General features: G+C 48.2%; 5 protein-coding genes across 10 annotated transcripts; 2 read left to right on the top strand and 3 right to left on the bottom strand.

Moving 5' to 3' along the window:
- The first annotated feature begins 32,519 nt into the window (after positions 1 to 32,519).
- On the top strand, positions 32,520 to 47,051 carry EPHB6 (EPH receptor B6). 5 transcript variants are annotated; one of them, XM_086688147.1, is made up of 19 exons: positions 32,522 to 32,835; positions 38,751 to 38,886; positions 39,650 to 39,721; positions 40,018 to 40,217; positions 40,492 to 40,556; positions 40,742 to 41,495; positions 42,236 to 42,391; positions 42,763 to 43,119; positions 43,251 to 43,375; positions 43,503 to 43,665; positions 43,935 to 44,049; positions 44,297 to 44,349; positions 44,593 to 44,712; positions 44,828 to 45,075; positions 45,342 to 45,515; positions 45,745 to 45,894; positions 46,153 to 46,346; positions 46,467 to 46,622; positions 46,731 to 47,051. In XM_086688147.1, exons 4-19 carry the CDS (start codon positions 40,118 to 40,120, stop codon positions 46,837 to 46,839), a joined length of 3,039 nt encoding a protein of 1,012 aa, XP_086544273.1. In that variant the 5' UTR covers positions 32,522 to 32,835; positions 38,751 to 38,886; positions 39,650 to 39,721; positions 40,018 to 40,117; the 3' UTR covers positions 46,840 to 47,051. The 5 variants fall into 5 exon arrangements, with proteins under 5 accessions (XP_086544292.1, XP_086544273.1, XP_086544286.1 ...); XM_086688153.1 differs by lacking the exon at positions 32,522 to 32,835 and adding an exon at positions 35,567 to 35,788; XM_086688166.1 differs by lacking the exon at positions 38,751 to 38,886 and having other exon boundaries at positions 32,520 to 32,835; positions 43,263 to 43,375.
- Positions 46,516 to 62,019, bottom strand: TRPV6 (transient receptor potential cation channel subfamily V member 6). The gene is made up of 15 exons (XM_086688176.1): positions 61,256 to 62,019; positions 53,587 to 53,684; positions 53,315 to 53,437; positions 52,862 to 52,999; positions 52,484 to 52,582; positions 52,206 to 52,381; positions 51,692 to 51,838; positions 51,397 to 51,609; positions 50,996 to 51,082; positions 50,820 to 50,896; positions 50,442 to 50,607; positions 49,998 to 50,064; positions 49,357 to 49,625; positions 48,233 to 48,339; positions 46,516 to 47,939 (listed from the first exon to the last, which is right to left on the bottom strand). Exons 1-15 carry the CDS (start codon positions 61,381 to 61,383, stop codon positions 47,660 to 47,662), a joined length of 2,175 nt encoding a protein of 724 aa, XP_086544302.1. The 5' UTR covers positions 61,384 to 62,019; the 3' UTR covers positions 46,516 to 47,659.
- Positions 62,020 to 72,640: 10,621 nt separating this feature from the next.
- Positions 72,641 to 107,530, bottom strand: TRPV5 (transient receptor potential cation channel subfamily V member 5). 2 transcript variants are annotated; one of them, XM_086688015.1, is made up of 16 exons: positions 104,327 to 107,530; positions 103,781 to 103,990; positions 101,425 to 101,522; positions 101,148 to 101,270; positions 98,463 to 98,600; positions 98,085 to 98,183; positions 97,807 to 97,982; positions 97,287 to 97,433; positions 95,226 to 95,438; positions 84,259 to 84,345; positions 84,084 to 84,160; positions 83,673 to 83,838; positions 83,447 to 83,513; positions 81,092 to 81,360; positions 77,515 to 77,621; positions 72,641 to 76,821 (listed from the first exon to the last, which is right to left on the bottom strand). In XM_086688015.1, exons 2-16 carry the CDS (start codon positions 103,906 to 103,908, stop codon positions 76,515 to 76,517), a joined length of 2,202 nt encoding a protein of 733 aa, XP_086544141.1. In that variant the 5' UTR covers positions 103,909 to 103,990; positions 104,327 to 107,530; the 3' UTR covers positions 72,641 to 76,514. The 2 variants fall into 2 exon arrangements, with proteins under 2 accessions (XP_086544141.1, XP_086544135.1); XM_086688009.1 differs by having other exon boundaries at positions 103,781 to 107,530.
- Positions 107,531 to 108,739: 1,209 nt separating this feature from the next.
- On the top strand, positions 108,740 to 110,260 carry SOFU1 (sperm-oocyte fusion factor 1). Its single transcript, XM_086688109.1, has 3 exons — positions 108,740 to 108,842; positions 108,958 to 109,078; positions 109,666 to 110,260. The coding sequence occupies exons 1-3, from the start codon at positions 108,807 to 108,809 to the stop codon at positions 109,842 to 109,844; spliced, it is 336 nt and encodes a 111-aa protein (XP_086544235.1). The 5' UTR covers positions 108,740 to 108,806; the 3' UTR covers positions 109,845 to 110,260.
- Positions 110,261 to 110,429: 169 nt separating this feature from the next.
- On the bottom strand, positions 110,430 to 129,577 carry KEL (Kell metallo-endopeptidase (Kell blood group)). The gene is made up of 18 exons (XM_086680839.1): positions 129,260 to 129,577; positions 128,824 to 128,986; positions 128,367 to 128,543; positions 126,789 to 126,913; positions 126,300 to 126,446; positions 123,215 to 123,277; positions 122,920 to 123,115; positions 122,536 to 122,755; positions 121,306 to 121,435; positions 115,255 to 115,365; positions 113,986 to 114,084; positions 113,673 to 113,750; positions 113,132 to 113,232; positions 112,835 to 112,945; positions 112,625 to 112,692; positions 112,243 to 112,412; positions 111,798 to 111,893; positions 110,430 to 110,717 (listed from the first exon to the last, which is right to left on the bottom strand). The coding sequence occupies exons 1-18, from the start codon at positions 129,392 to 129,394 to the stop codon at positions 110,556 to 110,558; spliced, it is 2,352 nt and encodes a 783-aa protein (XP_086536965.1). The 5' UTR covers positions 129,395 to 129,577; the 3' UTR covers positions 110,430 to 110,555.
- Between the last annotated feature and the right edge of the window lie 10,496 nt (positions 129,578 to 140,073).

Here is a 140,073-nt window from a genome sequence, read left to right as displayed (position 1 = left end):
TCCTGTCTGCTCCCAGCATTTGTACTGCTTGAGTGAAGGGAGGGAGACAGAGAGGGGCCGCAGATACAGGGAGAAGGGAACTGTTCTCCCTCTTGATGAGACTGCATCATCTTTTCATTTGGCTGGCAGGCTTTCACACCAGCTAAGGCCGGGTGGGCCCCGCACGGCCCATGAGAGCGGACGTAACTCATCGCCCGCATTGGCTCAGTGTCAGCACCATGCACGAGAGCAATGCCGCCTTCCTCCCTAGAGACGGCACCACAGACTGGAGGGCGAAGAGACGTGTCCTCCAGATCAGGGCAGCCAGCTGGCTCGTGACTCCCTGATCACTGTCACAACTCAGTAGCTTGGAGCTCCTTCCATATGGTTCATGCCTTAGAAAAATATCCCTCACTCTCCATCCCCATCTGCAATATTCCTTGTTCATCCAATTCATTCATATATTGAAATGTGCATGAGAATACAAGTCCTCTGCTCTGTTTCCGCCCATCTCCGAGCGGGAGGAACCAGCCATATCTCCGGCCCAGACGAGGAGGTGTCAACCAGACAAGCTGAACTGAAGGCTGGCTTGAACTACACTGTCTCCTTGCCCTTCTGGGCACTTTCTTAGGTGGGCGCCCGCCTCTCTGGCAAGCCTCCCCTCAAATCCTCTTGCTACCATATTGGGTTTCTTTCTCCATGCTAGATTCTTAATGAATCACTACTGACAGGATATAGCTTTATGCGTGAGGAGAATGACAATAAATAGAACTCTTCTCTTTTTCATTTTAAAACTGAAATCTCTCCCTAAATGATGGATTTGAAAGATTCTTCCAGGATCTATTTGTTCCTCTATAAAGGAGTTAAAAATTACTTGGGCTAATGGAAAGGGAGGCGAGTCAACAAAGGAGATGTTCCTGAACTTCTCTGATCTCTCTCTCTCTGTGCCCTGGCCTCTACATCCTGATCAGGAAAAGAAATGAGAGACAGGTGCAGAATCAGAAGCTCAAAGTTTCTTGCAGACGACAGTGATTCTGATTTCCAGGGTGAGGACTACAAGGTCCCCGGTCCCCATGTGTCACAGACTGGGAAGTAGAAATGGCTTGTGGTAAGCAGAGTAATGCCCCTGCCAAGTTGTCAACGTCCTCATTCCCAGAACCTGTGAATATGTTGGGTTACAGAGCAAAGGGGAATTAAGGTTCCTAATCAGCTTTGTGTAAAATAGGGACATTATCTTGGATTATCCAGGTGTGCCCAATGTAAGCACGAGAATCGTAAACGTGGAAGGGGAAAACAGAAGAGAAAGAGGTTTGCTGATGGAAACAGGGTCAGAGAGATGCTATGTTTCTGGCCTTGAAGGCCGACGGGGGCCACGAGCCAAGGAATGCAGATGGCCTCTAGAAACAGCAAAAGGCCAGGAAATGGATTCTCTTCTAGAACCTTCAGAAAGGAACTCAGCCCAGCTGACACCTTGGTGTTAGCTCAGCAAAACCTGCGTCAAACTTCTGAATTATGGAACTGTAAGATAATAAATGTGCATTGTTTTTGGCCGCTAAGTTTGTGGCAATTTATTACGGCAGCAATGGAAAACAAAGACATGTCTCCACAATGCTTCTTGACAGAGAGACCCAAAACAGTCTCTAAGGACCCCCAGGAACTCAGGATAGATCCGGTATAGCCATGCTCTCACTCGTGTCACAACAGATGAACTGGGAGAAGCCACCAAGACTGGAGAGACCTCCTGGTTGAAATAGGAAAGACATAGAGCGTCCTGCATGGATCAGCAGAGGTTGAGGAACAGACACACCAAAGAGGAGCAGACATAGGTGGAGACAGATGGTGAATACCCAGTATGAATGAGAATTCTGCAGAAAAGATGAACAATGACCAAAGACCGAGTACCCTGCCTGACAATGCCTTGACACTTTGTCGTTTGTTTTACTTTTCAAAGAACACATCTCTCGATTCATTTTTTTAACGTTTATTCATTTTTGAGAGACAGAGAGAGACAGAGCACGAGCAGGGGAGGGGCAGAGAGAGAGGGACACACAGAATCCGAAGCAGGCTCCAGGCTGTGAGCTGTCAGCACAGAGTCCGACACGAGGCTCAAATTCACCAACTGTTGAGATCAGGACCTGAGTGGAAGTGGAACGCTTAACCGACCGAGCCACCCAGGCACTCCAATTCCTTGACACTTTGTAAGTTCTCCATAACTTAGATACCACCAGGAAGAAGGATGAGGAGAAAAGCATGGCCTACCTGACAAACCCCCAAATAAACCAGGCGTATCCCGATGGAATGGGGACTTAAAAATAAAATTGTATTGGGATATCTGGGTGGCTCAGTTGGTTAAGCATCTGACTTCGACTCAGGTCATGATCTCATGATTCGTGGGTTCGAGCCCCATGTCAGGCTCCGTGCTGGCAGTCAGTGCCTTGAACCTGCTTTCATTTCTGTGTCTCCCTCTCTCTGCCTCTCCTCACTCACAGAGTTTCTCTGTCTCTCTCTCCCCCCCAAAAATAATAAATGTTAAAACAATTTTTTTAATAAAAATAAAATAAAATGATATTAACTTTAGAAAATAACATTATTTTGCCTACCCATACTTGGGGTCCCAAATTTCATTGCCAACTTACATGCATGTTAACTTCAACATTAAAGAGGTGCTATGGAAAACACAAAAATAAATAAGATGTCATACTTGCCTTCTGATAACTTATATCCACCAAGGAAGGTAAGAGGTGGAAAAGTCATTCAGACGGCAAATGGTAAAGGAGTTTGGAGAGTTCTGCTTCCCTCTATGATGAAGAAACTGGTATCCAATTAGTCCCCTGTATTAGTTTCCTTGGGCCACTGTAACCAAGTCCTGCACACTGCATGGCTTAGAACACCAGAAATTTATCGTCTCACAATTCTGGAGTTTAGAAGTCCAAAATCAAGATGATGGCAGGGCCATGCTCCCTCTGAAATGTGGAGGGAAATTCTCTCTTGCCCGTTCCTACCTCTGTTGACTTACTGGCAATGTTTGGCACTCCTTTGGTTGGTAGCTACCTCCGAAATTCCAACTCTGCCCCTGTCATCACATGGTGCTGTCCCTGCACATCCCCCCCTTACATGGCAGTCTTCTTTTCAGAACACCAGTCCTCTCGGATCAGGAGCCCACGCTGCTCCACTAGGACCTCATCCTAACTCAACTGATCACACCCACAATGACCCTGGAGCCGGTGAAAAGATCTTGCAAAAGCCTTGCAAGAACGAAAATAATTCAGTACTGGGAGACACACACTACAAGAAATGTTAAAGGATATCTTTCAGGCAGAATGAAAAAAATAGAAAAGTCCAGATGGAGTCGGTAAGCAGCTGTCAGGGAAGGCTGGGGGCTAGGATGAAAAAGGAGGGAAAAAGCTTACATGTACAGCACTGACTAATATCATGAACACAAATATTTCCTCCAGGGCCAAAGTCACTCCGTCTATGGTTTAACGACTAGCGCACGATATTTGCGAATATTTAACATTTGGGTCTCATGAACTGCAAGCCAGCTACAAAATATGACTGATGAAATGTCAATACTAAATATGTGATAAATGTAAAAATGACATTTTTATTTTTTAAATATTTTAAAAAATAACTGATTTTCTACTGCCAACCAAAATGAAGTAAGGGACAAAATATAAAAACCAATAGTGGCTAGGGGGTCCCCGGGTGGCTGTCAGTGAATCATTCGACTTCTGCTCAGGTCATGATCTCATGGTTTGTGAGTTCAAGCCACACATCAGGCTCTCTGATGTCAGCACAGAGCCCGCTTTGGATCCTCTGTCCCCCTCTCTCTCTGCTCCTCCCCCATTTGCACGCTCTCTCAAATACATAAATAAACAAACAAACAAACAAACAATAGTGGTTAGGGGCACCTAGGTGACTGAGTTGGTTAAGTGTCAGATTCTTGATTTCAGCTCAGGTCATGATCTCAAGGTTTATCAGTTCAAGTCCCATGTCAGGCTCTGTGCTGACAGTGCAGAACCTACTCGGAATTCTCTCTCCCTCTCTCTGCCCTTACTCCACTCATTCTCTCTGTCTCTCAAAATAAATAAATAAATTTTTAAAAATTAAAAAAAAAACAATAGTGGTTAAGACATTAGACATCAGGCAAGGAAGAACAGGAAAAGTCAGGTGAATTTTATAATTGCCGGAGCTGCTCCTTTGAGAGAATTTCCGGGCTGTGGCAAACAGGGGGGAAACCCAGGCGGAGACCAGCAACCCCTTTGAGCTGCGAAGGGAGAGCCACCCAGAAAGAGAATTTGAGAGATCGTCACATCGTTAGTATTTAGCAGAGTGCTGATCAGAGCACAGATGCAAAGAAACTATCTGAGACGGGAAACACCACCATCCAAAAGGATTAAAGAGAACAGTGACTGGATTTCACATGGGGCCAGAAATAGTGCATATTCTCACCAGCCAGATCAGAAAACCTTAAAATTCACGGAGCATTGTGTAGAGAACTCAGAAGTGTTTTGCCTCAGGGGTGGAGAATAATTATCCCTAGCCTAAATGCTGGTCTGGTCCCACCTGACAAATATTTAAAGCCAGACACAAAAGAACCAAGTGTTTCCAAGTTGTTTCCAAGTGAGTTAACTGTGTTCTAAAATAGAGCCCAAGAATATTTATAGGAATATAAAAATCCCAATACAAAAGTAGAATTCAATGCGTGGTGTGCCATAAAAAAATTACCAGGCATGCAAAGAAGAGGAAAAATATAATTCACGATGAGGAGAAAAATGAATCAATAAGAACTAACCCAGAACTGACATGGATACGAGAATTAAAAGACAAAGATATTAGCACAGCTATTACAAGTTATCCCATATGTTCAAGAGCCTATAGGGAAGATGTAGCATGTTAAGGACAGACATAGAAGATCTTTTTTTAAAAGCCCCAAATCAAACTCTTCAAGAGGAAAACTACAACATCTGAAATGAAAAACAAATACACTGGTAGAGATGAATGGCCTATCAGACGGTGCAGACAAAAAAACTATTAATGAACTAACATAGCATTAAACACAAACCAAAATGAAATAGAGAAAAAGAATTTTTGAAAAATAAACAGACCTTCAGTGAGGTATAGGACAACTTCAAATGTCCTAATATACTTGTAATCAGAGTCCCCCCTACAAAAGAAAAGTGATGGAAAGGAGGGAAAAAAATTACAAGGGGAGACTGGGTGGCTCAGTCGGTTAAGCATCCAACTTTAGCTTAGGTCAGTATCTCATGGTTCAGGTTCGTGAGTTCAAGCCCCGCATGGGGCTCTGTGCTGACAGCTCGGAGCCTGGAGCCTGCTTCGGATTCTGTGTCTCCCTCTCTCTGTGCTCCTTCCCTGCTCATGCTCTCTCTCTCTCTCAAAAATGAATAAACATTAAAAAAATTACAAGAAATCATGACTGAAAAATTTCCAAATTTGATAAAACTCTAAACCCACAGATCCAAGAAGCTTGACAAAACCCAAGCATCACACACACACACACACACACACACACACACACACACACACATGCATATACCTCCCCCAAGAATACCACAATCAAATTGCTCAAAACTATTGTTGGAGAGGGCACCTGGGTGGCTCAGTAGGTTATGCGCCCTACTTAACCTCAGGTCATGATCTAGCGGTTCGTGGGTTCGATCCCTGTGTCAGGCTCTGCACTGATAACTCAGAGCCTAGAACCTACTTCAGATTCTGTGTCTCCCTCTCTCTCTGCCCCTCCCCTGCTTGTGCTCTGTCACTCTCTCTCTCTCTCTTTCTCAAAAATAAACATTAAAAATTTTTTAAAAACATTGTTATAGAGATCTTAAAAGCAGCCAGAGAATAAAGACCATTTCATACAGAGGAACAAGAGAAGGAAGCAGAAGTTTTCTTGATGAACACAATGCAGGAAGGAAAACAGTAGAGCAACACCTTTAGTAATAGAAAAATAGTATCAATCTAGGGATGCCTGTGTGGCTCAGTCAGTTAAGCATCTGATTCTTGATTTTGGCTCAGGTCATGATCTCACCATTTGTAAGTTCAAGCCCCACATCAGGCTCTGCAATGACATTGCAGAGTGTGCTTGGGATTTTCTCTGCCCTCTCTGCTCCTCCCCTGCCCTCTCTCTCTCTCTCTCTCTCTCTCTCTCTCAAAATAGGGGCCTGGGTGGCTCAGTCAGTTAAGTGTCTGACTTCAGCTCAGGTCATGACCTCACGGTTTGTGCTTTTGAGCCCCACATCAGGCTCTGTGCTGACAGCTCAGAGCTTGGAGACTGCTTCAGATTCTGTGTCTCCCTCTCTCTCTGTCCCTCCCTTGCTCATGCTTGGTGTCTCTCTCTCTCTCTCTCTCTCTCTCTCTCTCTCTCAAAAATAAAATAAAAACATTAAAATTTTTTTAAATAAATAAATTTTTTTAAAAAAGGAAAAATAGTGTAAATCTACAATTCCATACCAAGTGAAAAGCTTCATAAAATTCTTCTTAAATGTGCTTGTTCCTTTGCCAGATCTCCATTCTGGATGCCAGCTACCTTTTCCCTCTTCTGTCCACAGCCACCCTCATTACTGTCCCAGACAGTTCAGGTCGTGGAGAGAGTAGCCTGTAAAAGTGGAACCGTGGGTCAACTTGCCTTGGAAAGCAGTTCCATCATCACTTCATTCTACACACGCTTCATGGTTTCTGGCATTAACCACTCCCCTGTCCCCCTTCACTGAAAGTGATTCATCCAACTTCTAGTAGACAAAGTTAAGTCTCCATCTAGGGAGAATTCTGCTGGTTAGAAAATAAGGTTTTTCTCCTTGTTGTTACCCACAAAAATTGGTAAAATTACAAGGATCGTTGGGGAGGATGATAAGTGTAATTTAGTGCTCGGATCTTGAAGTTACAGTGGCCCAATTCATCAGGGAAAAGTCCAAGTGAAAGACCAGAGTTTTAGTGAGATATCAGGACTGACTGGGGAGTACTTACATAGAGATAATAATTGAAAGGTCTGGAACAGGTGAGATCGCCAAAGTAACAAGTGAGAGAAAAGAACAAACACAATTCCAAAAACAGGAATTGCTGAAAATCCAGACTTTTTGACAAAGGAAAGGAAAAAAAAAAAAAAAAAAAAAAGCTTGAGAAAGGAAGCAGGCAGTCCTAGAAGTAAGAAGAAAAATGAGATGGCACCTGGGAGCCAGGAGGAGATGGTGGCCAGAAAGAGAGGGTGAGAATATTTAAAAGGCCATAAAAAGGTCAATAAAATCTGGAGTCAAACCACTGGTATCATTGACGAGAGGTGGTGAGGGCAGGGCGGTGGATGTGAACAGGGAGAGGTTAAGGGGGGCAGAAGCGTTGAGGCAAGTCTTTTATCCCAAGGAAATTGCAGTCTGGGTATGTTCGGAAGCCAAGAGGAGGAAATCTGAGAAGACAGGAAAATGGAAGAGGCTGAAGAGAGAAGGTCACTGAGACACAAGGCAATCTTGGGCCCCAGGAGAGGCCCAAGAAATACGAGAAAAAAAAAAAAACAACACAAAATGTCTAACGGATAGACGTGCAACAAGGAGGGTCAATAGACGTACAGATAGATGCCTAATCTAATGATCGGTGAAATGTGAAGCTTTAAAAAAACAAAGAAACACCATTTCACTCAGCAAAGTGGCAAAATGAAAAGAATCAGTAATATCTGACGCCGGTGGGCATGTGGGGAAATGCACTCAGTTTTCACAGCTGGAAAGTAAACTGCAGTAGTCTTTGTGGAGGGTAATTTGGCAATGTTTACTAAAAATGCACATAACACTGACGGAACGATTCACTTCAAAGAAACTGGTCCGTAAAAACACACGTCCTTGCAGGCAGTAAGTTTTGCTAGGATTTATGTTACGGCGTTGCTTATAAGTGGCAAGACGTAGGAAACACATAAATATCCATCCGTAAAGGAATGGGAAATAACTATCCATAACATACCATACTATGCAGCAGTATTGTTGAATGAAATAAAGCAATTTGTTGTACCATGGAAATTGTCCCAAGATAGGCTGTTAAGTGAAAAAAAAGAAAAAAACACCAAGTTGCCGAATAATATATATAAAGCAATATGAATTATATCAAAACACACTCACAAACATACACAAAGCAGCTTCTTCTCTGTACGTGTGTGTGCATTTGCACACAGACACATTCATTCAACCAGTAGAAATGGATTGCCTGCTATACATTCCCCTGTGGCTTATATGTTAGGAAGGGATGCAAATAAAGAGAGAGATAAAGGGCTGGAAAAATGCACACCAGACTGGTAATGATAGTCGCTTCTGAAAAATAAAGCAGGGGAGGGAAATGTCGAGAGAGACTTTGATTTGCAGGGTCTGTGTTTTTGGAGGTAGAGGGATTTATGTAACACTTACCGAGTACCATTGACTGAGTCCGAGTCTCACTCCGCTTATTTTGAGCAGGGAACTAAATGAATTAAGATCATTAGGCTCGAACCCCATCTTCTTTTTTTCAGTCCATAGTAAAACCTGTTGAGGAAAGCATCTTTTTTTTTTTTTTTTTAATTTTTTTTTTCAACGTTTATTTATTTTTGGGACAGAGAGAGACAGAGCATGAACGGGGGAGGGGCAGAGAGAGAGGGAGACACAGAATCGGAAACAGGCTCCAGGCTCTGAGCCATCAGCCCAGAGCCTGACGCGGGGCTCGAACTCCCGGACCGCGAGATCGTGACCTGGCTGAAGTCGGACGCTTAACCGACTGCGCCACCCAGGCGCCCCAAGGAAAGCATCTTAAAAAAGGTGCCAGAATAGTTCACACTCACAGGACGTGGGTGGTCCAGCTGGAGGTGCCTAGGGGAAAGGCGCCAGGGATGGCATGAGCGAATGATCCAAGGCAGGGAGAGACGATAGGTGTATGGGAAGTGCTGAGAGAAAAGATGCTGAGGACGAACTGTCTTGTAAAATAAAGGCATCCGTGCTTGGCCCAAGAGGTGTGAGATTTAAGACCTTGAGGGGTTCCGCACTAGAGAGACTGAGCTCCTACATGGACGTGGGGGCGGGGAGGGGCACTGGAGAAAAGAACACGAATAGCCACCGAATCTCTAGAATGTGAAAGGGGTCAGCAGAGCACCATTTCGAGAGGAGTGTGGACTTGAGATGATGATGAGCGGAGGCAGGGTGGGAGTCGCGCCCGCCACCCTCCGGGGCCGCTCCTGCCGAGCTGCTGTTGAGAGCTTGCCAGGGGACAGAAAGGCGGGAGGGGCGGTGGCCAAAGAGGACGGCGAGACGGGGCAAAGGTGCCAGTGTCGAGACACGGTTGACAGAAAGAGAAAACTATATACAACAGAGCAGACACCAGCCGCATAGAGTCAACAGCGACAGGGATGAGCCTGTGTGCTACCAAGGGGATGGAGGGTGACAATCGAGTCACGCCGCGGTGGAAGAGGGTGCCCTGGGCTCCAGGCGTGGCTTCCCTGGGTCACGGAAAGCTGGGCAGGAGGCACAAAGGACGGCCGTTCAGAGGAAAGGCAGAAGGAGAAGCCGGGCGCCCGGCTGCTGTCCCTCCCAGAGCCAGGTGCCCCAAAGTGGAAAACTCGAGCTCAGGATGGGAGAGGCCAGGGCACCCCATCTCTCCGCACACCCTGAGACTGCAGACTTGTGATGAGTCACGTCAGTAGCAACGATTACGTGACCCGTCAGGGATGTTTATCCCTGACTGCATCCCTGGGAGCTGGGAGGATGTGACAAAGCCGCGCTTACGCCTCGGCTTCAGCCCTCACTGCGCTCTGTTGAAAGTTAGGTCCTCCGTGATAGTGGGGTTTCTCTCACTGACGCAAGTTGAGACGGAGGCGAGTTGGAAACAATTCCGGAAAGTAAAGACTTACTAAAGAAAGCGTCTTAGGAAGTACAAGAAGCTGCCTAGGCACACTGAAAATAAAGGACAAAGAAATCCCCCAAACAAGTGTTTTCATTGCTGGGTTAAAGAGTATAGGGCATGGGCAATTTCTTTTTTCTAACAGATAACACAGAGTGAGGAGTTGCTGGCTTCAGGTGCGAGCTAGTTGTTTTCACATATTATTGCCCCGAAAGTAAAGCTGAGTCATCCCGAGGGGTAGTTGGTGTTCCATTTAACTAGCAGGGGACTCTTAAAAACTGAGAACAAACTGAGGGCTGATGGGGGGGTGGCAGGGGGGTGGTGGGTGATGCGTATTGAAGAGGGCATCTTTTGGGATGAGCACTGGGTGTTGTATGGAAACCAATGTGACAATAAATTTCATATATTTAAAAAAAAAAAACTAGCAGGGGACTAAATCCCTTGCCCAAGGTCACACAACACAGGCATCATCTGGGCTGGTCTAACACTGACTGACTACAAAGCTCGTGTGTTCAATCCACTCCACTGCATTAATCCTCATCATGGAGCAAGAACAGCAGGGACTCAACACTGCCGCTGAGCAGAGGCACGGAGGCCTTCCCGGTGCCTGTTAGTGTTTACGCTTCGTCGGGCACCGTTCTCAGCATCGAGATGTTTAAGGACTCTATCCAGACAAAGACCCTGCGTTCCAGGGGCTTTTCTTATCAACCCCACTCCACAGGTAAGAAAGCTGAGGCACAGCGGACTTACACAATTCTGCCCACGGCCACCAGATGAGCGGGTAGTTGAACGAAGAGGCCAACCCGAGGTAGTCTGACTCCAAAGAGCCACATGGGGTAAATGTTTGCTTTTGCTTCCCCCGAGGATAGAGAATCAAGAAAAAGCTCGGATTGGAGGCAAGCGATGAAATACTTTTAATTCTCCTCTTCACGAGAGTGTTGGACAGCCAAAAGACAAAGCAACAAGACTGATTTTTCTGCTGACGTATACGTTTGTAGCGTTAAGAATGTCAGGTATTTGAAAGACAGGGGGAATCTCACAGAAATTGAGAATTCCAGGATTACTAAATGACTTTGTGGACTAAGGGTCTCTCAGCGAAGCCAAATAGGCTCAAAGGAAGAGTTGTGAAGAGATCAGGGAATATGAGAAAGAGAAAAAAGTTCAAAGTGAGTTGAATCAGACTACAAAAATACTCCTTCTCTCCTCCTCCTAAACATTTATATGCAGAGGGCATTGTTATAGACAGCATGTTCCCCTGGATGAGAGCGATCAGCCAACATGCTCAGAACCACCTCCAGAAGATAGAGTCAACAAACAATGGACGGAAGATTTGATTAAATGACCAATAATATCTCCTTAACTGCAATTCATTAAAAATGTTATTAAGTACATCATGCCTATTCTTTGAATGATTCAGAGTCTATGATCCTAGATACAAAACAAGATTCTAAGGACATAGCCACAGAAACAGTCTGCTGATTATATATAAAACAAGACAAGCGTGCACACACACACACACACACACACACACAACCTGAGAGAGAAAAGGAGAGCTGGCTTCTGCATATTTCATAAAAGCCCTAGGTGTGGCCACTACCTCTAGGCTTAATGAAACAATAATTAGAGAAGAAAAAAAACATGAAGAAGAAGCCCCTGTTGTGGCATTTTTACTAATAGCAGAGGCTGGTCTAGATCAGGTGAACTCCCATATTTCTTCTGAACAATGTCCCAAGTCCAAGGAAAGTAAAGGATAAGAAGATAAAGAAAGAAGGTGGTGTAGAACAACTGGTCTAGACTTCAAAAATATCAGTGGAATGAAAAACCAAGGGAGAAGGCATTAAAACATAATTTGTAATGCGCATGTGCCATACTACCTACAAATGGCACATATCTAACATTTCCATACGTTACATATCTAACACTATGGGAACATTAGAATCTGTTAGAGAGACAAGAAAGCAAGCAGAGAAATTAAGTGTAGAGGTAAGTAGTTTGCGAGACATTGGCAGTATTCATAAGATGTGCTCAATATAGATAAATAAGTTAGTGACTTCTGGCATATATATGACTAGATAAAATGTAACCCAAATGTGCCGAATATAGATAGAAAGGGATGGGGGGGGGAGGGGAAGGAAGGAAGGAAGGAAGAAAGGAAGGAAGGAAGGGGAAGGAAGAAAGGAAGGATAAAAAAGGAGGGAAGGAAGGAAGGAAGGGGAAGGAAGAAAGGAAGGATAAAAAAGGAAAAAAGGAAGGAAGGAAGGAAGGAAGGAGAAGGAAGGAAGGAAGGAGAAGGAAGGAAGGAAGGAGAAGGAAGGAAGGAAGGAGAAGGAAGGAAGGAAGGAGAAGGAAGGAAGGAAGGAGAAGGAAGGAAGGAGAAAGAAGGAAGGAAGGAAGGAAGGAAGGAAGGAAGGAAGGAAGGAAGGAAGGGAAGGAGTAAGGGAGGGAGGGAGGGAGGAAGCAAGAAAGCAGCTGGTGCAAGTGATGCTAACCACATCAGCAGAGGGCAGAGGGCCAGGCCATCAGAGCAGTTTCCAACTAAAGGCAGGGCAGCAAACACAGGCACCTAAGAGAAGATCTGGGGAGGATGTGATTGCGAGGATCTTGTTAAAGGAGTGGCAGTGGTCACCAGGGCCCGTAAGAGGGAGAGCACCTGGCTCCTAACATGGGAAATTATCACCAAGTGTTAGCTATTGTCTCTAGAATAAATAAACAAAACAATTACTGTTATTTTTGAACCCTTGAATTAAATGTATGCGAAAATAAAATCATCTCTTTAGTTGATGACATTGGGAACTGTTTGTCTAGGTAAGTCTGCCTATGAGCCCATAGGTTCATTAATTCCCACAATGGCGAGGTCCTCATAGTTCATTAAGGTCAATCCATTATATTTATGGATGAAAATAAGGAGTCCTAAAGTTGTTAAGTAATTTTTGTCTCTTGACACCCATAGCTTGGTAGTGGTGAAGCCAGGACTTGAACCCAAGCATTCATGGAGTGAGAAATTAGGGCCTGAGAACCTAAGATAAGGGGTAGTTGAGACAGGAGTGGCTGGCAACGAGGAAAGAAAAGCATTCCCCCCTGTAAGGAGGCTTTGGCTCCAAACAGACATATGAAGGGACTCAGAATGTCCAAGAAGGACAGAGAAAGGGATCAGTTGGTCAATGGCAGAAGACAACTTCAAAGAAGCCAGCTTTCCCCAGTTTTATGAGAGTAAGGGTTTAACTCCCTTAAAAAAAACACTAGGTAGATGACAGGAAGGAAGTAATAGGGTAAGGACATCTCCAGGAGATCTGCTTTGGTGACCACCAAACGATCTCTCTGTGGTGCCACCATACCCTCAGTGAAGTCCTTGTGGCCCAAGTTGCAATCCCAAGTTTTGCAGGCTTGTAAATTCATACCAGCACAGAAAAGGTGGATCAGTCTCTCATGGGCTATTCAAGTTCAAAGGTTGCTCGATAAGCTAGAATGCCAACCTGTGAATTTAAAATTCAATAATGAAAAATAAAATCGTTGTGGGTTCTGGGGAACTGCTCTTTAGGCAGCACTTAGTTTCCTTGGGAGAAGGCATTGTAGGAAGGCAGACGATAACTGGAAAGTCATATGAGGAGTACAGGTGGCTCAGACGGTTTATTATATCCCACTGGTTAATCTGATGCATCCACTTGAACAAGAGGAATTCTCCTGCATTAGGAACCGCTCACTCATTTCTGCATTCCTTCATCCGTTCATCCAGCGTATAACTTTTATCTTATCCATTCAGATCACGGTGACACCCTGCTCTCTATCTCCTCAGTCCGTAGAATGGCCCCCTTGCAGTCATATTAAACAATGGACATCCTCGTCTGGGAAGGGAGACCTAACCAGAGTGTGGTGGTACAGTCTTCGTAGATGAATATTTAGTTTACTTATCCCTTCTCTTAACTGAGCCCAATACCCTCACATAATTACATTATTGTTTACATAAATTCTCTATTAATTACTTTTGTACCTGTAAACAATATTCACACTTGGCACATCCTTATAATCTATATTCCTTTATCCCTTAAAAATCCATACTATCCCTAGACTCCTCACTTCATAATGTGATATCCCTGGTACCCTAAATTTCATCTTTGTTTCTTCTCCTTCCTCCCATGCACTACCTTTGTCATCTATAATTTCACTGTCACATTGTGAAGGCTGACACCATCCACATTCTATTCTGTAGCATGGTCAAGTATTATGTATTTTGTCTATAAACTTAACTCTCAAAGCTGAAAAGTTAAAATAGTGTTTGTTGTCATGAATTCATAAATAATTGTTTACTGCAAAGTCATACAGGCATAATTACAGTTACTCTCTTGTATAACTTTTATTGGTTTTACTGGAATCAGAATTCTCCTTTCTTTAGAAGGGTTAACTAACTGTCATATTTTCCCTTTATTTTTCCTTGCGGTCTACCAGTAAATGATTCCGTTGTGGCAAAAACTGCGGTTTGTTCCCCAGTATCTGTTCTCCACTTTTCTTCTCTAATAAACCAAAATTAAATTTAGTTGGGCAGATGGAAATTTGGAATTAAAAAAGCACTTTTTCCAGATTTGCTTATAGCGAATCATGTGACAGGGATGTAAGCTCTGGTGTGGTAGGCAACTTCCACTGACGGTCCTAAAAGGAAGTTGATCCCTTTCTTTGTTCTGCTCCTTGGTGACGGAGCGGGATGCCTTCACTCACGTTTGGACCACGAGTGAGTGCTCTGGGGACACAAAGCAGAAAGTTGTTCCAGGTCCTAGGCTCTGCGCAGCTTCTACAACTGCCCTGAACTACTGACATTCAGGCTTTCACGCAAAAGAGAATAAACTTCTTTCTTGTCCAAACCACCCCCGCAGTCTTTTTACCAGCTCTCTGCTGCCTCACTCTGGGCTTCTTCTATGTAAATTAAAACAAAGGAAGTTTTGTTTGATTATTTAACATCTCCTACAGGCAGAAGAATGCACAACCTAATTGATATAAACTCAAAAAGGACACTCCTGTTTTTGACACCTGCCTACCTCATTTACTTCACAAGACAACACTTGGAAGATAGATGCTCAGAGTTGATTTCCAGGCACAGATGTAGGAAACAAAGCAGGACATGAGGATCACGTGAGTGAGTCTAGTGTCATTCATTCCTAGTCAAATGTATTTTAGAGCTGACCGTTGATGCAAAACAATGGTGTCATTTCACTGACTAGGATGCACCCCAGACAGGAAAGCAGAGGGAAAAGGAAGAAAAGAGGAAGAAGAAAATAAGGCTTTTAAAATAAAATGTTCCATTCAGGCAATATTTCATCCCAAAGACCTTAAATTTACAGAAAAGCTCAAGGCAGAAGCACATCTGGATAGTCATTTCACCTGTTCAACTCAAGCTCTCTTCATTCTATAATTTATGGACCTACCTGTCTAATAATTCTATAGTCACCTTTCCATATCCAAGGCTATCTCTTTAAATATCCACAGTTTATTATGCTGGTTCTCTCCTCTTTATTCTTTTCAAAATTCTATCCCTTCCTCTTGCTAACTGTTATCAAGACCTCCAGAGCTCTTGAGTGAACCAGAAATGTGTCCCCTCTGTCCCTGGGTCATATTCATATAAAGACCCCACTCCCTGGGAGTGGGGGTGAGTAGAAAATCACTTAGCCACAGGGATGGAGTACAGGGAGGAGACAATGGCAGTCTGGTGGATAAGTTGCTCACACACAGATGCTCAGATAAATCCGTAATCAAAAAGAAATCTGAATGCTTGGCCAAGGGGAAGTAAATTTCCTGAGGTCAATCCTTTGTTGGTGTCTTTGATCTTCTTTAGTGATGGGTGAGTCCTGCCACCCGCCCCCAACCTCAGAGCCTGTGCACATGATTTGCTTGCTTTCCCGTGTCCTAGCTAGGGCTTTGGGATTTAGATTACTCTTGCATTCAAGAAGCCTGGATTAGAAGGAGAGTGAACAATAACACTTAGCCCTTATAGACTCTGTATGTACCACTTCTATATTTTCACATATATTATCTCACATATTTCACATATATTATCTATGTATTTTCACATATATTATCTCATTTAATCCTCATAACACCCCTGAAAGACAGCCAGTTGGTTCTTTGATTTTTTTTTAATAATTTACTTTTAAAACAAAATTTATGGGGTCCCACAAGCTTCCGACTCTGGATTTCGGCTCAGGTCATGATCTCCCAGTTTGTGAGTTCCAGCCGTGCGCTGGGCTCTGTGCTGACTGTGCAGAGTCTGCTTGGGATTCTGTCTCTCCCTCTGTCTCTCTGCCTCTCCCCCACACTCCCTTTGTCTGTCTGTCTGTCTCTGTCAAAATAAATAATCTTTAAAAATAAAATAAAACAAAACAAAAGTTGCTGTGTACTGTATTATGTATGTGTACTATATTGTGATTACATATGTTTGCATGAGGTATATGTCTTAATCTTTACAAGACTTCCAGTACCAAGACCATACTTTACAGCTGAGGAAACCAAGGTGCCCAATTAGTAAGTGCTACCAGTATAAATAAACTGATAAAAAGCTTTTTAATGATCATATGCACAGCTGATGGGCTTATATGACAGTATGGTATTTCTGGAGAACAATTTGCATACCTATGTAAAGTCTTAAAAAGGCAAAGACCTTGAGTCAACAATCCCACTTCCAGGAGTGTGATATAAGAAAATCATCAGAAATTTAACATCCCAGGTATAAGAATGTCCATTGCAGAGTTGTTTATAATTGTCAAAAACAATACTAAAATAAGCTAAATGTTCAACCAGAGGAAGTTAGAAGGCACATTATAGTATACAAAATGGACTCATTTTCATATGTCAAGACTTGTTTTAGGAGATTATTTAATGATACAGAAAATAATTGTATTGGCATGCAAAACCATTTATTGCTATGTGAAAAATGTATAGCTTTTACTTTAAGATGATCGATTGAAAAAAATATCATTTACCGCTCCTCACTGTGAAAAAAGCAAAAAGCAATGAACTACCGAGGTACAGGTATTAGTAAAGACTCACAAAAGAAAAGAAGTTAATATGGCTGCTGAATACCGAAAGGAAAATATTAACAAAACAAGATCTTGCGCGTTTCTGAAAGATCAAAACTAGCTATGGCCAAAGTGATACATAAATCAGAATGGAGAGAGACACGCCTTAGCACAGGTAGCAGAGAAAGCAGGAAGTGAGACAGGACCATTCTACAAAGTCCCTGAATCCACAGGGACATAGCCAGAACATGAGAAAGAACTTCAAGCAACACAGTTGGTGGAAGAACTTCTATTCAATGGGTTCTGGGTCAGAGTCTCCTTCCTGACCGCCACATGTATGAATATGTTTAGAGGACATGTCTATAACACGAAGCTGGAAAAACATCCTGCAAAAGAATTAGAGTGTTGACCTAAGATGGGCACTGGCTTCCAAAGAAGAGGTTGCCAGCTTGTTTATCTTCCAGTGAAGGCTGCCAGCCCACCCACCACGCCCACAAACAGAGCGCGTGTGGCCCGTCTTCTCGTGCAGGGAAGAGGCCACCACTTCGGAAGAAATGTGAGTCCGCTCCAGGCAATCATCACCATTTTTTTTTTTCATAAATGTGGTTGGATAACTGAGTGCCAGCAGACATTTTGTTTAAACAAGAGAGCAGCTGTGGTAAAGAGAATGTTATAGATTTATCAAACCACTTTATTATCCTCTTGGGACTCCAGGAAAATGACATTTCCCTGTCCCCTTGGGTCTAGATGGGACCAGATGACTAGTCCTGAATAGTGGGATGTGAGCAGAAGCATATGACGTCTCCAGGTTTGGCCCCAAACTCCAAATCTCCAACACATGATCCCCCCCCCTCACCTTTTGTGTCAACCATGGGAAGGCGTGGGCACTCGCATCCTGGATCTTTGAGTCACCTCTTTTAGGAGAGATGCCCAGGTGAGCTTCCTGACCAGGAAAATATGCATTGGCCTTCAATGAAAATAAAAGGAAACAAAGAGACTTCTATTGGGTTGAGGTATTAAAAATTGGAAGACTGTTTGTTACAAGTTACATTAATTACTCTTACTTAATGTAGTAACATAATTTCATAAAAGAGAAAGACCAAGGCAATCAAAGAAAATATGGACTTCAGGAAACAGATCATTCAGAGAAAAGACAAGGACATTGATTTAATTGTAAGTGTCTTTTTTTTCTCTTCGGGAAAGTCTCAGGATCTATTGTGCTCATTCATTAGGAAACGGATAACATAAAAACAAACAAACAAAAATCAAAGAATAAGAAAGTGTTCATGGACATTACATGAAAATTTCAGGAGAAAAACTGTAAAAATCTAGACCTCAAGCAAGCAAACACCCAGGACAGGTGGAAAACATGAGGGGAAAAGGTAAGCAATAACGGGTAAATGTTTTTGACATATTTTCATCAGGTGGTCACTATCTCAGCTTGAATGAATGATCTCCATGACCAAAGGGAAATTTGGTGGCTGTTGCATAATAGTGACAAGCAGGACTATGCCTGGAACCCAGAGAATTCCCTGGGATGTGTTCCTGTCTGATATTCCTAGGTAACAAAAGCTGCCACAACCCAGTGAAGCTGGGACCTCACAGACTCAGCACCTCTGGGAACGAAGATGTGATTCATCCCAAGAAAGAATTCTTTCCTGCTAAGGTGCTGGAGAGGGTAGGAATGGGGAGTGGAAGAAGGTCACAATGACTAGAAATTTAAACCTCATGACCAGTTACAGAAGCCAGAACCCAGGCAGGTGTGTTCTGTATTATTTAATGCTTCCCTTTTCTCCCTTCTCCGAAACACAGAAACATACACGTTATAGGAGGAGCCCTAACAGTGGTTGTGGGTTTCAGGTGCCGAGATTCAAACTTCTGTTCCATCTCCTGGCCTCTTAATACGACTCAGGTAATCAACTACTTTTTTTGATGTAATGACTCCAGCACCCACAAGAACAATCTCTTTCCTCCAGGTACCAGCAGAACACATTAGCCGTTGTCACAGGCAAACTCCAAACTTCATAGTGGCGCAAGCACGGTAGGAATTTATTTCTTGCTTATGTTAAGTCCTCAGTGGTTGTTTCTGGTTGACAGGAGTCCTCTCTCCAAGCAGTAATTCAGAGGCCGAGGAGTTGTTGTTTTTTCCCCACCTGCCTTTTTAACAATGTAACTTCCAGGATTCTTCTACTCATCTACATCAAGTCAGTAAAGAGAAAAGAGATAGATAAACATTCCTGTCTACTAAGCTTCTTGACCTGGAGGTGACAACAGGTTATCTATAACTGCAAACACTGGGGAAGACTGGTCACATGGTTTCCCCTGGAATCTCTTCTCTCTGTCTCTCTCTGTCGCTGTCTCTCTTTTCCCTTCATCTTCCAGCTTCACTGTGTCTTTTCTGTTTCCCCAGGTCCTCTTCCTTCGATCTCAGATTCCACATGAAAATCTCTAAGTGGCTCTTCAGGAAAGGTATATGGTGATTTTCACATTTTGGGGGAAAGGAACAGAGGCCTTAATTAATGGATAATAATCATCATCTACAGAAAAGTAACTCAGGGTCATTGCATCCTTGCCTTCAAGATACTACCAATGTTTTCTTCAGGAACCTGGTTTGCTTACACTTTTGCTTCATCAGGAGATTAGAAAGACAGTTATCTTTTAATATCTCAAATAAGACAGAAATAATCATTCATGGATTTTCCCACAAGACTCTTGGAAAGCAGACATAAGTTCCTCCCCCAGGAACAGTAATAATTATGACCACAATACACTCTCTCATTTTTGGGAGATTAGGAGCCTGTGGAGGATCCAGCTTCAGGAGGCCACTGATGGGCCACCAATTTCTCTGTAATCATTACCCACCAGCCACTGAGGAAGCCAGCAGCCCTGATTAGTGGGGCTGACAATCACATCTCCTTCGACCAATACCTTTTACTGAGAAGAAAGGAGTTTGATCCCCTTGACTGCCCTTCCCCTTGACTGCGCTTTTTTCCGTTGATGTCTGGAAATTTCCATCCAATTGCTGTTTGAAAATTAAACACAAACCCCTAAGCACCCATCCCTCTATTATGTAAAACAGTTCAGCCCCGCTCACTGGCCCCTATATCCAAATTTACATATGCATACAATACTCAGCCAAAAAAAAAAAAAAAAAAAAAAAGTCAGGGATAACAGTCAACCCCACTAGCACTGGGTTAACTGAAGCATCCTGCAGTATAGGATCCTGCACACTGCAATCACCCTTTCCCCCCACCGCCACAGCTCACCAACACATTTCCTTCAAACAAAACAAAACAACCTTCCCCAAGGAGACTATTCAAAGCAGCTGCTAAGAGGGAAAAACCAAAAATATTCTCTATCATATTATACTAACTTCTATCGCTTGAATGTTGTCTCTCTGCCAACCAGTTTCTTAGCAGCCTTTTTTTGAAATTATTCAATGGCATATAGCAGATGGAAAAACCCTAGATCACAGAGAAAGGCACACATCATAATCATACACAAACTTATCAGTCTCAACAAAAACAGTCTTAAAGGCCTTAATCATTTATTTACAAAGGCAGGAAAATGTTTTCATTTGGAAAAACAGACTAAGGGACATAACCGGAGAATACACTTATCACTAACAAAGCAGATCGATTATGAATAGACACATGGTAAAATCACTTCAATTTAATTAGTGTAAACTACAGAAATTCCCCATTGTAAGTAGCACTATCACTACGACAAAGAAGAAAGAAAGAAAGAAAGAAAGAAAGAAAGAAAGAAAGAAAGAAAGAAGAAAGAAAGAGAAAGAAAGAAGAAAGAAGGAAGAAAGGGAAAGAAAGAAAGAAAGAAAGAAAGAAAGAAAGAAAGAAAGAGAGAAAGAAAGAAAGAAAGAAAGAAAGAAAGAGAAAGAAAGAAAGAAAGAAAGAAAGAAAGAAAGAAAGAAAGAAAGAAAGAAAGAAAGAAAGAAGAAAGAGGGAAGGAAGGAAGGAAGGAAGGAAGGAAGGAAGGAAGGAAGGAAGGAAGGAAGGAAAGAGAAAGAAAAAGGGTGTTTGGAAGGAGAATTGCTTCGTAAATATGCTGACAGAAGAACATTTTGTCAACATTCTTCTGGGTGTTCAGAATCTAAGGCATTCACCGAGGAAGCTATCCTAAAATCTTAAACTTTCTAGTCAAACAAGAAATGAAAAAAAAGTAAGATAGGAGAAAGCCTTACTCTTTTTTTGTTGTTCATCCCTTGAACTATCAGCAATTGTGTCAAAAGCTATTGTAGATCATTAGATATAAAAGTCTGTAATACTTCCTACTCTGCTAGTGTATTTGAAATCCATCCCAAGACACATCGACTTCAGAGGAAACTTCCTTGGCCATGGTTATTCGTCTGCAGAATGAATTAGCGAAAATCCGAATGTGTTGCTCTGCCTTTTGCTGGACAGCTACCTCCCTCAATTCCTACCAGATTCAAATGAAAGAAAATGATGGCTCTTGGAAGCCATTAGGAATAATTATCCCTTCTACAATCTATAATTTAATCATGGGTAATTATGTGATGTAACAATAGAATAATTAGACTGTTTCTCTATCTGTGTTTGAGTGTGGCCTCATCATGCCATGTTTGCTAAATTATATTTTTATATGACCTATTAAACTTAGTCAACTTCACAAATGTCATGGCTACAAAAGATTTAAATATTTGCAATGTATGTAAAATAGAAAAGATTGTATTTTAATGCCCTTCTTTAATACTAGAAAAATTGACCCAATAGCAGCTTTTATACCGAATTATTCCAATGGGCTAGACAGTGTCGGGAGAAAAGCAACGGAGTCTGATGTGGAAATCATTATGGAGCACACAGTCCTGGGGGAGAGAAAGAGCTTCTCAAAAACTGCACAAGTAAATACATATTTACAAACCAGAGTAAATGTGATGAGAGTAAAGCATAGACTCTATGTGTGACTTTAATAGGATTTCAGGTTTTCCTGAAACAGCAATCTGTGAGCTGAGGTGGGGTTTTTTATTGTAGTAAAATATATACAACTTAATATTTATCATTTGAAGCACAGTTTGGTGGCATTAAATACATTCCCAGTGCTGTGTGATTATCACCACTATCTATATCCAAATTTTTTTCATCTCTCCCAGCACAAACTCTGTACCTATTAAATAATAACCCTTCCTTGCTTTCTCCCAGCCCCTGGTAGTCTCTATTCTATTTTTCTGCCTCTATGAATTTGTCTGTTCTAGATACCTTATAAAACTAGAATTATACACGGGGCACCTGGGTGGTTCAGTGAGTTAAGCGTCTGACTTCAGCTCAGGTCATGATCTCACAGCTCGTGGGTTTGAGCCCTGTGTCGAGCTCTGTGCTGACAACTCAGAGCCTGGAGCCTGCTTCAGATTCTGTGTCTCCCTCTCTCTCTGCCCCTCCCCCAATTGTGCTCACGCTCTCTCTCTCTCTCTCTCAAAAATGAATAAAAATTTTTAAAAAGCTAGAATCATAAGCTATTTGTCTTTTTGTATCTGGCTTATTTCAACAAGTCATATTTTAATTAAAATTTTCAAGGTCAGCCTTGTAGCATATATCGAAATGTGGCTCCTTTTTCTGGCTGAATAATGTTCCATTATGTGTATATACCAATTTTTGTCTCTCCATTCATCGATAGATGCTTGGGTTGCTCCCATCTTCTGACTATTGTGAATAGTGCTGCTATGAACATGATGTACAAATATCTGTTCTAGTCCCTGCTTTCAATTATTTTGGGTATATACGTAGGAATGAACTTGCTGGGTTAGGTGGTAGTTCTTTGTTTAACTTTTTAGAAAACCATCAAAATGTTTTCCATCGTTGCTGCACTATTTGACATTCTCATCAGTGATCCACGAGTTCCAATCTTTCCACATCCTCACCAACACTTGTTGTTGTCCATTTTGTTAATTATAGCCATCCTAGCACGTGTGAAGTGGTATCTCATTGGGGTTTTGATTCGCATTTCCCTAATTGACAAATGATGTTGAGTGTCTTTTCATGTGCTTATTCGTCATCTGTATTGGCCATATCTCTTCTTTGGGGAACAAATGTTCTTACTTTTGATGAAGTCCAATGTATCTGTTTTTTCTTTTGATTCCTATGGTTTTGGTATCATGTCTATGAAATCATTGCCAAATCCAATGTCATGGATTTTCCCTTTTGTTTTCTTAAGATTTTTATGGTTTTAGCTCCTACGTTTAGGTCTTTGACCCATTTTGAATTAATTTTTGTACCTAATGTAAGGTAAGGGTCCAACTTCAGTCTTTGGCAAGTAGATATCCAGTTTTTCCAGTACTGTGTTTGTTGAAAAGATTGTCCTTTCCTCATCCAATGGTCTTGACACACTTGTTGAAAATCAGTTGACCATATTTGTGAGGATTTATTTCTGGGCTCTGAGATGAGATTTTAAGAATCAACAGGAGGGAACTAGATGACAAAGAGAGAAAATCCCTCTAGGTAGAAAGACTAGTGTGAGCAAAAGTATGATTTTCTTCTCAAGAAACGTAAACATTAATATCTCATTTTTCCATTCCTCTTACACATATTACATTAAGTTAATCTGGTATTTAAAATTTCTTCTGGGAGAAATCCTGAGTTATTTACTCTGGGGTCTCTGAGAGAATGATACAGGGTGGCACTAAATCCGTTCTCCTTCCTCATTTTACAACCAACATGAGTCATTAACATGCCACTTTTTTCTTCTAGTATCCAACAGGTTGGAGTGATTCAGAAAAGCACAGCTCACAAGGCCAAACATTAATTCCCATAGATAGTACAGAACAAAATTACAAGGAGGAAAAATCTAATTACCTAACAATTAGGGAAGCCCACCTTGCCCGTAATAAAATTAGTCATCATTCTGTTACGTAGGACAGTGTTAGCAAAGCTGCTTTGAGGCAATAAAAAGATTTGTGGGAGGGAAGAAGGGGGCAGTTGGTATTGTCAGTAGAGATTTAATAAGAGTTAATATGGGAAATTTCTGTAATTTACACGTTTTTTTTTTAAGGATGATTTTTTTTAATGTTTGTTTAAAAAATTTTTTGGGGGGGGGGGCGCCTGGGTGGCTCAGTCGGTTAAGCGTCCGACTTCAGCTCAGGTCACGATCTCACGGTCCGTGAGTTCAAGCCCCGCATCGGGCTCTGGGCTGATAGCTCAGAGCCTGGAGCCTGCTTCCGATTCTGTGTCTCCCTCTCTCTCTGCCCCTCCCCCGTTCATGCTCTGTCTCTCTCTGTCTCAAAAATAAATAAAAAACGTTAAAAATTTTAAAAAAAAATTTTTTTTTGATGTTTATTTATTTTTGAGAGAGCAAGAAACAGAATGCAAGCAGGGGAGGGGCACAGAGAGAGAAAGAGACACAGAATCCCAAGCAGGCTCCAGGCGCTGAGCTGTCAGGACAGAGCCTGACACAGGGCTTGAACCCACAGACCACAAGATCATGACCTGAGCTGAAGTCGGACGCTTAACCAACTGAGCCACCCAGGCGCCCCTACACTAGTTTTGTTTAACATTTTATGTATCAAATATCTCTGTGTCATTAGTCTACTTTGAATGGAATGAATGAATATAATCCGGTTAAGAAATTTACTCTATCTTCCAATATGGAAATAAACAATTTCATATTTTAATTTCAAGTGATTAAAGTCTTTAAGCTATATTTTGTTTGAATCTGAATGTTAATATACCATGATTTAAAAAAATCATCTCCCATCTCACACTGTATCCTCTTGGGTTTATAATAAATAAAAAGAGATCTCATCTCTAAGTTTTATCTCCTTACGTGATTGCTACTTTAGCTACACAAAGACTCAGATGAAGCCTGTAAGTTACTGCTTATAAGAGCCTAATCAATTTTGTAGACAAGTCAACATCATCTTCCTATCATTCCTTGGGTTAGGAGGGTGCGGGATGAGAGAGGAGAAAGGTGGAAGGGAGGTGGGAAACAGGGAAAGGATGGCAATTTCTTCTTCCAATTGTGTGTATGTGTATGTGTATTTTAATTCCATGGTTTAAATATTTCAAAATTATATATTCAATGCTAACAGTATTATTTTGTACCACCACTGACAATTCCATTTTCATTTGAGAAATTAAAGGGTCAAGTTCCCCCAAATACTGTCTCACTTATATAAATATTTCCAGACATGGAAAAGACAATAGCTCATTTAATTATATTATAAAATTGGAAGAGATTTTCTGTTGCTTACTACATGAAGAAAATTCATAATGTACTTATTCCACTGACTTACCATAGAAATAGTTCTAGAATATTATGCTTATTAGGCTATTGTACTAGGTTTGACATCTGTCACTTTAATTATCCTTTCTGTATTTCAATGCTTCCTTGTTATCTTTTATCTATATTTTCTTAGATGAATGAAATATGTCCATTTGCTTTTAGCTTTTATCTACGGTTTGCAGCCTTAACACTCTATTTTAAAGATAATCTTACATGATTATCTTAAAACATTAAAGTTATTTTTGCCTAATTATGCCCACAATAGCTCTTGACTTCCTTTGATGGGCATGAAGGAAATTAACACCGATGACATCTCTACCTTTGTCATTTCTCTTTCATATTTTGTGTGCTGCTAATCTGGAGTTTAAAATCTCCTTTAAAAAAAAAGAAAGACTTTCTTTTTATGTTTACATTGAGCATTTTACTTTTGTTGCCATAATTACCCTCAATTACTTAATTTTCCTGTTATTAGTGTTTTGCAGGTTTATATTTTGTTTTGTATTTTACTTATCCTACAATTTTAGATAGTTTCACTGATTACAACCACTTTTTCTCAATCACAACCTCCCTAATGAAGAATGCAATTCCTTATTCATTTCTTGATTATTCAGAGTACATTTGTTGTGTGCCTTACTAGAAAACAGTCTTGAGTGGTAAGTGTTCCAAGAATTTGCAGATCTGAGAATGACCCCAGCTTGATGTTTAAAAAGAATAAACCTTTGGCTGGGGATATAATGTGTGAGTCCTTACCCAGTAGAGAGGTATGAAGCTACAGGTAACAAAAACCACAATTGCAGATGTTTTTTTTTTTTTTTTTTTTTTTTTCCTCGTGTAACAACAAAAAAAAAGAGTACATAGTTTCTGGCTTTGGCCCAGTTGCTAATAGGGATGCTGAAGCTCCAGCCATCATGTCTGTGGTAGGCAGAATAATGGGAGGTCTCCTAAAAATCCACATCGGAATCCTTGGAATTAGGATGTTATGTTAGTTTACAAAGCAAAAGGGAATTAGGTTTGCAGATAGAATTAAGGTTGCTAATCGCCTGACTTTGAGATACAGAGATGATCCTGGATTATCTGGGTGGACCCACTATAATCATAAGTGGAAGAGGGAGACGGAAGAGAGTCAGCAAAAGAATTCAGCCGATATTACTGGCTTTGAGGATAAAGACCATGAGTTAAGGAATGCAGTGGCCCCAGAAGTTGCTCTACAAAAGGCAAGGAAAGATTCTCCCTAGAGCCTAGACAAGGAACACAGCCCTCCTATACTTTGAGGGTTTGTTTTGTTTTGTTTGTTTGTTTTCCTTAACCCAGTTCAGACCCATTTTGGACTTCTGACCCAAATTTAGAACTGTAAGATAATACATTTGTGTGGTTTTCAGCCACTAAGTTTTTTTTATGGCATTGATAGGAGACCAATACAACGTCCAACAGAAGATTTCAAGATGCGACAAAGGAGAAAGCCACATCAGCCAAATCTGTGTCTCTTCATAGAAAGCCAAAAGCGTTCTCACAAGTGCTGCCAGCAGAAGTCTGTTTTCTTGTCAAGAACCAGAGTCAGGCCTGGCATCCACCCCTAATTGAAAGAAAGACCAGGAGGGCAGTTATTTAGGCCCTCACCTCAACATTGAGGGGAGCTAAGGAGAAGGGCTGAGAACGGCTTTTGAGAAACTCATCAAGTGTTTTACACTTTTCTTCTGAAAGCTCTGAAGATGTGATTCTACTACCTTCTCATTAATCAATTCCCCAGAGAAAAAATATGAAAGGATCTTGATTTTAACTATTGTTAAATACAAATTCTGTGTGTGTGTGTGTGTGTGTGTATGTGTGTGTGTGTGTGTGTGTGTGTGTGTGTAAACTTACAAGGCATTAACTGGAAAACTTTCTCCAGAATGTATATTGGCATTGATTTTGCTTATCAGCTGTGCTTAGAAAATAGCAAAATCTCCGAATTTTCAGTCTCATGATTTTTTTAATTCAACTATGTTTAATTTTTTAATGTTTATTTATTTTTGAGAGAGAGAGAGACAAAGAGACAGAGTGTGAGCAGGAGAGCGGCAGAGAGAAAGGGAGACACAGAATCTGAAGCAGGCTCCAGAGTCTGAGCCGTCAGCACAGAGCCCAATGTGGGGCTCGAACCCACAAACCATGAGAACATGACCTGAGTCGAAGTCAGATGCTTAATGGACTGAGCCACCCAGGCGCCGCTTAATTCAACTATTTGATAAATATTTGTTAAGTACTTACTATGTGCCAGATGTTAAAATAAATTGTGTTAATTTTGTACTTTCTTTCTGTCTTGTGTATTTGATCTTTCCCATTCCAGAAGTATTGTTATTTTTAAAGTTTATTTATTTATTTATTCTGGGCCAAAGCCAGAAACTATGTAAGAGAGAGAATGAGCAAGGCAGGGGAAGAGAGAGGGAGAGAGAATCCCAGGCAGGCTCCATGCTGTCAGCGTGGAGCCCAACGTGCGGCTCGATCCCACAAACTGCGAGATCATGACCTGACCCAAAACCAAGAGTCAGACACTTAATTGACTGAGTCACCCAGGCGCCCCCAGAACTATCACTTTAAGGTTAGGGTTTCCTACTGTATTTTCCAAACCTTTTACCTTCTCTGTTATTTAAACAATAACCGATTTAGGTCTCATACCTTGAGCCTTCCCGCTTCATAGGTTATATTTCACCGGTTTGTTTTCCCCAGAGTTTTGTCATTTCTTTCTTTCTGCATGACTAAGATTTCATTTTGGCTATTGTGCCTTCCTTCTTTTTTTTTTTTTTTTTTTTTTTTTCCTCACTCCCTTTTTATTCCAACCTTTTAAAATAGTTTTCGGATCTGTTCTCAACTCGGTATGAATATAAGGGGAAGACTTGTTCTTTAAAACCTGACACTGCTCTTCCTTTTCAACTTTGCCTCATATGTTTGAAAGGGCTCAAGTCTTGTGGATGGTGCTGTTGACTCATTCTTGGCAGTGACCTGTTCCCTTTGTTGGTGCTTCAAGGTCTGATGTGAGAGATTCCAGAATCCCAGATGAATGCAGAGATAGAGAGCTGTCAGCTAAGCCCAGGAAACACCCAGCAGCCCGGGAAACAGAAGATGCTGTTTCTAGATGTCCGTCTAGAGCTGGAGGCAGATCTTGCAGGAACAGAGGCCACTTTTCCTGTGTGGGGTCGTGAGGGTGTTTTCAGAGAATGCTATCTGGGACTGGAGCGAGAGGACAAGACTGCATTTGACTGGAAGAGCAGAGTAGGCATCATTTGCTCCATCTGGGGCATCATGTCGTGCCTCACATCCTGTCTGGATCTGAAGAAGGAAGACCAAGCTGACAGAGGGAAGACGCAGTGTGGCAAGAGGAGCCTGCATCAACCCTGTCCTGCCAGTGGGGGCTGCCCGAATTCTTATTAAAATGCGTAATGCTTGCAACTCTGATTGTTTCTATGAGTAACTGCGGAGGATTTGTTATTTTTCTTTTGAGATGAGGTCATAATTATTTTAGTGATAGGAAGCTCTTAGCATTTCCATTCACTACAGTAACTTTCCTAGGAATCACCTTGGAGCACTTAAAATACGTATTGAGGATGATGGACTGGAGGGAAAATACCAGCAAGGATGTCCTACAGAAAGCTTCTGTCTTCACAGATTGCAGGAAATCGTATGAAACTGTGATCATCTTTGCTCATTTGTAGCAGAGGCTGCTGGTCGCCTAAACTTCTCTCTCTTCTCCTCTCTCACAAACAGAACTTGAGTTTTATTTGGTGAAGCACACACTTCCCTGTCCCTTTCAGGTAGGGGTGGTCATGCAACACAACCCTGGCCAATAACAGACAAGGACAGGTCAGCGGGTGGGCCTTCCGGAAAAGTTCTTTAAAGGTGCTAACGCAGCCAAAGCTCTGCTTTTGGTTCTGGGTCCATCCTCTTCTTGACCAGAGCTCACAGGCATTATAGCTGGAGCAGTGCTGACATGCTGAGAACCCGGAGAACGAGGCATCGCCCGAAAGATGGAAGGCAGGAGCCTAAGTCTTGCTGACCAGGAGCTGCCCCCGTATTCCTGAATCACTCCATTTGTTTAAACCACCGCCCTGCGACTTTGCACTTGTTCTGTGCAACACTGCTGCCGTGTCATGCAGCTGAAGTCAGTCTCTAAGTGAGAAAACATTCTGTTGTGAGACAAGAGCCCTCCTTTTTCTCTCTGCACACTGACACTTCTGAATGTCTTTTGATTATTGCTTGGTTAAAGTAATGTCATAGTGTAAGGCTCTCATGGGGAAACTTTGAAGATCATTCACTTTCAGTGAGCATCCAGGATATCAATCACCATTGGTCTAAAAGTCAGTTGCAAACTGGGTTTGTCCTTCAAATAAACCTGTACTGTAGGAAAACTCTAGAACACTCTAGAAATTTCTGAATGGGGAGAAAAAGTATGAGTTGTATAAATGGGCACTTGGCATTTTTATGGGGCACAATATTTAGAGACCAGACACCAGCTTTTGGCAAATAAGACTGTATTTAGAAGCCACAGGACCTTGGGGCACCTGCCTGGGTGGCTCAGTCGGTTAAGCATCTCACTTCGGCTCAGGTCATGATCTAACAGTTCGTGGGTTCGAGCCCACATCGGGCTCTGTGCTGACAGCTCAGAGCCTGGAGTCTGCTTCAGATTCTGTGTCTTCCTCTCTCTGTCCCTCCCCTGCTCGCACTCTGTCTCTCTCTCTCTCTCAAAAATAAATGAACATTAAAAAAATTAAAAAAAAAAAAAAAGCCACAGGACCTCGAGACAGGTCAGGGAAGTGACTGGGCCCCTGTAAGTTTGTGTATCTGGAACCGTAACTAAATAACTAATGTCTTGGTATGGGAGATCTGGGGGCTCTGCAAATTCTTTTATTGATTTTTACTAGAATGCTTATCCCAGAAGTTACTTATAAAGCTCTCTGTAATAACATAGGCTGCATCCATCATCCTAAAGGGAAATAAGGAAGAAGGAAGAAATTGAGCATCCTTGGGTACTGAAAGCCTGAGAAGGAGGCAAAAACAGAAAAAGAAAAGAGGCAGAATCAAAGATCCATCCCAAGCCACCTGGAGTTTTGTAATCTGGCTCCAGATTTACATGATAGAGGGCTGTGTCCCAAGATAATGAATTCGGTGAGCCACAAACGTTATTAGGTCCTGCCCCCCAGTGCAGAACAAGTTTAAATACTATTATGTTTGATTCACTTATTCTAAAACACTTCGGAGCACCCAATGTGTGCCAGGCACTGAACAAATTATGGCAAAGATTTATGTTCAACTTTAAAAAGAGATTCATTACGTTGCTTTTTAATAGCTGCAGGTGGCAGCATAACTTAACAATGCATTCTGTGCTCTCCACCTACCTTTAAAACGTGGTTTAACACACAGGAGATGATGATACAGGGCCAATCGGAATCACCTCTTTGCTTGCAGAGTACAAGGGTGCTTTCTCTGAAGACTGGACCCCTCGCAAATGTTATCAACAAGAGAAAAAAATGCTCATTACATAAGCCTCGCACAACAAAAACTTAATTTCAGATCATAGGCACCTAATGGGCAGTGTTAACAATGGGATACATCAGGCAATAGAAAAGAACAGATATTTTTACTATGCTGTCAGCATATGCCATGCATTGCAAATTACTACTGGAATTTCTGGGTTTTATAAAGTAACTTCTGTTTTTGTTTTGTTGCTGCTTTTAACATAATTTAATCGTGCGCTTTAAGGAAAAAAACAAAAGTTTCCACTGCACCCAGAGCTTTCTGGCAGTCATGTTGTTACTGTAACTAGGATAATGAGTTACATAATATCACATACAATGTAAATTCAGGTTTCTTCACAAAAGTGTTTCCAGGCCTCGGAGATGCCTGGTTTGGAAAGGAAATGAAAGCAGCTCTCTACCAACCGAATTTCAGAGCAAGGGGAAGAAACAAGACCTGGTGAGGCTCACCGGTGCAAGCGGACTTATCGAAGCTGCCCAAATGCAGAATCATTCAACAGCATTAGGCTTATTAATTGACTGCAGATATCGAGAGGGAACAACCCCCTTGCCAAGTGGGGACTAGTTCAGTCGCCTTTCAGTTTCCATCACTCATTCAGCCAATTCATTAAAGCCGGTTTGTTTCTCCCAGGTGCCTTCTAATGAGTTGCATTGTTTCCTTTATTGTGCTTGTTGGCTCACAGATCTCTTTCACAATTTTCCTCGGTTTCTGAATGCTCCTTAAGTACCACTTTTGTGATCAGCCCGTTTGCAGCTAGCTAGCGCTTTCCCTCGTCTTGGATAAACGAAGTAAGTAAGTGGGAGAACTGAGATGCCACCCGGTGATACGGGGAGGAGGGGGGAAAGGCCAGAGGGACTTCCACCAGTCGCCTGTGTTCCTTGAAAGAACCAGCAGGTGGTAGCAGCACTTCGTGGGAAAGCCCCGGCTCAGCGCTGTAGGACCGGAACAATAGACCCCCCAAATCCTGTCCCCGGTCGGAGGAGAGGCTCGGGGTGGGCGGAAACATTTTTCCTCGCGGCGCCCCCTCGGTTCCTCCAACCTTCCAGGCACCTCCCAACGCCTCAGATCCCTGTGGGTAGGTTCTCCCTGGGGAGCGGGCAGAGGTGGAGCCACCCAGGGGTGCACGACTTGCCCGGGCAATGCAAAGCCAGGCACCTACATCTGGACTTCCCCTTTCAGACCCAGGCTTCCCAGCCCTTTGGGGAGGGTGGAGTCAGCAGCCCCAACGTTGACCAAGATCCAGGGTCACGAAGAGGCGGAAGAGTTTAAGGCTAGATCACAGACACTTTCATAACCCAGATGCGCCCCCCCCCCGCCCCGCCACCGCTCCACTGCTGCCTACCCATCCCCACCCCACCCCCGTACCCTCCGAGATTTCTCAGTTTGTCTTTCCCTCCACCCCCTTCTTTTCCTTCTTTCTCTTCTTCGCAGCTCACGCCCACCTTAGTTTAAACCTGAGTAGGAACTAAAACAGCGGGTTTAGTTCCTAGAGTTGAAGCCGAAAAGCAGGGGTGGGGAGAGGGCGCGGGCGTTCGGGCCGGCTGCCGCGCTGCCCTGCCCTGCCCCGCCGTGCCCCGCGGTGCCCCGGGCGTCGGCCGGCCGCCCCTGCGCTTCGCTCCCGGGGACCCGAGCCCGCGCCCGGCCCGGGGGTCTAAACACCTCGGCCCGCCGCCCGCGCCCTCCGGGCCCCTCGCGCGCTCCTCCCGCGGCGCCCCGGTCCCCCCGCCGCGCGCGGCCGGGAGGAGGAGGCGCCCCCGCCCCGGCGCACAGGCGGGCCCAGGGCGAGCCCCGCGCCTCCACCCCGCTCTCCCCCGCGCATCGCCGCCCGGGCCGGGAGGGCGGGCTCGGCTCCCCGGAAGAGGGGAGAAGGAGGGCGGCCGCAGGGGCTGGAGAGGGGCGGGCCGGGCTGGGAGGGACGCGGAGGGGGCGGGCCGGGCTGCGCTCGCCCCTGCCGCCGCTCCAGAGCCGAGCAGCGGGCGGCGGGACCCGCGACCGAGCGCGGCGACGGCCAGCGCGACGCGGGCCCCGCGCGATCCCCGGGCGCCCCGCCTCCAGAGCAGCCCCCGCCGCCGGCCACCGCCCCCCGGCCGCCCCGGAACCCCGGAGACGCGCGGCGGCGAGCGGACCCGGGCCGCGGGCAGCGGGGTCCCCGCACCCGAGCGGAGACGCGGGCGCCGCGGCTCCACCGCGGGGCCTCGGAGGGTGGGGGGAGCAGACCTGCGGAGCCTGCGGCCGGCGGAAGGTGAGCCCCGGGGTGCCAGGCGGCGTTGAGGGGGTGGGGTGGGGGGGGCGGTGTGCCTGGGGACAGAGGCGTCCAGGTTTGCAAAAGTAGAGGGGCCCTCCAGACCGGGCCTCTGCAGATCCTGGGGGGGCCCCCTGGGGGAGTGCTGAGTGTCCTTCCCCAAGGCGAAGGTGGGTTCGTGAGGGGTGCGAAACTGTCCACGCTGGCTGCCCGACCTCTGACCAGCCATCACTGACACCACTGTCACCCTCGCTGCTGCGATCCCCCACTGTGTCTCCCGAGGCGCTGCTCTGGCTCTGGCTTGGGGGTCCTGACGTAGGGGTCCTCGCCAAGCCTGGCCCCCAGCGTTCCGAAGAGGATCGCCCACCCTTCTGACTCCCGTGGCATCTCTCCAATCCCCACGGAGCTGGGAGGGGCGAGGACGTTGATCCCACGCCTGCCCCCCGGCTCCCCCACCCCCATTCCCACCCCTAAGCCGTGGAGCGGAGAGAAGGCTCCGTTCGTGCTCCCCGGCCGTAACCCCCAAGTTGCAACCAAAGTCTGCTGCTTGCTTCTGCCCCAGCTCCACCCCCTCGCTTTGCATCTGGGTGCTTGGCCCTACCTGCCCCCCCACCCCCACCCTCCAATCTTGGCTGTCTGGCACCCTCGCTCCTCCCATCCCTGGGGGAGCTGGCCTGGGCCCAGCATAGCTGATGTTGTAATGTCCCTGGCGGTGCCGGTGGAGAGAAGCGGCTGGGCCTGTTCCCAATAAGTTAAACCGGGGCCAGGCCCTCCACCCGCCAGGAGAACTTGACTCAGGTTCCAGAAGGGGAGATGCTGGCTGGGTGGGAAGGTGCTGTGGAACTGTTGGCAGTGCGGGGAGAGGTCCAGGTAATGGGCATTGCCTGATTGCGACTTGTCGTTTGTTGAGGGTGCTGTTCTGAGGGGCTGCTTGGTTCTTTCAGAGCAGTGGCCCTTTTTCCTCGCAGGAAGGCGAGGGTGGGGGCTTCTGTGTACCTACCTAGTGGCCTAGAGAGGGGACTCCTTGGGAGTCTGTTGGTTCATTCAGGGCTCAAGAAGATGGCTGGCAGTGACGATTATGTCACCAGGGTGCCTAGGAGCAACAGGCACCAGCGGTCTGAGCATGTGAAGGGCTGGAACATTCCTCTTCTCTGCCGGCCGCTGTTACAGCTCCTCACCTTCTCCTGAGCTGGGCCCCAGGTCCCATGTCCCCGCCGCACTCCCTCCCACTAGGTGGAGGCAGGTTGGCGGGGTTGGGGAGTTGAGGCAGCCTTGGTTTCCCTTTCTCTTCTTCCCTGTTCAGCTCGCACTCTCCCAGCCCAGATGTTTCGGCAGCAGCGACTCCTGGGGTAGAGGGCAGTCGACAGGCCCACTGGGGGTAGAGTGGGGACAGACCCAGGGTGAGGAGAAGGGCTCGTGGGCATCAGTATGAGGAGCACTCTGGATCTGCTCTGATGTGCATGCTCACGCACACACACACACGCGCGCGCACACACACGCACACGCGCACACACACGCACACGCGCACACACACACGCGCGCACACACACGCACACACACGCGCGCGCACACACGCGCGCACACACACGCACTCCTCCCAGCACGCGTGCTGCCCTGCACCCATCTCGCCTCACACACATTGCCTCACACGCTCTCGCACTTGCTCCCACGGGCACTGGTCCTGGCTCTTGGGGACTTCTACACTCTTCCATGTGCTCATCTCCCGCGGACACGTACTGACAGCACCAACATCCTCCCTTCCGCCCTTTTCCAAAGCCATGCGTGTGTCCGTGGTCCGTGCACAGCCAGAGTGGCTCAGTCTAAGTGGCTGTCTGCCACTCCCAGACACTGCCTGCATCTTAAAAGCCTCCCCCAGCTCCACAGCCTGGGAGTGGGAGGCACATTCGTCTGCATCTGCGTGCTCTGGGGGACATTCTTGGAGGCTGGAGGCCTCAAGGGACACAGGACTCTCCTCTGCTAGGTAATCCACAAATTGGCTTCTCCCACCAGGGCGGCAGGGGCCAGAAGCGCCAGAGGACAGCCACGTCCTCACTGTGTGCTCTGGATGCCGCTGTAAGGGCTGAGGGGATCCTTTTCAAGGCCGGCAGCCAGAGCTCCAAGAGACAGCGACTGAGACCATGTCCAAGGTGGAGATTAAAGGGTAGAGGCAGCAGCATTAAGCTGAGCAAGGATTATCCTGGAATTTCCTGGGCGTTTAACAGCTGCAGAACAGGACGAGGACAGGGACTGTGCTTCTGACCCCTCCCACGCTGACCCTGTGGCTAACAGGTGTGAGGACCTGTCACACCACACATTAACCATTGGCCCCTTTGCCCTTGGGACCTCCCTTGCCCTGCTGGGCCCCGCAGCCTGCTTTGCCTCTCCGAATGTTCCCGTCTGGGCTCACTTAGTGACGATGCCCTTGTCTTGTGCTCTGAGTGTCCAGCCGCCTTGGTCCCCCCCTTGAAAGCTGCAGTCCTTTGCCTAGGACCCAGTAAGAGAAGCATGGTACTGTCAGTGGGGCAATTTGAACTTCTTCGGAGAGAAGCTTAAAGAAAATCCAGGGATAAAGTTATTTTGCTCATTTATTCCCAACTCCTACTGCCTCTTTCTCTCTGCTTTCTTCTCATAGATGAAAATCTCTAGATTATTTTGAAACCCAGAGAGAAAAAGGGGGTGGGGGGAGGATCACCTGTAAACATACGCTAGGTGAGTCTGGGTTTTGAAAATCTTTTCCTTTTTTTTTTTTTGTTTCGATGGTCATGATGAGATTTTGTTTTAATTGTAAAAATGAGATATGCTCGTTGTAACAAGGAAACCCATTGGAATATACCTAAGACATAGTTAATAACCCCCCACCTACTATCCTTCATTTCTCCCTCCTACAGGAAGGAACCAGTCTTAACGGCTCAGTGTATTTTCTGCCATACCTTCCTTCAAGCTTATTCATAAGGTTTATATCACTTAATGTTTTTAAGACTCATTTTGTGGATTGAGGTGCATAAACTATATTAAGCCATCTCAGTTTGTTCATAAAATTACCGTATTTAACATTTCAATTCGAGGACAGTTAATTTTTTAAATTCTTACAGATGTAGTCATTTAATGTATTTTTAAGCCTCTCATTTTTAAAGATAACAGAACTCAGAAGCTGTGATTTATAAGCTAAGAGTCTACACATCTTTCATCTTTGCCAGTTTCTGGAAACAAAACACAATTCTGATGCCTACGAACTGTCATATTTTTATAAACCAAAGAAATGTAGCAGGCTTGTGGATGCAGTGTGTCTACTATAGTGAAAAGATGTAAAGTGATATATGTAGAAAAGAAGCTGAGAAAAAAAATGTGAAGTCATAGAATGCAATTTTTGTCATATGAAATTTTGTCTAATCAGTCTTCTTTTCTGAGTTACCATTTTCCATCCCCATTTCTGCTGCTTCTGGTGTTCTGTTTTTCAAACCATACACACATCTGAAATGTGAATGTTTCCCTGATTGGGAGAAGTTTTCTGCTCTTTCATGGCTTAAAGCGTTTCTCAACATGGACCGGTTCCCTTCACGAGCTCAAGAAGTTAGAGGGATCCAAAGCAGGCCCACCCTCACACCACCCCCCTCCCCCCCGCCCCCTCCCCCCCACCTGTGTTGCAACAGGGATGCCCTTGACTGCTTCTAGGACACACTCCTAGACTAAATGCGAAAAGATGTCCTAGTCCTCAGCCACTGAAGGCACCTTTGAAAATCAAGTTCTAAGTCCTGCTTGTTTAGTATTCCAGGCAGGTGGATGGAGCGCGTGTTCTTGTCACTTACATTTCTGCCTTTGAAACTTCTTTCAAAAGAATCTGCGGTGGTAGGAATTAGCTGACAGCAGTTTCTTCCATATCTTAAAGTTTCCTCTTTCCTAATTTTTATTCTTGCCATAGAGATACACCCAAGTTCTTTTTATATATTAAAAAGGAAAAGACTTGAATATATCTTTTTTTTTTTTTGATAAGCGAGAATTGACCTAACCTCCTAGTCTCACTCAACCAGTTTTTGTTTTCTGAAGGAACTCATTTATAACCTTCAGTCTTCTGGATCCACATCGAAAAGAGGTCCCTTCGGACAGCAAGGGACACTTCTGGGTACTTGAAGATCCTCAACCATTTTTTAGTGAATATCTTTGTTCTTGGCAAAAATCTGTACAAAATTTGGAAAGTGGCAATCCACACGCAATGTCTCCATTTAATTCTTTTCTTCCTGATGCCTCTTGAGGACAGAAGCTGAGTGGCTTTAACGTGTTCTCTAATTGCTTTTGCTTTTGCTCTTTTCTGGATCCTCTGGAGACAGGCCAGCTTCATGTTGTCATTAAGATGCACGCTGAGGCTGTGCATACACGCCCTATTGTAGCCACAAGCGACTGTGTTGCTTGTATTGTGGGTCATCAAAGCAAATACTTTGCCATCCCTCATCTTCTAGAATGTTCCATATTGCGCAGCTGATATGATCTGCAGTATATCTCTTCCCTCTTGTTGTCTCCCCCACCCCCCCCAAAAAATTCATTGAGATGCATCCAAAGTGTTTATTATTCCTTCTCCATGATTATTTGTCTAGTTATAAGTTGAAGAAGACACAGTGCTTACAGTTTTTTCTTTGTTACATATTCCAGAATCCATCCATCTTCTGCCTGAAAGAGGCTATTTTGGAGAATATCTGCTGGGCAAATGATATAATAGCTTTCCTTGTTTAAAGACATTTTGCTGGCATTTTCAGTTCTTGATAACAGCATTCCTAAAGACCCTATAGCGCTGGACAGAGTCTGGTCTGCCTTGGTGTGACAAGCATGTCTCCAAATTAAGCCACAGAGAGTTTGGGGGATGCAGCCACAACATGAGTTCCTTCAGGATATTTACTGAGCAGCCATTGGTGGTGGGGCCCTGCTTTTTTACTTCACGGTCTCCCTGTTCTTTGAAACATTTAGTCTGTGAATGATTCTAGCAGCATTGAGGACAGTATTTGCAAAGAACCTCTGTTTCTCAGGAATCATTTGCCGTATGGCAATGCTTCCTTTTTTTTCTAGGTTTATTGAGAGACCATTGACGTATACCGTCGTGTAAGTTTAAGGTGTACAACCGGGTGATTTGGAAATGCTTCCTACTTGCTATATGCTCTAAGTTAAACTCTATCTCACAAGTAGGGTTCTAGTGGCATGAAAGGGAAATTTCAGTGGCTGATGGGCAGATACCCATTATGCACCAGCCCACACAGCTGCAAAAGCTGTGCCCTTTCATGACAACCACATGGGGGGGGACACTGAAGGCTTCATCTTGCAAGACAGCCAGCATTGCCAGAGAAATTAGATTAGCAGGAATCAAATTATGACTTTCTTATTTATCGAAGTTAAATAGTGCAGTAGTTTGATTTTGACCTCATTATGAAATGTGCAGTTTTCAATGATGGTGTGGATCACCTGGCCACGACTGTCCTGGAGGAAATAGGTTCCAGTTTCCAATGGCTTTCTTTTTTCTCTCTCAGTTTGACGGCTTTGAACAACCTGCCTCTTATTTTCTTCTTCACAGAAATAAATGGAATGTACCGCTCTGGTCCATGCAACTTGCAGACTTTTGAGACTCAGTCACCAGGAGAGAAATGGGTCCCCACTAATATCTAGACCAATAAGCAAAGGCAGGTCTGAGCCCACTGGTCTTCATCGTGACCCTGGAGGCAGCCATGCCCCCTCATCATGTGCTTGTGAGCCATGGGGGTGTGCTTGTACAGGGATGGCCTTTTTAGGTTCCCAATTGGGAACACACTTTATACCATTCTGCATGGACTACTTACCCTTAGAAATTATTTTTGTAATCAGTGCATAAACTGTTGTCCCTATTCTTTTTTAAGGTTGTGCCATAATTTATTAACCATCTTTCTCTTGATGAACAGTTACTTTACAGGTTTTTCCCTTCCAAACAATTCTGCAATAAATATCCATGTTTGAACTTCTGTGCAACCAGATCCAAGGATAGAGTACCGGGGCGCCTGGGTGGCTCAGTCACTTGAGCATCCCACTTCGGCTCAGGTCACTATCTCACGGTTCGCAAGTTTGAGCCCCACGTCGGGCTCTGTGCTGACAGCTCAGAGCCTGGAGCCTGCTTTGGATTCTGTGTCTTCCTCTCTCTCTGTTCCTTCCCTGCTTGTACTCTGTCTCTCTCTCTCTCAAAAATAAATAAAGGTTGAAAGAAAAAAAAAGGATACAGTACCTGAAGGACAAACTCTCAGAAGTGAACCTGCTAGCTAGACATTGCCAAGTGTCCTTCCAAGAGAAAACACCAGTTTGAACTTACAAGCGCCGTGAATCTAGAGAGCCTGTTTCTCACATTTCCTTCAACCCAGGGCATTTTTCATCTCCTAGGACAAGATGGCATGCCACTGTTGTTTCCCCATTCTGTCCTCTCATTGTGAGCGTGCGAGAAGCATTTTTTCCTATATGTGGCATACATTTATTTTTCCGCATGCCATAGAAGTGTACCCCTTGTGGACAGGAGACCTCTGTTCACAAATGTAGGCATGCCAGTCCCCCAGAGCTCAACCCCTTCACTCCTCAGACGGCATCTTTATGCCTCTGTTCTTCTCATGTCTGTTCCCCCACCCTCCCTCCCATCATACCCCACAGCTCTTTCCTGTGTTCCCTCTTGCTTCGCTGCCTCTTTGCAATGTCTAGAGTGTCCAGGTCTTATGTGGGTCAGGAGGTGCTGGCGAGGGGGAATCGTGTGTCCTTAGGGAAGGAGCAGCTTTCTACTCTGCTTGTTTTAATGAGAAGAATCTTCTGACTTCCAACGCAGGGTGGCCGTAGGAGGAGGAGAGGAGAGGAAATGAAGAGAAAGAACTGAAATAGCTCCTTCCAGAAGAAAAGGGTAAGACTGGCCCAGAATTACCCTGTGCTCTAAGGGAGGGCCGTAAGAAATGCTCAGAGATGGGTCACCTGTGGGAAGTAGGGAGGGAGTGACCCATCACATGGCCCTCTAAGATGGCAGACTTGGCGCAAGTCAGGAGAAAGTCGGCTTCCTACAGGCCTTTACCCCTCGGTTGGTGCTGGGGTGGTTTGAGAGCTATCGGACAAGACACAGAGTCAGGTTTTGGGGTCTGGGCCATCTGTGTAGCAGTGGAGTTCCCTGCCACCTGCCTCTTCTGGTCCTATGTGTCTCCCCAGGAAACAAGTTCGGCAGCAGACCTCCAGTCTTACAAAGCAGCAGCCCCGCCTGGGAGCAGGGTGGTGGCCAGGGCAATGGTGGGAGCCCTGAAGATGCCCCATGGCTGCTGAGGGGGCCGCCCGGTCAGGGAGCGGAGTGGCGGGCATGGTGTGCAGTCTCTGGGTCCTGGGGCTGGCGTCCTCAGTTCTGGCTCTGGAAGGTAAGAGGGAGGGGAGACTGGAGAATTCCCTGCCTGCCACCGTGCGTGGGAAATGGGAAAGATTCAGAAAGGGCAGAAAAGAGTGAAGACGGCAAGAAGGGGCAAAGGATGGGGAAGGTTTCCAAGAAAGGCTCCTGACAGACAGTTGTGCCCCTGCTGGTGGATCCAAAGCACCAGGGAGGGGAATTCTTGTTTTCCTCATGGGAATGTGGTGAGGGTTAGCAGCACCGGCCGGAGGCTTGGCCATTGAGTGTCCCTTCTTATCTCTGGGCAGAGGTGCTTCTGGACACCACTGGAGAGACATCCGAGATTGGCTGGCTCACCTACCCGCCAGGCGGGGTGAGTGGCATTCCTGACCCCAGCGCACCTCCCCCACCCTGCTCCTAGAGTGTGGAACTTGGGAGGGAGGCCCTGGGTAGAGACTAATGGGGTAAGACTCATCCTCCCGAGAGGAACAGGACTTCCGCGTGTTCTTACCCCGCTCTGCATGCAGCTAACTGTCTCCCCGGCCGCCCTCCCTACAGTGGGATGAAGTGAGCGTTCTGGACGACCAGCGACGCCTGACTCGGACCTTCGAGGCATGCCATGTGGCAGGGGCCCCTCCGGGCACCGGGCAGGACAACTGGCTGCAGACACACTTTGTAGAGCGACGAGGAGCGCAGAGGGCACACATCAGACTCCACTTCTCAGTGCGGGCGTGTGCCAGCCTGGGCGTGGCCGGAGGCACCTGCCGGGAGACCTTCACGCTTTACTACCGCCAGGCGGAGGAGCCCGATGGCCCCGACAGCATTTCCTCCTGGCACCTCAAACGCTGGACCAAGGTGGACACGATTGCAGCGGACGAGAGCTTCCCCGCCTCCTCCGCCTGGGCCGTGGGCCCGCGCGGCGCTGGGCAGCGGGCCGGGCTGCAGCTGAATGTCAAAGAGAGGAGCTTCGGCCCCCTCACCCAGCGAGGCTTCTACGTGGCCTTCCAGGACACGGGGGCCTGCCTGGCCCTAGTGGCGGTCAAGCTCTTCTCCTACACCTGCCCCTCCGTTCTCCGCGCCTTCGCCTCCTTCCCTGAGACGCAGGCCAGTGGGGCCGGAGGCGCCTCCCTGGTGGCCGCTGTGGGCACCTGTGTGGCTCACGCAGAGCCAGAGGAGGATGGAGGTGGGGGACAGGCCGGGGGGAGCCCCCCCAGGCTGCACTGCAATGGGGAGGGCAAGTGGATGGTAGCTGTTGGGGGCTGCCGCTGCCAGCCAGGGCACCAGCCCGCCCGTGGAGACAAGGCCTGCCAAGGTGAGATTCTGCCACTGTGCACTTGCCCAAGATCTCCCCACCCGTCTCCCGACCTTTGGGCGCCTCTGCTGAATACCCCAAACTTTACTTTGTCCTCCAAAAGTTCAGGAATAAGCTATTTTAGGAAAGGACTCTTGTTTTCTCCAGACTTATTTTCTAAAGCACACAAATATGGTGTCATAGGCTCATCTCAAATTTCTAGAACCTTCTGGAGACTTCCACATTGCTGAGCCTCCTGGGGCTGCAGGCCTGGGAAGTGATGGAGATCACACTCCTGGGTTATCTTGGGGTGGGTCCTTTGTCCCTATATGCCGTGTAATTCGGAAGTGATCCTCACAGGGCCAGGTGACCAGGATGCAGGTAGGAGAAGGCAGTGGGTACCAGCCAAGGGGGATGCTTCTGTTGCAGGGTAGAGGCTGCGGAAGGCCTCTGCAGAGGGAGGTTACACGGTCGAGCCAGACACCTATATCAGGGGCTTGTCCTGCCCATAGTCCCCCACCGCACCTCACTTGTTCCACCCAAGGAAATGCAGTTCCCACCCCAGTCACCTGATGGAAGTAATCTGCCTGAGTGAGGGACAGAGGGAAGAGGGGCTGGGGGGTAGGTCTCAGGAGGAAAGGAGAGACCTCCCTGGGGAGTGGAAGGCTGGGAGGATGCCCGAGTGATGCATGTGACGCATGTGGGCTCCGGAGGCAGTGAGTGGAGTGAGCCTGAAGTCCTCACCCGGTTCTGCCCCTCAGCCTGCCCCGGGGGCTCCTACAAGGCCACGGCTGGGAACGCCCCCTGCTTGCCCTGCCCAGCCCGCAGCCACGCCCCCGACCCTGCGGCGCCTGTTTGCCCCTGCCTTGAGGGCTTCTACAGGGCCGGTTCCGACCCCCCAGAGGCCCCCTGCACTGGTGAGTCTCCCACCAGCCCAGGGGGTGGAAATGGGACTGGGGGCGGCAGAGAAGGGGAGCCCGAGGGCTACACATGGGGCTGGTGTGCATTTGCAGTGACTTTTCTCCTGTTCCCTCATTTTGTCCCTCCCTGCTACACACCTCCTTCTCACCTTGACTCCATCTGCACTGGCCCACCTCCTACCCCTCCTCCCACCCACCTCCGCTTTCTGGTCCCCACCCCATGCTCTTGGTCTCCTCCCCTCTGGGCCACCTGCTGTCCCCTGCTTCCTAACTTCCTCCATCATGCCCACCCCTCCTCCCCCACCTCTACCCCAACGACTCCTTTCCCTGGCCCTCCTCGCTGCCCCCACCCTCGCCGGCCTCCCCAGGCCCGCCTTCGGCTCCCCGGGAGCTTTGGTTCGAGGTGCAAGGCTCAGTGCTCATGCTGCACTGGCGCCTGCCTCAGGAGCTGGGGGGACGCGGGGACCTGCTCTTCAATGTCGTGTGCAAGGAATGCGGAGGCCACCAGGAGCCTGGCACGGGCACCCCGGGCACCTGTCGCCGCTGCAGGGATGAGGTGCACTTCGACCCCCGCCAGAGGGGCCTGACTGAGAGCCGAGTGTTAGTTGGGGGGCTCCGGGCACATGTGCCCTACATCCTGGAGGTGCAGGCTGTGAACGGTGTGTCAGAGCTCAGCCCCGACCCTCCCCAGGCTGCCGCCATCAATGTCAGCACCAGCCACGCAGGTGAGCCTTTTACTCTGCCTGACGCCTGGCCTGGCCTCCTTACAGCCCCCTCCCCCACTCCTGCTGCCGGGGGGGGGGGGGGGGGGGGGGGGAGGCCCTGGAGACCCTCCTACTAACCCCCCCCACCCCAGTTCCCTCTGCAGTCCCTGCATTGCACCAGGTGAGCCGGGCATCCAACAGCATCACGGTGTCCTGGCCACAGCCAGACCAGACTAACGGGAATATCCTGGACTATCAGCTCCGCTACTATGACCAGGTGGGGAGGAGAGGGGGTGACCCACAGTGGGGCCAGGGGTGGGGGAGAGGTGCCAGGAAGCCTGGGGGTGGGAGCAGGGCTGAGGGGCCAGACTGGGCAGCAGGGAGTGAACGGCTGTCACCCCCAGGCAGAAGATGAATCCCACTCCTTCACCCTGACCAGCGAGACCAACACGGCCACCGTGACCCAGCTGAGCCCTGGCCACATCTATGGCTTCCAGGTGCGGGCGCGGACTGCCGCAGGCCACGGCCCCTACGGGGGCAAGGTCTATTTCCAGACGCTGCCTCAAGGTGAGAGGAAGCCTGGATGGGGAGGGGGCAGCACCAGGGAATGGTGAGGAGAGGCCCGGGGGGCCCTCCAGGCCTTGACCCCTCACCCAGCACCCTCCAGACTAGAGATCGTGTGGGCCAGGAGGCTGAGGATAGTCTCATGGCTGAGCGGCTGGCCTTTGGGTCTGTGGGTGGGTCTGAGCAGGTGCACGGTGGGGGGCGGGGGGTATGTAGGTGTGCGTGCAGGGAAGGCCTTACGCATGAGTGATCCTGGGTGGCTGCTTCCTCAGGTGAGCTGTCCACCCAGCTGCCAGAGAGACTCTCCTTGGTAATTGGGTCCATCCTGGGGGCCTTGGCCTTCCTCCTGCTGGCAGCCATCACCGTGCTGGCTGTCGTGTTCCGGAGGTGAGCCCCTTCTTGCCGTGTCCGAGCACCGCTCACCCCACAGCACAGCCCCACGTCCTGCAGCCCCGCAGCCCACCGCAGAAACCCCCACTGGCGCCCACCTCCTGCCACCCGGCCCCTTCCCTTAGGGTCCGTGCCCAGGTGGGAAGGAGGGATCACAGACCCCTGGCCAGAGGGTGGCCGGCGTGGGGGCTGAAAGGGGGACAGAACGGGAGGGAGTCATTCCAGGACTCTGGTTTGTCCTCAGGAAGCGGCGTGGGACGGGCTACACAGAGCAACTGCAGCAGTACAGCAGTCCAGGTATGGGGTGGGGAGGGGCCGGGCCAGGACGGCGGGGGGGGGGGGGGGCGGGGAGGGGGGGGCTCCCAGACCAAGAGCTGGGGGCTGAGCACAGCACGCAAGGCTAGCTTCCCCCGAGGCTGAGGGGAAGCCCTTGACCCTGCCTTTGTAGGTAAGAGGGCACGCCCCCCCCCCCCCCCCCCACCGTGTGCGGGCAGCCTGGCCTTGCACCGCACCCTCATGACATGCCCCATTTGCCCACAGGACTTGGGGTGAAGTATTACATCGACCCCTCCACGTACGAGGACCCCTGCCAGGCCATCCGGGAGTTTACCAGGGAGGTGGATCCCGTGTATATCAAGATCGAGGAGGTCATTGGGGCAGGTGTGCAGTGGCAGAGGAAGGGGATGGAAGGGACGGGATCCCTTCAAACTGGGGCAGGACACCGTGAGCCTGCAGTCCTTCCTCCATACTCCCCGACCTGCCCCTGTCCTCCCAGGCTCCTTTGGTGAAGTACGCAGGGGCCGCCTGCAGCCCCGGGGACGGCGGGAACAGGCTGTGGCCATCCAGGCCCTGTGGGCTGGAGGCACCGAGAGCCTCCAGATGACCTTTCTGGGCCAGGCTGCAGTCCTGGGCCAGTTCCAGCACCCCAACATCCTGCGGCTGGAGGGCGTGGTCACCAAGAGCCGGCCCCTCATGGTGCTGACGGAACTCATGGAGCTGGGTCCCCTGGACAGCTTCCTCAGGGTCAGTCCAGCCTGGGGGCCGGGAGGCGCGGCTGGGGAAGCCTGGGGTCCGGGGAGGTTTACAATTCTCAGCTGTCTCGGAGACAGGAGACAGAGCCCTACATCTTTGCTCCCCCACCCCCGCTGGTCTTCATCCTTCCTTCCCAGGCCATTTTCTGATTCCTTAATCCCCGCTCCCTCTCATGCTGATACCTGCTGGGCTGTGCAGCAGGTCAAGGCTTCCCACCCCGCTGCTGGAGGCTGAGCTCTGCCCACCCTGCCCCTCAGCAGCGGGAGGGCCAGTTCAGCAGCCTGCAGCTGGTGGCCATGCAGCGAGGAGTGGCCGCAGCCATGCAGTACCTGTCCAGCTTCGCCTTCGTGCACCGTGCCCTCTCTGCCCACAGCGTGCTGGTGAATAGCCACCTGGTGTGCAAAGTGGCTCGTCTTGGCCACAGTCCTCAGGTGAGAGCACTGCCTGGGGGGCTCAGCCTTTTCCAGAGGGCGCTGGAGACCCAGCTGGGACCCAGGGTTGAACCACCCGTGGCATATCACAGTGTCTGAAGGGATGGGGCTCACCAGGGCTCCATCCAGGAGAGAACGCCAGGCAGACATGTGAGCACATAGCAGTCGCTCAATAAATGCGGCCACTGAGATCATTATTGCTGCTGTTATTTCTAACCCCACCCCTCAGGGCCCAAGTTGTATGCTTCGGTGGGCAGCCCCAGAGGTCATCGCTCACGGAAAACATACAACGTCCAGTGACGTCTGGAGCTTTGGGATAGTGATGTGGGAAGTGATGAGTTATGGAGAGCGACCCTACTGGGATATGAGTGACCAGGAGGTGAGCTCTTGACCTAGACACTGCTGATCCCCCACCCCCATCCTTCCAACCCACCAGCCTCACAGACTCATAGGTTCTTAGCCTCTAGTCTCTAATCCGCTCACACTGGAAGTTCTCTTGGCTTCCGTATCGTTAAGTCCCTTCCCCGCTCCAGCTTCATGCTCCGCCTGATCCCAGCCCACCCACTGACCTAACCAACAAGATACTCTTTCCACTAGCAGTAGCTTCTCCTCACCACGGTCTTCCTCCAACCCCCAGGTGCTAAATGCAATAGAACAGGAGTTCCGGCTTCCCCCACCTCCAGGCTGTCCTCCTGGACTACATCTGCTCATGCTAGACACTTGGCAGAAGGACCGTACCCAGCGGCCCCATTTTGACCAGCTGGTGACTGCGTTTGACAAGATGATCCGAAAGCCAGACACTCTACAGGCTGACGGTGGCCCTGGGGACAGGTCTGCAGATTGGGGCTGGAGCCTGGGACAACCAGGGAGGGTAGATACAAACTGAAAACAAACTGAGGCGAGGGGGCTAAGATGAAGGGGAGACTTTGACACCCACCTCCCCTCACTTAGACCTTCCCAGGCCCTTCTGAACCCTGTGGCCCTGGACTTTCCTTCTCTGGACTCACCCCAGGCCTGGCTTTTGGCCATTGGACTGGAGTGCTACCAAGAAAACTTCTCCAAGTTTGGCCTCTGCACCTTCAGTGATGTGGTCCAGCTCGGCCTGGAGTAAGCAGGGAGAGAGGTGGGGTGGGGATTCCTCTGGGCCCAGGCCAGGGGTCATGCCTGGGATCTTAGAGAAGCGGGCCCAGACTTGATCCACTCCTTCCCCACCAGAGACCTGCCTGCCCTGGGCATCACCCTGGCCGGCCACCAGAAGAAACTGCTGCACAACATCCAACTCCTTCAGCAGCACCTGACGCAGCCGGGCTCAGTGGAGGTCTGAGGCCTGGGCTCCAGCTGTGCGTGGGCGATGCCCTGGACAGCCCCGGCCGTAGGTCCCAGGAGCGATATGCGAGACCAGAGCCAGTCTCCGTCCTGGCCTCCTCGAGAGGCGCCTGCCTCGCTACACCCAACCCCCTGGACGCTTCGCTCCCCAGTCCTCCTCTGCCCTCCTCCGCCCTCCCCCGCATTAAAGGGAAAGAAGAAACTTTGCAAGTTGGAAGTGTGGTGAGAGCTGAGTCTGCGAGGAAGGGCTGGGAAGGCCTCGGAGAAGGAGCGCAGGGCCATTGCCGGAAGGGGACACGGCAGAGCCGAATGCGCAAGGAAGCAGAGCAGGGAACGGCTTTATTGGAAGGTAGAAGGTGGCAAGACTCAAGCAGCTTTACCCCACCCCCAAAGCGGTTCCTGTCCCCCTCACTCCTGCTCTCCACGTGCCTCCCCCCACCCAGCTGTCTGGAGCACCCTGGGAAGGACTGTCCCCTTCCCACCATGACCCTGGGGCAGAGGCGGCAAGCCTGTCCTTAAAGTGCTTTGCTCTGACAGTGCAGAGTCCTTCAGTAAGGCCGAAGAGCCCGCAGCCTCGTCCTCACTGGCACCAGCCCTGTGCTCGGGGTGAGGCGAGGGCCACCTCCCCCCTTGCTTTCTATTCGCCCCCTGAGCCGAACGAATAGTGGGGACCTGGGGCAGCTGCATTCCTCAAGGGGGGGGGGGTGCCTTCCGCCTTCCTCCCCCACCGGGGAGAGGTGTTTGGGTTTTGCGTGTTGAGCCCCCCCCCCCCCCGGGGAAAATGAGAGCAGCTGCTGGGGCCAGACGGCAGAGTTGGCTCAGATCTGATACTCCCAGCCTTCCCCGTCTTCCAGACCCCTGTTGACCAACCCCCTCAGTTCCCTCCTCAGGGTGCCTTGCCGAAGCCTCTCCCAGTTGGCGCTGCTGCGGGAGGTACTTCGGGACACCGAGGGGGTGGACGGACACAGGTGGGGGCCCGAGGGGTGGTCCAGCCGCGGTTTCTCCGAGGCTTTGTCCGAGTCCTCGGAGCCCGGGATGTGGAAGGCATGTGCGTAGCGCCGCATCCGCTGCCGGTTGAGATCCTGTCTGTCTTCCACCCTGTGGAGCGCAAGGCCGTGAGAGGCAGCCGAGGACAGATGGGCTGGCCCGCACCCGCGCCCGCGTCGTGTCCTCCGCTCACCCCATCCCACCGTGACCGGCCTTTTCCCACCACTGCGGCTAGTGCGCACACGGGAGCTGCCGGCATCTCAGCGGCGGCTTTCGGGGGGCCCGAGCATCTAGCGGGGCCCGTCCCTTAACAGCAGGGATCCCGTGGGGGACCTCCGGGCAACGCGGGTCAACGGGCTCAGGGCCCCGGGAGCGGGAGGCCGTCCAGCCCGGCAGGAACTCACCGCAGGAACCAGCGGTCCCCCAGCCCATACTCGCGCCCGCAGATCCCCGAGCGAGGCCACAGGCAGCGAGGCAGCTTCCGCTCCAGCATCACCGTGGTGGCCACCACCTGCGTGTGGGGGCCGAAGGGGCCATCAGAAGTGGGGTGCTGACCGAGAAATCGACGGAGGAGGGCGGGAAGAGGAGAGGGCGTCGGGCGGAGGAAGGACAGTGTAGCAGTAGCTAGGAAACACAGGAGCTCATGGCCTCCAAGAGGGGACAACACCCCCAAGCTGGGGGGTGCGGGGTGTCAGCTTGGCTGACCCTCTTCTGTGGGACAGAGTCCATGGGACATGAGCCCACAGCTCTTTACCCCAGGACCCGACATCCGCGCAGCTCCTGCAGGAGGTTGAGGGACCCTGCCCCAAGGAGACAGGAAAGAGGGCAAAGCAGACAGAAAGGGATCCTCAGGGCCACAGGATATTTTGACCCTACAGACATAAAGGCCACTTATAAATGCTACCACCCTACTGAGAAATCGAGTATCAGGACGTGTGCATGGAAACCTATTTTCCTGAGCAAACCCCATTTAGCCAACCTAGGGCCTTTTAACTCTGTTTTCTACACAGCACAGCAAAGTGCCATTCAGTTTGGGGGGTTTGCATTTTTATTTTTGTGGAGAGAAATTATTTTCTAAGTATATTTTTAAACGGTGCTTTGACTCATTTAATGGTCTTCTGTCTCCATCGTGATGATCTGACCGAAGATAACTTCCGCTCCTCTGGGAAGTTTTTGCAGCATTTTTTTTTTTAACCTGTCCAAGTTTTCTGCGTCAGGTTTTACAGACTGATTTCCTAAATGCACTTTCATCCACCATTAGTTGTATTTCTTGTTGATTCTTCTAGAAAAGCCTGAGATTTTACTTTTTGGGAAAATGATGAATTCTTTTCAGCTGTTCAGGTATTAGTCCGTTGTATTGCGAATACTCTGCGTTATTTTGTGTCCTGCGCAGTAAAACCATCTAAACCTACGTGGGGTCAAAATATCCTGCTTCTGTCTAAGTTCAGCTCGGTCCTTGGCTGGGGCGGGGGGGGGGGGGGGGGGGGGAATGGCCTGCACTAGCCCTCCCGGCCACCAGGGGGCTCACCTGCGCCCTCCAGAGCTCATCCCGCTCGTGGGCCACCCGCCAGTGAGTGTCACCCATCATGGCGATAAGGAGGTTGAGCATGAGCAGCGTGGCAATGATGGCGAAGGCAGCGTAGGTGATGCTGTACATGAAGGGCAAATCCACGTCATAGTTGGCAGGCCCGTCGATGACGGTGAGGAACAGCTCGAAGGTGCTGAACAGCGCCATGGGGTAGTCGTAGAAATGGCCCAGCTCGTCGGGGTCCTCTGTCTGGAAGATGATATAGAAGGCTGCTCCACCCAAGGGGGTGAGAGTTACCATGGCAACCACATACCAGACTGGGCCACGGCCAGCTCTTTGCTGCCCATTCCAGCCCTGTTTCCCTCTTCTCCATCCAGTGTCCCCATCCAGCCTTCCACGCTCCATGCTTTGGGTTCTTATATTCCCTTATTTTCAGTATGGCTTATCCTGATCCCAAGAGGCATGTCTGGAAGCACTCCCAGTTTTGTCTCACCTCCAGGCATGTTCCGTCCTCAGACCTGACAGCCTCCTATCCCTGTCTTCCCTCCCAGCTTCCCCCACATTTATCCACAGGCATTCTGGGCTCTCCAGCCTCCTCCAGCCTCCCCTTCCCACGGCCCCTTCCCGGCCAGATGATTTACCTGAGGCAAAGCCCAGGATGACCACAGCCATCAGCCAGCAGAATCGCATCAGGTCGCCAAAAATCATCTAAAGGGAGGAGAGGAAGGAAAATACCTCCACATGGGTCCTCTGAGCAACTGCCCCTTGCGGCCTCTCACTGGACTCGCCCCGAGAAGTCCCACAGTTCTGCCCTCCAGGGGTTAGCAAGCTGTGGCTGCATGGCAAATCTCCTTGGACTGTTTGGGTATGGCCCTTGAACTAAGAATGCTTTTCACATTTTTCAAGGATTGAGAAAACAAAAAGAAGGAGGAGGAGGAGGAAAAGGAACGAAAATGCAATAGAGACCCACATGTGGCTGCAAAATCTTCCATCTATTATCTGGTCTTTCAGAAAAATGTTTGCTGCAGCCCCCACTCCAGGACCTTTCTCTAGAAAGCTCGGGGCGGGGGGGGGGGGGCACGGACCTTCTGGATCATGATGGTGAAAGGGCCCAACATCTGGAATCCTCGGGCGAAGTACATGACATTGCACCAGCCCAGCACCAGGGCGAAGGACATGGGCACCACCTCCCCATTGGCGTTCGTGAGCCGCATCACCATGGTCACCAGCACCATGCAGGCGTAGGTGATGCTGGGGGTGGGGAGCAGAGGGGGAATGAGAAGAGACCAGGATTGTCCTGGGGACTGCACCCACACACTCACATTTGGCCTCCCCAAGTTCAGTACACAAGGGCACACAATCATTGGAGAAGGATCTCTGGAGTTAATTTTCTCCAGTGATTGTCCAGGGGTTGGGAATCCAGGGAGTGAGTGGGGGCATTGGTGGAGAGCAAGGAGACTCACATGAGGACGTGGAATGGCCCCCCGAGGATGGTCTGTCCAAAGAAGCGAGTGACCCCCACCCTGAAGATGTCTGGAATCTGGAGAGAGGCCAGGAAGACACAAAGGCACTTGCAGACTGGGGCTCGGGCTGGGTCCCTGGGGCCAACAGTCTCACCCTAGATCCTGACCATCCTCACCTCTGCAAGCAGAATGAGCACAGCTCCGATGACGGTCACCAGCTCCCCCACCAGGCGGAGGTCATCCTGGGGGCTCACATAGGCCTCCTGAAGAGGAAACAGGGTCAGAACACTCAGGGACCCCATGCATCCTGCCTGTCTGTCCCTGGGCACGAGTCCGTGTCTCCTGTATAAAGTCACCAGCCCTGTAGGATTGTTTTTAACCTGGTAGGCTGGGCTCTCTGAAACTGCTCTTTGAGCATATGTGTGTTTCTGTGTGCCTGTACTTTGAGTTTGTGCCTACGTAATTGAGAGCTGGGTGAGGGGAGAAACGGGGGCTGGAGAGCAGGTAAGCGATGCGGGGCTGAGGAAGGACAGGGAGCTGAATCCTGCCCTGAGCTCAGCCGCCCCTAGGGCATCACCTGAAGTAGCTTCTGCTGTAGGAGCGTGTTGTCCCGGGGACCAGTGTGGTTATTGGTCCTGGGCTTGAGGGGGCGGTAGACGCAGCACACGGTGAAACAGATGATGTACAGCAGGTATATGGTGCCCAGCACGCAGAAGTACGGCCGCCCGTATTTCTTCCACTTGAGGCTCACCAGCTCTTTCACCGGGGTCTGGTCCAGGATCTGGCGAGCCTGCGGCAGAAAGTAAATAGAGCGGGCACCTCGGAGACCCTGACTTCCCTCACCAGCTGCTTTCTGACCCTACGACCCGTACCTCCCGCTTCTTGGTGGTAACAATAAGTTCCAGGAGAGACTGCTCATCCCCTGAAGAGTCGATCTCGGTGAGGTCGTAGAGAGTGGAGGTCAGCGGCCCGTAGGTCCACTGGATGTGCTTCCTCTTCTGCATCAGGTGCTGAAACATCTGAGAAGACACGGTGGTGAGTCGGAGGGTCAGTGTGAGAAGCAGGGCCGGGGGGTCTCCACCGCTGACGAGGGCTACAGCCCGCTCCTTGCGACTGATGGACAGTTGCGTGAGCCTCCTTTTTTCTGGTTGTCTTTCTTTCCCCCACACCCTATAAGGATCTGAAAGAGGAGGACGGGCAAAGGGAACAGAACGCCGGGCTCCCAGAGCAGATGTCCTAAAGCGACATTCTCAAAGCCTCCCGCCCAGGGGTCCCTGAGGCTGAGCATTTAGCGACGGAGTAGGGAGGAAGGGGCCCCACCCTCCGGGCAGTTGGGCACCAAGGGTCTTTGAAAGGCCGCCATGGGGCCAGGGGAGTGTCCCTCACCACGGTGTTGCCCTCCACTCCGGCCAGCTTGAAGGGGGTGAGACCCTGGTGATTGGGCACGAGGTCCAGGGACTGCAGGTGGTCCCTGCGCCCATCATAGGACAGCAGCAGGTTGTACATCTGGCAGGCAAAGGTCTTGTTGGGCTGCAGGACGAGGATGTGCAACACGGTGTTTCCTGGGGGAGGACGCGGGCGTCACGTGGCCGTTGTGCTGAAGTCCCCGCTGATGCCCTGCCCGACCTGGGGTGGCCCCTGCCCTCCCGGCCCCCAGCTCTTACCCAGGGAGTCCTGGGCCCGGATGTCAGCTCCATGCTCAATGAGCAGCCTCACCATCTCCTCACTGCCCACGCAGGCAGCAAAGGACAAGGGGTGCTCCCCTGTGGACACAGAAGGCTCGCTGCCGTGAGGGTCCGATGGGCTGGGGGATGGGCAGCGTCCCCGAGTGACTGCCTCCTTGCCCTCGCGTGGCAGCTCTGGGCTCGGGGACGCTCGTCAGCAGAAGCAGAGGCAGGGGTGGAGCACGCGGCGCGGGGAGGCTTGGCTCTGGCCTGAAACCCTGGAAGGCCCAGCTGCTTCCGGCCCTCCTCGGCCCGCCCTCCCTTTGCTCTTGCCCACCTCCCCATGTCCCTTCCTCCCAGCCCCGGCCCCGCTCTCACCAAAGTAGATGAGGTTGCGGGGGCTGCGGCGGAATGCCGTGCCTGTGGCTCTCGCAGACACGCTGGCCCCGTGGGCAAGCAGGTTTCTCACCAAATTCACGTTCTGGTTCACGATGGCTATGTGCAGGGCGGTCTGACCTGGCCCAGAGAGAGCCTCAGTCATGGGGTGTGTCCCCAGGATCCTGCAAGGGTCCCTCCCATATCTACACCCAGTCCTCCTCACTCCCGCAGCCTGAGGTGGCAGGGGGGTGTGACGGAGCCCCCGGTCTGGCAGGGTACCCAGGGAAACCAGCTGCTGCCTCTTCTCCCCTTGCATTTTGGGGGGTTGGTGTTCTAACGGTGCGCGGTGAGGATGACAAGAACAAAAGGAGATGGGGGGAGGAACGAAGCCCTCTTTGGTCGCCCCGAGTTAATCCACTTCAGAGACTGGCTTAAAACACCCAGCACCCTCACCCTCGTACAGCTCCGATGTCATGGGCTCAAAGACCAGCTCTGGGGCAGCCTCCATCAGCACCACGGCGGCCTCCAGGTTGTCATAGAGGGCCGCTATGTGCAGTGCTGTCTCCCCCATGGCTCCTGGTGTTGACAGAGAGAAGAGTCATATGGCTTCCATGGGGCAGGGGCGTGGTGACCATAGGCATTTAGGGGCCCACCACAGAAGGTCCTGGGCTACACTGGGAGCCACATGTGTAGCTCTGACGGGTGCTGAGGGCTCTGCCCCTTACCTCTCTGGTGCACCTCACAGGCCTCATACTTGAGTAGCTTGTTGAGAGCCTGGACGTTGTTCTCCTTGGCAGCTAGAAGGAGAGGAGACTCCCAGATCCTAGAAAGGAATGGGATCAGAAAGGTGGCGATGGTGAGCGTGCCCAGTGGTGCAGTGAGGGCTGATGGCTTGGCTCCTTCATATACAGACATGTGCACCTCATGACCCTGAACTTGATCCAGGGAATTGAGGTCAGCAGCGTCCCGAGGGTTGCAGGATTTTTTCTTGACCAGTTAGCTACCCCAAACCAACTCTTCCCCCTTTCAGCTTGTGTGGGAGAAGCATCAGTGACTGGTTTCCCATCCCCTGAGTGCTGGGACCAGAATATGTGTGTGTGTGTTATCTGTGCATATCGGGTATGGAGGGGAGGAGTTAAAGTACTCATTCACCTTCTGACCTACTGACCTCTGGGGCAACCCTGTTTAGCTTCACTAAGTGCCCCGTGATTACCCCCGAGATAAGCCTTGTTTTCATGGACTAAGGGTACAAGGAATTCCTCCCTCATATTTGTGAAGAAAGTCAACATGTAGAGGCTCGATTTCCCCAGCGGCATGATGCTCGCCTTTCCAGACCTTCTCAGCAAAGCCCGTTGATCCTGGCACTTCCTTTCCAACAACAGCATCCTCAGAGCTCAATCAGAGAGCAACAGTGGATCCTTTTTGTTCTGACCCCTAAGCAGAGTATAGTTTCTTTCTACTTCCTGTCTGCTTTCCACTTGTTTTAGGCACACACACACACACACACACACACACACACAAATCATCTTCTCTGATTCACCAAACCCTTTTGAGTGTTATTCCTACAATGAACTAAAAACCTGTATTACTATAAAAACTTAGCCCAACTAAGACCCATGGGGCCCCCTTTGTTCAATTTCTCTCTTGGCCCAGAGCCATTTGGTCTTTCTATGGGATCTAAATGAAATAATGCCACTTACCCATAGATGGCCAACTATGTGAATGGAAGATCACACACTGGTGCTGGCAGGAAATCAACTCCAAGAGCCGGGACGGGAGGGTGATCGGGAGAGGTAGGAGGAGCACAAGACTCATATCCCCCAGAGTGTTGGCCCCAGCTTCCCCGCCCCCGCTTCCATGCCACCTGGATGGCCATCAGGCTTTGTCAATTCAACATTCAATCCCTACCTCCTCGTGCCTATCGACCCTCATCGTTCATGTCTTCATTCTCTATTCTGCCCCTCGTTAGCAAAATATTCTAGCTAGTTTCCCGTGCCCTATTTACCCCCAATCCGCCCTTCTCCATGCTGCCAAGGTACACCCTCTAAATGGCATTGCCATCACCGTTTAGAAAAGTCTGATGGGAGCGGCGCCTGGGTGGCTCAGTCGGTTGAGCGTCCGACTTTGGCTCGGGTCATGATCTCACGGTCTGTGAGTTCGAGCCCTGCGTCGGGCTCTGTGCCGACAGCTCAGAGCCTGGAGCCTGCTTCGGATTCTGTGTCTCCTTCTCTCTCTGCCCCTCCCCTACTTGTGCCCCGTCTCTCAAAAATAAATAAATGTAAAAAGAAAAGAAAAGAAAAGTCTGATGGGTCCTTAAATGCCCACGGAGAAGGAATACAGAGATCCTTTCTAGCTTCAGTGACCTTATTTTCCCCTCTTTCCTCCTCCCATTCACTCCTTATCCCAGCTATTCTGGCCCCACCACTGCCATCCCCCGCCCCCGAACACTCCATTCTCCCGAGGCTTGTGCCATATGTAACTTCCACCTGGAATCCAGAGCGTCTGCCTCACTCTGTTCATTTCTGTTCTGTAACCCCAATGCCTAGGGATGTGCTCTGCATACGGTAGACACTCCACCACCATCTGCAGAATGAATGAATTTGTAGCAGTAGCAGAAGGTAGTGTGGCCTCACTGCCCCTGCTTATTATCTCCATTGGCCACCCTTTAAGCCAACCTTAGGCGAACATGTAATCTAAGTAAAAAACAGTATGCTTAATATACAAACACAGCTGCAAAGCAAATTTGCCACACCCCCTTCACCACCACCACTGCCTTTCCAACAATTTGCCCAAACCCCTCCTCTATAAATATTCTAGAGCCAGCCCTATTCCCCAACACACATACACACCCTCCCAGGAAGTTTTCCACACTATATAGTCTGGCCCTTTATTTTTGCATCTTTCACTGTGTGTTGTGATTAGTACTGTCTTTCCTCTACACAAGGGACACTTAAGGGCGGAGGTCAGCCGCTTTCTCCTGTCTGTTTCCTTTCCCTGCTCTCTTTCAATTAGCTTCTGGCTCTATGGCCTATTTTGACTAAAGTTAATGGCAAAGTTACAAATGGACCCAAGGGAGCTTCTTGCCCAAGTGCAGGGTTCTGCTCCCTACTTCCTAAAATATGAGTGGGGAGGCTAGTTGGTGGAAGGCCCACAGACACCCCTTTGGGTCCCTACGTGTCTCTGAAGGCCACAAATGTCCCCGACAAGCCTCCATTCCTATGTGCTCTTTTTCTTGCCTTGCCGACTGCCCTAGCGGGCCGGGAAACAACAAGGAGTTACTGTCCATTGGGGCTTGCCATATTTACCAAATAAAAATGCAGGATGCTCCTTTAGATTTTAATTTTAGATTTCCAACCAATACTTTTTTTAATATAACTATGTCCCATGTGACATTTGGGACATACTAACAACTTGTTAATCATTTATATGAAATTCGAATTTAACTCCATGTCCCGTATCTTATCTGGCAAAGTTTGTAGAGACCTGGTCTCTTTTGGGTGGCAAACTCCAGAATTCAGCGAAAAAGGGGGCAGTGTATGAATGGTTCGGAGGGGATCAGATAAGGCAATTACTTGCAGTGGCACCATAGGGCCACAAGGGGACAGCAGAGAAAGCCCTCAGTCAGGATCTTGGCAGTCAGTCGGAACCCCAAAACCTGACTACCTTTGGGACCCAGAAAAAAGGCACAAGAGCAGACCCATTCAACAATTTTTGTGCCTGAGACACGAGTGGTTTCTACCAGAGCAACCCAGCACAGACGTTTAGATCTGGAGCAAAATCTACACGTCTTTACTAGGTCTCTACCAGGCACCTCCCCAAGGCAGGAAGAGGAGATACTGATAACATACCTTCTGGTTTGAATGGTTACATTATACTTGGTCCCTTCCAGGGGGAAATTTTACTTCATTTAGTAGATTAGTTAACATCGCTACCAGAATCTCTTGTTTACAAATGGTGGTTGAGAGCTGTAGCTCTCAACCAGGGGTGAACCCCCCTCCACCCCCCCCCCACCAAGGAATCTGGCAACACCTGGAGACATTTTTGGTTGTCACAACTGGGGTAGGGTAGAGAGGTGCCACTGGCATCTCGCGGGTAGAAGGCAGGGATGCTGTTCAGGAGGATCTTATGCAGGCCAGTCTCCTACAACAAAGAATTATTCTGTCCAAAATGTCCATCTGCAAGGTAGGGAATTCCTGACCTATAGCTTGAATTGTTCATAAACGATTTTTTTTTTTTAAAAGAGGACTCTTCACATTAAAAAGAATGAGAAACTCCCTATACGTGCTTTCTTACAGATTGTTAAATATTTAAGAGAGAAACAAAAAGGTAAAGCCTTTGGAGCACTTGCTGATTAAGTAGCAAAAAGAAATTACAGACAAAATCTGAAATTATTGCAGTATGAAAGCTGTATGAAAGCTGTTTTCAGAATTTAGCATGCTTTATTTTGCTGAACAATAATTATAAAATTGAATGGTTTTGCTCAATATTAGACTGGTGAAAACCATATTACAAAACCTAGCCCATTTTTTACATAGTAAACAAATCACTGATTTCTTCCTTAAGATTCCCTCTGGGCCAGCAGAAAGTATCTCTCACTCCCTTTCTCCCTGTTTCCTGCACTCTGTCCTCCCCTCCTCCTCCTTCTTTGTTTTTGTTTTTGTTTTACTTATTTTTGAGAGAGTGACAGAGTGAAAGTGGGGGAGGGGCAGAGAAAGAGGGAGGCACAGAATCTGAAGCAGGCTCTGAGCTGTCAGCACAGAGCCCCATGTGGGGACACGGGGCTCGAACCCATGAAATGTGAGATCGTGACCTGAGCTGAAGTCCCACACTCAACCTCTTCCTTCTTGAGAATGTGTCCATGCCTACGTGCACATGAGCAAAGTTCTGCATTTGGTTGCTGGAAACGAGACAAGATCCAGAGCGCCTTTGGAGGAGAATTCAAACCAAAATTTTAGAGCTAGAAAGTTGCTAGAAATCTAACCTATCTGTCCATGTCACAGATGGAGAAAGAAGCCTGGAGTCCCGAGGTGACTTGTCCAAACAAGTCAGAGGCAGAGCTGGGACTAGGACCCCACTGGCCATTTCCCCATCCCTCTTCTCTGTGGCTCAGGCTTTGGAGAGGGATTAGAGGCACAGGAGCCATGTCCACAGACATGGGTCCCACTGGTCTCTCTCCAAGCACCCTGTCAGACGAGCACACCATTTGGGAAAGGGAGGGCACACGCGACATGGAGCTCAGTGTAGAGGTTCCCAGGAGGATACAGCCCTGAAAGAAAGGAGGTGCCCAGCCCCTCAAACTCCTGCCAATGTTGGGTGTTGCCTTTGACTGTTGTATTTTTGGTTTTTTTCATCACAGTAATCCCATTTGTTAAATGTGCTTTTCAGCTTCCAAAAGGGTATAGAGGTCGTAAGGATATGATCACGTTGCTCCTTACAACCCTGTGACATGGGCTGAATGAGTCTTTCATTTGTCAGAAAAGGAAACTGAGGCAGCACAACCAGATTGTTGCTAGATCACACAGAGTTAAAAGCAGAACGCTTGGCCAAGAACCTAGCCCCAGGCTCTCACCGCTAAATTATGTGGTTCTTCTAGTTTTATGGTTCTTCCTGATTTCTCTCAGGGGGAGGGGGTCAGCCCAGAGCAGTGACCACAGATGAAGGCAGTCGTGTGTGGGGAGGAAGCATGCGTGCATATGTTGGCCACTTGTGGGCTGTCTCCCTCCCGCTCAGGTTCTTGGCGAGTGGATGAGGAAGCCAAAGCTGGGAGAAAAGTGGTTATTTGCAGACTTGGAATCGGTCCGCCCTTCCAAGTCCTGCAGCTCTAGCACAAGTGCCTGCAACATGCATGTCTGCTGTGCCTCGTGAGGCAGGGAGTCCCAACACACTGGAGAGGCCCAGTTTACTTTTCACAGACCCATGGCTACAGGTGTTTATACAGCTATCTAAGCAGAGGAGAACCTTCCGTGTTCACTGCCTTCCCACCATCTAGTGGGAGGGAGAAAGTGCCAACAACGGGGTCATGTGAGAGCCTCTGGGAGCTGCCCAGCATACCGACACCAGGCAGAATCAGATACCGCAGTGTCGTCCTCTCTGCTCCCATGACACGTGCTTATGCCCTTCTTAGGACGATCACCAAGCTCACTTGTCACCCAAGTAGATGCATCCTGAGGCATTTTGACCATGAGAACGTGAGCTCCTAGAGGGCAGGGAGGTCATGTTCATTTTCTACAAGTCTGGCAGAGTGCTTTATGCTCCATAAGTGTTTAGTATGTTGAATCTCAGGAAACAAGACAAGTCAAGGTCCAGGGAGAGATGACGAAGAAGAAACGGGAAAAAGGTAATGGTTCAGCTTGGGTCCAGCATTGTGGATTTAAGCAGAGGGGGCAGTGGGACCAAGACCCAAGACACATCTGCTAGAGAGAGAGGAATGCTGGGTTCCTGGTCATCCTGGGGAGACCACGGAGCCTTTCCCTCTCACTGAACTATGCTCCACTCCCTGGAATCCACCAGCCCCACCCAGAGGCCCCTCTGAGCTGTTGGCACCAAGCTGACTTCACCACTTGCTCGCTTTGGGCCAGCCTCACTCCCAAGGGGATACCGGCACTGCCCCCCACAGGTTTGGGGTTATAGAAGATAAGATAGGTGCTCATTACATGGGTCTGCTGCTTTCTGCCATCAGCCCACCTCCTCACCTGTCATATTGTCCCCACTTACATGGTCATCTCCTAGTTGCCCATTTATGGGCAAGTCTCCCCTACGGCCGGTTGACTGCAAAGCCTAGGACACTTCCCTTTCCGGTGATTTCAGTGTCCTTCCTGGAAGTGCCCACCCAGAGGGGAATCAATACTCCAGGCTCTGGGTGGGAAGGAGAGGGCTGAGAAGCTATAGAACCAGGCAGGGAGATCAGGAAAGGAGGGGATCCCTCAAAGTGACATCAGGCCCTCCTGGCCCAAGGCTGCAAGAGGAGCCCCACCGATGGTCTTCAGAAGAAATAGAGGCCGAAAAGATGAGTGGAAGCTGCCAGACTGTGGTCCCTGTCTCTGCTTTGCCCTGTTGGCACACAGAACGACTCTGCCACCCCTTCCAAGCCCCAGGCCTTTCTGTGCTCTGTGTCTGGCTCCCCCAGCCCCGGGGTCCTGAGTGGGTAGGGAAGAGTGGAACCAGTGACGGCCTATTCTCCAACAACAATGCCATTCTGTGCCTCAAGATGTCATCAGTCAAACATGCGCTCAGCCCCTACTCTCCCAGGCCTGGGGGGAGAGAAGTGGGCGGCTGGTGTGAGAGAGGGGAAGCCAAAGCTCAAAAAGGAACACACCCCCAGCCCAGAATCCTGGGGTAAAGGAAGAAAAACCACAGGCGCTCCCTGGCAGGCTCAGGCAGGCCTCTGCTCTTGGAGATGGAGAAAGACCCTCAGATACAAAACCTTTGGGCTTTCCTCTGTGAAGAGACATGTGCTAACTGCCTTCTCAGGGACGCTGAGAAGGTGCTCCTTCTGGTGGGGTGCTCCACCCCACCGGAAGGACTCCCTTCTAGGGCATCAGCACCTGGGTAGGGAGACCCACAGACCCTTTGGAGAGGACATCTCACGCAGGGATGTCTCCTCTCCTCTCCTCTCCCTCCTAGGGCGTGGGGACATCAGAGTTTAGGGAAGTTTTCAGGGGCTCAAACTTTAGAGCCTCTCAGGTGAGCATGGGTCCTACGCACATCTGGTATGTGGCCAAGCATCCACACCCCTCTCCCCCATAGAGGGTAAGGAAGTCCAGGGCTGGGTCCCAGCTCTGGTTCAAAATCATCCCCGTGTCTGGCATTCAGCCTTGGTCAATGCCTGCTGGTGGCGATAATGCGTAGGAACAGCAGCCGTGGTCACCTCTGGTCTTCTGCGGTCACTGATGCCTGCAGTTCCTTGTCTGCCTCATTCATTCAATCATTCATTCATCCACTCCCCGCATGTGTATGTGCCTGCGTTACGTGTTTCTGCAGGACAGACTGCTCTGGGGCCAGGGAATACAGCCGTCCGGCACTGCCCCGACCTACCAGCACCTCTGTGCTGGCGGTTCCATGATGCCACATCTTCCCAGGGCCCAGCAAGGCGGCCCGGGCCTTTAGGGAAGTGCGAAGGGCTTGCATAATTAGATCGGATCTTAAAGCCGGTGGTACCTGTGCCCATGCCAGCTCCCTCCCCTTCCACCTGGCCTCCAGGGGAGCTAGCCCCACTGGCTAAGACCTTTGAGACAAAATGCTCCCCAGGAGCCAGGCCTGGAAGCACAGTTTGTACAAATAGAGGTGCCAAACAAAGACTGAGAGGGGAAGGGGGAGAGGGAGAGGAAGGCCGGGGGGGGGGGGGGGGGGGGGCAGGGAGGGCTGGGAGGGGCGAGGGAGCAGACTGAGGCTTACCTCTTCTGTTGCTGCAGGTTCTGCTCATCTCGGCTCTGGGCCCATGACTCCCGTCTCTGGAACCAACTACAGAATTTTCTCCACAGGCAGAGAATGAACCCCTTGTCCTTGGGTAGCGGCAACCCCATGGAGTGTAGGGCCGGCTCCTTGGGGGGCCGAGGCCGTGGCCAGACCCCCAGAGGACTCAGCCTTGGGGCCACATCAGCACCCCCAAGGGCCGGCCTGCCCTCGCCCTGTAGAGGTCCCGTCTCCTACCTCCCTGGTCCCTACCTCCCTGAGGAGTCTCCCCGAGGCGCCAGAGCCCGACTCCAGGGGGCTCTGAGGTTCTTACACCTGGCAGAGCTGGGACTCCCTCGGCTGGGTTCCTCCCCGGGAGCTCCTCCTGGGAGCGAGCGAGCCTGCAGACACTCCCACCCTCCTCCCAAATTACCTGAGATTTAAAGAGACAGGCCAGCCGACCTGCCTTCCATCTGGGGCCTGGGCCTTGCGTAAACTCCCTCCCTGCCCGCCTGGGTCTCTCTCCCTGCCCCCAGGCCAGTCCAGGAAGGGGAGGCCTTCAAAGAATGGAGAGGCCTCCCTTGGACTTTGGGACACCTGGTGACCTTTTATAGAAAGGCCTGGACAGGTCAGACTAGCCTGAGAGACTAGGCCTGAGGGAGGAGGGGAGGAGTGGCCGGCCTTGGGGACTGACGGGCCCCACGGGGAATGACTAGCGCCCGCCTCTCTCCCAGGGTCTTTTCTGTGTCTTTCCCTCCTGGAGACTCAGCTTTTTCTCACTCTTCCACTTTAATCTCTAGCCTGGCCCCAAATAGGTATGTAAACATGAAAACCAAGTGTGGGCCGGCAAACTTTTCCCGGAAAGGGCCAGATAGTACATGTAAGCATTTTAAGGGTGGCAAAACCACATACAAACATGTAGCCTCTGACACCCATGTTTTGTTTTGTTCCGATAGCCCCTCAGAGATGGATAATCCATCCTGAGCTCCCAGGCCAGGGCAAAAAAGTGGGCAGCCGTGGGCAGGATTTGGCCCCCCCCTGGACTGCATAGACTCCTACTCTGGAGTCCTAGAACCCATCCCCAACATACGTATTGGGTTACCAAATAAATACAGGACGCCCCATTAAATTGGAATTTCAGGTAAACAATGAAGTTTTGTTGTTGTTGTTGTTGTTTTTTAGCGTAAACATGTCCCCAGTATTGCAAGCCTGTTCTCTGGCCACCTCTGGTAGAGGCAGCCTCTATCCACCGTGACTGCCTTCTGGGCCCACAGAAACTCACATCAAACCTGTGGGGCAGGTATTCTTGTCCACATCTTACAGATTAAAAAACAAAAACAAAGATAAACCTCAAGGTGGCAAAGTAAATCACCCAAGATCCCATAGCCAATTGGTGGCAGTGGCCAGATTGAGACCCACTCCCACACCCCCATGGGCGGATGGAGGCCCAGGGCAGTGAGGTGGCTTGCAGCAGGGAGGATAGATGACAGAGAGCGCAGCCCATCCCTGTCGCACTGCCCAGGAGCAAGCCGGGAGCCACCGCGGGCATTTAGTTCAACCCTCTGCTGGAAAGAGACCAGAGTCCCAGCTTATGCAGAGTCCAGGGGCAAAGCAGGGACCTGATGGCCTGGGGCATGGGTGTCTGGGCACTTAGAGCCACTGGTATGTGTGGGTCACTCCCTAGCTTCAGAGTCTGTTTTTTCCTACGTGTCTCTGATTCAGCGAGGAGTGTGTGTGTGTGTGTGTGTGTGTGTGTGTGAGGTATGAGCCTGTGTGCGCGTGTGTGCATGGGTTTGTATGTGTGGGGGCGGGGGGGGGGAAGCGTAGGCGCATGGGTGGGGTGTCTCTGTGGGCAGGGGGTAGGAGGGCCACCCTCAAATCTGAAGGGAAAGCTGCACTCCTGTCCCTACTGTTGGGCGCAAGGCCAGGCCATAGAGCCCTGAGCAAACAGCACAGTCTGATTAGCCGCCTTCCCCACCCACCCAGGGGTCAGTGGGTTCGGGTTGGGTCGGGGGGAGGCGCTAGGACCCAAACCTTCAACCAGGACCTTTGTGCCCATTAAGCCAGTGCGTCTGCCGGCGGACCCACCCACCTTCTCTTTACTGCTGGGCTCCAGGCAAAGACCCCAGTCCAGCCGCTGGTGGGAAACGGAATAAGGCAGAGGGGTGTTTGTCCTGTGGAGGCTGCAGGAGGACACCGTCATTCCCGACTTTCTTTGCCTTCCGCCGCTTTCTCCACCTGCTACTGCCTTTCCGCATTGGGTCACCACGACTCAGGGAGAACAGACTCACAAGGGCACGCAGAGCAGAGAGATGAGGGGGCAGATGGCCGAGTGCAAGCTTCTGCCAACAGTGTTTTCTCGGTTCTTGGACGCAGCACCGTGGGCTTGGACAGTGGGGACGGTGGGCCAAGGGTTGAGTGCCGCTGCCCACGTGGGCCCATCTTGAAGCCACGCTGCCTGTTCCTCCCAGGGATTGCAGCTCTGAGGGGGCAGTGAGGTCGCGCTGGAACTCCTCCATGAGGACGCGGTTGGTTCCACAACCCAGAATCCCTGACTCAAGTGTCTGAATACCGGAGGCTATAGATGCAGGGGCTGAGGGGGTGAGAGAGAGACTAGAGCTCACAGGAGAGTGGTCACAGCCGCTGGCCTCATTTGGTGAGATTTGCCATCACATCTTCTCAAATCCTTTTGCCTAGACTCCAAATTTAGGAAGACTTTTATGACCCCAGCAAGTCATTGTCCTTTTCAATGGTCCCGTGTGAGGATGAGCATATGGACTTCCAGTCTGCCCTCAGCCTCACGGCAGTTGGTCTGCAACCTCTCCAGGGCGTTGGGGGTGGTGGCGTGGGGGGGGGGGGAGGGTGGGTACTGAAGAGGCCAAGGCCCATGGTGGGGGGATGGGGTGGGAGAGATGAGGACAGACAGGAAGGAGGCTCCACTTGGCTTGTGACAACATGCTAAGGGTTTCCAGCCAGTTCTCCTGCTTCAGGCTGAGCTTGAACTCGAAGCCGTTAGGTCCTCAGGATTCAACAGAGGGACAGTGGTGAAGCAGGGGGACCAGCCCCCTCCGAGGGCCACACTGGCAGGGCTGGAGGTGGCCAGGGAGATGACGTGTGCTTCAGTACATGCAGGACGGGAGCAGAGCCCTGACTGGGACCGTAGCCACCGCATGCCACCGATGTGTGCATTTCAGGCATGCTTTCTCAACCTGCAAATACTGATGTGTTGGAACAAATAATTCTTTAGTGTGGGTCTGTCCCACACGTTGCAGGATGTTTAGCTGCCACTTATTGGGTGACCGTAGCATCCCCTTCCCTCAGCTGTGACAGCCAAAGTCTCGGACATTGCTGGAATTTCCTTGGGCGGGGGGGGCAAGATCACTCTCCATCAAGAACCACTAATTTAGGGCCAAAAATATACATTTAATTTTTTCCGGTTTTGTCCCTCTTTTTGTTTGTTCTGCCTTCCTGTGTTTCCCTCTGCTTTTCCTCTCCTGTTGCCTCTCTTTGCAGTTGTATCTGCTCTCTTGGTCTTAGACTGTGTGCTAACAGGTGTGGCATTTGTGTGCATGTGTATGTAAGGTGTCCGTGTGTGTGTGCATGTGTGTGTGGTGTATGGTGTGGGGTGTGTGTGTGTGTGACCATGACTCTGAGTGGTCTCTCTGTGGAACCATGGGTTTCTTTTCCTTCTGTCTCTTGATCTCTGCTCTTTGTTTCCTGGCCCAGCTGACTGCGTCACCCCATCCCTGCTCCCGGCGCCCTTTGGGAGGGTGTCTCCCGGGCTCTGCTGCCGTGTGCAGGGCTGGCCACAAGGGACAAACAGGCGAGAGGCTGGGGATAGAGCCAGCACAGGGCAGCGGGGTCAAAGCCGCTGCTCACTCAGCTTGGAGTTTGTTCCAGTCACTGGGTTCACAAGCCCTGTGTGCCAGCTCATAAAGCCTGCACAGAGCGACGGCAGGTCAGCAGGTGCACACGCGCGCGCGCACACACACACACACGCACACACACACGCACACACAGAGGCATGCACCACAGAGCACCACCCAGGGACTTGGCGGGTGTGGAGGACGGGCTGTCGAGCCGCCCGCCCCGCTGGGGGCACTGGGTTCTGGTGCTGGATGGGGGGCTGCCTGGGCAGCGATTTGGGCTTGAAACCCTCCAAGGTCCTTTTCAACTCAAACGTCCTGTGATTCTGCGCGAAGTGGAGTCACGTGTGGTTCTGTGGGTGCGCAGTCCCTTCAGCTTTCATAGGTCAGGAGGTCATACTTTCGCCCGAAGTGTGGCCTTCGTCCCCGGCCCCCTTCCCCCACCCCCATTGCTAAGTGGGGCCCCAACCCTTTGCCCTCGTTTCCTACACCCTCCAGCCTCGCTGGCCTAAACGCTCACACCACGGGGGACCCTGCACAGGACCCCCAGCCTCTGTCTGCTGCTCCAAGACATCTGGTTGGAGCCCAGAGGAACACGGTCGAGGACGACAGAGCTGGCGGTAGAAAGGGGGCCCCGGGGAGAGGGCAGAGGCCAGGACCAACGGGATGGCGCCACCAGCCCCACCCCCTCAGACAGGCATTTGCACGGTATTGCACATGTAGTTCTGCACGGAATATTTATGTCACATGAACCAATATGTCATAGCAAGATTCTAGAGCAGTCATGGTGTGTGCATATATGTTCTGACCATCTCCTACAAGTCTGCAGATTTTCAAATTCAAAGGCATTGATTCTCCTGGATGCTAACCCCTTTGCAGAAAGTGCCCAAAGGGCAAAGGTGGGCATATGAGCTGTGGGCTGTGGGGAAGCAGCCTCCTCGACCCCCGAGCATGTGCCTCCATGGCCAGCCATTCTCCCCTCCCCTCCCACCCTCAGAAAATGGAAGATTTTCTGAGCCAGCCCCAAGAGGTCTCCCTGGTTGACAGCCCCTCCCCCACCCATCAGAGCATCTGGTTTCCTAACCCCCCATCTGGAAGGTGAAGCTTTAAAAGGAGCCCCACCAAGCTCTGACCTGTCTCTAACTTTTTCTTGAGGCCTCTACAGGCTGGAGTCCTTTGGCCATGACCTGGGCCAGATGCTCCAGAGATAGGGCTCTGTGAAGGAGGATGTCAAAGTCCACAGCCCTCCCGCTGGCCACACTGCCCCAGCCTCCTGCTCCTTCTTCCCCAGATCCCAAGGCCTCTCCCTCCCAAAGCCGGACCCCTCCACTCAGCCACCTGCCCCGCCCTCTGTCACCCCACCTTACCTGGCCCCAGGCTCCTCCCTAGCAGGTACTAAAGACAACCATGAAAGAGGCTGAAGGGTATACAGCCCTCAAAGACCTTTCCAAATATGATGAATGTGCCATGAGGCTGGTTTCTGGAAAAGGTGAAAGAGAGCAAGACGGGTAACCAGGATGGCTGCGTTCCAACCCCACTTGGACCAGAAATCACTGTGAGACCTTGGCCAAGTCACTTACCTTTGCGTTTCCCGATGTGCAAAAAGGACTCTTAAGTTCTCAGGTTTTCCTGTTGCCTTCAACACTCTGCTCCCCCAGACAGCTCCCCGTCAGCTTCCAGGTGCAGAAAGCGTGGTGCTCAGAGCAACCTCCTATCTCTCAGGAGGAACGTGTCCGTCTTTGAATCACTAGGACAGAAGCTCCACCAGGCAGAGAAGAGAGAGGAGGTCAGCAGGCAGAACGTGGGGCCACATGGCTTCTAATCACCCTCTAGCCTTACAAATGACAGGATCCTGGGATCCCCAACGTTCCAGGTGGGGAGAGGGCCAAGCTCCCTCACCACGAGCGCTGAGAGCCAGAGAGGAGGCTGAGGTCCTCTGCCAAGGTGGGGCGGGGCTGGCTCTCTCCACCACTTTGTTGCATTCTGGGTGATGTTCCCCACACTGGGCTCGGGGCGTGCTGGGGGTGGGAGAGCTGTGGGGCCACTAGGCCCAGAGTAAACAGCATCGGTTTAGGGCTCAGGAGAAAGGGTCTAGCCATTATCCCAAATCGGATCACTGTTACGAAAAGCCCAAACCCAAAGCCTGGGTTCAACCTGGAAGCCATAGCCGGTTTCTCCAGCAGCAGCCCTCAGGGGTAGCCCTTTATCAGCAATCTTCCCCCGATTTGTCCCCACCTGCACCTCTTATTCTTCTGTCCCCACCCCAACACACTCAGTGAAAAGGCAACAGGCCGTGATAAGAGCTCTTTCAAATTCTATTTATTTAGCTCCAGCGCTCACGCAGACGCCCCAGCGCCTCCGTCATAAAAACCAAGCAAAATGCCAGACTTGTTCTAAAAGTCGGGACGATTGTTGAATGCATACAGGCACATGCACACCGGGAGGGGAGCAAGCTGGCTGCTTCCTGCCTCCCGAGGGCCAAGGGCCGGTCTGAGAGCCCAGGACAGAGGACTCAAGGGGCAGCTGGGAAGGAGCAGAAATGTGCTGAGGTTTGGGGACAGGACACTGGGAGGCACACCTGGGCAGGAACTGGGGCTTCTCTTCCCAAAACTGGGCTTGGATGGACGGCGACGGGGACAGGCGCAGGGGGAGGCCTCCCCACATGGCAAGGCAGATTCTGGGGCAGATACCTGGACAGGGTGCGGTGGGAGGCTGGGAGCAAGGTGGGGACGTGGGAGCCAGGGGCCAGCAGGTACAAGGGAGGGACTGAAGCCAAACAGAACATTCTCCAGAAGGCTGTTGGGCAATACTGGACCTGCCAGGGCACCAAGAGCCTGAGGTCACTGGCCAGCCAGCCACTACAATAAGAGAGACTGGCAAATAAAATGATCTTAGCTGTTGTGTACCCCCCCAGCCCCCACCGGGGCCCACAAGGCACAGTCTTCCCCCCACATGGTGACCTCTGTGTGTAGGACCCTGTGCACGTGGGAGTGTGGGAGTTATTTACACGAGAGTGCACTGGTAACTGGCACGTGTATGGGGGCACTTGGTGGAATCTCCTGATAGGGAGCTGCTCACTGGCCCAGGGGAATCAGCAAGGGATCCAGCCTCACACTGTGCCTAGGGGCCCTTCTCAGATCACTGGCTCCCCTCCCTCACCCCTCCCTCTTCTCAGGCCTGGCTGAGGTTCCCAACTCCCAAGAGTGGACTCTGATGTGTCCCCAAGCTACAGGGAAGTCCAGGAGCTATCACCCAGACAGGGCTGGGCCCCAAATCCTTACACACAGACCAGAGTGCAGGAGACGGCAGAGCACAGGGCTGCCTGTCGAGTCTATGACGAAGGTGCTAGCGTGTTCTTCAAGGTTGTGCGCACATGGTCAAGGGGGGCTAATGGAGGTACTAAAACGTTTACTGTCATAGGTATGCAAGTGCCATGAGCTAGCATCACACCCGGGTAACTCTGAGTTCTACCCTCTGAGTCAGCCCTTGCTGCAGACCGGGTGTAGAGGGTGGTGCCCTGCCCCGGCCCCCGCCCCCGCCCCGGGTCTGGATTTGCCCATCTCTCCATACAGGTGAGCCAGGGAGCTATCGTGAGGACAGCTCTCTCCAAAAGCCCAGAAGCCCAAGTTATTGTCCTGTTCTGCATTGGTGAGATCTGTGACCTCAATCATACAATCTCTCTGAGAATCGGCTTCCTTATCTGTAAAATGAGGATAGTAATTCTGCCCTATTTACTCTACAGGGGTTGTTATTTGGGCTAGAGAAGATAATGGGCGCAAAGGACTTTATGTGCCCTACGGTGTCGCATGAATGCAAGTCATTTGCTTTATCATCTTGGCTTGAGTGGGAGCATTTGATATCAAAACTTCCAGGAAATAACTTTCCAGTAGAAAACGGTCGACTCTCTCGTTTCAGGGGCTCTGGATCTCCTAGCGGAAGGAGCATGGGACTTGAGATCAGATACGTCTGGACTCGAAGTCAGACTGCTAATTACCAGTCGGTCTTGGGTAAATTAGTCCACCCCTCTGAGCTTCGGTCTCCCGTCCACAAAGTGAGCACAGTCATACTCATGTGATCTTAGGTTAGGAGCTCACCCTCTCTGGGCCCCAGCTGCCTGTCTGTAACAAGCTGACAAGAGCTGGCATGCAGGCTCCCTGTGAGCACGGGGTGAGCCCGGTGGGGCTCCCGGCCATGGTGAATGCATGGTGATAGCCTCCGTTCCCGATCCTTCGTCCCTCTCTTCTGCTGTTTTTGTGTCAGGGAGCCCTTTCAGTCGCCAGCCTATCCTCTCGTGGGCAAATCCCCCCCCTCCACCTGGGGCACCGGAGCAGATCCAACCTCGGGCTGTTGCCATCTGCACAGGGTGGGTTTCTGTGCTGTTCATCCCATGGGCCTCACCCCACACCCCCGGCCCTCCCAAAGAGACGGTTCCGTGGAACTCCTTTGCTCACCGTTGAACTGAGTAGGGAGGAAACAGGGTCTGTGGCATCTCCCTTATACTAGGCCTTGTCACCGCATCAGTCCTGCCCCAGCTGGGGAAGACGCTTCCCATTAATTATCCGGCTCATAGGTTCCCGCGCATCCCTTGAAGCTCAACTCAAAATCACATTCTCTTGTCCTCTCTCTGCGCCCATCCCCACTCTCCCAGGGCCGGTCCCACCTCCACTCCATCTCTGGTCTTCATGCCCTTGTGAAAGCATGGTGCTGCATCCACGCAGCCCCTCACCTGCCCGTCTCCCCTGTGGGAAGAGCCCACAGGAAGAGGTTAAAGCACAACGTGTCTTCTTTCTCCCCATCGGAGTACCTGGGGTAGAATATATGCTGAATTGTGTCTTATGGAGAATGATCTGTGCCAAGGAAATTGCAAGCTATTTAGTGGGTACACTTCCTATCTTAGGTCCCCAAGGCAGAGGTGGGTTCGTGTGCAGAAAGGGGCCGGGGAGGTGACCAGGGAACAAGGAGAGGTGGCAGGGAACCCTGTGTGTGTATGTGTGTGTCCCGGGAGGAGGGAGGGTGTTTGTTAAACCCCAGCCCCCCCCCCCCACACACACAAAGAGAAAATGACTTCCGCCCTTGGAAGATTCATTAGCCTGCAAAAGGTGGGGAGTCAGCAGCTGAGGTGAAGGGGAGGGTGTGGTGTGTATTGGGAAGCCCTTCCCTCCGACCCTGAGTGCCCCCTCCCGGCTGGCCTAGGACTCAGGGGGAGCCCGTGACCCCTGACCTAAGGTCTAGAGGGTGCTGGGACAGAGGCCACTGGGACCCCGGGGGGCTGTCTTCTTGCCCACCAAGCTCACACTTGGAGGGAGGGAGAAGGTGAGGAGGCAGACACTTCCTCATCCTGCCTGCAAGGGAAGAACAATTTGCCACTGTCCTCCCTGCACCTGGTTGATGCGGAAAGAGCAGGTGCTGGAGTCTGGGAGTCCCTGGGAGGAGAGGCCCAGCCACCCATCTGGGGGTGATGCCCTCTAACCCAGGGTGGAGAGAACCTCTAAGGACCCGGTCACGGGTCACCCCATGGAGCCACAGTCACTGATTTATCTGCCTCTTTCCCTGACCTTGTTATTTCTTAATCGGAAGGAGGTGCTCAGTTAAGGTGGAGGAACAGCAGAGGGAGCGAGAGCCTAGGAGAAGCGAACTAGGGGAAGGCAGGGATACTGCCGTGACAACCCGTGACAGCAGTAAGATCTTAGTGAGCCACGCGCTCTCCTGTGTGTGCTGATATTACTGTCAGGGACATGTCAGGTGGACATGGCATAAGTCATCAGCTAATACTCCAGCAGCGGGGCGGGGGGCGGGGGGCGGGGGGCGGGGAGCGGGAACTGAAATCAGGTTTCACCTGCCCATGTCATCCCTAAAGGGCTCCACAGCCTGGTCGTGAAGCAGTTAGGGGAGCATGTCCAGCAGAAGGGCTGGAAGGGACGAAAAACTCCTGGTAGAGAGTGGTGCTTTGAGAGCCATCCCCACGCATGTGCACGCCCACAGACGCACGGATCCCCCCTCCAAGGAGCCCAGCAGGGCACTGACCCCAGCGGGGACCCACAGTCACTCCCTCCAGCTGCAGCCTGGCCTTGCACAAGCCTCATTCCCTGGGGCCTCATGGCCATAACTGCCGCCTCCCCAGTGCCAGGGTTAACAAAGAGGTGGCACAGACAAAAGCGGGTGTGTCCAGTCCTGCCCCAGGTGGCTCCTGTCTGGCTGCACCCCCCTGCCCCCAGCAGAGAGGGGCCACGTTACCCAGCCTCTCCTGTCGGTGTGACAGCACTCAGTGTACTGGTCAAAGTATTCCTTTCCTTGCACGTTTCTCATTTTTCCTTCATTAGCCTCTGACAATGACCGTTGACACCCCGTCCACTGAGAGGTCTCGGATGTGCCAGGGCCCATAGTGTGCCCTTCGTCCAGCTCCGTCTCTCTGCACGTCTCTGCCCAGACACCTACAGAGCCAGTGCTAACTACCCTCATCTCTCCGTTCTGCTGCTCCCTCTCCTGGGTCTCTGTCCCAGACCTTATCTTGCATTTCCCCAGCGTGGCGCTAGGGAGGGACACCGACCTCTGCCCTTCCTTCCCAAGGCTGCAGGCAGGCCAACCCTCAGGGGCTACACCACCATTCTTTACCAGAACCCAGAAACTTGTCAGAAAAACACTTTGCCAACGGCTGGGCGGGAACATAGTTTTGAAGTCCAGTGATCCCTGGGAGCACAAAACCTCCCGTGCCTCCCTGCCTCTGGTCTGTGAGGCGCACACAGGAGCAAGAGTTTTCTGCTTTCTGTCTTTTAAAGTAGCCAGCGGGGAGGAGACAGGAAGGAGAAGGGTCACGGTTCGGGGGTACCCGAAGAACTCCTGAGGCAGGAACATCAGCGTTCCTTTCGCCCCGTTCCCCGTCCCTGTCTCTGGATCCCCGTAAATAAAGCTGGCATCTGCCTGGCGGCACAAAACATCCGCCAACTATTTTAACCCTTCAGCACACAGTTCTCGTGCTGCATCTGCTGGTATGGCGATGTCTGTGTGTGTTTCTTTTCCTTGCTCATCTGGACTCCGGAGGGCAGGTGTGGGATCTTGTCTGTTACCTCGAATGCTCCTTTACAGGGTACCACACACGAGAGGTTCAGGAAGATCTGTTCCAGAGCTTTGCTGCTGGGGATCTTCCCTCCTTTCTCTCTTCCTTATGATATTCCGCATCTCTTCTTCCTCCTCCTCCTCCTCCTCCTCCAGCCTTCTCCTCCTTCCCTCTCTCTTCTCTGTCTCTCACGCTGTCTCTCTCCCTCTCTCCCTCTCTCTCTCTCTCACGCACACACACATACACGCAAAGTATATTTAACCTGAAAAAATTTCCCAATGATCACTTACATTTGCATTGTTTTCTTTTTCCTTTGCAAAGCATTTCCACCCATATTATGTGCTTATCTTTAATTATTACAACCCCACTGAAAGGCAAGTATTTTTGTGCCACCTTTGACAGGTGAAAAAAGACTCCAGTGTGGCCAGTGAGAGAGCTTAGAATAAAAACAGGTCAATCATTCATAGATCTAGTTAATGAATATTTATTGCATACTACATTGTACTAGGAATTACACCAGACACTGGGAACACAATGATGAATAAAATAGACACCATCTTTGTCTTCGTGGCACTTACAGTCTACTAAAGAAGACAGACATTGAACAAATAAGTACAATAATGTGCAGGGTGTGTAATTAAAAAGAAAACATAGGTAGTCTGGAAACATGGAGTAGATGGACTTTAACCTTGCCCACGGATCAGCATCCCCACAATTACACACACAACCAACGTATGACCGTTAGGCTGAGACCAACAAATGAATAGAAGTTACAAAGATGGAAGGGAGAGTGCAAGGAGGTAGAAAGCTCTAGAGACTGTGAAGGCCAAGAAGAAGAAGAACTCAGCCTTATCCAGGAACTGATAGAAATCCAGCTTGGTGAAATAGAGCCTGAGAGAAGAGAGGTGTGAGGAGGCTGGAGGGTTGCCCAGGGTTGGCTTATGGAAGGCTTCCAGAAGGACCATACTTAGGTGTAGGACTTGCATCTTACAAAGATCATTCTGGCCATAGTGTGGGTGATGGATTGAAGAAGACCGAGACTACATACAAACAGAGCAGTTAGGAACCTCCTTCTGTGCAGTAGGGTCCCGAGAGGCAGGGACAACTGGAAGGTTTTATATTGGTATGGAATAATCTTCAAATTGTATTAAGTGAAAAAAGCAAAAACTTTTTTCTAATAAACTGTGCCATTATATGTCTTTTTAAGAGGAATATGTACATACATATGCTTGGATATACAGAGTATTCTTGGAAAGATAAATACACTTTTATTAGTGAATGTCCCTGGAAAGAACAACAAAGGGGCCAGCACAGAAGTAGGAAAGCTTTTTGTCTCTGTATTTCTTGCGTGCTCTTTGAATTTTGTGCTATGTGTTACATTATCTAACCAAAATTAATTCTTTTCAAAGCAGATGTTTTCGGGAACAGAATCCACAAGATTTGAGATTTACTGGATTTAAGAGTCAACAGAAACGTGTTGAAGACGACACCCAGGTTCTAGCTTAGGCAACTTTGCCTATTATTTGGTCAGGAACTCTGGTGGAGGAGCAGGTTTGGTGAGGAAAAAAAGCTGTTCAGTTTTCAGTTTGGGACATGTTGAGTTTGAGGTGTCTGTAAAATATCCAGGTTCAGCTGTCTGATAGATAGGCATCCAAGCTGTTCACGCCTGGAGCTCAGGAGACAGATGTGAACCGAAGATAGGGAATGGGGAGTCATGAACATGTGCATGTTAATACAATCTACAGAAGCAGGTGAGACTGCCCAGGTGGTGAGGAAAACAGAGAGGCTTGTGGACCGAAAATATTTAAGAGATTTGTAGAAGAGAAGCAGTCAGCGTGACAAGAGTGTATGGCACTGACATGCTGAGAGATAGCGAGTGGTCGACTGTAGTCTGAAGGCTACCGACAGTTCAAGCAAGACTGAGACTGTTCAGTGGGCTTAGCCAAAGGTAGATAACCTCCCTCATAGATGTCAGTAGCATGGAGAGGCAAGGTCAAATCACAATGGGTTGAGGACTCAGCATGAGATCAATAGACAATAAAGTCTTCTCTAAGAAGTTTGGCCCTGAATAGGGAGTAGAAAAGATAGGGCAGTAGCTGAAAGGAGGAAGGGTTGAGGGAGGGTGTTTTCCATTTCTCTGGAGATGGGAAAGAATAGAGCATCGTTATTTGCTGATCCCCGGAACTAGTGGAGAGGGAGGAGAAGAGATATACAAATGAGAAGTATAGAGAGAACAGTGATGGATATGGCTGTCTGAAGAGACAGAAAGGAAACGGAATCTGGGACTCAGATGGGAATTTAGCTTTACACAAAAGAGGAAGTGCTTCCATTGTAAGGAAAATAAGAAGAGTCATGATGACTAAGCACTTTTAGAAATCATGCCACTGGTGGTCAAGTGTGTAGGACCCTGTGCCTCTACCTTCGTGTGATTCCTCCCCGTTCCACACTCATCTATGCTTTGTATGAGTATCTGGATGAACCTGCCTGTGGTTTCACAAATCCGACTTACCTCTTTGCTATTCCAGACCACAGTCCTCTTAAAAGTTATTATGGCTTTTGGGTGAGGGTGATATTAGGGTTGAGGTGAGACGTAAAAGACTGGAGACAAGAGGGAGGTTGTCAAGAGCCTGGTACTGGGTGCCCTGGACACCTAGCTCCCACTTTCCTCCCTGGAGAGGGATGGCCCATCCTGCTTTGTTGCTGTCCATCCCAAAACTCAGCACAGGGGAAAAGGGAGGTGGGAGCAAAAGATGGCTGCTGCAGGAGACACAGCCACAAATCTGCTACCCCCAGGCACAAGGGTGATTAGCTGCTAATGAGCCACCTGAGGGACAGACCGGGAAGAGTCCCATAAAGAAATGATTGAGCTGTTCAAGCACAAAAGGCATAATTTACCACTTATTTAAACATACATGTAGACACAAATGAGATAAAAACCTTTTAGACTCTGAGTCTCAAAAAGCAAGGATAAGACAATTCAAAAACAACAAAAAAGAAACAGAATCCAAAATACAGATGAAGGATTTGATAGATATTTCTCCAAATACAAATGGCCAATAAGCATATGAAAAGATGTTCATTGTCATTAGTCATTGGGGAAATACAAATCAAAACCACAATGAGATATCACTTCATATCCATTAGGATGGCTATTATCAAAAAGAAGGAGAAGGAGAAAACAAGAAAGAAAGAAAGAAAGAAAGAAAGAAAGAAAGAAAGAAAGAAAGAAAGAAAGACAACAAAGTGTGGCAGTTCCTCAAAAAATTAAATAATAATTGCCATAAGTCCAAGCCATTCCACAGCTAAGGATATACCCGAAGAAATCGAAAGCAAGAACTTGAAGAGAATTATATGCCAATGTTCATAGCAGTATTACTCATAATAGCCAAAAGGTGGAAACAATCCTAATACGCATCAGTGGATGAATGGATAAATAAAATGTGATATATCCATACAATGAAATATTATTTGACCCTTAAAAGGAATAAAATTCTGATGCCTGCTACAACACAGATGAATCTTGAAACTATTATGCTAAGTGAAATAAGCCAGACACAATAGGATTAATATTGAATGATTCCACCTGTATGAGGTACCTAGAGTAGTCAAATTCATAGACTTGGAGTGGAATATTGGTTATGAGGTACTGTGTGGAGGGGACAGTGGGGAGTTAATGTTTAATGAGTACCAGAGTTTTAGTTTGAGATGATGAGAGCATCCTGTGGATGAATAGTAGTTATCATTATGCAACAGTGTAAATGTACCTAATGCCACTGAATTGTATACCTACATATGGTTAAGACAGTAAATTTATGTGATGTGTATCTTCCCACAATAAAATTTCTGAAAAATAAAGCAAGGATAAAGAACCTTTCTTATTGCAGTTTTCTAGTTGGGGGTTGGTTGCGGGGTGAGAGAGAGTCCTACAGGGGAAAAGGGAAGGGCCATAAATTCAGTGCCATGCCTGGATCTTCCCACATTAAGCCTTGTGGAACCAAGCAGGCTTCACAGCTCACTACTTTTTAGTGCCTGCATGAGGCAGAAAGAAAGATGATCCAGATGTTAGTCTAGCATCCCTAGTTCATGTCTTTGATGGCTAAATCCAACTTTGCTCTAAGAGACACCTTCTTTTCTCAAGATGTGGGACTTTCAGGAAACCGGAAGATATGTGGGACAACAGACGTCCATTGCCCATCTCCAGAAATGCTGATGTGAAGGATGAGACATGACCTTTAAGAATTATTCTGCCTATCTCCTCTCATGATTAACAGGCAAAACAATCAGATACCTCCCTCCATTTAGGCCCACCTGTTTTTCAGGCCTATAGAAACAGGGGTCCTCATCATAAATGATAGATATTTTCCTCTCCATCTCCCTCGCCAAGGTCCAGCCCAAGATTCACGTGTCCTAATGTGTTGCGACGCAGGATCTCCCAGCCCCGGTGGCTGCTGCTGCTGTGAGATGTGGTCCGGGATAGGGAAGGCGTTGGAGGGGCCAGAGAGGCTCTGGCTGGGGTCCCACTTTCGATCACAGAAACAGAGGGCTGTTTCTCAGAAAGCTGCTCTTGTCCATCCTCTTTGTCTGAGCCCTTGAAAGCTTCCACGTAGCGAAGCACTCGCAAAGGATTTTGATCATGGTGGTTCTCAACTCTGAGGAGGGCAAAGGGGAAGGAACTCAGGTGAGGTGAAGGAACAAGGGCCATGAGGAGAAGGAGAGGGGGGAAGAGCACTTGTAGGAAACAGGACCAAGAGGACAGGGCAAGGAAGGGACCAGAGTCCTAGGATGAAATGAAGGGAAGAGCAGTGGAATGGAGGGTAAAGTGGGATAGAGACCAAAGAGGTAAGCAATCAGGATTTGGAGGGTAGTGGTGTGTGTGTGTGTGTGTGTGTGTGTGTGTGTGTGTGTGTGTGGTTGTGAATATGAAAGAGAAAACCAAGAGAGAAGAAAAGCCAAGTCAGGAGCCGAAGGTAGAGTATGGAGAAGGTTAGGTTCAAGGCAAGAATTTACTAGAAATGGGGGTCAGATAGGAACAAGACTAGAACAAGTTGGGTAGCCCATGCCCACATCTGAGCATGGACACGTATATAACCTCACACACATTACTACCCTGATGTACTCACAGCCTGGCATCAGTTATCAGCCATCTTGTCGCTCTCCCTGTTGGCTCCACCCCCCTCCCCTAAACAGGCTAATGCAGTCTCACTTTATGGAGTGATGATGTCTCCTTTGGGTCCAGTTGGAGATCTCAGGAATGGAAATATGTGTGATAAATGTGAAACTGGGCACCCTACTCCCATGGCTTCATGCTTGTTAGCTGTTTATACATATGCACAGTCACTCACCGCAGGAACCAGCGGTCCCCCAGCCCATACTGGCACCCGCAGATCCCAGAGCGAGGCCACAGGAAGCGAGGCAGCTTCCGCTCCAGCATCACTGTGGTGGCCACCACCTGGGAGGAGTGAGAGGTAGAGGAAACTCAGGAAGAGTGATGAGGTCTCAGGGAACACTAGAAGCCACCAACATAGGGAACAAAGAGGAATCTGTCAGATGGGGACACCAGAAATTGGGGAGATGACAGCCATTGGGCCATGCCCTAGCTTGTGCCACGCATCATGCTACCTGCTTTACTCACTCATCATAAAAGGAGAGAGAATATTTTATGAGTGTTTTGAATAAAACTGTGACCCCTACATTACTATTGACATTCATAGAAAATGAGTCAGTCCAAACTAATCTCATTTGCTTTTTCATAGGAAAGCCAGACTAGTTATCTTGATTTAAATAAAATGATTAAATAGAATCTCTATGATTGTGGTATGAAATGATGCTGCTAGTGTTCAGGGAATTTGCAGCACATTAAATACCCATATCCTCCAAAGAAAAAGAGTGGGTTAATGACTGCAAACTTGGCAAGGAAAATTCTAGTGGCATGTCACATGTTCTGTCCTTTGCCCAGCCCTCATTAATTACTTAAATGAAACATAGAAGACAAGCTTATCAAATATGACTGTGACACAAAACTGGGAGGGATATGTGATAATGTGAGGTGACAAAGCAGTATAAAAATGATCTCACCAGACTGGAATGCTAGTCAAATACCAATAATGTGAAATTTAAGAGAACCAAATGTAAGGTACTACATTTATGTTTAAGAACAAAGTATCTGGGTAAGTACAGGAAGTGGTAAAGGGGCTTTACTAATTAAGTTGAATAACAAAGATGCATGGGTTCTAGTAGATCATGACCTTCATAAGGGCCAGATGTATATTTCTTTAAAGACCTGGCTCAATTTTTTTTAAGTTAGTTTCTTTCTTTCTTTCTTTCTTTCTTTCTTTCTTTCTTCCTTCCTTTCTTTCAAGAGTGGGGGAGGGGCAGGGAGGGGGTGGAGAAAATCCCAAACAGGTTCTTTACTCTCAGTGAAGAACCCAATGTGGGGCTTGAACCCACAAACCATGAGGTCATGACCTGAGCTGAAGTCAAGAGTTGGACACTTATATGACTGAGCCACCCAGGTGCCCCAAGACCTGGCTCAATTTGAGGTGCTATTTCTACTACAGTGTCCAAAGCAAGGGAAGGCATGACCCCTCTTTATATTGTATTCCTCCAATCCTATCAGGAACACTCTACTTTTGAAAGGACCATGATCTCTTAGGCATGAACAAGTGCAGAAAGCTTGGTTAGTTGAAGAAACTAGCAATTCTTAAAGTAGTCTAATTCCCCGTGTTTTATTTTTCTACTTGATTTCTTAGTTGGACCAAGTTCCCTCCAACATCAGGACTTTTTTTGTTGTTGAAAGTTTATCTTTTTTGAGAGAGAGAGAAAGAGAGCACATGAGCAGGGGAGGGACAGAGAGAGAGGAGAGAGAATCCCAAGCAGGCTTTGCACTGTCAGTGCAGAGCCCAATGCGGGGCTTGAATCCACAAACTGTGAGATTATGACCTGAGCCGAAATCAAGAGTCCAGCACTTAACCGACTGAGCCACCCAGGTGCCCCTAACCTCAGGACTTTTAATCATGTGTTACCTTTCCCTATATAGAAGCTCTCCTTTATCTTGAAAAGGACATTTATGTGTCCTTTTGTGCCATCAGTAGGCCCCCACCTTGTTCTGGTAATAGACCCCTTTTGCTTGGACCATTGTCACTTCACCACTCTGTCCATCAGTTAGGGTAGACTGGACTGCACCCCAGCTGATTAGCTGATTCTCCCCTAAACTCCACTACCACCATCACCACTCCTTGGTCTTAACCTCAAATTCAAGGATGCACCTATAGCTCAAACCTGTTGCAGTGAGATGGAACTTAGACTGGCTTCTTGGGGGGAAAGATGCTCTTTGAGGGGTTACACCTTGCACAGTATCAGAAGGCACAGCGAATGCAACAGATGGGGCCCTTGGAATTGTGCAATACAGTACACCTGCTCATTCCTTTGGGAATTTGGAGCTTCTAGAAGACATTTCACCAACGTGATGGGAGAGACTGACTTAGGAGAGCAGACTGGATAGGAGAGCAGAACAGAGAAACTGATGTAGTTACTGAAATGGAAATACACACTTTGGCCAGATATGCTTAAAGATAGTTTAGTTCTTTAAACTTTCCAGTTACAAAGACCAACACATCTTGCTTCCAATGCCATTTATTTCTTTTTCTTTTTCTTTCCTTTTCTTTTTCTTTTCTTTCTTTCTTTCTTTTTTTTTTTTTTTTTTTTTAAGTATGTTTGCATTTGGTTCTCTGTCCCTATAGCCAAGAGTCCTGTCTGATATAAATCCTAACCTCTATCCTTTTCTGTCATTCTCCTTAACTGGATAATTCTTACCCATGTTTAGGAGTTCATCTTAAATGTCACTCCATCAGGAAAGCATTCCATAACTTTGCAATCAGACTCCTCTGTTGTGTCCTGTTCTTAGCATCTTCTACTTCTGTGTGATAGTTTTACTACTATAGTTTTGCAGACTTCCATGAAGTCCTTTATTTAATGGCAGTCTTCCCAACCAGACTGTGGGCTCCATGATATGCAGATGGCATCTGTTGCGTTCATGCTGGTGTCCCCAGCTCACAGGCATTTCCCAACACATAACAGGCTCTACATAATTATTGTTAAGTGAATGGAAAGTCTGAGTGGATAAATTATAGCTGTATTCAAATTTTTGGATGGTGTTCATACAGAAGAGTGTGTTCTGTGTATATTAAAAGACAAGACTGGGGCCAAAGAATGGAATTGTAGAAAGATAGATTTCAGCTCCATGCAACATGGACATTTCTAATAACAAAAAGTTTTGAAATATGAAAAAGCTCTCTTCTTCCCAACCACTACCCAAATCCATATGATAATAAGAAGGTCCTAATCAGCATTAAAGAAGATATTAAATGACCCTTTGGCCAATTAATAACTAATCACTGAGTAAGAACTCAACTACAGGACCACTAAAGATACTTCCAGCTCTAAAATTATATTATCTTCACTGATATATAGAAAAAATCATAGAGAAACAGGGAGAAGCAAATAGAAGATAAGATTAAAAATTAAAATTTAAAACTAGAATATATAGCTGATGTCTGGCTTGCTTAGTCAGTAAAGCACCCATACTGGGTATAGAGATTACTTGAAATTAAGAATCTTAAAAAAAATAAGTAAAATTACAAAAATAAAAAAAACCCACTAGAATATATAAGACAGTCTCTAGTTCTCACTGGGCTCGAGGTTGACGGTTGTATCTACTTTTCCCCTGTGATCAACACCTCAGCTCTTGGGTGTTAAACTACCCCTCCTTTTATGTCCTCCTCTGTCCAAATGTACCTTTGTTGAGGTGACAACACTGGATTGTTCTGTGACTCTCTTAAGAGTCGTATAGCATAACATTTTCCACTTTGATTTTTCTCTCCATTCTCTTCCCCTTAGTAAGACTAACACTAGTAAACTCACCTGGGCCCTCCAGAGCTCATCCCGCTCATGGGCCACCCGCCAGTGTGTATCACCCATCATGGCGATGAACAGGTTGAGCATGAGCAGCGTGGCAATGATGGTGAAGGCAAAGTAGACAATGCCAAACATGAAGGGCAAGTTCACTTCGTAGTTGGCAGGCCCATCAATGACGGTGAGGAAAAGCTCAAAGGTGCTGAACAGTGCCATGGGATAGTCATAGAATTGCCCCAGGTTGGATGGGTCCTCTGTCTGGAAAATGACATAGAACGCTGCTCCGCCCAGGAAGGGGGCATGGAGATGGGAAAATAGGGAATTATCACAATAAGCATGGGCCCGGTTATATCTCCATACATTTACACACTTGCAGACACACATACACGCCCATAAATGTACATATATGACTGTGTACATGTAAGTCACACTTTATGTGTGGACCTGGTTAGCCTTAAGATGTCTTATGACCAAGTTCATTACTCTGGACAATGGTAACACCCAGCCATTTAGCAAAATGTGTACATAAAATGTGTGTATGTGTATTATATATATGATAGATATACACAAAATAAGTCACCTAACTGCTTTTCACATCTTAAAAAATCGAATATTTAAAAGATAATTTGTACATAAGAGACTCAAATATAGAGAACAAACAGAGGGTTGCTGGAGGGGTTGTGGGAGGGGGGATAGGCTAAATGAGTAATGGGCATTAAGGAATCTACTCCTGAAATCATTGTTGCACTATATGCTAACTAACTTGGATGTAAATTTAAAAATTAATTAATTAATTAATTAATTAAAAATAAATAAAAGGTAATTTGTTACAAGAATGCATGGAATCTCCAACAATTTTAAAGAACTGACCATATGAAATGGCCAAAAGAAAAGCACCTTTAAAAAAAAATCTCAGTGGCCCCTAGATGACCATCCATCGTTCTGAGGTTCCTGGGTGAGCTTGAATCGTCATGGAAAAGGTCTGTTCAGTGTGTAGCCTACTGGATGATACTAGGCATCCTGGAACATTAGTACAGCATTAGAACCTTTAAAAGACTTCTCTCTGTGTGGGGAACTGAAATATAAACTAAATGATCTCAAGAATGGAAATAGTATCTATGGCAAAACATCACTTTTTTATATACTGATGGAAAAGGTAAGCACAACAACAAACAAGAGACAATTTAGGAGATCCTGGGTATAGGACATCTACAGAAAACTACTCTGTCATTATGACTTCAATTGGCAGGTCATGATACTATGTACTATATAACATACATATACTATATATAACATATGCTTACTGAGTAACTATATGCACACATGTTGTGAGCAGTAATTCATGATGTGTGCAGATGGGGTAGAGGGTGAGGAGAAAGAATATGTAAGGAATACTCCAAACAGGCAAGACTACCACAGTTTTACCCTTTCATAGCTCAGATCTTGCGGTATTTTTTTTTTTTTTTTTTTTGGTCTGTTTGGTGGGAATTCCTGTTAAGTGGGAATTCCTAGGACAAGAATAGTGCCTTTTGTTCTAAAAGGCAATTGTCTTTTAGAGTTGAGAGGTCTTCAAATAGCGCCTAGGGCATCCCCTTGTCTTACGGATGTTTGGTTGCAGACACAGGAGACTAGATTTGAGTTGCCATATCTCACTGTTCTTCCTTCCTCTTAGTGCCTTTCCATAAGAACTTTCTCCTACTTTCTCACTGCCTTCACCCTCTATCCTGGCTGTTATTTTCTCACTCTGTTCCTCTATCTACCCTGACATTCCACGTGTGCCTTGGGCTGCGACTAAGTCCCTGCTCCCTCTTTCTCCAATCTCTCTTTACAGCTTTTTTCTTCTGTTTTCCTCTCTCATCCTCAAACTCTCCAAAATCATTTTCTGTACTTCCTCTTTGATTTCTTTCTTTTTCTCCCAACTTTAAATACACATAGAAAAAAAAAGGATGCTATGTGTTATTGAATTCTCTGTGTTTCTTCTTTTGAAGTGTAGAGACAGAAGAGTTAAATATTGCACTGACTCTGTTTGCCCACATAGTTTTCTGAGATCCACAACTGGCCAGTCTTTCCTGTTTAATGGCGCTGTCTCTCCAAAGCCCTTTATCTATCTCTTCTTTAAAAATCTTCCTGGGCTGTTAGTCAACATGAATGTTACTAGCCCATAAATTCAGAGCATATCATCTACCTTCTAGGTCATCTTAAGTGACCCTGATCCTATGGATATGAGTGTGCTTTTTGACTCAATATCCACTAGGGGGGAAATAAGCAAAAGAGAGTATAAATGAGAACGGAGAGCAAGAGTGAGTGAACTTTCTGGAGAACTAGATCCCATGACCTAGTAGTGTGGGGGGACAGTGCTCTTACCTGAGGCAAATCCCAGAATAACCACAGCCATCAGCCAGCAGAAGCGCATTAAGTCTCCAAAAATCATCTACAGGAAAGGGAAGGGGAGGGAGGTTGGAATGACCCTTCTCTACCTGCTTCTCTGCAGCTATCCTGCTAAACTGGAGGCCACCTAGCTCCATCTCCTCCCTTTGTCTGGAAAGGACTTATTGCTGAAGCCAGAGGAATCTTTGGGGAAGGCACTGACCTTCTGTATCATGATGGTGAAGGGACCAAGCATCTGGAATCCTCGAGCGAAGTACATAACACTGCACCAACCCAGCACCAGGGCAATGGACATGGGCACCATCTCCCCGTTCATGTTGGAGAGCCGCATCACCATGGTCACCAGCACCATGCAGGCATAGGTGATGCTTGGGGGAGGGGGCAGGGAACAAGGAGTGAGAGAGGAAATATTCCAGGTCTCCTCTAGCATGGTGATGAGTTGGGTGGTACCCACTCAGGCTTAGTCCTTACACCCAAAACACACATATAAGCCCACTGGGCAAAAAATCCCTAGAAGTGAGAGTCAGCTGAAGTCTAGGTCCCAAAGAGTGAATGGGGACCTGGAACAATTCTGGCAAGGGAAGACATGGGACTGAAAGGAAGAGACACTCACATGATGACATGGAACGGTCCCCCGAGGATAGTCTGTCCAAAATAGCGAGAAGCACCAACCCTGAAGATGTCCGGGATCTGGGAAAAGGCCAGTAAAACAAAAAGACAATGTGGACTGCAGTTCAGTCTGGGGCCCCAGGTGGATGGCCTCAGCTTGGACCCTGGTTGTACTTCACCTCCAGGAGCAGGATGATCACAGCCCCCGTGATGGTCACCAGTTCCCCCACCAGACGGATCTTATCCTGCTGAGTCACATAGGCCTCCTGTGGGAGTAAATTCGGAGTAAGAAGTATTTTTTGATGGATTGAGAATCAAGTCTTTTGGGGCAGGTGGTCTAAAGCAACTAAAGTCCATCCCAGATGAAGCAAAGTTCCCCTTACCACCACCATTATCCTCCTCCCCTGCCATTGTATTTGTCAATTGTGCTTAATTCTATGACCAGGCCATTAACCTATGCATTCAAGGCTTAATATACATTCTAAATAACTTGAGAAAATCACTATAATATATATTATGAGTGGTAATTTATGATGTGTGTACCAAGGGGCTGAGATCACATTTCACAGCATCAAGTTAAGAAGACTAAACCAACAGGAAGAGGCATTATTGGCTTGGGATGGTTTTGGCTATGCTGAAAGTCCAACTTTTCCAATCTCATGTGGTCTTTGGAAGGTAGACTACTCTATAAATACCTCACAGAATTCAGATTCCAGAATAGGCCCAGAATCTGCCAGTTTTAGCAGAACCTTGAATAAGGCACTAAACCTCTCTGAGTTTGAGGTTTCTCATCTGTAAAAATGGAGACTCTAATGCTTATTCCTAGTGTTATTGTAGATATTAAATTAGAGGATGTATCTGGATGTACTTTATGAGCCATAAATCACTATAGATATATTTATGATTATATTATGATGTGGTAATATAGAAAAGGTCAGAAAAGAGGGTTAGAGACACTGAATGGATTTTAGTTTTGAGGAAGGGTCCCCATCTTATCCTGAGCAGTAGGTGTAGAAGGTACAGCCCTAAGGTCAAGACAAAAGAAGACCATCCTTCTTCTGGGCCTGTTGTTTCACAGTAAAAGGCTTACAACATTACACACATGTAGTGAAAGAATGCTGCAATACTGATCCTCAACTTTTGGAGGGTTATGGAGAATATCATTAAGACTGTGGACCCTCTTACCAGAAAACTGTGTTCATATATATGTCATCCCCACATGAAATGTACAAATAATTTCAACACATTCAGGTACACTTCAAAATTTTAGGAAATCTCTTCTCTAAGGTCACCTCTCTGAGTAGTGCACCCAAGAACGGAGTTGAGAGTCCCTGAGGCCAGTGGGAAAGTTGATGATCTAAGCTAGGAAGGATGTGATCCCTCATTAGGCATAAGGAATGCTAATCATCTCTGCTCTGCTGATAAACTGGAACCTCTGAGCATCCCTCAGCAGGCTACTTGGAGTGTGTATTCACTGGTCCAGTGAGAGGCATAGTTTTGAAATAGGAAGAGATGCTATGTAATAGGAGGTGATCTATGATATAAAGAAGGTACCCACCAGGAGCCCCACAGATATTCAGAAACTGACAGCTCAGTAGAAGACAAGGATATAACCTTTATGGAAGAGTAGAACCAGACTTACCAACAGAGGGTGAAAATGTTTCAGGTAAATCATATGGGACCAGGAGAGATCAAAAAAATAGCTGATGTCTATGTGGTTGGTGAGCAATGTGATCTAACAAACTTGGCTAGACTTCAGTTACTTTATTGTTGATGTTGCTGCTGTTGTTGCTGTTATTGTTGTTTAGAGAATTGATGTTCTCTTGACAAACTGGTCAATTTTATTTTATCATCTAATGGGAAATTTCCCTTTTGCCTTGCTTCCAAGGAAGTTCAGAGCTTGGTTTTATTTTGTTTTGTTTTGTGTTTTGTTTAAATCCTCAGCTCTAACTGAATACCTCCTCTTCTGTCCTGAAATTCACTTCACGGGCCTCCTTCTTTTTCTTTATCTTAATGTTCCTATAGCATCTCTCTTTAATTGTAAAACATTCCAACTCCTCTTGGAGAATCAGGTAGTGAGTAGTGGAATAACTGGTAAGTATATTAAATAGAGAAACAAAATAATATTAAATGTAGAAATAAAATAACCACATATGTGTTTGTACAAAAAGTTTGAATTCTTTTTAAAACTTTGTATCTTGGTTTAGTATGTCTGAAGAACTGCCACCGACCTTTTTTTCCTTGGCTCATCTATGTAAAGGAACTGTCCGTCAATAGATGAGTGGATAAAGAAGATATGGGGGATATATATATATACAATAAAATATTATTCAACCACAAAAAAGAAGGAAATGCTGCCATTTGCAACAACATGGATGGGCCTTGAGGGCATTATGTTAAGTAAAATAAGCCCAACAGAGAAGAGAGACACTGCATGGTACCACTTATATGTGGAATATTAAAAAAAAAAAAAAAAAGAAAGAAAGAAAAGAAAGAAAGAGAAAAAAAGTCAAAATCCCAGAAACAGAATGTAGAAAAGGGACGGTGGGGTGAAAGAAATAGGGAGAAGTTGGTAAAAAGGCACAAACACTCAGCTATAACATGAATAGGCTCCAAGAATCTAATGTAAAACATGACTGTAGTTAATTACACTGCATTATATAATTGAAATTTGCTAAGAGAATGGAACTTAATTGTTCTCATCAAAAGCAAAGAAAGAAGATAAATATGTGAGGTGATGAGTGTGTTAATGAACTAGATGGTGGGGATCCTTTCATCATGTGTACGTATTCCAAATAACCGCAATGTATACTTTAGGAAACTTGCAATTTTCTTTGTCAATTATACATCAATAAAGATGAAAAAATAAAGGAACTAGTGGGCTTTTAAAACACTTTGTTTTTCTTTTGATTTTAAAGGAATTCTAGTGTTTCACACCATGTGTTTAACATAGGCTCTCAGTTCGGAATAGATACTCTTTTGTTTGTAAAATCTTTCAGAAAGATTTTAGTGGTTTAAAAATGGACAGGAGTGGGGCACCTGGGTGGCTCAGTTGGTTAAGTGTCCAACTCTTGATTTCAGCTCAGGTCATGATCTCATGGTTTGTGAGGTCAGGCTCTGCGCTGACAGTGCAGCGCCTGCTTGGGTTTCTCTCTTTCTCTCTCTCTCTCTCTCTCTCTCTCTCTCTCTCTCAAAATAAATAAATAAACATTTAAAAAACAGACAGGAACATTGAATTTTATAAATGACTTACTGGTGTCTATTGAACTGATAATAAGAATTTCCTCTTAATTAACTACCTTTGTGAATTGAACCCTAAACTTAAACTGGTAAATGAGTTTTCCCTTAAATTTTGAGAATTTTACTCTCTGGAGATTGTATTCAAGATTTTCTGTCTCTGTTGAAAGGCTGATCCACAGCTTTTGGGATGTGTGGTCTTTCTGAAAGGATTTTGGAATCAAGGTCATGTTTGACAAAATAAAGTAGAAGAGGCACTCATTCTCAAGGTCCTATACATTCAGTCTCTCAATTCTCTCTCAAAGGCTTCCCCCGTCCATTCTCAAGTCACAGCACTACTCCCTTAATGCAAACCTGCAGCATCTGTCATCTGGTTTACCATGAAACCATTTCCCCTCGTTCAACCCACCATCCACCATGCTTCTGGACTGGTCTTTCTAAAATGCAAATAGCATCACATGGCTGAGCTGCTCACTACCATTCCTAGTTCCCTGAAGTCTTCAGAATAGAAATGAAGGGGAGATAAGATTGGAGGTCACTCTCTAGATCTTTACCATAGCAGAAATTCCAAATATTCCAACAATAATCCCATTATATTCCAATAATGTATAGATTTAATTAATGAATAAAGATGGAAGCATATTATTCAGTAGCGTGGAGACAGCAACAGGAATGAAAACTTGAAGAGGTAAAACCTGGGTTACCTCCAGGGAATAAGACATTGGGTCAGGAGAGGCCCCCACACTGCTGCTCTTCATTATACCTGCCATGTGATTTTCAAGTCATGTGCATGTGTTCTTCTAATTCTTTTGATTAGATGAGAATAAAGAACAATAAGACCCAGACTAGCAAACATGATGTACAGAAGCCTTGCTGGTCTGGCTTCTCCTCTGTGTCCCCATATTCTGTGTGATGCTCCGGGCACATTGAACTATTGGGGTTCTCGGTTGTTAAGTCAGGTCTTTGCATGGACTGTGCCCTTTTCTTAGAATGTCTTCCTCCATGAGTTTACTGGCTCACATCTGCTTAAGCCTTAAGACTCAGGTCACAGCATTCCTCCTGGGCCTCCTTTCCTGCCCCTCCACACCCCGCTCAGGGGCTCTCCCATTGGCACATGGCACCACTCTGCTTACATACCTCACCCAGCACACTGCAATCTTTTCATAAAGACCACAAATGCCTCTCCGGTAATCTCAGAGTCCCCCGAGAGCAGGGACGTACTACTCCTTTTTACCCACAATGCACCATGTAGTGGGTGTTCCATTGATTGGAAAGAAAGAAGGAAGGAAAAGAGGGGATAAGAAGGAAGGTGCAAGCTGACCATGATCAGAAAGTTGCAAAGGGGAGATAAAGACAGAATCGGGAAGTGGGACTGGGAAACCTCTCTGGAGGCATATGGGGAAAAGGTCACAATGAATTAGGCCTTTTCAGGATTTCCATATTCGTAGCTCAAGGTCACCTAAGCAAGCCTGGCTAATAATGCACTGAGAAAATACTCCACCCCACTCTAAAAATAAATGTCTTTCAATAATGACTGGAATTCTTTACATCATCATATGGCTTGGAATTTTCAGAGTTGTCAACAGCCAAATCCCCTGAGGAGGCTGATCATTCATACTTCATTGTGAGCCTAATGGCCTTGCTCTCATTTACCAGCTGACTGAGCTCATTGCCTTGAAGGAAATGCCCAGAGCGGGTGGGCATAACAGAGTCAAAGTCACCTGAACCACTCAGAGACAGGCAGGGAGCATGGGCCACCCAGAGGAGGTGGGAAGACAACAGAAACAGTGGTCAAATTCCAGTCCTAGACCTTCTCTACCTCCCCAAGACCCCAGCTTGCAAAGGAATGAAGTGCCCAGAAAGAGTCCTGCTGGCTAATAATGAGGAGTTTCAGGGATTTCTAACCAGGCTGCCCCTCACACTCCATGCCCCTTGTCTTGCAGGGACAGATCAATTGTAGCTGGACACAGGTGAGTGTGGGTAGCCCTCAAAGCCTGGGGACACGAGTTTCTCATGCAGTGGGTCCACTAAGAAAGAACACTGGTGTTCGGCACATCACTCTGGACAGAGAAATGACCTCAGTTGGTATTTAAAGGTGAAGTTCTGAGGTAAAGCTGACCAAAATCCCAATTCCAGTGATGCTCTTACTAGCTGAGTGTCTTTGCCAAAGTACTTAAGCTCTCTGGCTTCAGATTCACTGTCTTTAAAGTGGTGATGATTTTCTTTAATTATTAGGATATCTATATGGATTAAATGATCTAATGCTTTGTCATCCAAAATGTGGTTCATAGAATTACAACATCAGCATTCCCCCAAAGCTAGTTAGGAATCTCAGGTCTCACTGGAGCTTTATTGTCAGAATCTGCGGAAATAAAATTTATTTATAAAAAATAAATCTATTTTTTATTTTACTTATTTTAATATTTATTTATTTATTTTTGAGAGAGAGAGAGCAGGGAGGGGAAGAGAGAGGAGACAGAGAATCACAAGCAGGCTCCGTGCTGTCAGCACAGATCCCAAGACAGAGCTCAAACTCACAATCTGTGAGATCACGACATGAGGTGAAATCAAGAGTCAGGTGCATAACTGACTGAGCCACCCAGGTGCCCCTTTATTTTCTATTTTAGAGAGAAAGGGAGCACTCACACAAGCAGAAGAGAGGGGCAGAGGGTGAGAGAGAGAGTGCAAGTAGGGGAGAGGGGCAGAGGGAGACATGAGAGAGCATCTTAAGCAGTCTCCATGCTCAGCATGGAGCCCGACACGGGGCTCCATCCCACGACCCTGAAATAATGATCTGAGCCAAATCAAGAGTTGGACACTCAACTGACTAAGCAGCCCAGGAACCTCCTAGAATCTGCATTTTAACCAGCTCCCCCAAGCACTGATAAATGCATGTAAAGTGCACAAAGCAAGCACTAAGTTTGATGCTCAGTTAGATGCTATTTTCACCTACCAGGCTCCCTACTTCTCCTCGCCTCTTTTCTTCTTTAATTTGCTGTGCTTGTCTCACAGTAAGTTGGTTAGGAACGCTGAACAAAGTTGTGTAGAGCTGGAGGTCAGTTGGGTTTTTCAAATAGCTGTGGTGCTTTGGGTTTTTCAGAGCTTGTGAGGAGTAACGATGTGAAAAGATCAATCCCACTGACCATGACAGGTAGAGGACAATTTCTTTTTTTTTCACACAAAGCAAATATTTAATAAATTATTTCTGAATTATTCAATTTGTTTGCTGTCTTCTTAGTTATTCTTTCTTACAGCAGGGTTACTTTCTATTCTTCTTTTAAAACATTTTAATTCTAGTTTAGTTAATATATAGTGTTAAATCAGTTGCAGAAGTACAATATGGTGATTCAACAATTCTATACATCACCCAGGGCACATCAAGATAGATGAACTCTTATTCCTCCATTTTACCCATCCCATCTGCTAACTATCTGTTTGTCTTCTGTAGTTAAGAGTGGGTTTTTTTCTTTTCTTTTTGGTTTATCTCTTTTTTTCTTTTGTTTTGTTTCTTAAATTCCACTTTTGGGTGACATCACAAGGTATTTGTCTTTCTCTGACTGGCTTATTTCTCTTGGCATGATACTCTCAAGCTCCATCCACGTCATTGCAAATGGCAAGATTTCATGCTTTTAAATGAACGGAAACCTGTGAGTCGTTCCTGCCACAGTCTTCTCCTTTCTTCCCTGCACCAAATCCATTGTACAGTAGTGATGCCAACCCCCAGCACATCCCCAGGCCAACCCACCATTATCTCTCACTTGCCGAACTAGAACAGCCTCTTTACTAGTCTCTCCACATCCACCGGGCCCCTTCAAATCTGTTCTCCATCCTACGCAGACATTTTTCTAAACCAGAAGTCCTGTCAAGTCCCTCCCCTAGTTAAAGTCCTTCTGAGGGCACCTAGGTGGCTCAGTTGGTTGGGTGACTGACTGCAGCTCGGTCATGATCTCACAGTTTGTGAGTTTGAGCCCTACATCAGGCTCTGTGCTGACAGCTCAGAGCCTGGAGCCTGCTTTGGGTTCTGTGTCTTCCTCTCTCTTCTCCTTCCCCTGCCTTGTGTTCTCTCTATCAAAAATAAATAAACACCAAAAAAAATTTTTAAATCCTTCTCAGCTTCCCATTACCTTTGAGATAGAGAGTAAAATCTTCAATATGGCCTACAAGGCACTTCACGATTTGAGAAGGATCCACGTGGACAATCTCATCCGGAGGCCCTCACCGCGGCCCCTGTGTTCTAGCTCTTCTTTCAGTCCTCAGATGTTGGCAAAGTTCTTCCTGCCTCAGGGCTTTTGTGTGTCCATTCTTTCTGCCTAGAACTAACTTTTCACCTCTAACTGGTATCCAGCTCTCTCAGCTTAGGTGTCTTCCTCAGGGAAACCTTCTCTGGCTTTTCAGCATGCCCAGGCGCCTGCTGTAAGCTCTCTTAGCATCCTGTCCTTTTCCTTACCAGAGGAAAAAATATTGTGAATTGTAACAATGATGGATTGTAATGAAATATCTATTCCTTTAATTAATGTACACCAGTCTGTAGACTGCAAAAGGGCAGAGAGATAGTGTGTATTCTGCTCAGACCATGTTGAATTTCTAACACCTATAACAATGTCTAGGTTCGGTAGGCAGAGGAGAGATGGAGGAAATCTTCAGGAGACAAAAAGGAAATTTGATGAGAGAGCAATGCCCTTTTGCTAAACAGCACATCAGGAATCTAAAGGACCAGAGTGATTGACTTAAGACTGGAAAGTTAGAGACGAATAGATACCCGAAATGGAAGCCAGTAGTTCTCAGCCCTGGCTGAATATTACGATCACTCAGAGAGTTCTTAAAAATACCATCAATGGACATTCTGATTTATTAGGTGTGGTGTAGCTTAGGAACCAGTGTTTTCACCAGCTTCCCTTCTTGGTGAAAAGTCACTGATCTAGTAAGAGGTAGGATCTGTGCAGGGTCAAATAACTATTTGGTTTCAAAGTCAGGACTAAAACCCAAGCCACCTGACTCCCACACTTTGAACTTTCTGCTCCCCTGGAAACCCAAGAGAACTAGGACTGCAATGCATGTCATTCTGCCTAAACCAACTAGACGTTGAATGGAGGTAGGAGATCAATCCAGTTAATTAATAGCGTGCTTAGGAAACTCTGGAAAAGCACAGCTTTAATGGCTGAACAATGAGGCATCTTAGAGTGAAGTAACCCCTTAAGATAGCCCCAAAACTGGACAGAGACACACTAACTCCATCCTCGTGGATGTCTGCTTTTGTGTAGTTTGTTTTGTTGCATATAAATAGATGAGTTTTTCCATTCATTTCAACTGTCCTGAGAAGGTGAGGCTGGGCAGCTCTCATGGAGCACAGTGACTTCTCTGGATCCCATGAGATCCAGAGAAAATTCTTCTGTGACTGAGAGCCCTGTGCGTCCAATTTATTAGTATAATTGGATATTAAAGTATTCATTTGTCTAAGATAAATCCCCATGGGCCAACTAACATGTCAACAATTGCATGAATCAAGTTAAGGGGTGTCTGGGTGGCTCAGTCAGTTAAGCACAACCTTGGCTCATGTCATGATCTCATGGTTTGTGAGTTTGAGCCCCACATCAGGCTCTGCACTGACAGTGTGGAGCCTGCTTGGGATTTTCTGTCTCCTCTCTCTCTGCCCCTCCCCCAACTCACATACTCTCTCTCTCTCTCTCTCTCTCAAAATAAATAAATAAACATTTTTTTTTAATCTTGCTTGGGATTTTCTCTTTCCCTTTTTCTCCCTGCCCCTCCCCCACTCATGCTCCCATGCTCTTTCTCTCTCAAAACAAATAAATAAACTTTAAAAAATCAAACCAAGGCACACTTGGTGCATTTTCATTGCTCTAAGACTCTCAAGTAATATAAAGTAGGAAAAAAAGAGAATTTCCTATTATTTAATAAGCCCAGTACATCATGAAATCAGGATCTTTCAGATCATGGTGATCAGCTGAGAATCCCCTGATATTATCCAGATTGATTTATTTACTGAATAAGAGGACCCAGATATTCCATAAATTCAGGACAAGGCTCAAGGGGTAACACCAAACAACAGGGACCTTCCATTGGTGGTCTTTGCTACCCGATCCTCTTATAAGACCATTTGTAACCCTTAGCCTCTCTCCCCTGACCAAGAAAAGAATATTTGAAAGTCAATAGTCTTCTATTTGGGTTAAAGTAGCTATTATCTAAGTGAAAGACAAAAGGGTAAAAGTGGTACCAGGGAAGAACGGAAGGAAAGAGGAAAGAAAAGAGAAGGATGGGGAGGTTGTCTTAGCTAAAACTATGCTTCACCTAGTCCTGAGGCAAGGGGAGGGGATCTTCCTAATATAGACTATCTGGGTCAAAAAACATGTTAGTCATGTCCTAAACAGAAAGGGGCACATAGGGAGGAGACTTAGAGTACTCAATTGCTCAGTTATCACCCAATTCTCAGGCCAGAACGTTATCTACAATCTAAATCCAGAAAATCCCTAGGTAAGCTTGAGACAAAGGGGGACTGGGAGAACAACACATCTGGGAAATAGGGCCTAGAATGTTGGAAAAGCCCAGTCACCCTCAGCTCATTCATGGGTGTGCATTTTCCCCATTTCTAGTTTCCCACCCATCTCACTTGGCCATCTTCTCAGTGTCCTTACTTCCCCCTGTGTGGGTTCCACACCAGGGCCAGCCTTTGTGCCCAATTTGAGATGCATGGAATACAACCTCCCCCCAGCACACTGGTGCCCGCTGTAACAGGGCAGCCACTCCACACTCAGGATCATCCTCTCTGGGCAGCAAACCCTCCTTTGTCAGAGACAAGCTCTGGATACACGAGCACGCTGAATATATACTGAGAGGCAGTTACAGGAGCAAGCGAGGTGGAGTGTTGTGACCAACTCTGCGGTTTAATGAGGCTCTGCCCTGTTGTTTCTCTGTGTATCCCACTCTCTCTGGCCTAACTTGACTCGGGGTTTTTGTTCCTAGACGAAGCAAGCAACTTATGTTCTCTTTCTGACCCGAACTACCCCTCTTCCTAGCCGAGGCTGCCATACCTGTGGCTGGCCCATCCTCCATGGAACATAAATCTCCAGTCACCTAGCTCTTACTCACCTGGCAAAATCCTTCTTTTGCCTTCTGCCCACATAACTGCACCCACCTTTGGCTATTTCAGGTCCCCGGGACAAAAACTGTGGTTAGCCACGAACTGTAAACCAACCCAAAGTAGCCACACTCGTTGACTGTAGATGCTCAGGGGCTCCCATTAGAGCCTACTAATGCCGTCACCCGAGAGGGAGAGTTTGTTCCCATCAACAGCAGACTCTTACGGCTACTCTACACCTCTGCCCAGCCATCCTTACCACCCTGGGTCTCTGAACAACACTACAGAATGGCAAGCCCACAGGCATAAAAGGAGCCTCAGAAATTATTTACTTCAACCTGCTACTTAATCCAGGGACCTTGTGCAGGGGACCTGACAGGTGGTCTGACAGCTGACACAGAATTGCCAATGCCCTCATGTTGACGGTACACAGAAGAGAGGGCAGGCCAGGAGGGACGTCCGTGTTGCCCTAACAGACCAGAAATGGACTCAGAAATGTACTTGGAGTATGATTTTCCTCCCTTTTGAACAATAGGGCTTGCGAATTATAAGGAAGTTCACAAATGTATGGTGTTCGTAACAGCAAGTATTCTTTCAAGGTTAGCGAGAAAAACCACAGGTCCCTGGGTAAGTGTGTTTTTTACTCATTAAGCTCCCTTTTTGGTCGGCTATGTCATGCCGAATTTCTGTCTGTGTGACCAGGAGCCTGTAGCCGCTGGAGCCCAGTGAGTAGTGCCTTTCAGGGTAGGCCTTCAGGCGCCCAGCACCAGCACCCCACGCTCCCACTCCCTTCCATCCCCTTCCAGGAAGAGTCACCTGCAGCAGTTTCTGCTGGAGGACTGTGTTGTCCCGGGGATCTGTGCGGTTGCCCAAGCGGAACTTGAGGGGGCGGTAGATGCAGCAGGCGGTGAAACAGATCATATAGAGCATGTACAAGGCACCCAGAATGTGAAAGTACCGCTGTCCGTATCTCTTCCACTTGAGGCTCACCAGCTCTTTCACTGGGGTCTGGTCCAGGATCTGGCGAGCCTACCATGGAAGCAGTGCATAGGTTGGGGGGCAGGGGGTGACTGGCACGGTGAGGAGTGCTGGATTTCCCGCCAGGTCCCAGAGGGCAGCCCAACAACAGCATCATCACCATTCATTCTGTTAAAGAAGTAAGCACGAGACGCCAGAACCCCAATGAGGCTTTGAGGGATGAGCAGTAGTTAGTAGAAAGAAGGGGGAGTTAGAGATCAGTCCACGAGCAGCAGCAGTCGCCAAGGCAGCCAGGCGAGAGAGGTGGTCATCTGCAAACAAGGTGCATCTGGGGACGTGAGAAGACCCATGGGGAGTGGCAGGCAGGAGTTGTAAGGGGTGATGTAAATAAGAGTCAGACCATCAGGTATTGGGAGCACAGTGGGGAGTTTGAATTATCTTTCCGAATGCAATAGGGAGCACAGGGGGTTCAAGCAAGGAAGTGGTCCTATTTTCTCTGCAAGTCTTAGGCACTGGAGGGGAGCAGCAGAGGCACGGAAAGTTGGATGAGGCAACCATGTAAGCCTCCGCGGCGGGCTGGAGTCTGATGGAAGTACACAGCAAGGGGTTAAGCACAAATGAGAGTGGGGGGTGGAGGGGATGAGGCATCTGAGAAAGTAAGAAAAGGCAAAAGTCAAACCATAGCTGTAGGAATGAACCATTAGCCAACAGAATACCTTTTCTGCTGATCCCAGAGGGAAGGAGAGATGGTGGGCAGTTTCTGATATATTTGGCAGCTCAAGGCAGGAAGTAGGAGGAACCCGATTTTTGCAGAGAGCCTCAATTTTTGCCGTAATGTAGGAGTCTGGGCTTCGAGGGAACTAAGGGGGGAAGGCTATGAGAGATGTAAAAAGGGCTAGGAATTTTGAAGGAAAGGAAAAGTAGCTGACTAAGACAAGAATAAAACCTGGAGAACACCGAGAGCTCACTGAAACCGGACATCAAGGATTTATGTAGGCACAATTCACACAGCGGGATTGGCGTTCTATTTCCTAAGAAATCCTGATAGAAGTTTATCTGTTTCCAGGAATATTCTCTGAGTAAGATCACACAAAGTGACCTTTCAAGTTCTCTCTTACTAACGATTGCCTGCATTTTATGGCAGATAGGTTCTTAGGAAATTGTCAGGTTGCAGATAAACAACAGAAATTCTATCTTGCCACTATTTTGGAAGTTTCCGAGGACCCGAAGCATTTGCTCCTTGCTCCTAGAGTCTTCGATAAATTTTCCCTTCCTACCGTTCACTCAATTCAGTACTATCAGAATGGCGCACGTGTTTCCCGCTCTCTGGGGAGCTCTCTTTCCCCTCCTCTTCCTGGTGAATTCCAGCTCCCCTAGAAGACCCAGCTCAAGCCCTTCCTCTGTGACATCTTTCCTGGCCCATCCAGGACAAGTCACTTGACCTCAGTGTTGCTGCCACTGTGCATGGTGCAGACTCCTATGGTGGCATACATTGTACTCCATTGCACTTCCTGAAGACAGGGAGTGGGGTGTGAGGAAGCAGACAGGAACTATGATTGATTTATTTCTGTACTCTCAGTTCCTTATACAGCAGCTGGGACTCAGAAGGTCCTCAGTGTGCTAAATGAATGAATGAATGAATGAATGAATGCTACAAAGCAGCTTCCATTTGGAGAGTCCCTCAGCTAAAAGGTTAGTATGAGAAAGGTAAGCAGAAAGGGCTGGAGCTAGGCAGAGGGAGAACGCAGTCAGACTGGACTTATCTCCCAAAGGCTCCATGGTTCGGTTCTCATCTCCATTTATTATAAATCAGGGAAGTGTCTGGAGCCCAGGATGTAAGCAAACGGACAGGCTTTGCTCAGACACTTGACAGCCCCTGGTCATCTGTGGCACCCATACCTCTCGCTTCTTGGAGGAAATCACCAGCTCTAGAAAGGACATGTCTTCCCCCCAGGAGTCGATCTCGGTGAGGTCGTAGAGAGTGGAGGTCAGCGGCCCGTAGGTCCACTGGATGTGCTTCCGCTTCTGCATCAGGTGCTGAAACATCTGAGAAGACACGGTGGTGAGTCGGAGGGTCAGTGTGAGAAGCTGGGCCGGGGGGGGTCTCCACCGCTGACAAAGGCTGCAGCCCGCTCCTTGCGACTGATGGACAGTTAGTTGCGTGAGCCTCCTTTTTTCTGGTTGTCTTTCTTTCCCACACACCCTATAAGGATCTGAAAGAGGAGGACGGGCAAAGGGAACAGAACGCCGGGCTCCCAGAGCAGATGTCCTAAAGCGACATTCTCAAAGCCTCCCGCCCAGGGGTCCCTGAGGCTGAGCATTTAGCGACGGAGTAGGGAGGAAGGGGCCCCACCCTCCGGGCAGTTGGGCACCAAGGGTCTTTGAAAGGCCGCCATGGGGCCAGGGGAGTGTCCCTCACCACGGTGTTGCCCTCCACTCCGGCCAGCTTGAAGGGGGTGAGACCCTGGTGATTGGGCACGAGGTCCAGGGACTGCAGGTGGTCCCTGCGCCCATCATAGGACAGCAGCAGGTTGTACATCTGGCAGGCAAAGGTCTTGTTGGGCTGCAGGACGAGGATGTGCAACACGGTGTTTCCTGGGGGAGGACGCGGGCGTCACGTGGCCGTTGTGCTGAAGTCCCCGCCGATGCCCTGCCCGACCTGGGGTGGCCCCTGCCCTCCCGGCCCCCAGCTCTTACCCAGGGAGTCCTGGGCCCGGATGTCAGCTCCATGCTCAATGAGCAGCCTCACCATCTCCTCACTGCCCACGCAGGCAGCAAAGGACAAGGGGTGCTCCCCTGTGGACACAGAAGGCTCGCTGCCGTGAGGGTCCGATGGGCTGGGGGATGGACAGCGTCCCCCAGTGACTGCCTCCTTGCCCTCGCGTGGCAGCTCTGGGCTCGGGGACGCTCGTCAGCAGAAGCAGAGGCAGGGGTGGAGCACGCCGCGCGGGGAGGCCTGGCTCTGGCCTGAAACCCTGGAAGGCCCAGCTGCTTCCGGCCCTCCTCGGCCCGCCCTCCCTTTGCTCTTGCCCACCTCCCCATGTCCCTTCCTCCCAGCCCCGGCCCCGCTCTCACCAAAGTAGATGAGGTTGCGGGGGCTGTGGCGGAACGCCGTGCCTGTGGCTCTCGCAGACACGCTGGCCCCGTGGGCAAGCAGGGCTCTCACCAAGTTCACGTTCTGGTTCACGATGGCTATGTGCAGGGCGGTCTGACCTGGCCCAGAGAGAGAGAGACGTCTCAGTGATGGGGCTGTCCCCAATTCTTCCAAGGACACAACATCTCACTGGCAGGCAGGAGGTCCCTGACAGGTCCTGGCATAGATTTCTGCCCTTGGCTTACCACAGTGGCCTGAGACTCAGGGCAATTTGTCTCACAGGCTGTCCACCTCACTGTCCCCACCTCTTGACTGTTGTGGGTAGGGTGTACATGGAATCACTGTAATGTTGCTATAAGAGAAAGAAACAGAGTTTTGTCCTACAGGGAACATGAGAGGAGTTGAAAGGAAAGGAAACAGTGAATGGCTAAATAAAGTCACATATGCTTGCAATCCCAGACTTCAAGCTGTATTACAAAGTTATAATCATTAAGACAGTATGGTACTGGTACATGAACAGACACATAGATCAATGGAACAGAATAGAGAACCCGGAAATGAACCCACAAATGTATGGCCAACTAATCTTTGACAAAGCAGGAAAGAATATCCAATGGTAAAAAGACAGTGTCTTCAGCAAATGGTGCTGGGAAAACTGGACAGCAACATGCAGAAGAATGAACCTTGACCACTTTCTTACACCATACACAAAAATAAACTCAAAACAGATGAAAGACCTAAAGATAAGACAGGAAGCCATCCAAATCCTCGTGGCGAAAACAGGCGACAACCTCTTTGACCTCAGCTGCAGCAATTTCTTACTCGACATGTCTTGGGAAGCAAGGGAAACAAAAGCAAACATGAACTATTGGGACCTCACCAAGATAAAAACCTTCTGCACAGTGAAGGAAACAATCAGCAAAACTAAAAGGTAACCAACAGAATGGGAGAAGATATTTGCAAATGACATCTCAGATAAAGGGTTAGTATCCAAAATCTATAAAGAACTTACCAAAATCAATACCCAAAAAACAGATAATCCAGTGAAGAAAGGGGCAAAAGACATGAATAGACACTTTTTCAAAGAAGACATCCAGATGGCTAACAGACACATGAAAAAATGCTCAACCTCACTCATCATCAGGGAAATACAAATCAAAACCACAATGAGATACCACCTCACACCAGTCAGAATGGCTAACATTAACAATTTAGTTAGGCAACGACAGATGTTGGCAAGGATGGGGAGAAAGAGAAAACTTCTTTTAAAATGTTTATTCATTTCTGAGAGACAGAGCACTAGAAGTGGAGGGGCAGAGACAGAGGGAGACACAGAATTTGAAGCAGGCTCTTGGCTCTGAGCTGTAAGCACAGACCCCGATATGGGACTCGGACTCACCAGCCGCGAGATCATGACCTGAGCTGAAGTTGGACACTTAATCAACTGAACCACCCACGTGCCCCAAATAGGAATCGTTTTGCACTGCTGGTGGGATTGCAGACTGGTGCAGCCACTCTGGAAAACAGTGTGAAGGTTCTTAAAAAAATTAAAAATAGAACTACCTTATGACCCAGCAATTGCACTACTAGGTATTTATCCAAAGGATGCAGGAGCACTGATTCAAAGAGGCACATGTACCCCAATGTTTATAGCAGCACTATCAACAATAACCAAAGTATGGAAAGGACCCAAATGTCCATCGACTGATGAATGGATAAAGAAGATGTGGTACCGGGGCGCCTGGGTGGTTCAGTCGGTTAAGCGGCCGACTTCGGCTCAGGTCATGATCTCACGGTCCGTGAGTTCGAGCCCCGCGTCGGGCTCTGTGCTGACAGCTCGGAGCCTGGAGCCTGTTTCAGATTCTGTGTCTCCCTCTCTCTGACCCTCCCCCGTTCATGCTCTGTCTCTCTCTGTCTCAAAAATAAAATAAACGTTAAAAAAAAATTTTTTTTAAAAGATGTGGTATATATATATATATATATATATATATATATATATATATATAATGGAATATTATTCAGTGATCAAAAAGAAAGAAATCTTGCCATTTGTAACAACATGGTTGGAACTAGAGGGTATTATGCTAAGAGAAATAAGAGAAAAACAAATATCATGTGACTTCACTCATATGTGGAATTTAAAATACAAAACATAAGGGATGGGAAGCAAAAATAACATAAAAACAGAGATGGAGACAAACCATAAGAAAGTCTTAAATACAGAGAACACACTGAGGGTTGCTGGTGGGGAGTTGGGTGGGGGGATGGGCTAAATGGATGATGGGCATGAAGGAGGGCATTTGTCGGAATGAGCATTGGGTGTTACATGTAAGTGATGAATCACTAAATTCTATTCCTGAAGTCATTATTACACTATATGTTAACTAACTTGGATTTAAATTATAAATCAATCAATCAATCAATCAATCAATAAAGGGCAGCTGCGTTTGGAGCCCTCTATGAAGAGATGAATCTCAAAAAAAAAAAGAAAGTCACGGATGCTAAAGGCCAAGACTGGGACGTATGCATGCCTTCCAACTCAAGGGCAACCTTCCTGAACCCTCTAGCACCTCTTCCCAGGCCACCCTTCGGAGACCCGTTTTAAGAGGTGACATCAGACTCTCCCACACCTGTCTCCACCTTGAACTACTGTATGGGCTCCTCACCTACAAATGGCTCACACAAGGTGGGCTCCTTGACCAGCTCCGGGGCAGCCTCTATCAGCACCACGGCGGCCTCGAGATTGTCATAGAGGGCCGCTATATGCAGCGCGGTCTCCCCCAAGGCTCCTGGAGGGGAGTAAGAGAGGAGTGTCAAACACCTCCAAGAGCACCTTGAGGAAGGGGCTCTGGCTCAAGGCTCTCTCCCTGCTTCCTCGCAGAAATCCTCAGCGTCCTGGGGCGAGGCAGGGCAGGTGGCCTGGCTCCATCACACCCAACCCACCTCTCTGTCGGAAATCACAGCTTCGGTCCAGCAGAAGTTTCTTGAGGGCACACAGGTCATTTTCCTTGGCTGCCTGAAGCAGTGGAGACTCTCGGATCCTGGGAGAAGATGAACGTGAGTCCAGTAGAGATAGAATCACTGAGAGGCCAAAGGCAGAGAGAGGATCAGAGACCTTCTCTATGTGGAACAGATACGAGTCACACAAAGTGTGCAGTGACACATTGCAAGGAGTCGTTAACTGGACTCTAGCTGAGGGTCAGACTGGGGTGAGAGTTTCCCCCATGGTTGTGTCATTGCCAGCTCTGCCCAAGTCTGGTGGGGGGTGGTTGGCGGGGGGGAGGCCTCAAGGTTCCAGTGGGCAGAAGACCTGTGGGGGCAGAAGGGGCCCATGCTGCAGAGCTGGTGGCCCTGATGACCCTGACAGGAGGCCATCGGGCCTAGCTGAATCCACCTAAGCTGAGTAAATGTTTTCACCCCTGCTCCCAGGCCTGCTGAGCTAGCTCTCCTTAGGCTAAGGGAGTTAGAGAGACCTTAGAGAGACCAGAGGGGCAGAGAGGCAAAGAGGGACCAGCTGTTGGAACTTAGGCGATTTACAAGCTGCCAAAATTCCAAATACCCCTCAGGGCTGCTCAGAGTCAGATCCACGCTGTGTGTGTGGGGGGGGGGGGGGGGGAGGGCGGGGCTGCGGAGGACGGATTCCTTCCGTGTTTTACCCCATTCATAACTGAGGAGGATCATAGCCTTGGGCTCCTCTGGGAACCTAGCAGCTAGGAGCAGAAGCCCTGTGGAGGTATCCGTCCTAAGGCACTTCTTGTCAGTTCATCTTTGTTTCTTCCCTGCCTGGATGAACCAAAAAGCTAAAGCTGCAGGCACAAATCAGATCCCAGGGTGAATACAAGGCAGGGGAGGGTCACGAGGGGAGAAATGAGAGGCAAACAGACTGACCAGTGCTTCCCCTGGTGTCCCCAGGTCCCCCATCCTCTCTTCCAATTGCTCTGTGAGCCAGGGGCAAGAACATTTTTATTTAAAGAAGAAGCTTTTTATCTTGAGGTGGAGCTCAGGTCTGCCCATTAGAAAAGTACTCTCAGGAGGGACCAGCAGAGTAAGGGCCAGCGCCCTCCCCACCTCACCTAGACCCTCAGGGTGAATAGTCCCAGCTCAGGGTAACCAGGGCTAACCTGGCTTCACCCCCTGTGCTGGACGCACCGCACACAGCCTCAGCACCCAGGCCTCTAGCGCACCGCCCTCTGCGGAGGGCAGGTCCAGAACCCAGCTCTCTCTCCAAGACTGCCCTGGCCTCACCCTGAAGTTTCGAGGGAGGTGGGGAGGCCAAAGGTTCCCTCACAGGGCCTGGGGTGGGGGTTGGTGAGCAAGCAGAGAGCCTTTCCCAAATGAGGGCTCCGACTGCAGCCACAGCCAGCTGTACCGTTTGTGAGGCCCAGCGCGAAAGAAAAATGTAGGACTCCCTGTTCGAAAATTAAGAATTTCAACTTGACCACAGCAGCGCATTAAACCAAGTGCAGGGGTTTTCTGCAACACGGGATCCTGTGCCACTGTAGAGGCCACCTGCCCACGAGGCCAGCCCTGGCTGGACCGCAGGCCTGCTACTGTCTGCTCACCCCATCCCCAGGCAGCTCTCAGATGGGTGACAGGTTCCCCAGATGCTCTGAGGCAGAGGCCCACCTGCAGGATATAGGTCCCCGCCCTGGCCGCTGCTTTTCCGTGAAACACATCAGCCCCACCTGACCTGCAGGCATCCCCCGGGCAGGGACAGGCCTCATTCAGTCTACCGATGATCCTCCCGACCCAGCATTCCGCTGCACAAAGTAGACACTCAATAAAAGGTAGATAAGCTGAGTTTCCCTCATCAGCTGGTCAGCTCCAGAAGTTCTACAGAACACAGCTCTCCTCCTCTTTTTCACACAAGCAATTTTCCTTCACGCTAATGGGAATGCTTCGCTTTCTCCAGGCAACAAGTCTTCCAAAACCTGCAGGATCTCGTGCCTTCCCCGGTAATTTGCTCCCCACCAGCCTTCACCTGCCTGTCCTCCCCCTCCCCCAATCTGCTTTCTTCTATCCTTCTTCTGTTCCCGTCCCTTTCTGTCCCCCAGCCCCCTCCTCCACCAGCCAGGCAGGTTGGAGCTGTAGTGTCACTTTGTCCCTGGCTTCGAATCTACACCGAGTCTCCTCCTGCCCACTGCCAGAGACAGCTGGGGTTCGGAAGGAGTGGGCTGGGTGCACCCGACCACCTGACACTGAATGCTGGGCCGCTGCGAGCAGAGATACAGCAGCGGAGTGGATCAGAGGGTTGGGGGATCAGGGGGAGGTGGGACGTGGCACGACTGGGGCAGCCTACCTCTTCTGTTGCAGCATGTGGGCCTCGTCCAGATGCTGATCCCAGTCCTGCTCTCTGAGCAGCCAGGAGGCCAGAAGTTTCTGGAGTTGGACCCTGGGCCCCTCTGCCTTAGGTGGAGGAGACCCCATATCGTCTTCTTTCAGGCACTGGCAGGTTAGGGAATGTGGTAAAAGGAGCCGGTCTAGGAGTCCACAGAGGAGGAGGCGGGGTCTGTTTGGGGTTGGGACTGAGAGTGAGTATATCTCCAGTGTGACTTGTGGATACAGCGTGCAGTTTGTGGGTGGAGTGTGTGTGTATGCAGTGAGGTGACTGGGGGCCCTGCCAGGAGAATGTGGCTTTACCTGGAGGGGAGGAGCTCTCTCTAGAGAGCCCCCGGGCACAGAACCTGCTCTAGAGCTGGGAGGGGAGGTGGAGGAGGGAACTTCCTTCCCAGCAGTGGGCTGGGGCTGCAGGGGAGACAGGGGAAGGCTAGGAGACTGTGGGATGTAGAGGGGGAGCAAGGATGAAGCCCAGAATGTGGGCCCCACATGCAAGGTGAGCACTTACTGGGATACAGGAAAGTAGAAAAGTAAAAGCCCTCCAGCTTGACAATCAGGCAGGTTCTGGTTTGAACTCTGGCTCTTGGCCCCTTACAGATCATTTAAGTGAGCTTCCCAGGCCTTAGTCTTCCAAAATGTAGAATGGGGCCAATAATTGTACTGTCTCATGTGTCTGTAAAGCCTGAGCGTAAGAGTTCAGTGACTATTGGTTCTCCTTCCGCAGATGGGCTCCAAGCCCTGAGCGCTGCTTGTCTGCGTTGCGGTCTTTGTGGTTGTCTCTGTTCTCAACCTTGCAGCCAGCCTCCCGGAGGCTTCCAGGCCACGTCCTCAGTGAAACTTCTCTTCCTTCCCAGCTTTGTGGAGCCCCAGTCAGGGGAGACCCCAGAACTGGAACAGCAGGAGCTGAGCCGAGGTGGTGGACAGAGAAATCTGGGGACTCTCTTCGGGAATGATGAGGCAGGACTGAGGACACATCACCTTTTGTGTTATTTTCTAATAGGGTGGTTTCTATTTCTCTTCTGATTGGAAATGCTTGTTACTGAATTCGAGTCACCCGAGAGACAGATGCGGTACCTGGGAATAGGCTGAGGGCTCTCCTAATTTTCTAAAGAGAAGGGCAGAGCACAGAGAGGGAGGGTGATGGCCCACGGCTAGTAAGAAAACTAGACTGGCTTTAAAGTTGGAAAATTAGCTCCAAATCATCCGCCATAACTTGCTTTTTCTTCTGAATCTTCGGCCTGTACAGATGTGAGAGACTTGGGGGGACACAGGACCTTGGGGGGTCTTCAGGAGCAGGGGACTCCCCTCTTCTTTTACTACAAGATTGAAGGATGGACAAAGTGACCTTTATAGAAGGGGAATTGAAAGGAAAACAAATAAGGAAAGGGAGAGGGGATGCCAGAGACCAGGAGGAACCATGCTCTCACCCAGGTGGTAGGGAGATGCCAGCTGGGAAAGGGGAGGGGGGTCACCTTGTAGGGCAACTTTCTGCTTTGCTGGGGGTTGGGGCTGTGTGGGATGGTAATGGCCTCTGAAGCCTTGGGACTTCCAGTCTAAGGAGATGGACTGAGTGATAAGGTTGAGGTGGGGGTTGTAGATGCTCTGATAAGCAGGGACTGGCAGAGGAAGGAGGCCCGCCTAAGAAATACTCAACCCATAAAGCTAATCCTGGAGGCGGTGGGGGCGGGGAGGGGCCGGCCCAGTCAGAGCCGCACAGAGCAGGTACAGGGGGGCTTGCCACCAAGGGCCCCGTCCTTGGGGCTGGGGTTGGGGAGAGAGGGGGGCTCAGCAACAGGTGCCCCCCTCTGGGTCTTCACCCTCTCACTGGCCCAGGCTGGCTGCACAGGTCCAATTCTAAATTTTTTTTTAAATGTCTTTATTTATCTTTGAAGGAGAGAGAGACAGAGCATGAGCGGGGGAGGATTGGGAAGAGAGAGAGACACAGAATTTGAAGCAGGCTCTAGGCTCTAAGCCGTCAGCACAGAGCCCGATGCTCGAACTCACGAACCGTGAGATCGTGACCTGAGCTGAAGTCGGACACCCAACCAACTGAGCCACCCAGGTGCCCCATTCACAAGTGCACCTCTATGAGGATAGTTTTTGATAAATACGGTACAGTACTGTAAACATATTTTCTCTTTCATATGATTTTCTTAACAATGTATTTCCTCTAGCGTTCTTTGTTATAAAAATACAATATATAATACATATAGCATACAAAATATGTGCCAGTCGATAGTTTGCTATGGGTAAGGCTTGTAGTCAACAGTAGACCATTAGTAGTTAGGTTTGGGGGAGTCAAAAATATATACTTGGACTTTTGACTGCTTGGGGGGTTAGTGCCCCTAACCTCGTGTTGTTCGAGGGTCAGCTGTACCCCTGATCTTTAAGGAGTTGCCTGCTCTCCGCTGGCTTTCTCCCCTGACTCCCTCTCCTTTGTCATAGCCCCCTCCGCCACCTTATTTCTCCCTCATCCCTTCTCATGCTCCCTCAGCCTTCAGTGGACAAGAACACCTAGGACCCCTCTCCCCCCAGGTAGCAGCTTCCCTCAGTGTCAGGAGAGTCCCTGATGGCCGCTAGGGGACCAGGAGCCCCTCACTACACTTTCAGGTCCCAGAGCCTCTTGGTGTCAAAGCAGTCAGAACTCTTATTTGGATGTGATGTAGGGAGAGGGAAATGCATCATGCCTGGATTTTATCTTTTTAGGAAATACACTCCCACCCCACATACCCACAGCCATGTAAGGAAAGGATTTGAATACACTTTAAAACATTAATAGTGATTAGCACTGAATAGTGGAATTACTGACCCTTTTTGTTTTCCAGACTTCTTAAATTGCTGTTGTACTAAAACAAATTAAATTCCTGCTCGAATTCTCTCTCCCAACACAGGGAACCAGCAGCAGGTGGTGAGGAAACGCAAGGAACGGTGGTCAGTACAACCCAGTTCTTTTCACGCCTGCCTGTCCCACCCCCGGCGGCCCTCCCCATCCACACGCACTGAGCCTGGGTTGGCTTCTCTTTTTGCCAGGAACCAAGAAGCTCCTCCCCCAAAGTAACCAGATTAGTGACTTTTTTCCACCCAAGCATTGTTTCCTGGACATGAAGGTCAATGAGTGCACGGTAGGGGTGAACAGGGTCACCTGCTTACTTGAATCTTTCTTCCCCCACCGTCCAGTGACCTCGTGTACCACTCCCCAGTCACCTGGCCTGGGTGGGCGGGAAGTATGCAAGAGGTTGCAGCTGTCCCAGGGGGGCCTCCTGGTGAGCACTCTGCTAGCAGAGGTCCAGCTGTACTCCACGTCTACAATTCCGTCTTCCAGAAAGGGTACACGTTCCTGCACATGCACTTGGTGGTTCACTCAGGCGTGGGATGCATGGGCTCCACAAGTGGTGTGAGAGGGTTGTGATAGCTCAAGTGTGCCCACAATATCCTCCCACCTGCCCCAGCACCTGCCCTGTAGCTCCTGGCCTGCATTGCTTTCTGGTTTACCAGGGCAGGACTCCATCCTACCTCTCCAATCCCACCTGCCCCATCCCCAGCCATCTCTGCTCTGGGAAGCAGATAATTAGCCACCGCCCATTACTGCCAGCAGGTCTGTGCTCACCAGCTTCACAGGCCTGGCAGGCATTGGGGCTTTGAGGCAAGTTTCTGGAAATCTGTTATTTGGGATCCTGGCCTCACTGCCATGCTGCTGCTTCTTTAGACTCTAACTACAGGGCACCTAGGTGGCTCAGTCAGTTGAGTGTCCAACTCTTGATTCCATTCAGGTCATGATCTCACAGCTCGTGAGTTCAAGAGCCCGCGTTGGGCTCTGTGCTGACAGCGCAAGGCCTGCTTGGGATTCTCTCTCTCTCTCTCTCTCTCTCTCTCTCTCTCTCTCTCTGCCCATTCTCTTTCTGTGTCTCTCTCTGCCCCTCCCCAGCTCATATGCATGCTCTCTCTCTCTCAAAATAAATAAATAAAACTTAAAAAAAAAGACTCTGCTTCCATCAAGCAAGGAGTTTGAAGAATGAGCCTCTAACAACTTTTTCTTTGTGTCTGAGAGTATGAGGGGCTGTAAAATGAGAGAAGAGGGGTTTGTCTACCAGTTCAAGAGGCCAAAGGCTTAGGGAGAGGAAAGTCTAGGGGAGGGTGAAGAATGAGGGAATGATTTCTGCTTGGGCACAGGGTACCCCATTCTCTGTCTCTCTCTATGTACACATTCATTGTGTGTGTGTGTGTGTGTGTGTGTGTGTGTGTGTGTGCACGTACACGCACACACACCGTGTACTCTTTTCTCCCCCAACACCTATGCCTCTCTACCTTCCTCTGTTTTGGTGGACCTGAGTTTCAGGTACAGCCCAGGACTTGAGGATCTGATATTTCCACATCTGCTCTGGGCCACATTCTATACAAGCCACTTACCTTAGAGAATGGCTGCATGGAAGAGAGGAAGCTGTGATGTTTGGAATCAAAAGAGGTGGTCAAGGGGCACCTGGGTGGTTCAGTCGGTTAAGTGCCTGACTCTTAATTTTGGCTCAGGTTATGATCTTGAGGTTTGAGCCCTGTGTTACACTCTGCACTGACAGCATGGAGTCTACTCGGGATTCTCTCTCCCTCCCTCTCTCTCAAAATAAATAAATATACACTAAAACAAAAAGAGGTGGTCGAGAGTCCTGCTCCGCCCTTTATTGTCTGTGTGATGTTAAGCAGAAGAGTCATTTCTTTTGTGAACCTCAGTTTCCTCATCTATATGATGGGTATGATGACACTACTACTTTGATTCCCAGTTGCTATATTGATCTCATGATGTAATGGATGTGAAAGTACTTCACAAACTCTGAAGTCATTTTGTTGCCCTCCACAGGGTGATGCAGTAGGATCATCCTAGAAGCCTCTGCTGGCTACTCACCACTCTCTTGCCTGGCAAGGGAACTCTCTAGTGACCTGAATGAGGGGCAGGCCCATGGCTGTGATGTCACAAAGCTCATGACGTCAGAGGTCCTATGGAAGGGAAGGGAAGAAAACGGTGCAGGGAAGTGGTAAGGGCTGGGACAGGGACAGGGGAGGGAGGTGGGGGGAGCCGACTGGGCATAGGGGAGTAGGGAAGACCAAAGGTGGTGGATGGGCAGGCCCATGACTTCCCTGGGCTCCCAGCTCTGCAGGGCAGCATTCCTGGCCGCCATCTTGCTGCTGCTGCGGGTCAAGGGAGCGAAGCTTCAGAAAGGCAGCCTGGATCCCAACGAGAGGAGTCAGAACGAGAAAACACCCTCCACAGGTAGGACAACAGTGTCTGGAGCTAGGGATCAGACCTCTTTGGAGTCAGCCCCCCAGTTCCTATCAGGCTGGAGTGAAACCTGAGATAGGTCGGGTTGTGGGGAGAGAAGCCCAGTCCCTTATTATTGTAGCGTGAGAGAGTCAGGTAAAGGGTTTAGAGCAGGGTTCTTAGCGGGGGACGTATTCAGAGACATACCACGGGCTGGCTAGAGCACCACACAGGTGGCTTTCGTGTGTATGGGCAGGGGTGCATTTATCTTGGAAGAGGTTGTAGTTTCCATCCCTTCCCTGGGGTGGTCCCTCCAACCCCAAGTGTTGTAATGCTTTGGAGGAGGCCGTTTGAGGTAGAAATGGGGTATGTGCGCACCTGAGTTGGGGCTGTGGTTGAATACAGACCAGAGGAGACCTCCAGATGGAGCACCGCCTCCCTGGCCAAGGATAAGGGGATGCACAATTGGGCCAAAAGCCCCAGGCCCTAACTTCTTCTCAGACTCTCTAACTTCATCACCTTTCTGGTATAGGCCAGGATCGGGGCGGGGGCAGGTTAGGATCGGCCCTTTCAGTGCCTCCCCCTCTCCACGGTTGCAGACCAGGATCAAGAGAACTTTGAAGAGCACTTTGTGGCCTCCTCTGTGGGGGAGATGTGGCAGGTTGTGGACATGGCTCAGCAAGAGGATGACGGGACATCAGACACAGCAGCCCTTCGTGACCACCTATTTAACCTAGCCTTCTGCTTCAATCTGGCCAGCATCATGGTTTTTTTATGAGGGACATTGAGGCTGAGGTGGTAGCCTGGCTCCTGGATGAGGACCTTGCTATCTACTTCTGCTTCATGATAGCTTACTGACCCCCTCTTCCCCACCGGGCTCCAGGTCACTACTCCCAAGGGGAGGCGTACACACAGTTTCCTGCCTCTCGCCAGTGGCTCATCACCTCAGGATGCAGCATCTGAGAGATCCTGGTGCTGGCCTTTCAACTGTCCATTGCCCCAGCCTGACCGCCTTGCCACGCTCTGAGCACCTTCTCCCAGGGCCGGAGACACCAGACCCACAGCCTTCTCTTTCCCACACATCTCCCGGCTCTGCTCTGGACAGCACATTAGGGGAAAGAGGCAGCAACAATAAAAGTAATAGCAGTAAAGTCCTGAAAACATTTGGGGACAGCTTTCTGAGACTTAACCAAAGCCCTTTTGTCTCTAACTGGTCTGTTTAATCACCCAACCTTTGGCCCACTGACCTTTAGACCCATTGGTTTCTTCGCTTTTCTTGTGTCTACAGAATTCTCTTGGCATTTTCTCCTCTTATCTTCTCTGACTTCTAGGCATAGAACATATTAGGAAAGAGTCATTAATGGACAGTCAGAAGCCAAGTGCCAGCTTTTATTTTTGGAAGGGAAAGGGAAAGGAGATAGCGTCTGATTCCATGGATGGGGCAGGGAGGTGTTGTTACATCTAAGTTGGAGTCTCTGTGGTAGCCAGGTTACCAGAGCTGGCAGCGTTTGGAGGGGTTCATGAGGGCACCACGCGGACAGTGGAAGTGTCTGGCAAAGGCTTGCGTGTTGCTGAGGGGCCCATGTACTCGAAGCATGGGAGGGCTGTGAGGATCCTGGGGTTCCCAGGTGCTGGGCTCCCTACACATCACCTGTGGAGAAAGAGAGGTCCATGCAGGGTAAGGAGAAGAGCAGAATAGTAGGGTCCATCAGGGTCAGGAGGACAAGGCAGACCTGGTGCCAATGTAGTGACTAGGGACAGCAGACAGAGATGAGAGCAGAGATAGGGCCACACATTTGTATGTAATTTATTGTTTTATAAGTTTATTTATTTATTTTGATAGAGAGAAAGAACGTGACAGGGGCAGAGAGAGAGATGGAGAGAGAGAATCCCAAGCAGGCTCCACACTGTCTAGTGCAGAACCCGATGTGGGGCTCGAACTCACAAACTGCAAGATCATGACCTAAGCTGAAGTCTGATGCTTAACCAACTGAGGTACCTAGATGCCCCTGTAGGTCATTTATCTGGTAGGATGTGTGTGAGGGAGGGCATGGGCTGTGTAATCAGATCATTCGTAAGTGACTGAAAGGTGGGGAGGTGGAGTTTACTGTAAAAACTCCGTGAGGGAGTCTTTTTTATTTTTATTTTTTAGAGAGGATGAGGGAGAGAGAGAGAGAGAGAGAGAGAGAGAGAGAGAGAATCTTAAGCAGGCTCTGTGCTGGGTCTCAATCTCATGACCCTGGGATCATGACCAGAGCTGAAATCAAGAGTCAGACACTCAACTGACTGAACCACCCAAGCGCCCTGAGGGGTCTTTAAGTATACTGAGGAACTGGGGACAGTGTCTGTTGAGGGAGCATGTGGTACTCATGTGAGGACCTGGGGGGGTGAGGTCTCCAACAAGGAATATGGTCTATAGACAGTCTGTCGAAGGTTCGTTTTTTAGGAGAAATGAAAGAAGAAAAAGTTGGGCTCATCTCAGAGAGGGATTTGGCAGTAGAATTTTTTTCTGTTTTTGAAGAGGGTGATGAGTTTGGTAGAAGAATTTATAGAAATATGAAAAGATGGTCCCAAGGAGCATGTATGAAAAGATGACAGCGGGGACATCTGTGGCAGAGGGTTGGGGCTGTTTGGGGGAAGGTGTTTCAGGGAGGCACCCCTCTTCAAGCATTGCCAATAAGGTACTTATCTGACATGGAGCGAGCTGCGGAGGGAGGTGGCCGCTGCCTACCTGGGCATAGCTTCGGAAGAAGAGCTGTAGAGGGTTGAGGTCCAGGTTGGGCAGGATAGTCTCTCCGTAGTACCCTAACAGCCTCCTGCTGTACGCCTGGATATGGGGGTGGGATGGCAAGTAACCCTTAGACTCTAGACCCATGGCCACTTAGAAGTCTGATGCCCCACCCACAATGCCGAAAACCAGTTCACGGCCCTTTTGCCCAAGTTTCACAGACACACTGGTCTGAGCCAGGAAAAAAAATGTACTTGTGAGATCTATAGATAACCTAGAAAAGAGGGATCTGTGGGGTCAGAGGGGGATTCCCAGACTGCCATCTGCTCAGTGAGGGTGTGAAGGGCAGGAGGCTTTACAGCTATGTTTGCACAAGGGATGGTAGAAGGAAAAACCTGTGAAGACAGAATGACTCTCAATAGATCCTGGCCCTTGGGATTGGAGTTACCTGCAGTGCAATGGCCAGCCCCCCGATGTCCGCGGCATTCTCCAGTAGTGTCCAAGAGCCATTGAAGGAGAGTCCGCTGGGTAATGGAATGGATTGGTAGTGGCGTTTCAGGCAAAGCAGCGCCCCCTGTCGGGCATGGGTGTCACAGGCTGGGCAGCCCCCAGGGCGTACTGTTGAAAATGGGGCAAGGGAAAGGAATGGTGAGATATGGAGTAAGGATGAGGACCAGGGGGTACCACAGACTGGGCTAGCCCCCCAAAGCATTGCTAAAGATTCTTAACTGTGCCACCTGGAGCCCTCCCTTTCTCTTCCTTTGGCCTCGTTTAGGGCCTTCACCTGGATTCCCAATGGTCCCACCTCCCAATGGCCCACTGTTACCCACACAGCTGGGAGAAGATGTGCAGCAGCTCATGGGCCATAATGCTGCCAGCAGCGCCAAAGTTCACGGCTCTGGGAAAACAAAGGTTTATCTTACTCCGAGAGTCCTTCAAAGTTTTTGACCCCAGTTGGCCAACCATGAATCCTATACATCATAATGTCTGTCCATCGCCCTTGGGAAATCCCCTGCCCACCCTCATAGAACGGCCCCTACCTGGGGTAGCCAGGGTGGAAGAATGGAGGTTGGAGGAGTCCGGCTGGGAAGACCACCACATGGTCAGATATTGAATAGTAAGCACTGACCCCCCAGGTGGACACCTGCCACCTATGGGAAGAGCACGTATGAACACCAGCTCTGTCACGTATGGCCCTGCCCACCAGACATATGGGAGGCCCCACCCTCCCAACTACTGTCACCGTTCCTTTTCCCTCAGGCCCCCAGCTTTGTTTCCTGCTAATCTTGAATAGGCATTTCTGGGATGCAGTGTCTATGTCTCCCTTGCTCCTATACCTGTGCTGGGGGAAAGACTGCAAGAAGTTCTGGACAATTCTAGCTCGGAGAGATCGGACACAGCTCAGGAAGGACTGCAGGTAGCTGGGTCCAAGCTGTATCTGGGAGGAGGCAGGAGGTGACTCGGATACACAGAGACAAATACGGATGCACACTGATATATGCCGATGGGTACATCTGAACACAGACAGTAAGCCCCAACATACAGACATCCGCAGTACAGTAGAAAGCAGCACAATGACACCACGTCGATGCAGACAGGCTTCACATGAATCAGCGCACAGATAAACACACTCGGGCAAGTCCCAAGAATGTATGCGTGCATGTGTGCACACACACTTATTGTGACCTGAAAAGGTTCCTTTCTTTTGCTGGCAAGACCCACAGTGTGGATATTCACCCATAAAACCCAGCCAACACCAGGGCAAGGAAGGGGTCAGTTAGGATAGCCCAGGGCAAACAGATTGTCTGCCATTTGGGCGAGTCAGAAGGTGAGGAGAAGCTGAGGACTAATGAGGAGCTGGCAAGGGCAGGGACCCACATCGTTGTATTCCTCCCTGGCCAGTGATGGCTTCAGGGCCCATTCTGGGCCCCCCATCTTCACCTGCAGTTGGGTGACCTGAGGAGAGACACAAAAGGTAGAAGAAACCTAGCTCCCCAAGTCTATCGAAGGGAATTTCTTGTGTTCACTGCCCCGGTCCCACCTTTTATATTGTCACCAGGATGTGTATATGGCATACTGGTGTTTACATTGCCATGTGTTCTTGTGCCTTTGCATTGTCTTTCTGTCACTGTGATCTCTGGGCCCAAAACTCAATTCCACCCTTACTTCTGTCTCTCACTCCTGGACTTACCCTATCCTGGGCCTCTTTCCGGGTCTTCTCATCCATCCAGGGAACCCTCCTGAGGCGAGTGATGAGGGTGTCCTTGATTGCAGTGAATAGTTCCATGGCCTGTGTAGGGGCCCGGATAGAGACACAGGATCAGGGTCAGCCTTGGTCTGGGTTCCTGCCCCCTGGGCCTCTAGGAAGGGCCTTGGCCCCAGGGAGCTACCAGAGAAGGGGGAAGAACTCCAAAGAGAAAGCAGAAAGTAATATTTACTAGGTGACTGGAAACCCAGGGCACAGAGATCTGTGGAGACAGAAAGGAGGTACCAAGAACATAAAGGGAAGGTGGGAGCTGGTCAGTCCTGAGGGTCGATAGGGGAGACAGTTCCTTTCCGTGGGGAGATCTCAGCCTGCCAGGGGAGGGAGATGCTGTCCTTACCCTTGGCCAACAATCCACTCAGAAAACAAAGGAAGAGGACCATCATTCCCTTCTCTGTTCTTGAGAACCCTTGTCCTCACACTCTTTTTATTAAGGCATGCATTTCCTCTCTCCATCTTTCTGGGCTCTTCAGCTTTCCAACAAGCTGAAGTTTTCCCAGCTTCACAACTGACTGTGTAGTTACTGCTTTCCCAGCCATCTACCATCTTATTTGTATCCTTTCTTGATAGAGGAAAATGGATGACAATATTTGAAGCCTGAATTCAAATCCTGACTCTACTTTTTGGTAGTTGTGTGACCTTGGACAAGTTATCTAACCTCTCTGTGCTTCAGTTCTCTCTTCTCTAACGTTAGGATAATACTAGCAATTAAAGTAGTTCATGCCAAGTGCTAACAAAAGTGTTAGCCACATAGTAGGCACGCAAAGACTACTCAGTACTCATTTACTTGCACTTCTTAAGATGATATCATTCCATTCTCATACCATTTCCTGTGTTGGTAAAAAATCATAGATAAACAGGGAGTAGCCATAGAGGCCACGGAGTTCAATTTTCTCATTTTATGGTTGAAGAAGCATAAGAGCAGGGAAGTTGGGAAACTTACCCAAATTCGTGCATGTTGTATACACTTGTGTCTCATAGCAAAACTAGGCAAACCCTAGGGACACAGCATGGCCTAGCCTCCTTTGGCATCCCTCTCATAGTTCACTCTTTCTCTCTGTGACTGGCTGACACCCCCACCCTCCGCCACCCCCAACCATGCAGACCATCAAGAAGGGCACAGTGATTAGAATTAGGACAGAATGGTTGGGTGGGAAGGGGTAGAGAGACATGGGCTGGGGAAGAGCCCTCACATACAGCACTTTGGGTTTTCGGACTGAAGGCCTCATGAATAAACAAGGCTGCCAGGGTAGGCTCGAAGAAGGTTCCTGTCTCCTCTACGCACTTCATCCATCGAGGGCTGGTGGGCTGCAGAGACAAAACTCGAATGAATGGCTCCTGTCAAGGGTTCTTTCTCATCCATCTCTCCAGGTCAATCTTGTCTAGATCTTGACCCCCAGAGGATACTCTCTTTCCTGTTCTTTCTGGGTTTGTCCCACTTTACTTCATTTTCCCTTTTGGTGATACACGTGGGCTATTGCTGCTTTGTAAAAAGGGGTTTATGTCTTCCAGGATTAGTCTCGTGAGCCTGGATTGGGCAAATCATCCTTATTTATTGACTATTGAATTGAACGCAAGTCCTCTCTGAGGTGGTATTCTGGAGAACAGAAAGGCTCCTGGATAGGAGAGGACTACATACCAAACCTCTTACCATAGAAGGTCTGTTGGCCACTCCATCCCCACCCGCCACATGCACCACACTGGTAGCCCAGCCAAGGCAGCCACGCTTCCATGTTTCTTTATCTAAAATGGAAACTGGAGAAGGTAATTCTTCTCTTCTTTTCTGCCCCTCTCCCTGCCTCTCCAAATGGTTACCGTGGATCATATGATAGGACCTTGTCTTATAAAGAAGAAAACGGTCAGAGTGAAAACGGGTTTTAGACCCCATACTCTTTGGTAGGAGAAGGGGACAAAAGAAAAGACTAAACATGAATTCAGAGAGCTAAGAAACTTTGGATGAAATCAGGGAAAATAGTATGAGATGAGGGACATTATCAACTTCAAAGGCAGAAAGATGGTTAGACAAAAACTCAGTAGAGTCTTGGGCAACTGGGGTGTTTTTAGCACAGGGACAGAAAAAATAAGCAACATAAGAGAGAGATGCTTGGTGGAGGGAGGGGGGGGGATGTTTGTAGTGGGCTTGGATGGCTTTGAGGAGCTGACCATGAAGGGGGCCCAGAGATGACACAAGACAAACAGAGAAACATGCCCAAGGGGCTTAGGGTGAGAGCACCAGCCTGGGGGAGAGCTGAGCTGGGACTTTGAAAACACAGCTAACATGCCAGTTTGGGTTAAGTGGGATGAAGTCACAAGACTCCATTCCTGTAACTTATTTACTCTTCACAGATCTCCTCACAGGGAAGATGGTTAGGCTGCTACCATGCTTTCTGGTGCCAAAATTAGAGAGAGAGTTTGTGGGGCTTCCCACAAGAGAGGAAACAGAAATGGAAGACCAGTATTGTTGTCACAGTATTGTTGTCACTCCTGGGCCTCTGCCTGTTAGGACATTTACCATTTTGGAGGCTGCTCCAGACCTGGTTGCCCACATTTTTTGTTCTTGTCCCCTCACTGTGAGGTCTGTTAAGGACTTCTCCTCTTGTGAGGATAAGGAGTCAGATGCTTTCTATTGTGTATTAGTGGCAGCTCTAAAACACAACTGTGAAAAGCAAAGATGAAGTGAAAGGAAACATGGATCTGATGGCCATGACTGGGTCAAGGGCAGGATCTGCGGGCCACCTTCAGTGTCTGTCCATCTCCCACAGCCCTCCTGACAAAGGGCTTGGATTGGAGACTGCCTTTCATCAGGCTGTTGGTGTGGGAGGTAGGCTCTACCGCTGGAGCAGCAGCAAATGCATCAACCTTCAGCTTGGTAGTGTGATCTGCCTGCCCTTTTCACACCTCCTGGTTCTTGAGCTGTTTCCTGATCCCTTCTGCTAATGCCCACCCATTTCTCCAAAAGCTTTTGCCTCTTCCATGCCTGTGCTCATAGCTTGGGCCACAGCAGACTCTGACCTGGTTCCTGGAGAACACAGATGCCACCTCAGACTACCCATTGCTAACTCCTGTGAAACTCTGAGATTCTTTTCATCACTGTTGTGCTGGGTCACATCTCCCATGAGCAGGAAAATGACTTCCAGAATCTCTAAATAAATGTCGGTCTCAGGGATGGAGGTTGACAGGTTAAATATTCATCTACTGGGGGTTATGAGTATCCACGCTGTCTCTCAAGACATGGAATGACACAGCATACCATATGTATTAAAAATATATGAGACAAAGAGAAATATAGGGAACAATCATTGCCATAATATAAAAAAATGAAAGAAATACTTCAGATCCAAGATATTGACACCCAGTAGATTAATTTTAGGGAACAAAAGAAAAGTTGCAGATATAAGCTTAGAACCATAAGTAATAACACTTTAAGAAATAACAGAAATCAGAAAAAATTCCAGGAGTCTGGAGGAAACAAAAATGTTCTTAAGTTGCCATAGAGGGAAAGAGATTTTGGAGATTACAGGCCAGCCAGGAATCCTTAATGCTAATTTCTAAAGGAAATTCTAGAATGAGTCATTGGACTGATCATTTTTGAATATTTGGAAAATAGTATGTAACTACTAAGGGATTTCTGGGGATCACTGAGGACAAATAATGCCAAAATAATAACAATTTTTCTGGTTCAAAGCTTCATCAAACCAGGATAAGCTAAGAGAGCCGGAGTCATGAACTTAGGTAGGGGCCATGTGGTGATGTAACTGAGAAGCAGCCAGCATCAGGCCCATGGGGCATGGAGGGGCCAGGGCAACGGGTACAGCACAGCCGGGCTGAAGAGAGCTGCACCACTCAGCCCCAGTCACTTGTGACCCCTGGAGAAGCCTAGTCTGGTGCTGCTCAAGCTTCCCATGTACCACACACACACACACACACACACACACACACACACACACACACACACACAAATGCTGGAAATGTGACTATCAACACACCATCTCCTAATTTTTGACTTCTGTTGATTAACCAAAAGTTTGTAAAAAGCTTTAAGGCCAAGAAAACACATGTATTGGCCAGATTCATCCTCAAGGAGCTACCAAATACTACCTCTGAACAGAGAATTCAGCATTTACCAAATGTGGGTTATTAACTTAAACCCCTGCACTTCAGCTACTCAAACTGTCACCATGAGAGTACTACCTGTTCTACCTCCCTGGCAGCACCGCTCAGGAGATCAGGTGAAGCAACACATCAAAATCATTCTGTAAATCTTAATGTACTCCCTCACTGTGTTAGCACTGGTTTCATGGAGGCTTTTAGTAAAACCGCAAATTGAGTCCTTGTGAATTAGATGGAGAACTCTGTGTTGGAAGATAGTGTAATTTGTGTGGCTTCATAACTGGCTGAACCATAAAGAAACATTAACCATAAAGAAACTCTCCAAGTCCGCATGAGTTTGCCTGACCCACTCGTACACACTCCCCACCTAGCACGCCATGTCTCTGGAGTGTTTCTCCATAACACTAATCACGCCCTAATATATTTTATTCACTTAGTTTATTGTCTTTCTTCCTTCATCAGTGCATAAGTGTCTGAGGGCAGGGACCTCTGTCTTTTGTTCATGTGGTGGTCTGAGCTGATAGCTCAGAACCCAACTCAGGGCTCAAACCCACGAACCACAAGATCAAGACCTGGGCCAAAGTCAGACACTCAACTGACTGAGCCACCCAGGCACCCCACCAGAAAACCCTTTAAACTCTCTAGGCAACTGCCTCTGTCCCACCTCCTGCATGGAGATCCACCACTGCCATTCAAAACCTCCCTCATGTGTCCCTCTTGGGAACTCTGAGCATTTGTTGTGTAAGCCACAGTCTTTGGGGAACGCAGCTACACCCATTCATTCACTCCACGTGCAGCTGCTGTTGTGCTACAAGGACAGGGCTGGGTGGTTGCAACACAGACTGTAATGGGCCACAAAACCAAAAGTATTTACTATCTTGACCTTTGTAGAAAGAATTCTCAAACTCATTTTCTGCTTTCCTACCCACTCATTCTTCAATCCTGCATAGTATGTGATTAACAACATGTCCTGATGAACAGGACTGATCTGTTTTGAAACCTGTTCCTTCACTTATGAGCTGTGTGGTCTGGGGAAAGTCACTTGCCCTTTCTGAGGACCTCGGAGTGTTTCTGGAGAATTAAATAAAATCATCCACGTTAAGTGTTCCATGCAGTGCCTGATACACAGTAACCCTCATATCAACTGTTATTCTATTTGTTGGTAGAACTTGACTCAATTTTCAAGCCCAAGGACAACTATAAATCCTAATGGGTATAATGAGGATGGACACAATAGATATAACAGATGTATAGAAGTATACAAAAGATGGCGGCTTCAGCAATTTATAAGACTTTCCTGTCCTTTAAATGTGGTTTCAATATTGGCCCATTTACGTCCTTCAAGAAGTGCCATCAGACCATGGTTCTGGGATTGACAGGAAGCTATTGGTTGACAGGGATTTTGTAGCAATGTTAACTAAGAGGAGCTGGAGCCCTGTCAGCCTCATCCGTGTCAAGAGAAAGGCTGGGCAGAAGCTTCTTGGGCACTTACCAACCTGAGAAAAGTCCCAAAAAGGAGTGTTTTACTGTTGGTTTGTTTGTTTGTTTGTTTGTTTGTTTGTTTGTTTGTTTCTTAGCCAAAGGATTAAGCACACAGACCCTGGAGCCAGACTGCCAGAATTCAAATCCTAGATCTACCAACTTACTAGGTGTAATACCTTGAGCAAGTTCCTTAGCTTTTGTGCCTCAATTTCCCTGTCATAAAACAGGAATAAAATGATGTGCCTGCCTCACAGGATTCTTCTGAGGATTAATTCAGTTCATATCTATCTAAAGGGTTTAGAAAAATGTCTCACTCCTGGAGCGTCTGGATGGCTTAGTCGGTTAAGCATCTGAATCTGGATTTTGTCTCTGGTCATGATCTCATGGGTCGTGAGTTCGAGCCCCAGTGAGTTCAAGCCCCATGTCAGGCTCTTCACTGACAGCAAGGAGCCTGCTTGGAATTCTCGCTCTCCCTCTCTCTTTGCCCCTCCCCCCCCCAAATAAATAAACATTAAAAAAAGAACTTTGGGGTGCCTGGGTCGGTTAAATTTCCCATTCTTGGTTTTGGCTCAGGTCATGATCTCATGGTTCATGAGTTCAAGCCCTGTGTCAGGCTCTGTGCTGGCAGTGCAGAGCTTGCTTGGGTTTCTCTCTCCCTTCCTCCCTCCCTCACTCTCTGCCCCTCCCCTCCTCATGTTCTCTCTTTATCTCTCTCAAAATAAATAAATAAAATTTTAAATCATTAAAAAATTTGATTTAATTTAATTTGAAAAGGAACCTATTAAAAAAAAGAAAAGTGTCTCACTCCCGATACTCAATAACTACATGCCAGTCCCTGTGCACCCATTTACCCTCTTTGAATTCCAAGGGTATTTCAAGTTGTCAAAGCAGTGAGTTTCTCCAAGACACAGAAATGGTCCACAAATTATGAAGGAAAAAAAAACCGTGCTTTTCAAGACTACACTGAGGTTAGTACTCAGGTTGGAGCATATCTAACGTTCTAGATACCTTCACTTGCATCTGGATGTGTCCGACCTAGGATTTCAAAGTTCTTGGTAAAGGAGTGTCTCCACATCTTATGCAACACAGGAGACTTTGGTTAGTGTGTTTGGCACAGAACTACCACCTCAGATATATCAGGCTCTGCACTGTGAAGCCCATGCTATGACCCCACAGATCCCACTGGATGTCAGAGATGAACTCTTTGGGAAGCACCCTTGAACATCAAACACTGGAAGCACCTAAACAGAGGAGAAGCCACTTGCTGGTCATGTCTTGCATCCCAACAAATCCCAAGCTTTAAAACCATGTCCTTAAATCACAGAGTTCTGGATAACTAACTAGGCAAATAGTTTAAAGGTCATTGAAAGGAAAAGCAATTGCTGATAATTTTAAAGTTTTATATTTAAACTTTAATATTCAGCAAAAGGCTGTAAACGTAGCCAGATGTGTGCCAAAAGTTCTGGTACCTGGCATCTCAGTTCTCAACATAACCACTGTATGCACAGCCTGTCTGCTTCTATGGAAAATCCAGACATTGAATGGCATCTGCCCCCATGCCCTCTCCATGGGAGAGATACACCAACAATTATCCCTCAAAATGACAGATGCTCCAATAGCCCCCAATCTGGGAAAATTCCTCCCTTCTCTCCTCACCATGGGTGGTCGTTGGGTCAGCTCCCGCAGTTTCTGGATCAGTGATCTGCGTGCCTCCTGGAACTTACTGTCCAGGGCTGGAGAGAGGGTCCCCACCAGCCCCAAGATCATGTGGCTCTGCAGAAAGTCTCTGTGGAGGGAAAAGAGACCCACACATACACTCAGGGCTCTCGAGGTGCCTCAAGAACAGCCTGCCCTTGTGTAGTCACCTGGATATTCCTGAAGGAAGCCCCTTCTCTTCTGTATCTATAGAAAATAGTGGCTTGACCTTTGAACAAGTCAAGAAGAGCTTTTCTTGGTGTGAGTTGGAAAATGGTCATAGAAGGAACTAGATGCAGAAGTGACTTCTCAAATTGCAGGGAGTGAAGCGTCTGGGCTAGATTAAGACTAGACTTAAAAAATGTAACAAAACAGATTCATCTACTTCCCCAACCAAGAAATCTCAGCTCACCTTAAGATGTATCTTCTAAGCACAGCAAAGCTGGGACCTGAGACCTTCCTCTGCCCTGCTGTCAACTCTCACCAGGTCTGATTTATAGCTTTACATAAACCTGCTCACACCCACAAGAATGGTCCTTCACTTCCTTAAAAAGAATCTCTAGATGCTGCTGCCACTGAGGTACTATGAAGAAGGGCCCTGAGCCCAAGTCCCTGGAAGGAAGCCCCTGTCTTCAGGCAGTGGCCATGTAGTTACTGGGGATGGCAGACAGCCCAACAGAGTCTCACATGCAAGGGCCTCTGGATCCTCTCACAGCTGAGAAATGGCCTCTCCCCCAGCCCTCCCCCAAGAGAACCCCCAGCCTTCACCTCCTCCATCCACTGGCCCCATGGGCCTCCACCTCCTACCCCTACCTCCTAGCTGCTGACAAGACATGCATGCCTGAGCTGTCCCTAGTGACTGGCCTTCCAGCATCTCCTATAGCTTAGAGGCTCTTCAAAGACTGGGTTCTACTCCCAACAAACCCAGGTGCTGGGCACATGAATGCCTCATTTCATGTGTGTTTTCCCTTCCCTGTGCCCCTCAAGCCTCCCATGCTTCCTGTTGCCTCCATTTTCTCTTGGGCCATTCACCCCAACACTTCTCTGCCCTCACATACCCGTGGATCCCTTCCATCTTCCTGGGAAGACCTTACCAGCATGCAGTTTCCACAATCTCCTTTGTCCCTGAGGCCTCCAGGTCCTCGGACTCTTCATCGCCCTCATACTCCCCCAGTCCCACCTGAGGCAAACCTGTATTTCAACAGCTGCTCTTCCACCAGCTGAGACATGTTTTTCAAATACTCCAGGTCATGGACTACGAGGAGCTGGGAGGGTCTCAGGGACATTGGCGTGAATGTCGCTTGCAAGCAGGACAACCAGTCGATGGCAGGGGCCATTTCCTTAGAGGAGGGACACAAGGCTGAGGGGGACAGAAAAGGAGGAGAGGAGGCAGGAGAGGGGGGTCCTCTCCCTCAGGGTTTGAGAGGGGATGGGGAAGGGGATGGTTGGGGAAAGGGATGGGCCTGGGAAAGTTAGGGATGGAAAGGAATTAAGGAATGAGGAGAAAGGATTTCAGGAGATCCAGAAAGTTTAGGAGAGAAACCCTCCTGCCCATCCTCCTCCAGTCCCTGGTTCAAGGCACCTGCAGTTGGTCAATAGTGACCAGCTGAAAGAGCTTCTCCTGTGCCTGCTGCTGCTCCAGGGGCCTCAGAAACTGAAACAGCTGTGAGGTAATGGAGATGGACAGGAAGGCATGTTGTTGCACCTTGTCTGGGTCTCCTCCTAGCAAGGCTCCCAGCCGACTCAGATAAGCCAGGTATTCCCGCACAATCTGGGGGAGGGGCAACATCAGTCACAGCCACCAGAGGCCCCAGCCTTTCCCTGAGCATCAGAGGTCAGGGCCTGACCTTTGTCCATGGAGGCATCTTACCTGAGCATAGATCTTCTGTTCCTGCTCTTGCTTGAGGGGAAGATCAAACTCTGGCTGGTCTATCTGGACACAAGAGATACTGGAGAGAAGTAGGGAGCGTGGAGGGAGGAGAGGACAGGTGTGGGAGGATGGGGAAGGTGCTACAGGAGACAGCTTCAGGACACAGAGAAGGTGTGAGAGAAGACAGCAAGAGAGGGAGGGATTGGGGTCGGGGACAAGGGGGGAAAGGATACTCTTTATATTATACAGACACGGAAAATGTGAGGACCAGTTTTGGGGTGCTTGTCAAGGGAGAAGCCCACTAATCCGTGTCCTGAAGGGGGCCAGCCCCTGTGCTGGGTCCAAGTCCAGGGTTAAGGGAGGGGGAAACCATCTCAGGTGCAAAATTTAAGAGGTACTGAAAACAGTAATGAAGATCAATGTCTTAACCGATATTTTTCAAATAAAAATCAAAGCTAAAATCCATGCTGACTAAAATAGCAAAACTTTGTTCATCACAGATTTTTTTTTCTGAAAATCTAGACTGTATCTTTTATCCATTTTGAAGAAAAATTATAGATTTTTTTTAAGTCTGCAATAAAATTTTGGTCCATTTTAGGGGGAAAGGACCTCTTTTCCAAAAAATCCACAATTAACAAAAATTTGATATTTTTTGATCATCACAGGTTTTTGCATTGGCTTTAAAAAAATTTTTTTTATTATGAAATTTATTGTCAAATTGGTTTCCATACAACACCCGGTGCTCATCCCAATAGGTGCCCTCCTCAGTACCCCTCACCCACCCACCCCTCCCTCCCACCCCCCATAAACCCTCAGTTTGTTCTCAGTTTTTAGGAGTCTCTTATGTTTTGGCTCCCTCCCTCTCTAACCTTTTTTTTTTTAATTTTTAAAAATATTTATTTTGGTTACTGTTTTTGGTAGCCTCTTTGATTTTGTACATAGGTGAGTGGCTCACTTACCTCACCTGCCTGCCCCACCTTAGTCCTGGCATGTCCTTGATTCTGTTCTGATCTTTGCTCCCAAACTATGCCTTTTTCTACTCCAACTTCAATATCCCACCCGCTCCTCGGACTGTATACTTTCCCCATCTTCAAAAATCTTTCGCTTGGCTCCTTTGTCACATTTTATGTCCACACTTTGAAGAACTAAAAGTCATCCATGACCCTTTCTTGCTCCAACTTTCTTGCCTTCCTCTTAAATGCTGTACAATCTGTCCATTTCCAAAATGTTTTCAATACTCTCTTCTAGAAGGTTCTCAATGGTATTATCGTTTATTTTCTGAGATCAGAAATCTCTGGAATCCATGATGATCCTTCCCTGCTGAATCACTCCTCCCCTGTCCTCTGTGGCACAGCCATGCTGGTCTCATACCCCCTCCCTGCCCCCAGGCCCCTTGGTGGGGTACTCCCTCTGAAGTCCATCCTCAGAGTCCATCCAGTCTCCAGTTGATGGTAACTGCCCTCTTCCTACTCACACAACATCAAAACTGTGGAAAACTAATTTTCCAACTTTTCCATTTTCTGCATTTACATTCAACCAGTTGCCAAGTCCTTTAGAAGCACCATGGACCATTACCACTGAGATGAAGCTGCCTAAATCTTCATTCCTGGCCTTTCCTTTCAAGTTCTACCACAATCATCTTAAACTGCTCCAAATTGCTCACCTAGATTCCTCAACCACTCCAGGTTGACCTACAAAATCGCTCCCTCTGCTTACACTCAATGCATAGCCATATTTTTTCCCCCAAAGTCAGAAGCAATCACCTCCATCTGACTTCTTAGGCCAGGAATAATCAGGCCCAACCTCATGTCTTCAGCCTTACTCTTCTCTTATCTCCCACTGCACCTCACCCCTACCCCAAATCCTCTGTTCAATAAACCAGCCTTCTCATTGACCCCACAGAAGAGTCATACCATTCCAGCCTTAGCTCAGGACTTTCCGAAAGTCCTTTTCATGCCCTTAACTTCACCTTCACCTGCGTGATTCACCATGTTTCAAGGCTCAGCTCACGTTCTCCCCTCTCTGAGCCATTCCTTAACTATTTCAGATCTTAGGTACTCCCTAAAGACCACATCGGAAGCTCCTGAACATACCCTTTAGAGCTGAATTTTAGAGTGTCTCATACTGATTAACAGCTTTTCTTGTATATTCATCCCCATATAATTTTGTGGAATTTTTGAGGGCAGGGGCCAAATAGATGGCATTGCATTATCTACAACAATACCGATGCCTTCAACATTTTTATTTATTTACTTGCTCAACAAACATCTTCCATGGGCCTCTAGATGCCTGGCCCTGTGCTAGGTCCTGAGGAACAGAGGTGAGTAAGGTACGGTCCTGTTCTTAAGGGGCTCACAGTCTTTAACACGGTCTTCAGTGATGAGAGCTTGGGAAGCTGGGAGGACAGAGGGGTCTACCTAACACATAGCTAGGGTGTCAGTGAAGAATTCCTGGAAGAGATAATAATCAAACCCCAAATTTGAAAAACATGTAAGAGTTTTCCAGGCTGAGTGTGGGAATAGCGTTGGGGAGTAGTGTTGCAAGCAAAGAGAAACGTGGATGAAAAGCACTGAGGAAAATTCTTGAAGCTAGAAGTGACAGAGCATGGCTTGAGGTTTAAGGGGGACAAGGGATGTGGCAGGAGATAAAACTGGAGACTGAGGGGTTAAGAGCTAGATCCTGACGACCTGGACCTGGCGAAGCCACTGGAGGCATTTAGACAGAGACAATAGCATAATTAGCTCTTGGTTTAGAAAGGTCCCTCTAGCAAAACTCAAGAGTAGATAAGAGGAGGACAATACTGGAGATGAGGGGGCTAATTAAAAGGCTGTTGGGGGGGGGTGATCCAGATAAGCAGTCAGGAAGATAGGAACTAGTTCAATCTTCACAGGACTGGCTCTCCTGCTCCCTTCTCTGATCTCACCTAGTATCCCTGACTGTCACATTGATAATTTTCCCTCAAGATAAATATCTTATCTATGTTGCCCATTTGTCCTATCTGTCCAGCCCGCAACCTTCCTCTAGGAGATGCTAGGCTAGAAGTTGAGGCAGGCCCGGTCCTGCTGTGTGCTGGTGCGCCCCTCACCTGAATGACTGGCGTGTGTGGAAGGGTAGGATGAGGTCGCAGGTAGGCTCTGAAGAATGGGAAATAACCATACTGACTCATCAGAAGGCTCAGGGTTCGGTTAAAGTCTAAGGAAGTCCAATTACCGGAGATTCGCCAGCCTCCAAGCTGGGAAGCAGAGAGACAGGGCTCAGCAGTGGGGGATGGCCTGGGAGACCTGTCCCGCCCACCCCTCCCCTTCCTGAGCCAGCTGCTACTTCCTGACTGCTACTCTGGGTGCTTGGAGCCCTCCAGGGCTGGCTCCGTCTCTATCCTTCTTTCTCTGCCCTCACCCAGGGTCCTCATGCTTCCAGAGGGTACTGCCATTTCTATCTCCCTCCTGGAACTTGGAGATGCCTAGGAAAGAGACACCCCCCTCCCTTTCTAAAAAAAAGGGGGGGAAGGGCAGCCCTGAGCATGCATGGGTCCCACGTGTTATGTATCTAGAAACCTTACTGCCCTGGGTCTCACCTCCTCAATGACTTGTCTGAGGGGGGCAGCCCCTTCGGCTTCGATGGCACCTGTGTCCACACAGGAGCTGTAGAACTGGAAAGCTTTGTCCTCCCCAGTGCCCAGGTGCCGGGAACCTGGCTTTTCTAGAAAGGAAGCATAGGAGAATTAGAGGAGAAAAGCCAAGCAGGGAAGGTGGGACAGAAGGGGAAGACTCCCAGGGAAATGGAAAGAAGGGGGGAAATACGGGGTTAAGGACAGGTCAGAAGGTGGGAGGGCTGGGTCAGCTCGATGGGAGAGTGAGGGCAGGGAGGAAGACAGAGGGGAACAAAGGAGACACGAAAGAGAAATGGGGAGGAAAAGACACAGGAGAAAAGGAAGAGATGGGAGCACGTAGCAACACCTATGGGTCCAAATGGAAGGCAGGACGGAGATGAGTAAAGAAATTAGAAACATTTGGCAACCAGAGAACTTTGGGGGACTGGAGACAGGAAAACTCATCCAGACAGGTTTAGCAAGAAGAAACAAGGTCCAGACCCTGGCTGGTGACCCAGGAAACACACACACACACACACACACACACACACGGCAGTAACCCTCATGCCTGTGCATTGCAATCACCTACCCTGTGGCACCTCCCACCCACTCAGTCACCATACCTTTCACTCTGTAGTGAGCAACAGTTTTTATCCTAAACATACATTTTCTTTTCATATCTTGGCCTTAACTGGAAGCATGGCCCCTCCAGAGAATGCCTGCCTGCAGTTCTTTTGTCCATCAAAAAGAGGGCAGAGGGACACATTCACTCCTCCCAAATTCCAGTGAATCCCGTCACATGTCCTGGGCTCCCTTACACTGGAAATGTGTGCCTATCATACCTGTTCTTGTTCCCTTTCCTCACACCCTCACACCATCCTCCAACTTCCTGGGGCCCACTTCCAACCTCCCAGATGGCCTCGGTTGCTCCCTCAGAGATGAACTCAATTCTTCCGTCTTCTCCACAGTCACTGCCTACAGGCGACTTCTGCGCCCCCAGGGCTTTAGGTTGGCCCTCTCCTCTTCCGGCAAGCCCTCTGTGGCTGGATCCATTCCCTGGCACACAGCCAGATGCCTCCCCTTCTCGCCGCGTGGCCCCGTCCTCCCAGCCAGCCCCAGCACCCCACTTCTTCCCCTAGAGCTTGCACACCAGCATCTGAGGGAGGCGGTGGGGAAGTGACTGCAGGGAGAGGCTAACAGTGACCCCAGCAATAGGAGGCAGGCGGGGCTGGGGGCAACCGACACACCTGGACTTTAGTGCGGCAGGTGCTGAGTGCCATTGGCATGGGAGGTCCCAGGCTCGGGAGAGAAATGGAAGATTTAGGCGCAGCAACAGAGAAGGGGCAGATCGGTGAAATGTGGGGAGCTTGAAGAGAGGACAGTAGTCATGGGCAAGTGGCAAAGGAAAGATGAAGACAGAGACAGAGAGGAGAAGGGAGGAGGTACTGAGACGGAGCAGCAAACCAGCAGCTGTGCCACAAACCACACAGGTTTGGGACAGCAAGATAGTTCTAGGCTCAGAGCCACCCACTTGCAGAGACGCTTCCACCCAGCGAGCCTCACCCAGTATTTTCCGAAGTCTCCTCTTGTTCTCCTCTGCAAGAGCCTGAAAAGAGCTCTTGGTGCCTTGGGCGTCTCCACAGGCAAAGCTGAAGAAGTCGGTGCAGGGGGCCACACTGGTGTTCCCAGAGGCCAGGTAACGAGCCTGAAGATCATGACACTCGGGCGTCCTGCAGGGCCCTGCCAGGTGGTGGGGGCGGGGGGAGCTCAGAGCTGGGAGAGGGAGAGAGAAAGGGCCAGGGGTCCCCCGAGGTGCTGGGCAAAGGACAGCCTGGTGGGGAAAAGGGAAGGGCCCCCCAGGAGAAGGACAGGGCCTGACTGAGCCCAGCGGGGCCAGATTGGGAGGGAGAGGGCGAGAGGGTGAGGCAGGAGGGGAGGTGAACGAGTCAGTGGGCACAAAGCCACAGAGGCCCTGATGAGGAGGGCTGGCTCGGTTGGGGGATTCCAGGATCGTGCTCACTAGGGCCACAGCTCCGCAAGATGTAGACCAAAAGCACAGAAGAACCAAGGAGCAGACTGAAAAGCAGGCCAGCCGCTAGCACCCGCCGGACCATGAACCCCGCCGTTATGTGGCGTTCCTGTGGCCACTCTACTTGAGATACTGGAGATCGCTGTGCAGGGAACTAGGAAGTGGAAAGCCACAAGAGAGAGGGGGTTGGCAGAGAGGGGTGGGGGAGAGAGGGAGAGAGGGGAAAGAAAGAGAAAGTTAGTGCCAGGGCCCCCTCATAGAGAGATGATTCTCCTCATTCTCCCTAAACCCAACCCGTTTTGGACCCCTGGAAGATGCACAAACATGCTAAGGACCAGGCAGACTGTGAGGGGTGAGAGTCTGTGGGATGTTAGAGCTGGAAGGGAGGTCACACGTCTGCCCCGCAAAGGTCAGGGACCGCACTTACCTCCTGCCTTAAGAAAGGCCCCCTTCCCCATGCCCGGCTCATTCCCCCCGGCCGGGTTCTTCCCCACTCTGGTCTCCACCCTCTTGAACTGAGGAGGAGAGAAGGGAGAGAAGCTGGGTCAGGAAGGGGGTGCATTAAAGAGAGTTATATCAGGTCTATCAGGTGGTTTTGACGCTTCCCTTCACGCGCCCGCTATCATCCCAGGGCAGTGTTCCTAGACCGGCTTCAGGACAGCCCCTCCCCTGGATGCACCCCGACTTTTCTCCCCCTCCTGACACCTCCCTTTCCTTTCCCGTTTCTGCTCTCCAAGCCTCGCATTTCCTCCTCTCCCGTGGGGCAGGGCACTCACACACAGTGGCCATCCACCCCCACCCTAGGCACCTGACCCCAGAGGGGAACAGTTTTCTCTAGGGGACTTGCCGTCTGTCAGTCCTCTCTGGCTCCCAGAATCCTTCCTGGTTCTGCTCTAGGTGCTGAATCTGAGAAGTGGGGTTCAGGAAATGGCCTCCCTCCTACCGCCCCCCCCAGTTCCTCTGTACTGGAGAAGGGGAACTTCTGCCACTTGACCCTCCTGTCCCCATATACCCATGCTATTGGCCTCTGGGTGGAGTCTGTTTATCAGTCCAGAGACACCCAGACCTCTCCTCCTCCTTTATCTCAGACTCTCAGGGGAGGCAAAGGGAGGGAGTCTTCACTTCTCAAGTAATTTTGCCCTTGGGTGGCTCTTCTTGTCCTGCTTTGTGCCTTTGCTCATGGAGCTTCTTTATTTCTGGAATATTCTTTCTTCCCTTCTTTCTTCTCTGATTGAAATCTTCCGGATCCTTCAATTCTCACGTAAATGCCGCCTTCCCCCAGGAACTCTCACAGCTCGGAGTCCATTCCCCCTGCTCCTGGGAATGCTCAATGGCTCTCAGGGTGTCATAACCCTGCTGTTTGCAGGCAGAGCAGAGCAGTGCAAAGAAAATCCAACAAACCAGGAGACCCAGATGAGCTAATTATTAGCCCTGTGATAATAAATAAGCCATTTAAACTCTCAGGCAGGTAAGAAAGTTTCATCATCTAGAAAATGAGTCTAATGTTTGCCTTGCCCCTGCCCTGGGGTCTGATACCTTCTACAAAAGAAGGAGGCATTACCATGCCTTTTATTCAGCACTCTCTTCCACAGGAGGTTCTTCCTCACCTCCCTAGTGATGGCAAATCTTTAGTGGCCGGGACAGTGTCCCTTTTTCTTTCATGTCCACTTGAGATGCTTTATAAATATTTGTAGGAATGACTTGCGTTCCAAGCCAGAAATTCTCCTTCCCACACCACACTGAGGTCTCACCTGGGGTCCCAGTGAGCACGTTTCTGAGAGAAGGCATTTCACGTCTGTCCCTTGTCTTCCTGTCCCAGGCAAAATAGGACAGTCACACTCAAGACCCATCGGCAGTGTTTCCTGACACTGTGCTATGGTGGCTTTGTCGGGATGGAGGCAAGGACGGGTCCATGGTTGGTGAAGAAGAACAAAGGTCACATGCCTATGGAGGCCATACTATGGGGTATCATGAAAGTCATGAAGAAAAGTCAGGGCTCTTCAAAAGGAGGAACTGAAGTCTTCTGGGGAGGAGTTTCACATGATGAACCTAGTAGCTGTGAAAAGCTGGTGTGGTACTGGATCTGGATTGCTTAGATGAAAAACAAGAGACACAGTGGTACTTTGGTGGTGCAGGGGTGATGAGGGAAGGCTTGGTCCAATGTAAATACTTGGAAGGAAAAATCTTTTTTTTTTTTCAACGTTTTTATTTATTTATGGGACAGACAGAGACAGAGCATGAACGGGGGAGGGGCAGAGAGAGAGGGAGACACAGAATCGGAAACAGGCTCCAGGCTCCGAGCCATCAGCCCAGAGTTGGAAGGAAAAATCTTATGGGAGGAAATAAAGTCATGGAAACTGATAGAGTCAGGGAGGAGACAGCGAGTGTAAGTAACAGTCACAGATGAGCTGCGTAGTTTATTTCTGGATGACAAGGAGCACGGTGATGGCGGTGGCAGAAAGTGGGACCTTGGTTAAGGGTGGCTGTAGGAATCACCTTGACACCAAAATGATGATTCGGGATTTTAGAGGTTTTCGGTCTGTTTGCATACAAATCAACTGTGCCTTGTCTGTTACCTCCCCTTCCCCCAGATACTCAGCCTTGAACTTCTAGCTCCCTCCCCACTCCTTTTGTACCAGTGGAGCCCTCTGGGATGATGTTTCTCTAGGAAAATGGTAATGGGGGCAATTCAGGTTAGATAAGAGCTGGTTAAGGCACAGGTGTGCTGTGTTACATCAGTGACTGCGAACATCCACTGAGGCCTGGACTTAGTGTCTCTCTGTCCTGGATAAGCTGAGTCAGTCATGGACCTGCGGCAACACGGGTGCTGTCCGCCCTGCCCGCCTTGCCGCCTCTGTTCTGGGAGCTGCCTCAGAAGCACAACCCCTTTATCTCCCTCGTCCCACTGTGCAGGGAGTCATTACCACCGCCACCACCACCGGCCCGGAGCCCCACACACCAGTGCAGCCATCATCATTAGCCGTAAGCACCGAGAGAGCCCCAGCTAGCAACCACAGGCTCGCACGGCAGCCAGACACTGCCTCCTGGTCTCTTTCACTGTTCCATCCGGTCTACTTGAATTCCAGGATCTTTTATTTGATACCAGAATAATATTAACTAGTAATAACAGTAGCAATAGTATCTTAATTTTTACTGAGCACTTCCTATGTGCCAGGACTCCAATAAAAATGCTTTGCTTATGTACATATTTTCCATTCAGTCTTCAATTCTATGAGGGCGATGAGAACTGTTCTCCCCATTCTACAGATGAGAAGACAGATGCATGAAGTGCAGTACACTTGCCCCAAGTTATAAAGTCAGCAATCATCAGAGCTGAGAACTGAAGGAAAGCCTTCTGAGACCCTCAGTCATTAAGTTTCTCAGACTACTGAGACCCTCAGTCATTAAGTTTCTATTTTTCAAAGCCTCTTCCTTGGAAGAATCTTTTGTCTAAACTCTTTCAACTACCCTTTACTATGATCTTGTTATGACTGCCTTGGGGGCTGTTACTCCCCAGACTCTCAAACATCCATTTCATGTTTTGAAGATCATGTCTTTATTGTTGTCCATAACCAGCCAACATGGACAGTGCTTAAAGCATCAAAATTAAGGACGGGACATTTATCTACACTCTCAAGGATGTATGTCAGTGACAGTTTACCTCTCAGATCACTTGATTTCAGTGATAACAACGAAGAAGCTTCTTCCTAAGGAGCAATAAATCCCATCTTGGATGACCCAGAGTAAGCTTCTATGTCATAGACAATGCTGAGGAGACTGACCAGAGGGGGAAAAACCAGATCATTGGTCAATTGGGGGCATTCTAATTGCTTTTTCAAAGGAAGCCATATTGAAAGTTGCAGATTACCTCTGGGAAGAAAAACTTATGTTTTTGAAACACTTTAAGTGACAAGTCTAGATGGAATGCTTTTAATATTTCAATTTCCATATATACTTTTTCTTTTATAGATACAAGACTAGAATACATAAGGCCTGTTTAATTAAATTAGCAAATTAATGGGGGCACCTAGGTGGCTCAGTCGGTTAAGCCTCCAACTTTGGCTCAGGTCATGATCTCGCAGTTCGGGACTTTGAGTCCCACATCAGGCTCTGTGCTGACAGTGCAGAGCCTGCTTGGGATTCTCTCTCTCTCCCTTTCTCCTTCTCTCTGCTCCTCCCTCATCTATAAGTGTATGCCTGCATGTGTGCTCTCTCTCGAAAGAAAAATAAAAACTTTTTTAAAAATTAGCAAATTAATAAAAAATATGGATTGGTGGTGAACATGGCAAAAACTTGAAAGTAATGCCCCGAAGACTGAAGTTTGAAATGTGTACATGTCAACAATGTCTCAAAAGGAAGATCCTTGTCCTTAATTTTTTAGTATTCTTTCATGCCACCTTCTCTTCTCTCTATATGTGTAGTAAATCATCACCTTAAACTTACACAATGCTGTATGTCAATTATATCCCAAGAGCATCCTTACCAAGAATGGCCATCCTTACCATGGTGGGTAAACACCATCAAATGTGCCACATGCCCAAATAGAACAAAAAGGTAGAGGAAGAACAAATTTTCTGCTTTTGCTTGATCTGGGATATCTGGGATATCCTGCCCTTGGACACTGCTGTTCCTGCTTCACAGGTCTTTGGACCAAAAGCACAGTCTGTAAAAGGAAGAAATAACAAGTTGGACTTCATCAAAATTAATAGTTTTTGCTGTGCAGGGCATCTGGGTGGCTCAGTCAGTTGGGCATCCGACTTCGGCTCAGGTCATGATCTCAGGGTTTGTGAATTCGAGCCCCACTTTGGGCTCTGTGCTGACAGCTCAGAGCCTGGAGCATGCTTCAGATTCTGGGTCTCCTTTGCTCTCTGCCCCTCCCCCATTTGCTCTCTGTCTCTGTCTCTTTCTCTCTCTCAAAAATAAACATTAAAAGAATTTTTGTAAATGTTTGCTGTTTGAAAAATCATGTTAAGAGGATGAAAAGACAGACTAAGACTGGGAAAAAATACTTGCAAACTACATATCCAACAAAAGACTAGTATCTGGAACATACATTTTTAAAAACCTCTCAAAACTCCACATTTAAAAGACAAACAATCCACTTAGAATGTGGGCAGCAGACATTAAGAGGTATTTCTCCAAAATGGATATAAAGACAGCAAATAAGCACCTTGAAAGATGTTCAACATCATTAGCCATTAGAGAAACGCAAATTAAAATTTTAATGAGATACCACTAGTATGTATCAGAATGGGTAAAATAAATATTGGCAACCAAGTGCTAGGGCATACACAGAGAAACCAGATCACTCATCCAGTGCTCATGGGGATGTAAAATGGTACAGCCATTCTGGAAAACAAGTTGAAAGTTTCTTAAAAACTAAATAAGCTGCTACTATTTTACACATTAACTATGCTCCGAGCGTGAGTCCCAAAGAAAAGTCATGTTCACATAAAACCTGTACACAAATGTCTGTAGCAGATTTATTCATAGTAAACTTGAAACAACTCAGATGTCCTTCAGTGGGTAGATAGTTAAACAAACCATGGTAACCCATACCCTGGAATACTACTCAGCAATGAAAAGGAACGAAGTAACAATACCTGGATGAATCAAACCCTGAGTGAAAAAAAAAGTCAATCCCTCAAAATTACATACTTACCGATTCTATTTATATAACAAAGTTTACATGCCAAAATTATAGTAATGGAGAACAAATTAGTGGTTGCCAGTGGTCAGTAAAAGGTAGAGATGGGATAGAAGTAGGCATGGCTATAAAAAGGGAACACGAAGTATCCTTGGTGGTGAAGGAAATATTCTTGATTCTATCAATGTCATATCAATATTCTATCAATGTCTGGTTGTGAAATTGTACTACAGTTTTGCAAGATTTTACCATTGGGGGAAACTGAGTAAAGGGTACATGGGTCTCTCATGTCATTCCTTACAACTGCCTGTGAATCTTCAAGTATCTCAAAAAAAATTTTTTTTAAATGATAGTTAAGTTGCAAGATAGGTTCTATAATTGTCCCATAGAATTAATTGGACAATGTATCAGTCTGATTCTTTTTTTATTGTTAAACATTTTTTTTAAATTTTTTTTTTAACGTTTATTTATTTTTGGGAAAGAGAGAGACAGAGCATGAACGGGGGAGGGGCAGAGAGAGAGGGAGACACAGAATCGGAAGCAGGCTCCAGGCTCTGAGCCATCAGCCCAGAGCCCAACGTGGGGCTCGAACTCACAGGCCGCGAGATTGTGACCTGAGCTGAAGTCGGACGCTCAACCGACTGAGCCACCCAGGCGCCCCTTATTGTTAAACATTTTAAAAAAATTTTTTTACATTTATTTATTTTTGAGAAACAGAGTGAGACAAAGCATGAGCGGGTGAGGGGCAGAGAGAGAAGGAGACGCAGAATCTGAAGCAGGTTCCAGGCTCTGAGCAAGATTATGCGAGGCTCGAACCCACAAACTGTGAGATCATGACTGAGCCGAAGTCGGACGCTCAACCAACTGAGCCACCCAGGCGCCCCTCAATCTGATTCTTTATTGCAAGTAACAGAATCTATTCTGGATAATTTAGTCAGTAAGAGAATCTATTCAATGATATTCGGAATTTCACAAATTCCAATCGGTTGGGCAGAGAGACAGAATCGAAGGCTATGCAGCAAAAAACAAAACAAAACAAAACAAAAACCCAAAACCCAGAATCACACTATGCTCTGTCCATATACCTCTCCTGCAGGCCACTGCTGCCCAGGCCCTGTGGTTCCCATCAGTGAACAGACAGCAGAATCTCTGGCACCACATTTGCCCCAGGATGACCCACATCATGTACTCTTTCTCCTATTTTTCACTTTGCAAATGATGTCCAGTGCAGGTATCTCTGGTTGCTAAAACCTAGATCATTGCCTCTGCCTGACTACAAGAGAGTCTGAGAGAGCACGGCCTGGCTTCTATCCTGGAGAAGTGGGATTTATAAAATGGGAAGTTCCCCAGTTCTAGAAAGTTTTCCAAAAGACACTTGTCAGTCACAAACATGACAAATGTCCACCATAAGTATAATAACATGTTTTGCAATCAAGAGATGATTTACTTTTTGAAAATTTAAAGAAACATTTCAAATTCGGATGAATACGGTAGATAAAGGAAGTATGCCTCTTTGATAACTTACCCATTTTCCCCTTCAGTTCTTGTGAGTTTCTATTTTTTAGTCCAATGATGATATATTGTATTTTATTAAAAAGTCATACATTTGGGGCACCTGGATGGCTCAGTTGGTTAAGTATCCGACTCTTGGTTTTGGCTCAGGTCATGATCTCACGGTTCTTGAGTTCGAACCCCGCATCGGGCTCTGCGCTGATAGCGCGGAGCCTGCTCAAGACTCTGTCTCCCTCTCTCTCTGCCCCTCCCCTGCTTGCTTTCTATCTCTCTTTCTCAAAATAAATAAACATTAAAAATTTTTTTTGAAAAATTCATACATTTCACTTGTCTTTTTGATTTTACTGTGCCTAACATTTTAAAATTAGTTTTAACATTTTCTCCATTGTTATATATTCTTTGTTTCTAATCTTATTTTATTTTGTATTGCATTCTCTTTTTTTATTACAAAATACATGTTCTTTATAGCAAATTTGAAAAATCAACCCCCCCAACCTCCCCCCCCCAAAAAAAAACCAACACAAAAAAGAAAACAAAAATCATTTGAAATCCAGGACCTGGTAATAACTCCAATGGATCTCTCCAACAGTCATTCCATTCATATGCCACTGGAAATGCAGTTTAGGTGGGTTGACTCCACCACCATACTTGGGGATGGGTCCCATTTGACCTAAAGCAATCAGAGTCATTTCACACACACACCCACTGCCTCACCAATGCAAATAGCTCAGTTATAATTAATCAGTGCCTGGCATCCTACCGGCCACAGTGATTGGTTCAAGCGTGGGCACATGACCTATGTCAGTCCGATTTAAAAACATCCAAGGCTCCTACCTGTTAGGAGAAGAGAATCTCCCACCTCCACCCCAATTCAGGTCAGACTAGCATAAAGGAGGAAGCTCTAGCCCCAGAGCTGCTGGGAACCTGTGCAGAAGTAGAGCTTATATTCAAGAGTTGGAGTTAACAATAGAGAGGGAGAAACCATATCCTCATCCCATCATTTGGTTCCTAAAATCAGATTCTCCTAAGTCTAGTCCCCGGCTTTTTTCTCTTCTTAATTGAACAAGATGAGATTGCCAGATTTAGGAAAATGTGTATTTTGCCTCTATCCCAGCTCTAGATCTATTTGTGTGGTTGTCTTGGTAAGGGACCTCCAGGACAATTCTCTTTCGGGGCCTGGAGTTTCCCAAGCAAACCCTATTTCGAATTGAAATTTTCTTACTGTGCCTTCCAGATTGTCTTGTACATTTTCTAAAGCCTGTGGTCCATAAATATAGAGCTGGAGGATGCCACTTGATTTTAGTATAGCAGTTCGAGTTTTGATGCCAATGCTGTGTATGAAACGTAAGGATGTTATGGGAATTGTACTATCTATGTTTAAAAGACTGGTGGGTCATTTGAGCCTGAAATGCCTAATCACTCTTGAGAAGGGTCAGAACCACACTTTGTGGTTCTCCAAAAAAAAGGTGTTGCAGACGCTGGCTGACTGTGAATGTCTGCAACTACAAGACACACACACCTGTCTGAGCTACTACTCCTGAGCTTACTGAAACCCACGTGCAAGTGCTGTTCCTCCACTGACTGAACCTGGGGGCAACACATTTCCTTGAGGGCTCACAGACTGTCAAGAGACCCTCCCGCCCCCAACTTTTCTCACAGCACTTTCATACTCACTGTACTTGGAGTAGTGAGAAGCAATAATATAACTCTTTAATCCTTTCTTTGATTTAAGATTCTTCTGAGAGGTGGATGAAAGCTAGCGTGCTTTGTTTATATCTTGAGACTCACTTAAAAAACAAAGAATCCATTCTGGTTCCACCCCAGAATCCCTATTCTCCTATTTATTGATGCCAGGTAGTACTTTCAGGCCTTGTCTACATTTCTAGCAGGCATGAATCAATACAGCTAGTCTCTACTGAGGTCATAGCTTCTCCATTTTGTGTGAAAACTCTAATTCCTAGCATGCATTGAAACTACTGTGTTCATTGTAGTTGCCTCTGACCATGACACATGGGAGCTTCCACAGCCTCAGAGAATGCACTACCTTCTCCAAGCCTCCCATCCACCTTCTTGCTTAGATATTTTTGGGAATTGCTGATTCTGAATAGATCTAAAAAAAAAAACAAAAACAAAAGGAAGTAATAGAGGTGGAGCAGAGCAAATCTATATGAAGTATTCTGGCATTCAGGGGGAGAGATAAGCAAACAAAACAATTATATACAAATAAATACTACAATTTTAGGTAGTGAGAAAAAATAAAGCAGAAACAGGGGTAGAGAGAGATGAAGGATAGTGGTAATGTAGCACCATTTTTGATAATGTGATCTGTCATTTGTGCCAAAGGAGTGATGGAGTCAACCAAGTGAGCTGAGGGAAGACTTTGAACTTTCCTTTATGTGTGATGGGAATTCATGGGGCAGTTTTTAAAGGATCAGCCAGCCTCCTGGGAAGGTGTTTTTGAAAAGCAGAAAGGCTGGTTAGGAGGCTGTTGGAATCATTGCAAAATCCAGGTAAGAGATGAACATATGAATTAAAGCAATAGCAATGGAGGTGGTAAGAAGCAGCTGAATTCTAGATTTATTCAAAGACAGTGCCAGTAAGACACTAGTTGATGGGTTTCATATGAGATTAGATGAGATGAGATGAGAGAGATATAGCAAGCAAGCATAATGCCTAGATTTTAGCCATTTCCTATGGGAAAGAAAATTGAGAGAGGATGAGTGGATGTGCATAGAGAGTTCTGTTTAGGTATTTAAATCAAAGGATACTTTTTAGACACCGAAGGAGAAATGCTGTGTAGGTAATTAAATATAAACATCTAGAGATCAACAGAAAGGTCAAGAATAGATATAATAAATTGGACATTTGAATTTAAGTAGATTATCTTCAAAGCCAAGGGACCAGAAGAGATCATGTACAGATGAGTCTAAGAGATTGGAACACAGGCCATTCTAACATTTGATGGTCAGAAAGAGAAGAAGCCAGAAAAAAAGATTAATTTGGGGAATGTTAGGATTGTGTGTGTGTGTGTGTGTGTGTGTGTGTGTGTGTGTGTGTGTGTGTTGATGTTATTTCACTAATAGATGTTGCAGATATCCAAGAGATATATAGATGCGTGGGTATCCATTCAGATCTCTTTATGCACTGGAAGTATTCTGTGTCTTTTAAATTATATTTAACAGAGATTTATCAGTTTTCTTCTCTTCAAATAACCAGCTCTTAATTTTATGTTTGATTTATACCAGTTATTTTCCATGTTATTGATTTATGCTTTTATATTATTTTCCTATTTTGCTTTAGATTAATACTTTGCTCTATTTTAGAAATTTACAGTATAATAGTTTTTTCATTAATATCCTTTTTAAATTTCTTCTTATTAAAGACTTTTAAATGAGTACATTTTCTTCTAAACACTGTTTTGGCTACATTTCAACACATTTTGCTATACAGACTTGTGTTTGTTATTACTTTAAAATAGATTTTTTATTGAATTATTAATTTTTCCTAAGCTAATTTTTACTTTAAAAAAGTTTTTTTTAACATCACAAGAAATTAAGCAATTTGTTAATATTTTCATTATTTATTTCTTCTTTAAATGTGTTATGATTAGAGGCTGTGCTGGGCAGAATTCTTTCTATTAGGTTGGTGGTTGGTATTTTTAAAATACTTTTATGGCCTATTTATGATTTTTTTTTTTGGTGACAGCTATACACAGGAATGTTCTTAAATTCTCTCATTAAAGTTCCCAATAATTTGTTAAAATTGTCGAATAAAGCCCAAGACAGCCCTAGACTGACCAACGAACACCACAAGGACCAAACACTGCCCACAAGAGGAAAAGAGAGCCACTTGCAGATGACTGGACTGAAGTAAAAAGTGGCTCAGCCACAATAGCAGGGTTAAAGCAGAGAGAAAGAAAACAGTTATACACAAGGGAAGCCCCATGAGGCTATCAGCTGATTTTTTCAGCAGAAACTTTGCAGGCCCAAAGGGAGTGGCATGATATATTCAAAGTGCTAAAAGGAAAAAATCTACAGCCAAGAGTACTCTATCCAGCAAGACTATCATTCAGGATAGAAGCA

Source organism: Puma concolor, chromosome A2 (genome assembly GCF_028749965.1).
Source record: "Puma concolor isolate L17-30 chromosome A2, mPumCon1.1.hap2, whole genome shotgun sequence".
NCBI classification, from domain to species: domain Eukaryota; kingdom Metazoa; phylum Chordata; class Mammalia; order Carnivora; family Felidae; genus Puma; species Puma concolor.
Note: the sequence above shows the minus strand (reverse complement) of the source record. Positions and strands in the feature narration are given on the sequence as shown.

Bases quoted from the DNA above. Each gene is read 5' to 3' on its own strand.
- SOFU1 (XM_086688109.1), top strand. From the start codon at position 108,807: ATGGAAGGGAAGGGAAGAAAACGGTGCAGGGAAGTG. The intron at 108,843-108,957 runs GTAAGGGCTGGG...CTGGGCTCCCAG, and splicing joins GAAAACGGTGCAGGGAAGTG to CTCTGCAGGGCAGCATTCCT. The intron at 109,079-109,665 runs GTAGGACAACAG...CCACGGTTGCAG, and splicing joins CGAGAAAACACCCTCCACAG to ACCAGGATCAAGAGAACTTT.
- KEL (XM_086680839.1), bottom strand. From the start codon at position 129,394: ATGCACCCCCTTCCTGACCCAGCTTCTCTCCCTTCTCTCCTCCTCAGT. The intron at 113,751-113,985 runs GTAAGTCCAGGA...GTCTCTCCTCAG, and splicing joins GGAAAGAGGCCCAGGATAGG to GTCACCCAACTGCAGGTGAA. The intron at 112,413-112,624 runs GTGGGTAACAGT...CATTTTCAACAG, and splicing joins GCACATCTTCTCCCAGCTGT to TACGCCCTGGGGGCTGCCCA.
- EPHB6 (XM_086688138.1), top strand. From the start codon at position 40,118: ATGGCTGCTGAGGGGGCCGCCCGGTCAGGGAGCGGAGTGGCGGGCATG. The intron at 42,392-42,762 runs GTGAGTCTCCCA...CGGCCTCCCCAG, and splicing joins CCCAGAGGCCCCCTGCACTG to GCCCGCCTTCGGCTCCCCGG. The intron at 46,347-46,466 runs GTCTGCAGATTG...CCCCTCACTTAG, and splicing joins GACGGTGGCCCTGGGGACAG to ACCTTCCCAGGCCCTTCTGA.
- TRPV6 (XM_086688176.1), bottom strand. From the start codon at position 61,383: ATGGGGTTGCCGCTACCCAAGGACAAGGGGTTCATTCTCTGCCTGTGG. The intron at 52,382-52,483 runs GTAAGAGCTGGG...GTCCTCCCCCAG, and splicing joins CCGGGCCCAGGACTCCCTGG to GAAACACCGTGTTGCACATC. The intron at 50,065-50,441 runs GTCCGTGCCCCC...TCCTCCCTTTAG, and splicing joins TCACCATCATGATCCAGAAG to ATGATTTTTGGCGACCTGAT.
- TRPV5 (XM_086688009.1), bottom strand. From the start codon at position 103,908: ATGGGGTCTCCTCCACCTAAGGCAGAGGGGCCCAGGGTCCAACTCCAG. The intron at 98,601-101,147 runs GTGAGGAGCCCA...TCTCTGGGCCAG, and splicing joins CTTGTGTGAGCCATTTGTAG to GTCAGACCGCCCTGCACATA. The intron at 84,346-95,225 runs GTGACTCTTCCT...TTACTCCCACAG, and splicing joins TCCAGCAGAAACTGCTGCAG to GAGGCCTATGTGACTCAGCA.